Source organism: Sebastes umbrosus, chromosome 12 (genome assembly GCF_015220745.1).
Source record: "Sebastes umbrosus isolate fSebUmb1 chromosome 12, fSebUmb1.pri, whole genome shotgun sequence".
Classification (NCBI taxonomy): Eukaryota; Metazoa; Chordata; class Actinopteri; order Perciformes; family Sebastidae; genus Sebastes; species Sebastes umbrosus.
Genome location: NC_051280.1, coordinates 3,816,096 through 3,928,539, shown reverse-complemented (window position 1 = coordinate 3,928,539; position 112,444 = coordinate 3,816,096). Strand labels below are relative to the sequence as shown.

Here is a 112,444-nt window from a genome sequence, read left to right as displayed (position 1 = left end):
CATGTCTAAGTGTCCTTGAGCAAGACACTTAACCCCAAATTGCTCCCGAAGGCTGTGCCATCGGTGTGTGTCCATTTACCACTTACAACACAAATGGCCAGAAAGTACTTTGTATTTATTAATTTGGGGAAATATGCTTATTGCCCCCACATTTACAACGGCCGTTAATTCTTACCTTTCATAATAAAAGCCCTAGACATATTAGCTGCATCACTGCTTCCCAAGGGGAACTTAAATTCACTCAGAGCATATTGCTGAGAGACAACTCAACAAAATAGCTCTCTATACTGTATGTATTTATCACACACAGAAATATGTGTCAGTATTTTTTATGGACGGCCTACCAGCAGACGTTGATCTGGCATGTTTTAATCGTGCGACAGCAATGATGTAATTAACGGCGCCAAGAACCCTGATCTGAGTTGTGTCCGAAAGTGTTTTTTCATTTTGCCAATGAGCTCACTCTACATAGAACTTCTGGATAGTGAGTAGAGAGTAGTGAATGAATGAATGATTTTGGACACAGCCCTAGTTAACATGAGAAAGTGTTTTTCTCTGCAGTAGGTGTGCACAGATGGGATTTGGCAAATTAAAATGAAAAAAACAAAAAACTCCAACAAACACAGCACCTTCATCCAGGAGACCACTGTTCATGTCCCGTGTGAAACCAACAATGTGTTGTTTGTCTTTGTGTTCACAACGTTAAGTTTCACTTTCACTTTTAATGGAGCATCACAGTTTGACACGCAGGGCTACCGAGGGCATCAGAAAGTGACGCCAAGGAGTCGTGACAAAGTGTCAGTAAGTGACGAGTTGAGATGAGAGCAGCAAAATGTATTTTAGCCACCTAAAACAAAAGAAAAAAAAATCTATAATCAACTAAGGGTATGGTATATTTAGAATATTTTCGCCACTTTATATTGCCATCCTTTCTGAAGAGAAACTTATCTATGCTCTCTTCAAAGCCCCCATGGCTCAGTTGACAAAAAAACAGTATAGATTTCACTTTCAGTTCAGTTCCCCGTCGGAAAAAATATAGCGTACACTTAAACTGATATTATTGTTTTTAGGTGAGCCTGTCTTTTAGGTGGCTAAAATCTGTTTTTCTGCTGCCCCCGTCCACAGCAGTACAATGCTTTGCTCCCGTGCTGGTACTCCTGTCTGTTACTCCAAACTGGGGGCGTGTGGTACCTCATTCAACTCCACTTCAAAACACCCAAACTATCCATTTAAGATAAAAATTTGCCTCCTGTGCATCTTCAGCAGTCCACTTAAAAGTATTCCTAATGTGATTTCCTATATGAAGCTATTAGTCTAAATATTATACACACTCTTATGTTGGCCAGGAACACAACTCAAAATTGTTGTGTCTGTACCAAATATGTAACCACCAAAAGCTGGCACTGAATATTGATCGTCACATTCACACACATTGATTGTCACATTTAAATCATTACACGTGTCATGCTAAATGTCTCTTATACAGATTAAATGAGTGGCTGATTGACAGATTGACAGTTCATCACGTACAATACAGCGGTAGAGACTGAAGATGATATTTGGACATCATCATTGGACCAAAAGGATGTCAATCTTATATTCTGCTGCTTGTTGATTCGATACAGGCTAAGGGAAGTTATCCTCCCTTGGAGCGTCATTTGACGTGATTTGGCCAATCGTAGACAAGCATGAAAGAAACGAAATGCATTGAGTTGATAGAAGAGGTCCCGCCCTAAGGGAGGACGGAAGGTGCTCAACAACCACCTCACACACACAGGCTGCTCTCTCCCCTCTGCCCTACAGGCGTCGCTGTTGAGGCATTTTAATCAGGATTTGAATAATTGATTTTTTCGAAAAAAGAAAGAAAAAATATTTTATAAATGATAATGAGATTTGGTTAATGGTTTATTTCTTTGATCTTCCTCTTGCCTCTCACAAAAATAGAGGAGGAGCAACCTCCTCTGCCTCTATGGACCAGCCTCCACTGGTACATAGCATGTGATGTGTTGTAAAGTCTGAGCATCGACATGGAAATCTGTTGGAGGAAGGTGGAGGTGGTGTGAGAGCAGCTTTCTCACCTTCCATCAAGCCAATAGCAAAGACTTTGATCAGACAGGAAGGGAGGCAGCTCTTTGATGCACAATGACCCAGCATGTCTTTAGAGTAGTGAGGGAGAGATTGGCTGCAGCACCTCTGTGCACTGACAACAGGGAGGTAATGATGCTCATTTTATACAGTGCACTTCACATTTGAAGCACGAGGCTGCCGGTCTTATCTTGCAAAGAGTGCAGCCGTGGAATTAACTTCACAAGGTTACCGTCCATCCATACAACAATTCACTATGTTCTGTCAATATTTCTGTGATTCTAAAGTAAGAGAGAAGTGTGAGGAAAAGGAACTAGTTTAGTTTTCCTGATGAAAGCTTTTTTTTTCTTTTTTTTTTCGAAATACCTCTGCGGTGCCTCTGAACATCCCAGCTCAGTTAATTCACCCGACCAAATTTGATTTATCAAACCTATTGAAATGATGTGATAAAATACCCAAGTACATTTCAAAACTTTTTGGGCTTGTTCTGTCACTTTGAGTTTGACTTGCATAATTTCCGATTAGACTGTTGTCAGGCTATTAAATAGGCATTATCAGTCGCTATAAGCCCAATAGATGTGGGTCAGTGGGGGCCTACTATTAGGTTTTATCATCTATTCACATGGTGGATCACCAAAAGAAGACAAAAACACAGGGTTTTCACCCAGGAGACCAGAGTTCGCATCCCGTGTGAAACCAACAATGTCTAGTTAACCCAAAACACGATGCAAGGTGCAAGTGTTATTTCTGCCTAAACCGAAAGAAGTTGTAGTTTTATTGCCTAACCCTAACTGTTTTTTTCTTGCCTAGACCTAAAGAAGTTGGAGTTTTGTTACCTAAACCTGTTTTTTTTTGCCTAAACCTAAAGAAGTTGTGTTTTTATTGCCTAAACCTAACTGTTGTTTTCTTGCCTGAACCTAAAGAAGTTGTAGTTTTGTTGCCTTAACCTAAAGACGCCTTTGTGTTTGTGTTCAAAATGTGACGTTTCATTCAGTTTTACGTGTTAGAACGTGTTGCTTTTAAGTTTCACTTTCACTTTTACAATGTAGTAGGCGTGGTAGGCCCCTAATGACCCACGTCTATTGTGCTTATAGCAACTGATAACGCCTATTTAATGAACTGATAACAGTCGAATCGGGTGCAAAAACAACCTGGTCTCACAAATACCGACGCTTGGGCTATACCACTTGGCGTCTTGATACTGACGCCCTTTAGCTTTTGTATGAGATGGACTAGGCTTTCAACAAACTCCAATGTAAACCCATCCACGTCATTATTTGATGCTCAGAGCAACGGATGTAGTAGAGTGAGAAAGTCCACTGAGGGCTGGAGGGAGGGGTGGTGGATGGGTCAAACAAACACAGGGCTTTTGCTCAGGGGACCGGCATTCATGTCCTGTGTGAAACCAAATGCTGAGTGATATTTACTGATGATGTTATGTCACGTAACGTGAGTCACAAGACATTACGTTCCAAAGCTTACATAACAAGCCAAACCATGATGTTTTTTTCTAACGCTGACCAAGTAGTTTTTTTTTGCCTAAACCGAACCGTGGCCGTTTCACAACGTTAACCACGCCAACATTCTGCGTGAAGATATTATGCAGAAGACACGCGGGGGCTTCTGCCCAAGCAGCAAAATATGAGTATGGATGGACTGAATTTATATAGCACTTTTCTAGTCTTAGCGACCATGTCGTTCCTCACAGAAAGGGAAACAGAGACAGAATGACAGAGAAACACAGTTTTGTTTCAACAATTTCTTTACAGTGACTCATTATGGCGTGCTCCATAGCAATGTGCAGACCATTTGTTTTCTTTTTTTCTCTTAAAATATATACTAGCTATGCTTGGATAGGATACTCTTCTAGGACAGATCAGGCAATTTTAATATTTCATGCACTTGTTAGTAATTTCAATCCCATTTTGAGCTCATATGTCTGTGTGACTTTTCTTCCCCTCTCCCAGTAACAGTTACAGCTCCATGTACCTCTGTTTTTTTGTTGGTCCTTCCATAATCAACAAGTCAGCCAAAACAAATACATTGTTTGTCATTATGAGAGAGCCCTGACTGAGATGAGTGAAGGTCTAAGGAGTGAAAGTGTAAGAAGTGAGGCAGAGTTGGGGTTTTACAACGATTCTTAGGTATGAAGTAGCTGTTCCTCTTCAAAGTCTTGTAAGCCAGCACCAGGGTCAGGAACCGGATGCAAGGTGCAGTTAGTGGGCAACTTCGGGGTTTGAAAAGTGAAGCCAATGCTGAAGTGCCTTAAACTTGCATTCTTTCTAAGCAGGGGGCGACTCCTCTGGTTGCAAAAAGAAATCTGATTGTATAGAAGTCTATGAGAAAATGAGCCTACTTCTCTCTTGATTTATTACCTCAGTAAACATTGTAAATATGAGTTTATGGTCTCAATCACTAGTTTCAAGTCTTCTTCAATACAGCATGATATTCATTTAGTAAATTATGGTCCCATTTAGAGTCAAATAGACCATAAAGCAGGGGATGCTTTAGGGCGGGGCTACCTTGTGATTGACAGGTCGCTACCACGACGTTGTCTGGTCTGGGTGCTGTCCGTGTTTTCATCTTAGAACTTTAACCCTTTCACAGTGTGTTTTCAGTTCATGAATGTTAATTATAAGCTTTTTGGTCACCTAAAAATGTCTTATTTAGCATTCAGTTGTATCCAGCTCCGCCCACTCGTGTCACTTCCAGTTGTAAAAAAAACAAGATGGCGACGGCCAAAATGACGAAATCGAGGCTTCAAAACGGTAGTCCACAAGCCAATGGAAGACATCACGGTGACTAGATCCACTTCTTATACAGTCTATGGGTGCAGCAGAGAACCTCTGTGGTGTGGGCAAACTTTGGGAGGTTTAACACCAGACAGGCAGCAGCATTCTGGATTAGTTGCTGAGGTCAGGCCTAGGTGCCCCAGAAGGAGGAGGTAGCAGGGGGGAGATGGCAAGTGACTGGATAAGCACCTGGGCCGCTTCCCTATGTGAGAAAGGGACAAAGCTTGATGTTGTACTGGAGAACGTCACGATGTTAATCCTCGTATACAGAACCAGCTTCTGTAATTTGCCAATAGCTAAAATGCCGTGAGGAATGATGAGTTGAATAACAGAAGCGCAGGGAAAATATTCTAATACCCACCTGCCCCTGTAATATTAATCCAATCTGAATGAACCTTGTACAAGCTGCTTTGGCAAGACTACTTAACCATGGTCATGCCATTAAAAACACATTTGAACTAGTGACAAAATGACAGAGACAGAATGACAGGGAAAATATGTGATGGGAAATGATAGAGACAGAGTGATAGAGAGACAGACAGAGAGTCCAGTCATCAGCATTTCAGATTCGCTCCTCCACGAGAAACCCAACCATCCATAATGCATCACATGTCTCCTAGCAACAGCCGGGAACCTAGCAACAGGATCCTAGCAACAGCAACAAACTGCCGCCTCCTTGTGTGCCGGCCAATGGGGGAGCAGTGTGCCTGATGCACGGCAGCCAATCGGGAGCAGCGGGGGCCGGTAAGAGGGGGAAGTGGGTGTGTTTCCTCGCACAGCTGATTGAGCACATACACACACACACAGAAAACACATGCATATCCAAACAGGACACACACACATAGACACTCAATGAGAACAAGACAGAAAACACACACACACACACACACACACAAATATATAGAAAGCACACTTAAATTCCTGGATCCTCTACTGATATTTCTTTATTTATTATTTGGCCACCCAGTGCTCACACCTTCATGGTGTTAAAGAAATATCCGGCTCAAATGCAGTAGTATGAATTATGTGTATACTGTAATGCCTATTTCTCTCCTCAAATGTTTTCAGAATCATCTTGTAGTGTTCTGTTTAGCTGTAAAATTAGAAAGTTTGTGACCCGGCAGCCATGTTGAGATCAGCTGAGGAAATACCAAGCACCGCCCACCAGCCGGAGCACAGCCAATAGGAACGCTCTTTCTCTGAAATGACCTGTGATCGGCCAAAGTCTCCCGTCACGGGCTAGATTTTTTTAAAGCCTGATAATATGGGCTTTATAGACAGCAATACCTGCACTCACTGTCCAACTGCAATAGACAATTACTTCCATGCATTCTGGCTCTGCACCCCAGTTAGGCGGTTTTGATCAGAGGTCATGAGAGAGCTAGCCGAGATCCTCAACCTCAGCATTCCCCTCTCCCCCTCCATCTCTCTGCTAGGCGACCTCTCCACACTGTCAATTCCACAACATCTCCAAACATTCTTACTTGTTGCATTAACCATGGCCAAGAAAACCATATCACTCAACTGGAAAGACAGAACAAAATGATCAGTAAACCATCGGTTCAATCTGCTAACCAACCACTCTAACTTAGAACAACTCACATCAACCCTAAAGGACAATTTCACCTCATTCCATAACACCTGGTCTCCTTTCCTTCAGTCCATTCAGAGCTGATTCCCCTCCATACCATCCCACACAGATTTAATCAAATACAATAACTCAAATTAACCCACAATGTTCCTCCTCAACATCGCCAATCATGACAGCTGCTCCCCCTACCCTCCCCCAATTGTTTGCCTGATCTTTGCATTCTGTTCTGTTTTGTTTGTTGATGTTTTTTACTGTGCTGTCTTGTAATGTACTGTAATATGTTGTTAAAGCTAAAATACAAAAAGGAATTAAAAAAAGGAAAGGGAAAACAAAGCCTGAAAACAGAGCCATGAGGAGGTGCAGAAGTTTAGTCTTCTCTCAGAACTCTTGAATTACAATATGCTGAAAGGTTATTATGGAAATTTTGCCAAATGATGCTAAAAATATACTGCCTACTGAAGCTTAAAGTACGTAAGTTATGTGAAAAATAAATCAACTTTGACTTCTGGTTTCACACGGGACACAAACAGCAGTCTCCTGGGCGAAAGTCAAGGTTTTTTTCACCCACCCATCCACCTTCCTATGCAACGTTTGCCGCTCATTATACTTCCTGGTTCACAATTACGTGGATTATGATTTTGTGGTATATAAACAAATTACAGTGCATTACTTTCCGTTGGTATATAGCTATAAACGGTGTATGAGACCAGCCTGAAGTAGGTTCCACTCCACTGTCTGGCTCACAGCAGTACTGCCTGGTTTTAAATGGCTCCCTCCTATCTGTTCTCTCTCTCTGTGTTGTTCTGGGGGCTATAGCTAATATCAGTCCTCCACTCTGAGGAGGCTCTATACAGCCCGGGGCGAAAAAAAAGAAGCTCCATCTTTAACTTTAAATGAGCTGTAATGGCGTCTGGGGCCCTTTTCCCAGATCCAATATGGCCCTGCATCCTGCAGACACACAGAGGCTTTTCAATTCCCGAGGCCAAAGGTGCGAGTATTATCTGGAGATTCATTCCCTGGGCTTAAATGGAAGAATGAAAAGTGAGGCTTAACTTACCTGCCTTTTTGTGAGCTTGACGCAGCTCATTCTTCATTCAGTGCCGGGCAATCTTCAAACCAAGAGAGGAGGAGGAGGAGGAGGAGGAGGACGAGGAGGAAGGGTGTTTTTCAGTCAAGATGGCTTCCCCATTGTCGGGATAAGCAGAGGTTGTTTGTAAAGTAATTTACCAACTTGGTGTGTTTGGTCATGAAAATTGACGGAATCATTCCTAATTTCCTCTTAGTGTTTGGGACATATTGAACATCTGGATGAAAAGTGGAGAGATAGATTGTGCAGCAGGAGGGATTCGAGGTGAACATGTTGATGCTTTTTTTGTTGCAGAGAATCTTGGTTGCCATTGGAATCTAACTTTTGTGAATCCAATGTGACTACCATCCTCCATAAGGGAGAAAGCCACAAACCTTTAAGAGACACATTTGAGGCCCACATAGGGTATGTAGAGTATTTACACTACAAAAGTAATGAGAGAAGAAACACAGGACTTTTAACCAGGAGACTGGTGTTTGTCGTTGAGTTAGTGACGTTTATGTTTATTTTAATTAATTTACATATTTATTTTCAGCCCCAACCATGATGTTTTTCCTAAACCTAACTGTGGCCGTTACCATAGTTTTGTTGAAAATGACATGCGTAAAAAGCTAAAATGTGTCCTCATGACGCAGAATGTCTTTGTAATGTCGGGCTATTTATACGCCGTCCATAATATTACATTAGATAATGCGGAGCCTTGACTGCCGACTGCAAGACTCGGTTTTAATCATTTCAGACATTTATCAAGGATAAATGTCAAGTTTTCATTCATCTATTTTCTCTGTTGAGGATCTTTATCTAAATTAAACAAATAACCCATCAATGGTACTATAGCTCAGTCTCCTAGAAGTTATGTTCCCATCAGGGCTGTCAATCGATTAAAAAACAACATTTAATCACGATTAATCACATGATTGGCCATAGTTAATCGCGATTAATAGCAAATTAATCACACATCTTTTATCTGTTCAAAATGTACCTTAAAGGGAGATTTGTCAAGTATTTAAATCTCTTATCAACATGGGAGTGGACAAATATGCTGCTTTATACAAATCTGTCTGTCTGTCTGTCTGTCTGTCTGTCTGTCTGTCTGTCTGTCCGTCCATCTATCTATCTGTCTGTCTGTCTGTCCGTCTGTCTGTCCGTCCGTCTGTCCGTCCGTCCGTCCGTCCATCTATCTATCTGTCTATCTGTCTGTCCGTCTGTTCGTCCATCCGTCCGTCCATCTATCTATCTATCTATCTATCTATCTCTAAATATTGTCCAGAAACCCTCACAGGTACTGCATTTAGCATAAAACAATATGCTCACATCATAACATGGTAAACTGCAGCCCAACAGACAACAACAGCTGTCAGTGTGTCAGTGTGTTGACTTGACTATGACTTGCCCCAAACTGCATGTGATTATCATAAAGTGGGCATGTCTGTAAAGGGGAGACTCGTGGGTACCCCTAGAACACATTTACATTCACATATCTGGAGGTCAGAGGTCATGGGAACCCTTTGAAAATGGCCACGCTAGTTTTTCCTGACCAAAATGTAGTGTAAGTTTGGAGCGTTATTTATCCTCCTTCCCTTCCCGCTAGTATGACATGGTTGGTACCGATGGATTCCTTTAGGTTTTTTAGTTTCATGTGATGCCAGTATCTTCACTCTAGCCTTAAAACTGAGCCCGCTACAACCTAAAAAGCGCAAGTTGCGTTAATGCGTTAAAGAAATTAGTGCCGTTAAAATTAGTTTGCGTTAATGCCTTAAATACATTAGTGGCGTTAAAATTTTATTATCGCATTAACTTTGATAGCCCTAGTTCCCATACAACAAAACTGCATTGTCAATTATGTTTAGAGGGAAACATATTTTCTCCTGGATTAAGTTTTGTTTTTGGACGTATCACAAATACATTTCTATATGCATATAGCTATGTATGCTCCCCTCTGTGTGTGTGGGCAGACACCATTAAAATGTGTGACAAGCAGAAAAGCACGGCTCTCATTTAGATGAAGATCAGAAAGCAGCGAGCCTCTCGACAGGTGATCTCCCGCAGTGCATCTGACAGGGAAAAAAACTGACTCTGCTTCAGCGTGGAGCAACATGAGGGCGAATGAATCACCCACGGCACTTTAAAGAAGTGATTAAAGGGAACTTGCTGTTGACGTGACACCCAATCATCCAGGATCATGTTTTTTTTTTTTAGATATTTAATATTTAAACCTTTTCTCTCACCAAGGTGATTTGAATCTGCATTGCAAATGTCCCCGGGCGGCCAGTGGCTTCCGTGCTATTTCGGAGTGATTCTGTGTTGTCTGGATGTGATATTCAGAGGGGAGAGAGGTGAAAGAAATGATAGTAATGAAAGCCTGTCTGGGCCAGATGATGACCAGTAAAGGAAAACACATTCCTACGAGAGAACAGGCGGTGAATTCCTCTCTCACTGTTTCATACATAGAATAGGTTCTATTTGTTTCAGCCAAATGTAAGTGGACGAGTAAATCACATTGTAGAATGCCAGCAAAGATATATATAACAAAAAGCAATCTTGAAAAGTTTAAAACAGAAGAAGCATACTTGAATGAAATTTTATTTTGGTCTTCAGAAGTTCAAAAATACTCAAAATGCACCAATAATCTAGACCATCCTCCCAAAAAGATGTCTGAATAGGTTGTCTGTGCAAGCAGCTTATTACGACCGTTGATTCTTAGGCAGTCTCTAGCGGCCGTAGTAATTACAGGAGCAAAGGAGGAAGTCAGGTGACGTAGTATAAAGAGCAACAATGTCCTCATAGGGAGGAGGTCGGGGTGGATGGATGGATGGGTCAAACAAACACAGGGCTTTCACTCAGGAGACCACTGTTCATGTGAAATGTTGACTTAACATACTTAACTTACATCCCATACTTAACTTATCTACATAATTTAATGTATTTATTTTAACCCAAACTCTGATCTTTTCCTAAACCTAACCCAGTAGTTTTGTTTAAATTCACAACGTTAACCACGTGTGTTACGTCCACCAGGTGGAACAATAACTGAACAACCTAACAACCAATGATTAGACAAAGTCAAAGTGAAGTGCAAAAACAAAGTAAAGATTACTGAAGGTTAACAAAAAATGTGGTGGAGGTAGGGACAAAAAGGTCGTGCCAAATAAACGTACCTTAACTTTTAATTTCACAATTAATCAGAGTACTGCACAAGTCGAATGCTTCAGGAAAATGAGTCAGAGAGCGAGGCAGCCCAGAGTGTGCTTCTTTTGAAGGCAGCCCACAACAGTGATTGGCTAGATAGCGTGAGAGTGAGCCAATCAGCAGCTGAACAACTCTTCACAAGTGGACTCCAATCACCTCCATTATCACCTAGACCTGGCAGCACCTGCAAGACAAGAGTGAGGGGCAGAACAGCCAGTCTGGCCCCTGCAGGCACGTAACACGTGTTTAAAACCGAGACTGTTTCCCAACATGCGCTTGTCGTTAGTACACTCCAACGGTCATATATAGCGCATCAGGCTACGCATGGCTGTAATCCACCAGTAAACCGAGTAGAAGAAGAAGTAGAGGTTGCGAACTGGAAACAACAACCCATTCGCTAGGAATAATGTTGGCATTGGATATTTCTGCAAACTAGGGATACATTGATTGTTGACGTTTTTGCATTCAGTCAGAGCAAGTGAGGAAGTGTTTTTTCAAATTCACTGTTAATTTCACTGTACTAACGTAGTAGTATTAAGCCCAAGTAGTTCTTTCCTAAATCTAACTATAGTGGTTTTATTGCGTTATTACGGTTATTACATTGTTACATTATTATTTGTACACCAACCATGGTCTTTTTTCTAACCTTAAAGCTTCAGTGGGCAGAAGGTTTTTGGCATCATTGGGCAGAAATTCCATAATAACATTTCAGTACATCATAATTCGAGTGTTCTAAGAGAAAACTAGACGTCTGCACCTCCTCATGGCTATGTTTTCAGGCTTTAAAAAATCATGACGGATGACTTTGGTCAATCACAGGTCATTCCAAAGAGAGAGCGTTCCTATTGGCTGTGCTCCGGCTGGTGGGCGGTGCTTGGTATTTCCTCAACTGATCTCAACATAGCTGCCGGGTCACAAACCTTCTCATTTTACAGCTAAACAGTACACTACAAGATGATTCTGAAAACATTTGAGGAGAGAAATAGGCATTAATGTAACATAATATTGATTCATATTTGATCAGCGCTGCCTAGTTTGACCGCTTGGTCGGAGTTCGCGAGTGATTGACAGCTGGCTCAGAGATGGCAGACTCCAGATCAGCTCTGACTGGTTGTTTATCTCCGGTGTGTGAAATCTTGCAGATGCCATTAGGAGCACTGGAGGACACCTCAGGACACAGAGGCACATGATTTTTTTCCGATTACCTGTCTCATGCACTACTGTCAGTATACGGCGACTGGTAGATTATTTATGCCTTCATCAACCTGAAATGAATTTACCTTTCTTTCTGTTTTTGGACAAATTCTGATACTGAACAGTATATTCCTACAAGTAGGAAGCAAGTTGCTACCCAGAGTGAAGGACCTTGAGTGTCTCATCGTCGTCTAGTTTTTGGGTGAGAAGGAACATGAGATTAACAGGGTGAATGGTTCAGTGTCAGCCCTGTTTTCATGTCCAGGGCTTAATTTGCGCTGGATTCCTGCCAGATCATGATCTGGGACCTCCCAGATTAGGACCGGCACCTATTTGATTGGATCAGGCACCTACACATTTTGTGTAATATTTAATGTTACCTGTTATGCCATTCTTTCATTTCCCTTTGAAATGACTCGTAAGCTGCTTGTTTGCCTATTTTGGATGTATTTTAAGTCCCCTGTCCTCATCCCTCTGTGTGTGCGAGTACGGACAGTTTGCAGGGCCCTCTTTCCCTAAACGGCGGCGTTTTGAGGCTTATGTCTCTGTGCATTACGCATCGCCTCTCCAGCTGTAACCCCATAGGTAATGCAGCCTCCAGGGGCTTACACTCTGGCCGAAAGGCCCCCACGGGCTGCATCGGAGAACGCTCCATCACAAGCAGCGGCGGCGAGGGCTGTGGCTTCGCTCGCCTCCATGACATGACTCGGGAAGTACTCAGCCACACATTTATCCATTCTCAGCTAAGATGGACGGCACAGCACTGCAACACGTGTCTTTCGGTTTTTCATTTTGAAGGATTCTTTTATAGTTGAATATTCGGCAGGCGTTTGTTGAGTGCAGTAAAATGGACTATGGTGAATTATAATTCCCATCGTTGTGTGCATAGTGTTTAGTAGGCTCCATCGGCATGTCAGAAGATGCAACATTTTGATGTCGATGTTTAATGACATTTTGAAGATGCAATATTTTCTATCGGTGCGCTGTACATAACTTGTGTCATTGTTGTTTAGTTTCAGCACAGCAGCACCCTATGTGTGTGTGTGTGTGTGTGTTGTCTGTGCACCAGGCACTGTAGTCTTGATGTGTAGACTTTTTTTTCTCTTGCCGACCCGCTGGATCGGCAGCCTCTCTGTGTTCCGGCACCTCCTGATTTACAAATTAACCACTGTACATGTCCCATCTGGAGGAGGACATGGCAGGAGACAATGGTCGTCCATGGACTAGCTGACACTGGGACTTGGACATGACCAGTAATGGAAATTGAACGAATGGATCGAACACTCAATTTACCACGTTGCTGTCCACTTTCTAAATAGCCACACAGTCCACATGATTTGAACGTCTGCAACTAGCTTGCCTGTCACTCCTCCCGTTTTCCACCCAAATCCAGCGTGGGAGGCAAAGGGTGAGGAGTGCAAATCACTTATTTATTTTTTTTTTTAAGTTGACATGTTGTCAAAATAAGTGTTGCTTGGTGGCTGGATGTATGCCGAAATACAGAGTAGACCTGTTAGTGAGCAAACACCAAACTTCCTGTCTCTCTCTTTCCTCTCCCACTCGTCCTTCCTCTCATCTCTTCGCACCTTTCAAAACACAGATCTTCCACTTTCTCCACGTCAATTTTCCTGTTCCCTCCAAATATCCTCCCCTTTTTATTGTCTCACACCTCTCCATCTTTTTATTGCTGTCTTCCTTCTTTCCTTCACTGTCTATCTCTCTCTCTCCCATCGGCTCTTCCTTTAATTCATCCTTTCACTCCTGTTCTCTCTATTTGCTTTATTGGCATGAATGTTGGATGAGCAGCGCTGCAGAATCAGCTGAATAAAAATGATACAAACTATCTACAACATAACAAGGAATGGCTCTCCCTCCCTCTTTGTCCCTTTTGTCACACCTTGTCAAATTTTGCTGCCTTCCTCTCTCTCTCTCTCACACACACACACACACACACACACACACGCACACACGCACACACACGCACACACACGCACACACACGCACACACACACGCACACACACGCACACACACACACACACACACACACACACACACACACACACACACATACACACACACACACACTGCCTCCCAGCTCTCTCAGGATTTTTCTCTCCATCACTGCTCAGATTAATCAGCAGCTTCCTGCCAGTGTCTGACAGTTTTCCCCTAGTTGGCCGGCCTCCAGATCAGACAGTGTTAGACACCAGCACACTGTCCTGTCTGTCTGACTCTCTCTCTCTCTCTCTCTCTCTCTCTCTCGTTCTGTCTGTCTGTTTGTCTGCTTTATCCCAATTGGCTCTACAGTAAGATGTCACTGCAATTCTTTTGTATTTACTTGCATTATAAGTCCGAGCATGGCTGGATGGAGACAGGATGCCTGTCTGCTTTTTAGTCTGTGCAGTATACAATATAACCAATATATAGTGTAAATCTGCAAGGCCATGACAATCCCGTCTTGCTGCCGTCTGTCTGCAGTGAGTCAGCACGTCGGTGGAGAGCCACCTTAATTTAGTCCGGAGGGAATCTGTGTCTGCCGCCGAGTAACTGTCTCTCACATCCAGTCTTGTGCTACTTTGGGGGTGTTGCCTGCAGGCTGACGATCATGTACACACACACACACACACACACACACACACACAGGTGCTGCTGAATATTCACCTTGGGGCACATTGCACCCGCACACACTCATATGTTAATACAAGCACACATACACACAGACTTGCATGCAAAAGTGGTCATATCCATAGAGGCGTTCAGTACATGTACAGTACAGACAAATCTTTCAAGCAATAGTTATATAGATATTTTGGGTGTTTGCTTTCTTGGGAGCATGTTGCCAGACAACCAGTGGAGACTACAGGAAGTTACCGGTCCCAGCCAGGAAATAGACTGACACATAATCCCCTGTAAAACCGAAACGTGTTGTTTTCACACCTCAGTTTTTGTACAGATCAAACAAACGAGATCTTACCATGTTTGGATGTTTGGTTACAATAATAACTGTTGGAAATAGGCGTCTGCCTCTATCAGCTTTTTCCACACTGCTTGTATAAGCCTAGTTTTCTACGGAATTGAACGAAACAGTTTGAATAAGAAACAGAATGAACAGCTCAGAACGTCGTGGCGTTATGAATGTCGGTTATGTGTTCACTTACTGAAGTAAATTGTGGACAGTTTTCGGCCATTTGGAATAGGTTTAACAATTCAATTACGTTTAGGGAACTGTATTTTCTCTGAGATTATGTTTATTTTTGACATATCACAAATATGTGATCAATATGTAAGTCTGCGGCAGTCTGCGTATAGGGAGGAGGTCGGGGTGGATGGGTCAAACAAACACAGGACTTTCACCCAGGACACCACTGATTGTGTCCTGTGTGAAACCAAAAGTCAACAATGATTCATTTTAAAGGGGACATATCATGAAAAACTCACTTTTTCAGTGCGCATACATCTGGGTACCAGGAGTGCCTACCAACCCACTAACTGTGAAATAAGACAACCCAGTCAGTTTTTTGTGGGCTGTATAGATCAGAAAACATGTGATTCAACAAGCCATTCAGATCTGGCTCCCCTTCCTATGTCACATGCAGGCTCATTAGGATATATCGGCCACAGCTCGAGGACTACCTTTGTAAAGGTGCACCATATTTTTCTCGCAAGCCAATCAGAGCAGACTGGACTTTTTCAGGAGGGGCTTAAAGAGACAGGCTATAAAACAGAGAGTTTCCGACAGAGGGTGAATGCAGGTATATTCAGACAGTCAGTATGAGAAAAATAATGTGTTTTTTGAACATTAAAGCATGTAAACACGTTCTAGTAGAAACCCAAAATATAAGTATGAACCTGAAAATGAGCATGATATGTCCCCTTTAATTTATGTCCGTAACTTAAATAACGTAACCAACTTATTTTAAACCAAACCATGAAGTAGTTTTGTTGCATTTTTGTTTTGTTTTGTTTAAATTTGCAACGTTAACCACATGTTTAACACAGTTTAAAAGTGCGACCCTAATCCATGATGAAATACGTTTCCATCGAAACGTAATTGAGAAGTTTGGTGTCATGGAAACGTATTTTTGTAGGAGACAGGGTTGGGTATAAACACCTCTGGCTCGGGAAATGGTTGAACACACTTTGAACAAAGTATTTATTTTAAAGTTTTAATGCTTTGTTACATCCTGTAGGAGTCAATTACAATGAAATTAAAAGGTAATACTGTACTATGAAAAAATCATCACGTTGCGTTTAAAGACACGTTTCTACTTTGTCTTCCTTTTCGTCTCTGTTGTCTCTCTTCCTCACTTTCATATCCTCTCTTCACTGCTCACTGTCTCTTACTACTTACTCTGACTCCCTCGTCCTCTAAATTGATATTTCCTTGCTTCTCTCTCTCTCTCTCTCTCTCTCTCTCTCTCTCTCTCTCTCTCTCTCTCTCTCCACTTATTTAATTTGGTATCACATTAAGGCTCCGGAGAAGAAAGTTAATTACGCAGCATTTTGAATTATGAATTGCGATACAGTTTAGTAACATATTGCCTCATTCCTCACCGCAGACTGAAGCTGCGATGAGATTTTTCACAGTTACTTTGCAGGTATCAAAGGTGCCATGTTCAGTGGGATATTTTATGAGTTGAATTTTATATTAACTTGATATCATCTTTTGTTAAAGCCCACATGACAGATGAAGGGGCTTCATTCCAAAATGCAATTTTAAATGAATTAATTATGGAAGAAAAATTGGCTATCTGAAATGTCCCAGTCAATATTTCTCACTTAGCAGGAAGCCATAATATGACTGTCTTTAATGGCATTTGTTTTAAGAGTTATAAGACTAAAGAGTTTTTTTTAACTATAATAGTCTGCCAAGGATACAACACTTATAAAATAGTAGGTTTATTAGATTCCATAGGCTAAGTAAACTTTATTTCACACATTATAATCTTAAATTCAGCAGTGAAAATGAACAATACATTGTAATTCTTGAATCTGAAGGATAAGTTGTACTATGATCTCATGCTATCAATTAAGTAAAGTAAGTAATACTTTTACTCATAAAATGAATCATGTGTTCTACTTCATTTAATCTTGATCTTTAAAATTAAAATCCTCCCTCACATCTTGATGCGCTGTTAGATCTATTGTCTTTATTTGTTTTTCCCTCCAAACCTGAACAAATAAAACCAAAATTATCTACATTGATAGGATCCACTACAAAAGAAAGAGACAGAATATAATTTTTGTTATTTAGGTGACCTTTAAAGGAACAGGGTGTAGCATTCGGGGGATCTATTAACACAAATCTATGTTATTATTACTGTATAATCACTTGAAACCAAGAATTATTGTTTTTTGGTTAGCTTAGAATGAGCCCATCATGTCTACATAGGGAGCGGTTCCTCTTCACGGAGTCCACCATGTTGCTCCGCCATGTTTCTACAGTAGCCCAGAATGAACAAACCAAACACTGGCTCTAAAGAGAGCCTTCAACGTTTTTATGTTACATGAAGGCCACCGTATTTCTCCGACACGCTTGTGAAACTGCAGTAACGTGAGCCGCAGAGTACAAAACCGTGGTACCGCCAGCCGCCGTCTGACTTCCGTTGCTCCTAAAGTTATGTCATTACGGTGAGGATTGCCTCTGAGTGAGGCGGCTCCCATTATCGCAGTCTTGGAAAGGACGGAGTGAGCGGAGGGCATAGACTGTACATAAGAAGTGGACATAGTCACCGTGATATCCCCCATTGGTTTGTGGACTACAGTTTTGAAGCTTTGAGTTTCGGCATTTTGGCCGTCTTGTTTTTTGCAATAAGAAGTGACACGAGAGGGTGGAGCTAACTACAACCGAACGCTGACCAAAAATATTATAATTAACTTTTATGAACTGAAAACACACTGTGAAAGGTTTAAAATTAGAAGACGAAAACATGGACAACTCCCAGACCGGACAACGCCGTGGTAGCATCCTGTCAATCACAAGGTAGCCACGCCCTAAAGCATCCCCTGCTTTATAGTCTATCTGACTCTAAATGGGACCATAATTTACTAAATGAACATCATGCTGTATTTAAGAAGACTTGAAACTAGAGATTGAGACCATAAACTCATGTTTACAATGTTTACTGAGGTAATAAATCAAGTGAGAAGTAGGCTCATTTTCTCATAGACTTCTATACAATCAGACTTCTTTTAGCAACCAGAGGAGTCGCCCCCTGCTGGCTGTTAGAAAGAATGCAAGTTTCAAGGCACTTCAGCATTGGCTCCACTTTTCAAACCCCGAAGTTGCCCACTAGCTGCCCCTCGCATCCGATTCCTGACCCTGGTGCTGGCTTACAGGACATTGAAAAGGGACAGCTACTTCACACCCACTAAATCCTCAACGCTGTCCCTTTAAAGGGACTGTTTGTAACTCCTTACACGTATAAATCATTGCGGGTCGGTGTCCCATGTGCACTCGCGTGTGGCTACGCTATTCAGATGAGACTCCAACATAAACTACACGGAAGCACCAAAACAGTGTTGGCCGCGGTCGGAGGACGCGGGGGAGACCATAGCTTTGGTCTCCAGGGCCAGAGTCTCTGCTGTACTCTGCTCCTCTGCTCCTCTGCTCCTCTGCTCCTCTGCCTGCTTTCACTCACACACCGCGCTCGTTCTCGCACTTTCGCTCCACTCTCACGTGCATGCTCGCACACTCCACACTGCAGAAGAGTTAGTTTAGCTCTGAGAATATCTAGTGAATGTACAGTGGACGTTTGTGCAGAAATAACTGCTGCAGCTCCTCCAGACCAACAGAGGTTTCCCGTGTCTTGTGAAGTGACGGGGCTCTGCAGCGAGTAACGTTATCGTCTCCGACCGGGTGCCGGTGTCTCCTGCTTCAGCCCTGGAGGCTGAGGCAGGAAAAGCCAACACTAGGATCAGCAGTGATTCATGGAGAGACCTTCGTCTGGTCAGCTAACATTACTGCCAAGCAGCTGAAATATAGAGTGATATTGTGGTTTTAGCTGACGTGTGTCGCCTCACTGTTTTGAGCGATGCTTGTTCATGTCTATTTAGAGCGGGCAAGCGCGAGCCTGACGTTGACTTTCGTTGACTTAACGGCCACAGGTGTCGCTGTTAACAAGCATTTCTGAAAGTTACAAACAGTCCCTTTAACAAGCAATTTCTGATTCTTACAAACAGTCCCTTAAGTTCAGAGTTTTAGTTGAGAGTCCACTCAAGTTTAGCTCATCATGCTCACAATTTAATGTTTAATGGCAACAAACTGCCTACCACACCAACAGTCTACGGTCCTTACAGTCCACATTCAATTTGTACATATTATTATTAAGACGTTCACGACTTCTAGTAAATATAAGTACGGATTTGTGTGGAGATCAGACTCAACATTTACACACTATACTGCTCCTGACCCCCCCCCACCACCTCCCCACTCTCTCCCCCAGTCATTTACATTTATATTGAATTAGAATCCGTGGTGGAGAGCTAGTGGAGGCAGCCGAGACTGATTATAATGGGAGATTACGAGCCGACTGCACCACCATTATGTCGTGTAATTACAAAGAGAGAGAGAGAGAGAGAGAAAGAGAGAGAGAGAGAGAGAGAGAGAGAGAGAGAGAGGAGGATGGGCCCCTTGGACGCCCAGATGTCAGGATCTATTTCATTTAGGGAAATAATGTCTCTCTGCTTCCCCCTCCACCTATTCTACCTGTAAATATTATAGAGAGCTGAATTATCCCCTCTTTTACACCCATTTTTATAGGTCACACTTTATTGGAGACAAATATCAAACGAGGCATTCTAAGGAGGATGTGTGGGTCCCCATCAGGCGTCTCCATCGACTTTATGGCTTCATTTGACTGCATCGATCCGGTGTCGTAATGCATGTAGGATTACCGGCCGTGCACTCAGGAAGAAGACTAATGGGTTCAACATAATGTAAAGCCTGTTGGAAAAGATCATCCCCTTGTGTTTCCTCTTATAAAGTACTGTCGTTGATAGATTTTAGACTAGTAATTCCTGTATTATAGGAATAGTAGAGCCAGGGATGTGTTGGTAAATTAAATGGAAATCACATCAGGGCTGTCAAAGTTAACACGATAAACAACGCGGGAGCGCAAACTTGTTTTAACGCCATTAATTTCTTTAACACATTAACACAACTTGCGATTTTTAGGATGTAGCGGGCTCAGTTTTAAAGCTAGAGTGAAGATGCTGGCATCATATGAAACTATAAAAACATACGGAATCCATCGGTACCAACCATGTCATACTAGCTTGCCGGGAAGGAGCTCCAAATAAAAAACGCTCCAGACTTCTGTGAATGTAAATGGGTTCTATGGGTACCCACGAGTCTCCCCTTTACAGACATGCCCACTTTATGATAATCACATGCAGTTTGGGGCAAGTCATAGTCAAGTCAGCACACTGACACAGCTGTTGTTGCCTGTTGGGCTGCAGTTTGACATGTTATGATTTGAGCATATTTGTCCACTCCCAAGTTGATAAGATTATTAAATACTTGACAAATCTCCCTTTAAGGTACATTTTGAACAGATAAAAACTGTGTGATTAATTTGCCATTAATCGCGATTAACTATGGACAATCATGTGTTTAATTGAGATTAAATATTTCAATCGATTGACAGCCCTAGTATCCTATAAGCTTTTGCATTAAAACATTTTTATCTTCTTAACTCATTTTAATGGCAGAAAACCCAACCAATAAAACAAATGCAGGAACAATCTCTCTCCAACAACTCCCTCATCATATCAAAGTGTACTATACTCAGCTTTTTTATGTACTGTACCTGTGGCACTTCAACAGTTGATCCAAAGTGCTTTACAACACAGTGAGAACATGTAGTCCTGGATTGGGACAGACAAGAGGCTTTTATGAGAGGATTTCAGGTCTCTGACGTAGTACAGGGACAGAAAGTAAGCACTGACAAGACCTTGCTGTGCTCTGTGGACAAACAGCAGGATTTTAAACACAGTGCTGCAGGGAGCTTATGGAGGGAAATGAGGAGGGGAGTAATGTTTTCCATCTTTTTTGACATCGTTAAAGGGTCAGTGTGTAGGATCTGGCGGCATCTAGCGGGGAGGTTGCAGATTGCAACCAACTGAAATTTATCCTGTGTGTCAAGCATGTAGGAGAACTACGGTGGTACTGTAGAAACATGGTGGCCGGCTCCGTGAAGAGAACCAGCTCCCTATGTAGATACTGTATAAACGGCTCATTCAATTAAGGTAACAAAAACACAACGCTTCTTATTTTCAGTTGATAATACACAAAAGACAACATACTTATTAATATTATATTACATTTCTGCCAATAGATCCCCCTAATTGTTACACACTGTTCCTTTAAAATCCCAGTGAAATGGAAGTTTGAGTGTCTTTAGCTTCAGTAGTGTGGGAATCCCCTCGTGAAACAGAATATTTCAGCGGTGTACTGTTACAAGAGGGATTTAAATCAAATACGCATTTGATTGGACCGCTAAACAGTGGGTGGTGCTCAGAATGCATTGTGATACGGAGCTATAGGGGACTATACGGCTCCACACTCAACTTGTTGCTAAAAGTTGCAGATTGATTGATATTGTTGGTTTAAATTGGTTGGTACTAGCTTACATAAGCACAAGTCATATTAGTTTTACAGTTGAACTAGTTGGAGACATGATAAAGAAATCTGAGTGATGCAATGCCGAGTTGATTAAAACTTAATTTAACCAATCACTTCAACGCTGAATCAAATATGACTCAAAGATATATATATATATATATTTACATATATATACAATTTTTGCATTCCATTTCACAAAAGCATACAGGAATAAACCATCAAACTGCTTCCTGCTCCCGAGCTGATATCTGATTGGCATGCACTTTTGAATGGTCCCCCATTACATTGTGTCCTGACCCAATATCCTGTTGCAACAGGAAATATAGGCTACATCAAATGAAAGGTACAGCTAGGATAAATGTGTCTGAATGTGCCATTGATTTCGTCTTGTTAATGTCCATCCCTCATTATTCGTTCCATATTTGTTGCAGTTAATGTTCACAAGTGAAGAAGACAGCAACTGTGTCTGAGTGGAGATGCATTTTACCAAACCACCATTATTTTAAAGACAAAACAAATCTCAGGTATAAGTGGTTACCATGGTGTGTTTTCTATACCTAACAGGTTCGTGCCAGTCGTGCCACCCACATTTGCCAACTTGTGATCCTGTCATGAATCTGTGTAACAGATCCAGTGCTCATTATAGAAAATGAAGCGGAGGCTGTCGGCCTGTATCTCCCACATACTGTATGACCTGACTGTCACGACAGCAAGCCAAAAGCTCTTGAAATTCAGTTTTAATTAAAGTGATACACTGCTGTGATGTCTGCACCATTTGTTGACTGTAACTACAGCGGAATCAGTCCAGTTGGAAAAGTGACACATCATTGCTCTTCATCCTTTAATCGCATCATGGAGGATGATCACAAATATTATAATTCGTCCTCATTAAGGTGTATACTGTAGGCAAGGCTCTGGATGGAAATTCATGTCTTAACTCCATCTTTCCCTCAGACACACACAGCTTGGAGTCAGACTCTTAGATACAGTAGATCCACACAAGTCTGCCCACATGGTGGCACCACTGACCAGTAAGTCCTTCAGATATTTGAAATACAGTCTGATATACAGTGGGATATGAGGAAAATGAAAAGTGGGACAATATCTGTAACTAATAGATCTTTTAAATTCATTTTCTTTCATATTTTCACCGAGTGGGAATAGTAGCTGACTGATTCTGAGTGACAAATCACACTATAGGCTGGCATTTACAAATTGTCACCACTATAATTTATTTCTTATAGTACTGCACTTATAATCAAATGTTCTTCTTTGTCAGGTTTAAAACAGCAAAACACAGGGGACTGAGAAGAAACACCGAGTAGAAACAGAGTAGGGATTACCAGCACAACTCCACCTACATCCAAGCATATGGGAACATCTTTGAAAAAGTATTTTAAAATCACTTTAATGGTGATTGGGATCTCTGGTTGTGGAGGTCATAAACATTGTTAGAATACATTAGTGGATCTTTCACTCTTTATTATACAATACATGTTAACATATGGTTTATATTCACGGGCGGCTGGTAGAGGGTAGATCAGGTCGTCCACCAATCGGAGGGTCGGTGGTTCGATCCCCAGCTCCTCCGGTCACATGTCGATGTGTCCTTGAGCAACCCCAAATTGCTACCGAAGGCTGAGCCATCGGTGTGTGAATGAGAATTTAGATTAGATCCTGATGGGCAGGTTGGCATCTTGCACTGCAGCCTCTGCCATCAGTGTATGAATGGGTGAATGCTGACATAGTGTAAAGCGCGTTGAGTTGTAGGAAGACCATTCATCAGTGCACATAACCAGCCAGATCATCAATTCTGGTCCCAAACATATCCATCAAACACTTTGAAATGAACTAACGGACAATGTAAATGAGCCAATATGCCAGCAAACCTCTCAGAGGAGTTGATTGGCTCCTGATATGCTGAATACATACTAACTCAGAACCTTATGGGGAGGCTGAACAGCCTGAAATATGTAAACTGTAAGACTAGGATGGTAGCATTACTCTTAATAAAAGATAACAGGAATACTGTAGTATTTCCTTCACTGTGATGGCATTTTCTACTACTAAGTGATCCCCAAAACCTTCCTTAAATGAGTTCTTAAATTAATATGTCTGTGTAATTATGGGATATTTCATCAACCCCGCTATAGAGAGGTCAAAGGTCAGGATCAGATACAGACCAGCAGCCATTCAGTTGGTGGTTAAACAGCTTTTAATGATTTTGGTTTCCTCTGTTTGAGGTGTAATAAAAAAGAAACAAACCCCCATTTAAACTTTCAGGATTAATGAGGACAATAACAGCAGTCATTAAGCCAGATAGCTCTGATATTTCAAGTTGAACTGCTGGCGAGCATCATTATCATCACAGAGTAATAATACGCTCTGTCTGTGAAACGCTGATAATCCAGGACCTTTGAGTTTATGTGAGAAGTGACTCAGCCATGATCAGACTGGACAATGCTCCCACCTAGAGTTCACTCTGTGCTACTGACATCTTTTTGTGGTCAGACGACATTTATTGTGACAGATATTCAGTAAATGTCCTGTAATGGGCCCATTCAGCTGTTAGCAGCCTGGTTGGAGTTACATTTGCTTTTTGTTGGAGCACTAAATGAATGCATTTATTTATTTTATTGGCAGAAAACATGTGTATGGGGCATTTATTTGGTACTAAAGTGAAAGTAATGTATGCAAGAGTGTTTGTACATATGTGTACAAATGAAGCGAGCTTGGACATAGCAACCAATAACCATAGATGGATGGATAGATTCATTTGAATTTATTTATTTAACAGATTTAGGTTTACGCAATCTGAAAAATAAGCCATAACGCATTAAACAATTCATAATAAAACAATAAAGAAACTAAGTTGTATGTAAGCAACTGCTAGTCATTAAGTTATGTGTTACTCCATCAACATAATAATGAATAATACAGTATATAAATATATAAGTATGGAAACGCCATTAATTGAAACCAAGTCTAACCACTACTACAGCACTAACAATATTAAAAAAAACGAGACTTTTATTTTGAAGGCTGTGTTGGGACATACAGGAAGTAAATATTGTTCACATGCAGTTTCCGTTTTAAATCCTTTTTGACGAGGTTCGGGTTTGACTTTTATCTCCGGATGTTTAGTTGTTTTACTCCTCAGCTACTGTTCCAGGTTCAGCTCCAGTATGAGTGCAGTGCTTCCTCGGGTAGAGCAGCTGTCTGCCAGAGTGATCCGGGTTCTGGGCTGTAATCCGGGACCGATGACCCTGCAGGGAACCAACACCTACCTGGTCGGCACCGGGCGAAGGTGACAGCAGTCAACTTTAACCTCACTGTTTATTATTTTCGACAAAATGAAGCTTACTTTGATATGTTTTCTATTCAACAATATCTGTATTTGGAAACGATCGGCTAAAAACGTGACAGCTGGACTCATGAAAAAGGACGTCACGCCAAATTCCATTCAACATTTTGTAAATTCAATGTTTTCTTGCTTGTAGGCTCAATACATAGAGTATAGACCAAGACTGAAAATGTATCTTGAGTTGATAGGGTCCACGGGTTATTTCGGCATTGTAAGAAATATAAATAATTTGGAGTATTTTTAAATTTAATATATATACTGTATAAACGTATATATATATATATATATATATATATATATATGCAAAGTAAGAAATAAAAATAAAAGTAGGTAAAATAGTAAACTAGTTTACAAAATTAGCAGAATTGATGTATATGAATACAGATATTTACTTTTAAAGCCTTGAATATGCATACTGTATAAAATGTGTGATTCTACTGCAGGCGAGTGCTGATAGACACTGGAGAGCCTGCTGTGCCTGAATACATCAACAGTCTGAAACAGGCACTGAGGCAGTTCAACACCAGCATCCAAGAGATAATCGTCACACACTGGCATCATGACCACACGGGTGGAGTGGAGGACATCTGCAGGGATATCACTGGTGAGGACAGTATGTGTGGAACAGGTTTAAGGATCCCTAGATTATCATTCTTACTTTGGACATTTGAAATCAGTACAAACATGCAATTATGAAAGTTTTCAAGGGTCAGTTCCCTTTTTCTCAGGATCTAGTTGTCTTAATAGTACCTGTGTAGTTGCAAAAATTATATAGTTCAGAAAAAAACACATTTAATCATTGTTTGTTAGACAGTCCAATATTTCTCTGTCTTCCCTCCTGCAGGTTCTGAGGTCCGAGTCAGCAAACTGCCTCGCTCCAGCCAAGTCACTGAGACAGCCGGAGACAAAAGCTTTACTTATCTAAAAGATGGAGATGTTGTCCAGACGGAGGGGGCCACACTCAAGTCAGTTCAGTTCATGAGCAAGTTAAATATATATTGAGATAAACTAACGGGGCTTTCACTCGCTTTAGAGGAAATAAAAACAACAATCAAAAGGCCACACCAAAGACGTACAGTAGATAATATGCAATAGAGATACATATTTCAAAAATAATACATCATTTTAAAGAAGCCTTTCTTAAAATGAAGGTATTTTGAGAAGAGAATTGTACCACAGTAACAGCTAAATATGTGTTAACATGTATTTGTGAGTATCTTACCAAACCCTGTCATTGCTAATGTCTGCTCAAATAACTGACTGTAACCAGATCCAGAGAGTCATGTTTTACCTTTCTTTATCCCAGAGTGCTGTTCACCCCGGGCCACACTGATGACCACATGGCGTTGCTGCTGGAGGAGGAGCGGGTGCTCTTCTCTGGAGACTGCATCCTGGGCGAAGGCACCGCCGTGTTCGAGGATCTCTACGACTACATGAAATCTCTACAGATCCTGCTGGACTCTCAGGCCGACATCATCTACCCTGGTGAGTGAGCATACATCGGTATGAGTGGTACACTATTGTATTTCTTGAAAGACTCCATGAATAATGCTTTCTTTTAAAACCTTGATCAGCTTTGACTGATCATTTCAGTGCTACCAGTTTTGCTTCTTTGATTTCTACTTGTTCCTTACTGGGGGTGTGTGGGAAGACCCACCTCCTGTCAGTCAATCCAGTCCAACCAACCGACAAACCAAAACAAGAAGCTTCTGCAGTGACTTTATTTTTGATGCAAAATGAAGCTAGATTATACATAATTGCCACTTGCCATCAGTCAGTCTGATGTTTCATTGTGAAGTCATTCAGATGTTTGGATAAAACCCTCGCTGCTGTTCTCTGTGCAGGTCACGGACCGGTGGTTCAGGATGCTGGCTCTAAGATCAGACACTACATCAGCCACCGGGACCAAAGAGAGCAGCAGATCCTGGCAGCCATTCAGGATGGAGCAGGAAAGGCTTTTTCCTCAATGGAGCTCGTCAAGATCGTCTATAAGGTCAGGACAAAACCGTCTGTTCCTTTGATGCTTTGTCCAGCCTGTTGTCAAGGGCAGACCGGTGGGAGTAGTGAAGCTAAGACCAGCAGTGTGCTGTAGTACACCTTCACCACATTTGGACTGTTGTCTCTGCAGCTCTGGATAAGCTTGTTCATTGTCATCCACACTGGATGGAGACGCTTTCAAGCCCTCAAAATACAAAGTAAACATACTGAATATACAAACTAAGACAGCAAAACTAGGATATGCAAAATATGCAGCCTGCAAGCAATCACGCGTGCTACCTGTCTGTGTACCTGTCATGGAGGTGATCACAGTGAAATGCTTGTTTTTGTTTGGAGAAAAATGACAGATGCTTCACACACTGCTTCTCTCCCAGGACACTCCAGAATACCTGCACAAGGCGGCTAATGTGAACCTGGTCCATCACTTAAAGAAGCTGGAGAAAGAGGGCAAGATCAGCCTGGGTACGTCATCTCTTACTACCACTGCAAACAATACTGGGACGGTTTTAGAGCATCAGTTTTGGCGAGCCATAATTTAAATTTGTCAAACCAAAACAGACCCTTTCTGGCAATGCAGATAGTTTTGGTATTCGATTAGATTTAGATTTTATTTCGAACAAAATAAAGTTTAAAAAAACCCAAACAAGAATAACAAATAAAATGAACAGTAAACATATGGCAAACTCTCAGTATAGAAATTCTCCTAAACAACATAAGTAAATATTATATGTCTGAAAATGAGTAGGAAGAAGTATAGACATATGGTCCTACCCCTTCTCCATAACTTAAAACAATTAACTAAATATTTGTCATATATGCAACCCATAAACAACGACCCACTGCTATTATGTTCAACCCAAATATACACCCATTGTCAATCAGATATAACTTAAACAATTACCTCAGGTCCATCCCAACAAACCAATCCCCATACCTCTTAAAATTGTACATCTTCTTGAATTGATTTATATTAAACATACATATAGGAGGACAGAGCTCCTTGCTAACTTTAATCGCACATATCTTATATGGGGTTTCTAGCTGATTTTGTGGTCTAATATCACACCCAGAAATGTATTTTCATTTACTATTTCTATATTATTATTACACGGCTTTGTTGAATACTCAATTCTGATTGGTCAATCATGGCTATGTATAACAGACCGTTGCTATGGACGCAGTTCTGATCTCGAACTCTGACGGACCATTTTTGTGTCAAATGATTGATTTCTTTAGTAAGTAGCCGTGTAATAAGCGGGCTCCTACGCTTCGTGTCGCGGTGCCGCATCGCCCTTTCGGGGGTTAATTTCACAACAGTGATTTGCTCGCTCTACATTCTCCCTTACCTATTGTCTATCACCACTTGTATGAGAGTGTTTATCTTACAATTTTACAAATAATATAGTCTTTGTTTTGTTCAAATTGAATGATAATTGGTTTATGTCAAACCACCGTTTTAATTTACTCGTGTCCGTTGTAGCACGGTTAAGGATCCGTGAAGATTGATTGCTTGTGTTGTTGGTTAAAATAAGGCTTTACACTCACTGACTGTTTGCTAAAATACAAATGTAAATATATATATTTCCCCCTCAGTGAATGAATCTTCAAAGAACATGAAATGGAAGAGTAACCTGTGATGTCCACGGAGACCGTGAAGAAATGCACTCTAATCGACCATTTGGCAAGAATGATGAAAATGCATCTGGTCGACAGTTCATCATTTTTCAGTCTTCAGCATAATGTTTAGGGCTAAATTTGCTTAGATCTGCTGATTGACAGAAATGTTAATGATAAATCAGGGATGGTTATCACACATGTTTCCTTTAGCCTCTCAGGCATCACTTTTGTTGACTTCAGACAAATCTTTCTTCCTTTTTCTATACGTGTAATTTCTTACCGTATAAATCATTGCGGGTCGGTGTTCCATGCGCGCTCGCGTGTGGCTACGCTGTTCAGACAAGACACAAACTACCTGGAAGCACCACCGCAAACCGCAAAGTTGTATCTAGTGAAGCCCGTCTGTTAAACAGTGTTGGCCGCGGTCGGAGGACGCATGGGAGACCATAGCTTTGGTCTCCAGGACCGGAGTCTCTGCTCCTCTGCTCCTCTGCCTGCCTTCACTCACACACCGCGGTTGTTCTCACTTGCTCAGCTCGCTCCACTCTCACATGCGCACACACTCCACACTGCAGAAGAGTTAGTTTAGCTCTGAGAATATCTAGTGAATGTACAGTTGACGTTTGTGCAGAAAGCCAACACTAGGATCAGCATTGATTCATGGAGAGACCTTCGTCTGGTCTGCTAACATTACTGCCAAGCAGCTGAAATATAGAGTGATATTGTGCTTTTAGCTGACGTGTGTCGCCTCACTGTTTTGAACGATGCTCGTTCATGTCTATGTAGAGCGAGCACAAGCGCGAGCAACAGGACGCTGACTTTCGTTGCCTTAACGGCCACAGGTGTCAATGTTAACAAGCAATTTCTGATTCTTACATAGAGTCCCTTTAACTTAGCAGCAGATAACCACGGCTGTGGCCTTAAACCTAACCGTCGAGAGCATAATCTCAAACAGCTATGTGATTAGTGAAATAGACATTTTATTAGTGAAGTTTGGCACACAACCCTGTCCTCTTCCTCTTTCTTTTCTCCCTCCTCCTCTTCTCTTTCTTCTTTATGTTCTCTAACTCAAGGAAATCAGTTGATCTGTGTATAAAACAGATGTTAAGAGGTTGCAGTTGCCAAACTTAATTAATAGACCTCAGGGTACAAAGGCATAGCGGTTTGGAGGCACTGGGGGAAGGAAGGTCAGCACTATGACTGGTAGAGTCCTCTCAGAGACTTGACTGTGACAGATGACAGATGCTTTTACATGAAGAGATACTGTATACATATTTCTATCCAGACCACCATTTTTTTCATCTGCTGTCCTCTTATTAAAACTTTGATTTATCTCTTTGTCTTTTCAGTCTTGATAATCAAGCTCTTGTTCTTGAAAGTCTGCACAAGTTTTCAGTCCGTCACTAGGTGGCAGTGTCTGCTAATTAATTTAATTAGGGCAGAACTTGAACTTATGATTATTATATAAATAATTGTAATTCATGATTTATTTTAATCAATTAATTTACATGTATTGCAACATATGTCAAACATTACAAATATTTTGTATTTGTTAATAAAAAAAGATGTTGAAAAATATTGAATGATCTATTCTACAGTATTCTACTGTGAGGTGCCGTTGTGTTTTTCTGGTCATGAATGAGAATGATTGTGTATTTGTGATGATTATTAGATCATCCTGAGGGATAGCTCATATGTCAATTGTGAAACTCATGAATACTGAAGTTCATCACAGTTCAAACAGCTGAATATGATCTCAGCTAAATCATCATGATGACCCGGTATTCCAAAGAGTAATAATCAGATCTACTGCATGTACTTTTGACCCCTTAGTGAGTCTCATCTGTTTTCATGTTGACTAACAGCTCTGATGCAATCTGACAGTTTGGGAATTTTCTTTTATTGATACAGGAAGAGCTTTTTATCTGTTGTCTATGTAGGTTGTTCTACATAAACTGCTCATTTTGGAGCTGAGAGGCGACTTTACTGAACGCAACTTCACCACTACAGTAAACAACTACAGTGCATGAATCTTGCGGACATTTGCGCAGACACTGTAAATCATGTTATTAGATTTTTAGGATGTCTTTTACCATATGGCCAGGAATAAGCCTTGTAGGAAAAATCTGATATTTTACAGTATTTCTGCTGATCAATGGGCAATAAACTAGTCACACAAAATGAACTGTAAGACTTTCAATGAATATATTAGGGATACATTGGTAGAAAAATAGCATTAGAAATATGATTTCAGAAAAATAAGCAGGTCTGTAGACAATAATGGGGCTGGATACACATTTGAAATCCTTTATAGGGATATTACAATGTATAACAATATGTCAGGAATTAAACACACCAGAAACGTTCCTTAAATTCCTTTATAGTCACTGCTGAGATCTCTCTGTAAATTACACAGAATATTAAAGGTGCTATTGATAACATTCAGCCACTAGATATCACATTCTCTTTCCCCCGTTCCATTACATTTACTTCACAACAAGTCATTGCCAGACACTTACCATCAATCTCAGACATTTATCCATATTTACCACATTAACTGACGACACAGAGATAACACGTGATACCAAGGTTGTTTTACTATTGCCTCACAAGCCAGATATATTCCACAGAGATAAACAGAACATTCATTTTGGACCCCCCCCCCCCTCCTCTTTTGTAAAAGTCTATTTCTTTCTTTTTTTTATTTATTCCTTTTTTGTGAGGTCTTATGTCAGGGAATGTTCTGCTTTGTTAAAAGTGGAAAATTAAAGGTCCCATATCGTGCTCATTTTCAGGTTCATACTTGTATTTTATGTTTATTCTAGAACATGCTGTAATGCTCAGACAACCCTTTATTTTCATCATACTGTCTTCCTGAATATGCCTGTATTCCCCCTCTGTCTGAAACACTTCGTTTTAGCGCATTTCAACGGAATTGCAACGGAACTTTAACGGAATTACGTTGCTAGGCAACAGCTTGGGTCCAAGTTTATTTCCTGTCAGCCGATATCATTCACATACACTGCAACCGGAAATGAATTGGGACACATTTAGAATGTTTACCTTTAAAACTGTGAAATGGTCTTCGTGTTGTAGATTCGTGACATCACAAATGGACAGAAATCCTGACAGCTTGTTTCAAAGGCACAGTTTCTGAATACGGGCTGTGTATCTTTCTCCATGGATTGAGCATTTTAAAACTTTAACAGTATTTATATAGCACTTCAACCTGCTTTACAAGAAAAAAGACATGAACATTTTCAAAACTTTTTACAATATGGGACCTTTACATAAAAAAGTTACCCAAAAAAGTAGGACAATCAACCACTGAGAACAACATAGATTCTATAAGTCACTACAGGAATATTATGTTAAAAAATGTTTTATTATTATTATTGTAAGGCTGTAAGACATACCATACCATATTACACCTTAAAACGTCTAAAACCAATAATTTAAAACACATAATAATGTGTAAAAATTCAGTTTCAAAATCATCTTTACTTGATTTTTATTCAAAATGATTTCCTCCAAACTGTCCCAAATATTAAAAAGCCACTATTGTAGGTTAGGTTAAAGAGCTGTCAGTGTGTATGTGTGTGAATGTGTGGTGGAGAGAGCATGTCACAGCCTAAGAGACAACCACAACAACAACACATAATAGATGTAACTCACACTCTGCCTTTTATTTACTCCTCTACTTCATGTTTTGTTTTTTTGTTTCTTACATTCATCCTTTGATATAGCAATATATTGTTATTAATTGTTTTTTATTTGTTTGTTTGTTTTATTGACACAACAAACATTAATTACTTCTTTATTGTTTTCTTCCATTTACATGCATGTTCTTTTTAAATATCTATATATTGTAAATTGCTTAATTAATTGTATACATGTATATATATGTTTTTGTTTTTATTTTTTTTATTTTTATTTATTATTGAATTGACGCCTGACAGTCATGCCAATAAAGCAAATTGAATTGAATTGAATTGAGAGAGAGAATGGTAGAGAGACACCCGTCTCTGCAGTGTGGTAGTGAGATGAGCTGAGTGGAGGTGGTGGTGATGAGAGAGAGAGAGAGAGAGGGACTGAGAGAGAGAGAGAGAGAGAGAGAGAGAGAGAGTGAGTGGGCGTGAGAGAGAGAGAGAGAGAGGGAGGGGGTCTACTGGTAAAGAGAAACAGCCGACCGAGGAGCCTCTGAGCCAGAGCAACATGGCGGCTCCGGCCCTGGACGCCGCTGCCGCTCCGTCTCGCTGACCGACACTCCGCACCGAGCAGCGATATATCCCGCACACCCGCACACCTCCATGGCTTCTGAACTCTCAGGTAAGTTTCCTGTCTCTCTCTCTTGACCCCTCCATAGCCCTTCAATCACACCCCCAACACAGCGCTTCCTGAGGGGGCTCTGGTGTAAAGTGTCTGGACCAGTTTAACGGAGCTTATCTCACTTTAGGATGAACAGTTCCTCCAGTAGCGCCGCGACATCACCGTTATGACACTAGTATGCTGTTATGAACATATATTAAAGGGTCAACTGCGTTAGAACCGACCTGTATTTATGGTGCAGGTTGTTTTAACAGTGTTTCAGCCTCTTTAATGAACTGTTAGCGGGTGGACATATTGAGACCTGTCGGTTGGACTGAGTGACTGATGGCTGTCAACACCCAACCGGGTTTATAGGAGACATTATCGCTCGTTAAACGGATACAAATGCTACTTTCCGCCGGTTGTCTGCCTGTCAGGTCTCAAGTCTTTCGGTTTTTCTGAAAGTAAACGCTGATATGCTGTTGTTTGTTTAATGTCTTCAAACATTGTGTGTTTTGTTAGCAGCACAAATCTCCCACACGGGACTTTGCTGTTGAACTTTAACGGTTAGTTAGCCGTTAGAAGCCGTTAAAAGCCGTTAAAAGCCCTTCCTGATCAACACAAGCGACAACTGCGGCTGAACCGTGTGGTGATGTGTTGGTCAAGAACGAGCCGGTTTAAAGAGCCGGCTCTTGTAAGTGAACGATAAGAGCCGGCTCCCGTCCGAGAGCCGGTTTTTTTCTTTTCTTTACTTAATTCAAGGCAGAATGATAGGACGATCTTCTCCGCGCCACGGGCACTCCATGCACTGACTGTGACTGGATGTTGTGTTAATGACGTCAGTGCGACCAATCAGGTGATGAAAGACAAGGATCATACCATCAAGCAGGGAGGGGCGGGGGTGCGCAGTGCGCTGACAGTCTACAGGTACAGAGCAGGAGGAAGAGGAGGAGAGAAAGAGAGAGAGGAGTGCGGTGCGCGAATAGCAGAAAAAATGAGTGACAGTCGAAAACGAAGCAGCATGTAAAATTATGGTATTCTGGAAATTATAAGGTTTCGTATAATTATATTGAATAATTTAAGTGATATATGTGCACACATACTAATCATAGGTCAAAACAGCGCTAAATTTGGCTGAATTATAAAAGGCAGAAGTGGTAAAACGAAGAGCCGTTTGAGAGCCGAAAGAGCCGGCTCTTCTTGGTGAGCTGAGCCAAATGATCTGGCTCACTAAAAAGAGCCGAAATTCCCATCCCTAGAACCGTGGACGTCAAGCGTGCTCGTGTTTTGCTGTTGTCAAAGTAGAATCTCACGACCTCAAAATGTAAAAGCCTCGGTTGTTTTTTGAGATGTTGATTTGACTAAGGTTAACATGTTGTAGTTTCACTGTGAAATATGTGACTAGTTCCCGGTAGATATTGATATAGTAGATATTACTCGGACTTCCTCAACCGACTCAAGCGTCAAGTGGAATAAACACAGTCCCGTTCTGTTGTTTCAAAATAAAACACCACTTGATTTTGAGTGTTCATTCTTTACTGATATATTATTACATTGCGTATTGATAGATAGTTTAAGATGTGTAGTTTCCACTGTACTAGCATGTTTTTGTGTTGAAGCTGTGTTGAAGGGTAATTTTCAAATCAAATGGAGTATCCCAGAACTGTTCATTGAGGTAACCCCATATACAGAGTTACAGCTAGATACATTGTAGTTGTAGACAAGCAACCGGTATTCGTAATCCCAACATTCATTATAACAATATATGACTCTAGTGTTTTTGGTATTTTGTAGCGTTTTATTTATTGCTTGCATTTTGATGAGTGAATTGACCAGCTTCCGGTTCTGTTTCTGTTCATTCTTATCAACTTGACAGTTTATTGATCAGCCTTGGGCAGTGATGTGAAGAGACGCATCTCCCCCTATTATCATTATTTTTTTTTCAGTTCAGAAGTTTTAAATATCCAATAATAAAAAACAAACAATGATAAAATGAATCCTGAAAAAAATATAAATATTTGAAAGAATGTATTATTTCCCACTCAAAGCAATGGGAATAAAAACAGGTGGAACACAGTAGGAGTTCCCCAGCAAAAAGGGGAATCATTTATTTCCACTATAATTCCTTTCATAAGTAACACATAACATAATCTATGGCTATTTTGGTCATGGATTTCATACACTTTCTGGAATAAAATTTCTAAAAGCAACAATCCTATCAGATTGGTGAGCCTGGGACATAGTTTTAGTTGTGTCAGTGTAGGGGTCCTAAATGTTTAGGAACCACTGAGTTCTTGAGTTCCCCAAGTCATTCAAGTCTTTCTTTAAAAAGCCCAGAATCTTTGGTTCCTCATAGTAGACAAAGCATCTGCATAGAAAGCCTGTGGTGAAAGGTCCATGCAACCCGGCTGGGCCATTTTATTTTGGAAGAGCAGACTGTAAATCAATGTCTTTATATGTGCTTGTATAATAATCCTGTTTGGACTTGAAAGCAGCATGGCATGAGATGAGCTGCAGGGCTGTGATTTAATGCTGCACAGGTGCGCTGCGCAGGTTAAACCTTATTGTCTAACAGTCAGGTACAGTAGGCATTTACCAGCAGGTTCAGGAATGTTTGTCCTTATTTGCTGTTGTGCCGGTTTTTCTGTGTTTGCTGTTGTGCTGGTATGTTACTGTAGAGAACCTGTAAGTTTGCCTACGTGACAGGTGCCATCTGACTCCTCTGGCTATGTTATCTTTGAGGTTTGATTTTTTTGGCTCTTTTTTAAAGTGTATTTGCTCTTTCCTACACCCTAAAGTGAACTTTGTAAAGGATTGCGACATGCACACAAAGTTGCCAGGTTCTGAGTTTATCCCCCGTCTCTGAGAGATAATTTCTGTCTTTGTTGTTTTCCGATGCGGTTAATGCATCTGCACAGCTCAGTAACATGATATTGTGCATGCTTGTTTTTTCTGTTTGAGGATCTACCTGGATTTGCTTCTATTGTTGTTTTGCTTCTGTTTTACTATAATTTGGTCAACTCTGCTTTAATGCTCCAGGGTAGTGATTTGTCAGTATGCCTCAATACCGTTTCAATGCCAAAACTACCTTTTAGTGCTGCAGCAAGAGTGCAGGAATGTACTTAAGACCAAGATCTTAACATGAGATTGGCAGCTTGCCCAGTGAGGGATCCTTAGTGGCTTGAATTCACTAAACCACGTGAGGGCTCAACTAATGCCCTGACCAATGACAACAGCAGCAGCAGGAGGAGGAAGAAGAGGAGGAGGAGGAGGAGGAAGGGCAGAGGCTTGACTGTGCAGTTCTCCATGGCAGGTTTTCTACCAGGTCTTATCCTCAGCAGGCACATCCATGCTAAAGAAACACATATGCTCATTTTTTAAACCATCCTCATCAAATCCTTGTTCTAATTTTCTTGTTCCTGATAACAATTTCCGGATGCACCCTGTCCATTTGATTTCAATAGGAGTTAAAGAGAGACCTCAGTTTTTATTTTTGGTTCTTGATCCCCACTCTGCTGGTTCATCTGCCATCTCACATTTACTGGTATTCACCAAGGTGTATAGGCTATGTCTGGGTCTGTGCTCAACTAAACTGTGTTTGTTTATGTCTGGCTCTTCCCACTCCCACCAACTTATCAGACACACTCACACACACACACTCACTGCCACCTGGCTCTCTGTCACGTAGCAGAGACAGTCGTCTTCCAGGTCTGATCCTCCTGAGACCAAGTGCTCTAATTAACCAGCACCGCACGCGCACGCACGCACGCACGCACGCACGCACGCACGCACGCACGCACGCACGCACGCACGCACGCACGCACGCACGCACGCACGCACACACACACACACACACACACACCACACACACAGCCATGTCATGACTCCTCTGAAAGCCTCCTGTAGTGCACTGAACACCATAATTACTGTAATATGCCCTCACCAAAATGTATGCAGAGGATGTGCTAACAATATATATCATAGCAGGTTTCCTCTCTAAACTGCAGTGCATTGGGTCACAGTTTTTGTACATATTTTTTTAAAATCACTATTTTTAAAGCAGGTAGGCAACATTTTTTTGGGGCATCATTGGGGAAAAATTCCACAATAACCTTTCAGCTTATTGTAATTCAAGTGTTCTGAGAGAAAGCTAGACTTCTGCACCTCCTCATGGCTCTGTTTACAGGCTTTAAAAAATCTTGACAGAATACTTTGACCAATCACAGGTCATTTCAGAGAGAGAGGGCGTTCCTATTGGCTGTGCTCCGGCCGATGGGCGGTGCTTGGTATTTCCTCAACAGATCTCAACATGGCTGCCGGGTCACAAACGTTCTCATTTTACAGCTAAACAGTACACTACAAGATGATTCTGAAAACATTTGAGGAGAGAAATAGGCATTAATATAACTTAATATTGATTCATATTTGATCCGCGCTGCCTAGTTTGACTGTTTGGTCGAAGTTTGCGAGTGATTGACTTGTGGCTCTCTTAGACGGCAGCTGGACAGCAGGCTCCAGATCAGCTCTGACAGGTTGTTTTCCTCTGTCTGTGAAATCCTGCAGATGCCATTAGAAGCGCCGGAGGACACAGAGGCACATGATTTTTTCAAATTACCTTTCTCATGCCCCTTTGTCAGAATATAGTAACCATTTTATAAAAATGTTTAGTCTAAACCGGCATAATTTCTGTGACTCAAATGTAATCATCAACTCAAAGTCTTGATCACATGATGCTCAACCTGGGGTTGACTATCATCACAACAGCTATTTTATATGCAGCACTTTTGTTATTTGAATTAGGGCTGTCAGTCGATTAAAATATTTAATTGCAAATTTTTATCTGTTCAAAATGTACCTTAAAGGGAGATTTGTCAAGTATTTAATACTCTTATCAACATGGGAGTGGGCAAATATGCTGCCTATGCAAATGTATGTATATAGTTATTATTGGAAATCAATTAACAACACAAAACAATGACAAATATTGTCCAGAAACCCTCACAGGTACTGCATCTAGCATAAAACATATGTACATAATCATAACATGGCAAACTGCAGCCCAACAGGCAACAACAGCTTTCAGTGTGTCAGTGTGTTGACTTGACTATGACTTGCCACAAACTGCATGTGATTATCATAAAATGGGTGTGTCTGTAAAGGGGGGGACTCGTGGGTACCCATAGAACCCATTTTCATTCACATATCTGGCAGTCAGAGGTCAAGAAACCCCTTTGAAAATGTCTGTGCCAGTTTTTCCGCACCAAAATGTAGCGCAAGTTTAGAGCATTATTTAGGTTCCTTCACTAGAAGCTAGTATGACATGTTTGGTACCAATGGATTCCTTAGTTTTTTTAGTTTCATATGATGACAGTATCTTCACTCTAGAAATAATGATTGCGTTTCAGAAAAAGCTATTTGTTGATCTCCAGTCTAATTTAGAGCACACAAGTGGCGCCGAAGAAAGCGCAGAGGTTTTATTTCATCTGTCTTTTGGTTCCTCAAGGCCAGTCAGGAGGAGAATCGGCAGCACTGATATCACTGCTCACATTGCAGGCAAGGTGATGCAGCTGAGATGTAGCTACACCTTGAAAGGTGTATGCACTCACTTTAGATATATCAGAAACACTTTGATCAAATGTGCAGGGAATTTCTGTTGGTTACATCCCAAAGTTAGACTAAAAGTATTTTTTAATTCAAAAGTAGCAGGTGTTGCAGCAAGATGTATGGGCAGGATAGTAAAAGCTATTTCACCTTGTTAAGATTAAATTCTGGAAACAATGAGCAGACCAGAGCTGAGTGACCTCTGACATCTTGTAAGTTGATCCCATAAACACAGGACTGTACACATCAGTTTATAAATAATAATTAATAGATACAGTGTCAGGGTACATGTATGCACATGTACCATCTGGTGCAATATGTTTTAGTCATTGAAGAACGTACATTTTACAAATCTGAAGACTATACAGTTTTATTTTGTTAATAATAATTTCTCCATAGTTCCCAGTCTCATCAACAGTTTGTAGCCATTGCTCGGTCAAAATCACAAGCCCTATAAGAGAACACCTGTTTGTTAACTAGCTAGTCAATGAAAATGTTAAAGGGACTGTTTGTAAGAATCAGAAATTGGTTGTTACAGCGACCCCTGTGGCTGTAAAGTCAACGAAAGTCAGTTTCCTGTTGACCCATGTGCACGCGCTACCTGAATGTGAGCGAGCATCGCTCAAAACAGTGAGGCCACACACGTCAGCTAAAACCACAATATCACTCTATATTTCAGCTGCTTGGCAGTAATATTAGCTGACCAGACGAAGGTCTCTCCATGAATCAATGCTGATCCTGGTGTTGGCTTTTCCTGCCTCAGCCTCCCGACCGTGGTCAGAAGGAGCGGTGGTGACACCGGAGTTTTGGTCGGAGACGACAAAGTAACTCTCTGCGGAGCCCCGTCACTTCACAAGACACGGGAAACCTCTGTTGGTCTGGAGGAGCTGCAGCAGTTATTTCTGCACAAACGTCCACTGAACATTCACTAGATATTCTCAGAGTTAAACTAACTCTTCTGCAGTGTGGAGTGTGCGCGCATGCACGTGAGAGGTGGAGCGAGAGAGTGAGAACGAGCGCAGTGTGTGAGTGAAGGCAGGCAGGCAGAGGAGCAGAGTACAGCAGAGACTCCGGTCCTGGAGACCAAAGCTATGGTCTCCCCCGCGTCCTCCGACCGTGACCAACACTGTTTAACAGACGGGCTTCACTAGATACAACTTTGCGGTTTTGGTGCTTCCGTGTAGTTTGTGTTGGAGTCTTGTCTGAACAGCGTAGCCACGCGCGAGTGCGCATGGGACACCGACCTGCAATGATTTATACGTGTAAGAAGTTACAAACAGTCCCTTTTAAAAAATAAAAAGTGTATACTTTTTTTTTGTTAAATCTGCATTTTAGCTGCTTTAATCTGTCAAACAGATGTCTGCAAGGGTTTGTGACAGAACGACAAATATAAAATAGTATCAGGTGGGTCAAGCCATCCTGTTCTGTTCTTTCAGAGAGAGAAAGATAGTAATATGAAAGCTGAAATGTTCTGAGGTATAGCAAGTAGGTTTAAGGCTCGGTTAGACTCGCCATTCAACCTGTCCACCAGAGGATAGCGTGTCAGAGTTGCCTCACAGAGACGGGGATATTACACACCTGTATTATCGTGCAGTACCAGCAGGGGACAACGAAGCCACTGATTTAGGTTTAGGCAAGAAAATGCTTTGTGAAGTGAAGGAAAGCGTCATGGTCACTGACTTAGGAACAGGCAAGAAAACCCTTTAGTTAGGTTAAGGGAAAACGTCATGGTTGGGCTTCAAATAAGTATGTAAACTAAGTAAAACACGTACGGAAATAACGTGACATCAGTCTGGTAGACACATTTCAAACATCACGTGACAACTGTCACTACAAAACATGTGACAAACGTCACTAACGTAACTTGTAAAACAAATTATTGGTCTCGGACACCGGTCTTCCGCTTTAAAGACCTGTGTTTGTTGGACCCATCCACCTCCCCACCCACCGCCATTAGTTTTCTTTCTCAATTTATATACTACGTAACTAACCCTGAAGTTAGACCTCTGCCACTACACAACACTGCCGGTGGACAGGCGGGCCTGTTACACACTTTGCCATGAGACTTTGTCCAAGTCTGTTCCCCGTCGAATAGTGTTTCCCTCCTGTTAAAATGATAGCGCCCCCCTCGGTTTTTAGGGTTCGGGATAAGGGTTGGTTCAGGTTTAAATTGGGGGAAACACATATTGATGGGAAAACGGTATTCGACACAACACCGGAACAGGTTGTGATATCATGGGTTGGATGTAAACAAATAAACGTACTACTATTGTGAACAGTCGACGAGAGTGCGTAGACTAGTAGTGTAGTAAGACTGCACTGTTTCTATTGGCCAGTCGTATGAATTTACAGGTCAAAGGTCATCAAAGATGAACACTGTATGCTGCCATGTGAATGTAATGTCACTAGTTATTTCAGAAACCTCACTTGACTCGAGGTTCCTGCTTTGAATGGTGACTCTCAGGGCTGTTACAGAAAGTCTGAGTTCCTGACATTGACTAAATGTCTGAAAGGCAGCATAATATTAAACTTCTGTTGCATATTAGACTTAAACATTAAAGTACTTTAATAAGGAAACAAACAACAGTCAGCTGTACAGTCAGCTTGGCAGCAAGGCCTTCCTATGCAAACTGTAATGAAAGCTGTGCAGGGTTGAAAGCAGCAGACCTGGGAGCCAAGTGTAGCAGGTTGCATAACAAGTGCTAATTTGGTTAGCTGGAGCTGACAGCGGCTGTAATTCTCCAGCTCTGTGACAGCAGAGTTAGAGAGAGTCCACAGGCCTCCAGCCGGATAATACAAGCTAATAGCATAACAAGCTTCTGCAGAAGAAACGTAGGCCACGGCCAGAGCTAATTGTGATGTTCATAATCGCTTTTTGGCGGCAGGACGTTGTTGCTAAAATGACAGGGTGGAGACTGAGCAGTCAGAGAAGTGTTTTTGTGGTTGTTGCAGGTGAAATTCATGGTAATGCTTTAATAATCCAATACTCAGCCTGATCCCATTTCACACTGTAGTCAGAATCACCTGAAACACTGCGGACAAATTATAGTTGTTTCATCGTGAGTTATTCAATTTGGTGCATCAGGAAATACTCTTGCAGCTTGTAAGCTTCAGTCTGAAGACAACTTCTCCTTTTCCACAAGCAGCTTTGAGACTGACACAAGCATGTTTATTGTGTTTTGATTCAGCGTCGTTGAATGTGGCAGGAGGGTGCACGCTGTGAGGCATTTGAGGATAAAGGACGGTTGTAAAAATAATAGTTGTCCTTTAGTAGAAGCCAGATTAATCTCTGAATGACTCTTACTGTCATTATTAAGGAGTTGGAGTCAAGTCTAAAGACAAAGGACACACCTTCTAAATATCAGCAACACGTAGTGAGGACCTGTGTGTCAAGCAACTGTAGGAAAGTTTGTGTGCCACATGATCTTCCAGCTGAGCATAGGGAAATGAATTCCACTTCAAGGTACTTAATATCGTTTCCCATCTTGCCATTGTCCAGTCCCTTTACGTTGATGTATCCAAATTCTTTTTATGTTTGTTTCGTTGATGTTGGGATTTGTTCACACTGTCACCGGAATGAAATTGATTTCTGTTTTTTGATTTCTTAAATGTTGCTAAACGTGACACTGCTTCCTAGTGGACATATAGGCTACCATGTACCTCCAATCCATACAAGTATATATAAAAAAAAACACATATACAAACGTGTTTTGAACGACACCCGTGCATACCATGGATGTATAATAAGATCTGGATACGCTCAGCATTGCTTCCGATTTATTCCAGTGGTCACTCGTGGTATTGCAACGAAAAACAAACACAAGGCTTTCATCCAAGAGACCGCTGTTTGTGTCCCGTGTGTTACGTTTCACTTTCACGTTACAATCAGCTGTTCGTTCGTGTCCCGTGTTCACAATGTCAAGTCACATTTTCACTGTAAAAACGTAGTAATTTTCAGCTCAATTCTTTCTAAGCTAATTTTATGCTCAACCATGTTGTTTTTTCCTAAACCTAACTTAAGTGGTTTTGTTGCCCTAATCCTAAGCAAGTGTTTTTGTTTAATTCACAACATTAAGCACGTGTTTATGCGACCGAAAAATGATGCTGAGGGGTCTGACAAAGCGTCACTGTGTGACGAGCTGGGATGAGAACGCGTTGGCATATTCAGTGGGCTGCATACCCCAGAAGTAAACCTGGAAACTAGAATTTTTTTTTTAGCGTATATGCGCCAGGCAAGCAATTCTTGTTGGATTGAATAGGCGCCATTTTAGGATCCGGTATCCACTTATTATAATATATCCATGGTGTACGCTCGCTAATGTGCAGCCCAGCGACAACCAACCATTTATTGATATGGTGGCAGCTCAGAATGGCATGTGGGACTTCCATTCATATTCTCTAATGTGATGCATGTACAATAAATGCACTGGCACTGAAACTTAGCTAAACAAAATGAGATAAATCCCTGTCACTGAAATCTAGAATCACTGATCTATTGTTTTGCAGATGGAGCATCCTTTGAAAGAGTGCAGTGTGGTTTATGTTTGGTGTTATACTTCTTGATTCTGGCCGGGATTATGAGACTGTGATCAGCTTCTGTTATGTGGTCGTACAGTAAACCAGCTCTGAGCACAGTGTAGCAGTGGACCTCCGTGTTACCATAGAGCTGCTTAGTGACACAAATTAATCACAGTCAGGAAGTAGGCCGTCTCTCTGTGTGTCTCTCATTGACTTTCTGTGGCTCTCGTCCTCTTCCCTCTCTCTCTGTGTGTTATATAGACCGTGTGTGTGTGTGTGTGTGTGTGTGTGTGTGTGTGTGTGTGTGTGTGTGTGTGATTGCTTTCTACCACAATGCCTCATATGCAAATAACTAACAGTGAAACTCTCCATCACTAACAGCAAAATTAGGTCTCGAACATGAACCATTAGTATGGCTGTGTATGTGTGAATTTGTGTGTGGATTTTTCCTCCCTCATGTTAAAAACAAAGCGGGGTGAAAATCCACTATACCTAAGCACTTAATATTTATTTTTCTAAACATTTATTTGTATATAGTTTAAATATACTTGGATACAATCTATGTTCATTATTATTGAAAAGTAAAAAAAATACATTCCTTATTTGTGTTCCACATGTCCTGTGCGTTCTTTTGAGAAAGAAGCAGTATCCGAATAAAAAGGATGGTGCCCCCCCCCCCCATCTGTGCATTAACCAGTTGGAACATTGTTGGTTCTCAATCAACATAAAAACATAATCTACAGTTTTTTGTCTGTGTCACGCTGACTAATAGCCAGACTACAGCCTTCCCTCGCACAACAAGAGCCCCCCAGTTTGAACAACAACAACCCACATTAGCTTGTCTCATTTCCTACAAACTAAGATACGTGTTGTTTCCCACACGTTAGCTTGCTGAACAGGCTACCAAACCAAAGTCCACCAGGGAAAAGTGCACTGTGTTATTTTGCAGGTGTTAGAACAGCTGGAACAGCTTGAACATGTTTGACTGGTCAGTTTAGATGCTGGCATGGTCCTTAGCATCTTGTTCACTGCTAACAAGACACTGCTTTTAAGCTACAGTGCAAGTTTGTTAGCTTTTTCTCCCCCTTCATGGTTCATGCTTTCAATCAAACATGGGCTCTGATATGACCATTAAAAGGGTTAGAGAGAAAGCATTTTGCATTTTGACATGTACTGTATATGCAAAGGCCTTTTTTTTTATCCCTTTCATTGATAATAATAAAAACCCCAATGAATTTAAAATCACTTTGTCATTGTTTGCTGCAGGAGGGGATGGCTATAGTTGTCAGTTGGACTTAATTACTGTACCTCAAGGGAGTTTGTTGTGTGATCAAGTTATTTGCATTCCTACCCTCCAGATGCCTATTCTGAGCTGTCCTCAGTGAAAGGTTCTTTGGTGAGCTGTGTCTTCTTTCAGCAGGAAACAAAACTTTTTTTAACAAAAATAATCTTAACTCAAGTTCCTCTAACTAGCTTTTAATCACATCTCACTGTCCGAAGAATATTCAAGCCCTGAGAAAAATAGAATATTTCAAGAACCTCTTTCTCCTGGGATTATTGTTGAAAAACTACAACAAGTCACTGACTCACACAACTGTTAAGTGCACAAACTGAGCTGAATCACAGCCGCGGAGTCTTTCTGTCACTGTGTGTGCAGGAAAAACATTTGCACTTGCACGTGCAATTCACAAAGCAGTTGGGTAGAGATCAGCTGTCCATCCCTCCTATGTACGTACACAGACGCACACACTCACACTGACACATGATGTACACATATGCAGCTATCTCTCAGTGGTGGCAGGTGCATGTTGAAGTGTTGTGTGGTTTGAGTCCGCTGTGTCCAACTGACTGAGAGGGCGGCTGTCTGTCTCACCCACGCACACACACACGCACACACACAAGCACACACACACACACACACACACACACACACACACACACACACACACACCAGGGGGGAAGAGCCAGCAGATGTCTCAGATTTGGCCGCTGACCAAAAAAAACTCACTTCTTCTTTTTACTACTTTTCATTTGGTCCTCTCAATTACAGTAACCCTTACCAACCCAACACACACACACACACACACACACACACACACACACACACACACACGTGTGATAACTATTGCAGCTTTTCAACTGTTATGACTTGGCAGGTCAGTCTAGTTCATGGTAAAGATCTACCACTTTATGGCACAAATTAATCAGATTAATAAACTTTAAAGCTTCAATAGGTTGCATTTTGTCTTTGTAGAATCCCTGTAAAAAACAAAACAAAACAAAAAACAAGTTATGCAGACTTTTGGTTTCCTGTTGTGTTCACCTCCCTGAAAACATGCACATTGTATTTGGTGGAAGTGCGTCAACGCGCTGCCGGTGTGAGTTGCCCGTCAGGCTTAAGGAAGAAGTTTTGGTGTGGATCTTGCGACACGTGTGACACTGATTCTGGGTAAACATTGTATGTTACTCAATAAGAACATCATTGACAATAAATAAGTGCCCATTTCTAGTTCTTTGGGCTGAGTGGGAAGTACTGCCCTTGATATATTAAATATCACTTTACAGATTTCACGATCTGACTACAAGCTGCAATTTCAGCAAATAACAAACCAGAAATAGCAAGGATCAAAGTCATAGTAACCTTTCTCGGGAAACATGTTCATCCCATTACAGGGAAGAAGAGGTGGGAGAGAGGATGTGATTCACTGAGGAGACCATGTGACGGGTGATATTTCATGAAAAGATGAGTTTTCAGCCAGTTAAATCAGATAAGGTGGGGTGACATATGCGACTGACATCCAGTGAGCAGGTAAACTCTTTCAGTGTCTTTGCAACAGAACATGTGATCTAACTTGTCAGCGGAGACACAGTTTGTCTGCAACATGAAAATAAAAGTGCTTCTCAAAAGTACGATTCAAAAGAGACAGAGCGTCAAGCAGGTTTCCGCATCAGCTCAGCTGTTCAAGTAAAGTGAGACAAATGGTTTCGTAAAATAGGATGTTTGTGAACGTGAACCGAAGCCAGTGGGAACTCGATGAACCTGGACCAGCACCACACTGGCCCAGGTCAGCATCACAGTGTGAAAAAGGCCTCAAAACATCTCTGAATCGTCCTCCCAGGCAGGGTCAGTGTCTGGGAAACGCAGCAGGTTCTCTTGTTATTGTGGGCAAGCATGAGACTTCCAGCATAACCAGTGGGTGATGGTTAAGGTGAAATTCTGCCAAATTATTTTACACTGTAAAAACTCAATAGCATATTTATCAAACACACACTTTCATGCATTTGATCCTGGGTGTGGCCCCTAGTTGTACTCAATGACAGATCAACTCCTGTGGAAACTTTATTCCACTTTATGTGTAAATGCATTAATCCATTCTGTATTAAAGGGAACGTCCAACAATGTTTACACATAATGGTTAGTTTACTGGTCTTGGAAAGTACTACTCAGCCTGTGAAAACAGTTTGTGAGAAAATAACCCCAGGGATGTCACCAGGGTTGTCTCAGCTTCAGCATAGAGAGTAAACCTTTTTAACAGAAAACCTGCCTTGCAAACCAGGGCAACGCATTCCCACTCCCAACTCGTGTGCCCGTCGGCGCCTGATACTGATGCCCCGATGCACCCTTTAGTATCTGTATGAGATGCAGCAAGCTTTCAACTAACTCTAATGTAAACCCATCTGCATCATTAATAGACGGGCAGAGCAACTGATGTAGTATAAAGAGCGAGAAATTTCGCGTATGTCGGGTGGATGGACGGGACAAATAAACACAGGACTTTTACCCAGGAGACCTAATGCCAGTTACGTAACCAAACAGACTTATTTTAACTTAAACCACAATCTTTTCCTAAACCTATCCGTGACGTAAGTAAACCTACGTTGGAAGTTTATTTTGGAAAGAGATTGTATGCATGTAACGAGCAGAAACTGTACATTTCCTGTGAACACAGAAGTTTATTTTGGAAAGACACCATGCATGTAATGACCGCAAACTGTCCCTGCACTGAACTGTCGCTAGAGGGCGTCGACCTAGATCGTCATAGTTTGAAGTGTCGGGCCACTGACCAAGCGGCGGTATTTGACGAGTTGAGAGTCAGAATGTGTTGACTGGGGACGTCGAATTTGAAAATCTGGAGGACATCATTATGTCTGTCAAAAATCCTCTATTGAATTGCATTAATGGAAGTTTAGGTTCCAGTAGAGTTTGACACATATTAGGGCAAAAAAGTTTGGATGTCTCAGCCTCTGTTGTATTCATTTTGACCATTCTTTTGAAAAATTCTCTCAAAAGTCCTCCAATGTTTTATAAGTGCAAAACCAAATTATTGCATACTCTTTTAACATATTACTTTATGTGTCTTACAGAGAGGACTAAACGATGATGAATGTTTACCCAGGATGCTTTGCATATGAGGTGAGTGAGCTCATTTAATTATGATAATTAATGTGTTTTTGCTTTTATGTATCACTCCAAGACCGCCATACTCTGGTCTTAGTTAACCATTTTATTTCTTAGGCTTAAGATGAAGTGAACGAGTTAAAGGTCCCTTACTGTAAAAAGTAAGATTTTCATGTCTTTTATATTATAAAGCAGTTTTAAGTGATATATAAATACTATGAAAGTATCAATACACTCAATCCATGGAGAAATACACACAGCCCGTATTCAGAAACTGTGCGTTTGAAACAAGCCGTTAGGATTTCTGTCCATTTGTGATGTCACAAATCTACAATATTTTGACCATTTCACAGTTTTAAACGTAAACATTCTAAATGTGTCTCAGTTTATCACCTGTTGCAGTGTATGTGAATGACATCAGCTGACAGGAAGTAAACATGGACCCAAGCTGTTTCCTAGCAACGCAGTTCTGTTGCCATTCCGTTTAAATGCACTAAAACGGAGCGTTTCAGACAGAGCATGAATACAGGTATATTCAGACAGAATGAGGAAAAATAATGTGCTTTTTGAACATTAAAGCATGTAAACATGTTCTAGTAGAAACCCAAAATATATGAAGTATATAGATAAAGTATGAACCTGAAAATGAGCATGATAGGTCCCCTTTAAAGAGGACCTATTATGCTTTTTCCATTTACTTTACTGTGTTATATAGTTTTTGTGAATGTAAATGTCTGCAAAGTTACAAAGCCCAAAGTCCACCCTTGCTTGAAGTCCCGCCTTTTCTTCCGTAACGGGGTAATGTCACCAAGTAAGACATTTGCATAACTGTCAGTTTGTCACGCCCTCAAACAAAGCTAGTTAGAGTGGAATTGGAGTGGAGTCCAAAGAGTTTGGTTAGGTTGACCAATCACAACCTCCTGGAGGAGGGAGCAGGAGCTCAAACAGAGTGTTCCAGACAGAGGGTGAAAAGAGGTGCTGCACCACAGCTAAAAAGAAAGCGTTTTTTTGAACATTAAAGCATATTCAGGTAGAAACCCAAAATACAAGTATGCACCTGAAAATACGCACAATAGGTCCTCTTTAACGTTGGTGTTCTGCATGTCCCAACTTTTAGATTGTGACCCCCCGACACGACATGGGAACACTTTGAAAATATATCATTCATTTCTATAGAATCTGTTTAGATCTCAGATTCACATAGCAACTTGCATGATAGCATATTTGCAAAATACAACGTTTTACTGCACAGCAACACATAAACCTGAATCTGAATGTGAATTTGGAAATATGATCATCAGAGGAAGATGAGTTGGTGTTGTGAGAACTTGATGTGACCACAGTCGGATCAAAGGTTGAGAAACCCTGCTTGAGTTTATATAGTTGAGCTTTAAAACTGGTTCCCTGTAACTGCAACAGACTCAAAAAGCAAACAGGGACATCCTGGCATGTCAACAGGGAAAGACATGTGCATTTGTTTAAGTGAGACAGCTAGCCTGACACATTTTGTGTGTTTATGAGAATACATGTGCTAGCTCTGTGTGTGTGTGTGTGTGTGTGTGTGTGTGTGTGTGTGTGGCCTGTGAAGCACAGCTGCTCCTTCCACCAGCGCTTACACCTTTTGTCATTTTTGAAATTACCCTTCTCTGTCTCTCTCTCACTTTCACTTGCGTTTCTGCCATCTCGTGTGAGGCTTATTATCCAAACAGGGAAGAGGCTTATTATGCGTGTGATGGGTGTAAAGTATCAAACTTTCACACCCTCTCTCAGTCTTTCTCTGTCACTCACTGGCTCTACTGTTTCTGACAGACTTCTTTTTTTTGCTTTCCTTTTGAAAGTTTGTGGACTGAAAAAAAATGTTTTTGGTGAAAGTACCTTGTAAATTTCTTATTGTTCAAAGAAATGATTCAAAGTGAGAGATGAATGAGGACTCAAGCTGCTGCTGCTGATGATGATGTGATGATGGTCTGCTTTCACTACACAGCCTGTGTAGACAAGGTGTTAGTGTAGATACGTGATATGGACACCAAAAGTACATGGACACCCCCGTCTCTGGTCTGAGGTTGGTTTTCATGGTTCGGGCTATAGGCCCCTCTTTCCAGTGAAGGGAAATGTTAATGCTACATACTTTTAGACAACAGTTTGTGTACTTATTGGTACAGTTTGAAAAATACCTTGTTGTGTTTCAACATGACAATGCCCCTTGTGCACAAAGCCAGGTTCATAAAGAAAAGGTTAAAATTGCCATCCAGCACCTTTGGGATGAACTGGAACAGGAAGTGGAGCAAATCCCTAACTCATTTCCGGGTTTTAGGACTCATTCATGTAGCACTCTATTGGTAGAGTAATAGTACTGTGTGTATGAACCGTGTACGTGTGACCGGTACAACTCTGCAGCTGTGCACGGAAAGTATGTCCGAGGCTTAATGTGTAACTGACAAAACATGCAGAATTTTATTTTATTTTTTTTTTTTAAATGTCAACATAAGCAATTTAAGTGCTTGAAAATGTATTGAAATTTGTTCATTTTCAAAAGATTCAGCTTATTTTTATACCTTCAGTATTTTTGTATACATGCGACACAAGTTAATCAATTACATCGGTGTAAAATTGACATGAAATAATACTTCGTACTGTCACAATGCGAGTCCAACATTTAAGAACAGCAGGTCATGTAAATCATGCAGTATCTAGAGGGAGGTTTTTTCTGCACATTGGCTAATAGGAGGGAGGAGGGTGTGTGTGTGTGTGTGTGTGTGTGTGTGTTGTGGGAGGAGACAGGGAGGAGTGTGTGTGTGTCTACATGTTGGGGGGAGGGGACAGAGAGAGAGAGAGAGAGAGAGAGAGAGAGAGAGAGGATTTGTGGCATGTAGTTTGTCAGCTGTCATTAGGCACAGATGACACACACACACACACACACACAAAGGTAATCTCACAGAGAAAAGAGGGGAAATACAAAACAAGTGTGTGTTTTGAGTGGCGTGTGTGTGTTGCGAACTGCCGTGTTGACTGTGTGTGTGTTTGTGTGGCGTGAAAACCAGCGCGTCCGCCTGGCCGGCATCGGACGGTCGGCCGGCTCTGGACCGGTTATGGACTGGTTTAACCAAAGCAGCGGTAAGTGACCATCACACTTTAATTCTATTCTGAATAACAGATTTAAAGGACCACTCTGTAAGTGAGCTATCTTTACATTCATAATTGAAGTGTTTAAGTGAGTTTGTAGATGGATATTTATGTGTAATACTCCTGTGTTTACTGATGTGAACAAACCTTCAACTTCATTACAAAACATTAATAACTTAGATGAAGTTGTTTTGAAGCACCTGTCAGTCATACAATGGTCCACATGTGGGATAGTTGAGCTACTGTTTTGGTTATTTTTTTCCATTTTTTAATTATAAATTGTTGGAAAATTGTATGTTTTTATTCCAATGACAGTCTTATGTCTTATTATACAACCAAAATACTTGTCTTCTATTATGAATTTATTATAAACCACAGAACACCAGTTCAAGTTCTAGTAATAGTTATAATAGTATCATTATGTCTATTTATTACCAAGATGAGTTGGATGCAACAGTATGCAACGCTGTCTTAGTCAGACTTGGACTTTGAGCTGTCATGTATTATTGTGGTTTTGACACTGTGTGTGTGCGTGTGTGTGCGTGTGTTGGGGGGAGTGGTTATGAATGACTGGTCACACACACACACACACAGACAGTGCACAGTCAGCAGGGCTCTAGCTGCTCTGTCACCTGAGGTCTAACCAGCCAACTGTTTACTTAGTTTGCTTCAATAACAACTGTTGTTAGCACTCATTCAGAAAGCAGCAGGTTCACTGTATGTGCAGAGAATACGTCAAGGGAATGCTGTACCGGCAACACGTTCACAGTTTTACATGCAGTTTCACAGTTTCAAGTTCACAGTGGAAAAATATGAAGTAGGAAGCCGGTTAGTGAGGCGTTAGTTCTGTGTTAACAACTGTTTGTTTACAAGAGTATTTACTAGGGCTGTCAATCCATTCAAATATTTAGTCACGATTAATCACATGATTGTCCATAGTTAATCGCAAATAAATCACACATTTTTTATCTGTTCAAAATGTACCTTAAAGAGAGATTTGTCAAGTATTTAATGCTCTTATCTACATGGGAGTGGGCAAATATGCTGCTTTATGCAAATTTATGTATATATTAATTATTGGAAATCAATTAACAACACAAAACAATGACGAATATTGTCCAAAAACCCTCACAGGTACTGCATTTACCATAGAAAAATATGCTGAAATCAACAGGCAACAACAGCTGTCAGTGTGTCAGTGTGCTGACTTGACTATGACTTGCCCCAAACTGCATGTGATTATCATAAAGTGGGCATGTCTGTAAAGGGGAGACTCGTGGGTACCCATAGAACCCATTTACATTCACATATCTGGAGGTCAGAGGTCAAGAGACCCCTTTGAAAATGGCCATGCCAGTTTTTTCTCACCAAAATGTAGCATTAGTTTGGAGCGTTGTTTAGCCTCCTTCTTGACAAGCTAGTATGACATGGTTGATACCGATGGATTCCTTTCTAGTTTCACATGATATCAGTATCGTGAGATAATCACAAGTTGCGTTAAAATGAATTTGCATTAACACGTTATCATGTTAACTTTGACAGCCCTAGTATTTACACAGGATAATATATACATGTAGATAGATATCCATTATCTGAAAAACATGACACATAGTGCAAGAAAAAAAATAATGCTTTGGTGCCCTTTAATGATCATTGCACAATGTGCCCTTGTACTGTATTGACCAAATTATAACTTACAATGTGGAGGGAGGGAGGGGGGGAGAGAGGATCTAGATCAGAGGTTTTCAAAGAATGAGGCAGGAGAGTTGCTCTAGAGAGTCGCTCAGGTGTGACTGTATGCTAATTTTCACGCCGACACTACCTGCAACTGCGAGATAAGTCATCAGTGAGTTGAAGGTGGAGTTTGACCTCGAGGCCAGTGGAACAATGTGAAACCTCCAGCAGTGTTTTTGCTTTCATTTTGTGTTGCGTGTTGTTCCTCGTCGTATCAGTTAATTAATCTCCCATCAGCTGAGTCATCAGATAGAAGCTGTATTGATATCCAATTTGTCAGTGTATTACAGGATATCATTTATTACCAGAAGGGACATTTAATTTGCAATAGTGATGTAGGAAATGTTGCATACAGTAGTGTTCTCATGGCCTCTGGTGTTGAGAGGGATTTTGATGAAAGAACTGTCATCTAGTTTATTTCCAGTCATACTTTGTTCAAACTGACTCCCGTATTGTCAATTGACCTGATTTGTAAGCTCGCTGTATTGTTACACCCCCCACTATAGATCAGGTTAAAACCCCTTTTATTTTCATTTCTTGAGACTAGTTGTTGTCCTTTATGTGAAATCATACTAATCTGAGAGGCTTGATGTTGAAACTTGAGCTGAGAAGACTTCACGCTCGGGAGTTTGTGTCCAGATTTGGCCTCTGTTGAATGTTGTATGTAGCACAACACTTCAACCACTACACAGAGCATGACGAGAGAGTGTCACTGATGATAAACAAAGTCCCCAACCCCCCCCACCCGTCTGTACAAGCATCACTGTGACGGCCTGACTTCCGCATGTTGGAGAATTTGACATGTTCAAGGGTCCAGAGTTTAACCACTGGACTGAATCAGGACACAAATTTTTCCTGCACTCCGTGCGGTTCAGTAGTTTTTGTATCGTGCTATATCAGAATATACAGTCTGTTTGTTGTTAAGTTCCTTGAACTCCATCAGATGTACAGTACTGGATGATTTAAAGAGGACATATCATGCCCATTTTGAGGTTCACACGTGTATTTTGGGTTTCTACTAGAACATGTTAACATGCTTTAATGTTCAAAAAACACATTCAATTCCTCATCCTGTCTGAACGCTCCGTTTTAGCGCCTGTCTCTTTAAGCCCCCCACCCCCCGAAAAAGCCCAGTCTGCTCTGATTGGCTTGCGAGAAAAATATGGTGCACTTTTGCGAAGGTAGTTCTCAAGTGCTGCGTCTCAAATCGGATACTTCCGTTTGTACAGTTCCATATAGTACACTGCACACACTATGTATTTACTTTTGTAGTACGTTTCAACAGGGTTGTGTTTTTGCAAATCGCACACGGCTGTTGTGCACTCACCGGAAGCTTGGTAGATCAACTGGTGCTCCGTATCGGCAGTAAATCAATTCAGACGGATAAATTAACCCAATAATTGCTTCTATCCGACTACAGTATAGTGGCACTTAGGGAAAAAAACACTGTATAACTTAAATGTGTATAGTTCGGTGTTCTCCGTTTCAATCGCAACCACTGCGGCTTCCTCAGCCGCCATTGTCGGGTGGCCCCTCGCCCTTCCGTTACGTAGCAAAGATGTCGACTGTTGAGGGTGAGAAGCGTCCCGTGTTCCACACTTGACGTTTCTAACTGTTTTGAGTACAACATCCGGGCACTTAGAGTTCACTGCATTTTGCCGTACTTCTCAGTGTGAATGCACTTATGCACTCAAAATAGCAAGTATAAGTACGATAGTACAAACAGTAAAGAACACAATGTCATATGCATAACGTCGGCGTAAAAAAAGATTACTTTTTTATCCAATCGGAATAGTAGGATCTGCATTTGCATTTATCACAGAGGACGCATATCTTTGCAAATAAAATAAAGTATTGACTGAGTTAATCTTTGAATATAAATTATTAATTAGTAATCAATACAAGATTTTTGTGAACTGATTTGATATTTTCTTTCACCCCTAGTAAACACTGAGTCAGTGGTAACAGACAGTAGAAATATGGATCATGTAACCTTAATACCTGGCTATTTTTAAGTTAGGAATTGCTTTGAAAAAATCACATTTCTTAATATAAGGAAAACCTGTCTGCCATGGTGTCAGGTTACCTGCAATTTGTACCTGCCACAGCCAACATTCAGCCTGTATTTGGCAGGTGGCAGGTGCTAATTTCATTCCCTGCCTGAATGGCTTGTTGAATCACATGTTTTCTGATCTAGGCAGCCCACAAAAAACTGACAAGGTTGTCTTATTTCACAGTTTGTGGGTTGGTTGGCACTCCAGATACCCAAATGAGTGAGCACAAGCACTGAACAAGTGAGTCTTTCATGATATGTCCTGTTTAAGTGTTTGTCAAATTAGAGCACATGGGGAAATTGCATTTAGTGATGTGTTTTGTGTGATTGTGTGTACCCATAATTGAGTTAGCATCTGAGCAGGCATGTTCAATGTTATTGATTCCGGTCTATAATCGATCGGGCTCTCGCGTTACATGAAGCTGCACATGCAGAGTAATGAGCAACTGCTGGTCGAGCAGCAAACAAGCCATCTATAAACAGGTTATTTAAAGTCATGAAGTCTTTGTCTCTTTTGATTCTGTGTGTTTTGATGCAGTGCTTGCCTGACATTAGCTATTATTCAAATAGATGTTTTTATTGGATTTTCAGTTGATGCAGTTTGAGTTTCTCTATGCGGTGCGCTTATTTTCCAAGAGAGTTATATACATGAAGGTTTAGGTGATTTAGTAGTAAACAATTTGAATCATCATCAACATAATATGGGTCATGTTAACGGGTTCCTCATTTTGCGGTGGCTCCGGCTAATGCTAGCAATATTGATCACGAGAAATAAAAATAAAAAAGTAAAGAAAAGTAGATATTTTTTTAACAGTGCTCACGTGATACTAAATCGTTAAAACTTTGACTTGTGAGGTTATTCAAATACCAATTAGTCTGTATTTGTTGTGGCAGGGACGGGTGGGGTAGGGGTGGCTGGTTTGCCAATAAAGGGAATTGGTTGAAGTGGGTCAATGTGTACAGCTTGAATTTTACGGCGACTCACTTCACAGCACACAGAAAGGCGTTTGCTTTCCATTCCAGCACGCCAGTGTCAGGAGTCTTTGGAAGCTTTGACTGCAATTCAATAAAAAAGGGACCGGGCTGCCAGGTGGCGAGAGAGAGGACGACTGCTTTGTTGTCGTGATGACAGAATTTTAGATTTTAGTCGTGAATTGGTTGACAACCTGAGAAAAACTCCCCGTTCCGAACATGAGTGAAAATTTGAAGTTTGCGTTTAGGGAGTAACCGCCAAATCAAGCACTCACATCTTAGAGGTAGATATTAAGAGTTGGCAACACACTAACTGGCCAATACCTGGATTTTTGTAAAACATCCAAACCATCCTTTGCTGTCCAATATAAGGTGCCAACTCTAGCAAACACAAATTCAGTATTTTTGGTGAATGGATCTAACTAATGAGGTTCTGATAACAGACAACAAGTGAAGGAGGAAGATGCTGCTGAATAAAATGATTTAGTCTTCAGACTAAACGTGTGTTGGGTGTTGAATGGTGTAGTGACGTCTGCAGGACATTACCAGCGACCTCAATTGTTACCGCAGCTCTTTTGCCATATCCCGCGTATTAATGTTAGCCATAAGGCAGACTTCAAATTAAGCTCCAAATAAAGGCTTAATATAAGCATGCAATGCAAAAGCTAATCATAAAAAAATCTATATTTGGTCGTAACAGTTTTTTTCAGGTTTAGTACAGCGTTTCAGTTTAGGCCTCGTACACCATGCATTGTGTGGTCAAACTAATTAGAAGGCAGTATTTCTTTGCTCCTAAAAAGCTGACATTTTGGACATCGGAGGTTGTAACAGGACAGTGACAGTATTCATTTGGATTTTGGTGAATAAGTGTGACAAAGAAGGATTTAAACACCTGCTGTCACGAGCAAACCTCAAGTCTGTTTTTTGTTTTTGTGGCATCATTTGATACAGAAATGCACCACTTTATTATGACTCTCCGCACCGACATTATGTTTTCTGGTTGTGCGGTCCATTCTCGGTAATTGTAGTTAAAAATGTGTTTGTTATTTATACATTTTTCACACTGCAATGTTGCCATGTAATTTGCTTCTCATGAATTAGTGTTTTAAGGCCCTGACACACCAAGCCGTCGGTCGGCCTTCGGACAGTTTGGGGCCGTCGGTGAGCGTCTGTTGGTCTAGTTTTTTTTGGTGTGTCCCGCACCGTCGGCTCTAGTCTGCCCTGTCGGAGGTTTTACGTTCGATTCAGCACGATGAATCGAATCTGACTGGCTGTTCAGCTTACATGAATCAGTGCACGAGAAGAGAAACGGAAGTGAGGAAAGCAAGCCAACGAGTAAAGTCAAGAGGAAAATCACAGAAGGCTCTTCTCATTTTTCATCTTCATCTCATCTGATCATTCCAACACACCCAAACTGATGCCAGCAGGATTACTGAATGGCAGAACCAGTGGAACAGCCTTGGCAGCCAGACAACCCAATGGATGGAGAGAGACGAATGCCTCGCTACAGGCCACGATCAACCTTGGGCTGTCTGGAAAACACTGAACCGCCTGCGGGCCGGCGAAGGACGCTGCAAGGTGTCCATGAAGAAATGGAAAATAACTACTTCCGATGCATGTGTGTGTGGCGAATCCCAAACCATGGAACACATCATGTGATGTAGCCGAGCTCCACAATGTACCGAAGATGACCTGGCCGAACCAAATGCCGCTGCGCTCGCCTGCGCCAACCACTGGAAAGACGTGATATAGAAGATGGCAGGACACGAGGAAGGAAGAAGATTCCAATACACGGATATTTTCACAACCACATGAACATCTGGAATGAAGCTAATGGGTGAGTGAGAGTGGTGGGAAAATGGTCGGCAAACTGGCGCTTTGTTTCACGTACGTATCATAACATGTATATCCGCCGTCCTCGGTCTTCCTGTTGAATGATGAATACAGACTACCGCGACCTGCTGGTGTGGAGAGTTATTTCCTCTCACGCAGGCTTAGAAGATACGTGCTAACTGGCCGTCGGCTGTCGTCTTTGCGGTGTGTTCAAATGCAACTTGTCAGGTCAAGACGAAGGCGACGCAACAGTCAGCCTTCATCACCATTAGTTCTTTGATGTTCCCATGGTGTGTCTTGGCCTTTAGTTCCATCAAGCAGTTCATCAACTGTCTGTCTATCAGCACAATTAATGAAAGTTGGTGGAGAGATTATCTTTGATTAACTATAACTACAAACTTAATGGACATACAGTTTTGATTCCAAATCAAACAGATTTTAAAATATCAATTTAAAGTCAAACAGAACCGATTGAAATAGTGTTGTGGCCGTAACACCAGGTTGGAGAATTGATCCTTGTTGGCAGCAGAGATGTGTGGAGGAGTGCCCTCTACCTTGTAGCCTAACTGGTAACTTGTGTTTGCGCTCTTTACATTGTGTTAGTTTAGTTTAAAAAGAAAGGAAGTCTTATATAGCTTGTAAATATTTGTTGAGTGAGCAAATATAACTCAGATAACTGTAGGTTTTTAATGCGGTTGGTTTCAATGTATGTTTGCTTGTAAGCCTGTAAAGTGAGATGTGTTTGCCTGCTAGTAATTTATATAAGGTGTGTATGTTTTGAGATGAAATCTTTCACGGTTTTTGAGAGTGAATGGCTTGTGACTAATTTGCTTGGCTGTTTTTTTTTATCTCCTGCTAATCATGTGTTTCTTTTATTTTTTGATTGTTTGGTTTTGAGGCAGCAATTCCCCTGAAGTAACCTTAACCGGAACTCTAGTGAGCCTCAGGGGGTCAATAGAAGCAGCTGTACAAGTTTCCTTCCACTGTTGCATTTTGATATATTTGTTTTGTGACAGTACAGTACACTTTGTACTTTTTTTTGAAGTTGTAGTTACCCTGATGTAGAATACGTGTTGTTGTCTCTGATGCTACCCAGAGATATAAGGCCGGCTAGATCAACAAAACGCTTGTTGTCCCTAGAAACAGGCGCTAAGCCACCGGCTCAGAGCAGCATCACCGTCCCACCAAACAGCAGAGATGTAAAGAGATTGGACGTATTGACGCGGACACACAGATGCACGGAGATGCACTCACACACACTCCCACCATGCATATGATGCAGGCCCCTCAGTGTGGGAGAAGCCAGCGTTCTTAATCCAGCTGCAGCAGGGTATTAAATCTACTTTATGTTTGTGTGTGACGGGGGGGTTCGCTGGTGTAGACCGCAGCCTTGACAGAAAGCTTAGACACCAAGTGGAGGAGGGTCCCACCTCTCAGTCACCGCTGTCAAACCCGCCGCTGTCATGTTTACATCCTCCAAGTGCTAAACATCATCCTCGTTTTATTGATTTGGTCCACACATTCTTCTACATGAAAACAGAGAAAGCTCCGGGTATCAGCAGCCGAGCATCGCGGCCAACATGGCTCTCCCATTGCTTCCCAGACTTTTTGGCTTGGACCTCTTAAAAAGAATCCAGTTCGAGCACCTGCTCATTATTCCACATCGGATTATTTTAATACTTTTTAGAGTCCTGAGGAGGACAATATTTTCCAGTAATTCACACAAAAAAATTAAAAAAGATTAGAAGAATGTCTAAAACTAATAAACTTAATTGTGTATTGGGAGTGCTGCAACCCCCTGGCAGGGTGTATGATAAATGGCCGACATGTCAGCTTAGAAAAGCTGTTGTATCCCGGCTAAGCTTGTGCTGATTGCCGATCGGCTCATATATCGACAACTGTTTTTTCCTGCGCCGATACTGAGGCAATTTTAACTAATTTACTATCAAAATTAAGATGTTATAATCTAGAATCTGCGCCATACTGTGCATTTAGAGATGTTTCTGGTGGAGCGGCAAACCCATTTTCCATCTCTTTCCATGGATCTGACACCCCGCATCTCCGTTATCCATATGCCTGCTCACCAAAACTTAGATAAGGTAATAATGTTAAACACGACACGATGCTGTGATATAGTCGCACAGACAAATAGACTTTTTAAAGGGGAGCTGTTGTTTGAGTAGAGGAGACATCGCTTTTAAATAGAGTTTTTAATGTTTAAATATTTAAAATAAATTGTTCACACTCTTTTAAAGATGCTTATTCACGTAACTTCCTTTCAGAAAGCTTAAAAGTTTTATTATTTCAAAGCTCCGTCAATAATATCCCTAAATACAAGAGGTTACGTTTTTCTTTGACACCAAGACTCTAAGTCATCCATTCTGGCATTTTACTAGTGTGCTGTGACATAACTTCCCCCACCCCCTTCTACTCCTGCCACCCCTGGGCGATAGGACCACCCATTGCGATTTCAAGTTACCACGATTGGACGATATGAAAATGGAAACCCTTAAAGCTTCAGTAGGCAGTATATTTTTGGCATCATTTGGCAAAAATTCCATATTAACCTATCAGCATATTGTAATTTAAGTGTTTTGAGAGATAACTAGACTTCTGCTCCTCATGGCTCTGTTTTCAGACTTTAGAAAATCTAGCCCGTGACGGGGGACTTTGACCAATCACAGGTCATTTCAGAGAGATAGTGTTCCTATTGGCTGTGCTCTGGTCATGTGACCAGAACATGGCATTCCTTCACCATTTCACAATGGCAGTGGCGTCACAAACTTTCTCATTTTACAGCTAAACCGTGCACTACAAGATGATTCTGAAAACATTTGAGGAGAGAAATAGGCATTACAGTAACATAATATTGATTCATATTTGTTCAGCGCTGCCTAGGTTGATCGTTTGGTCGGAGTTCGCGAGTGATTGACAGCCGGCTCTCGTAGACAGCAGATGGACAGCAGACCTCAGATCAGCTCTTACTGCTTGTTTTCCTCCGGTCTGTGAAATCTTGCAGATGCCGATAGGAGCACCGGAGGACACAGAGGAACATGATTTTTTTCAGGTTACCAGTTTCATGTACTACTGTCAGGATATAGCAACCGTTTTATAAAATTAACTTTTTTTAATCATATTTACTCCAATCTCGCCTACTTCAGCTTTAAGTCAAGGGTGTAATGCAGCTGGACGTCAGTGACCTTAGTGTAGGCCTTCTCTCTGTAATTATGAATGTCTAACGTTGTTCACAACATCGGTGTGATTTTTGAGTTGTCTCTCACAACAATTGATGGACCATTTTGGTGAAAACAACTTTGACATTTAATATTTAATGTCCTTAAAGTATATAGGAACCACACTGCAAAGGTGTTATTACTTTACAAGTTTTCCACTATCCCTGCAGAAACACACTAGCTTTAATTTGTGTGCTGTCAGTCATTACATAAGACTGCGTGGTCAGTGTCATTTTTTTGTTACACGCTCAAAACCTCAATTATTCTGCAAGCTAAGGCCTGAGGATGACTCATTACTGTAATGACAACCCAGAGTGTGCTTTACTTCCATGACAACTATCATTTTGTCAGGGTACGTCTCTCATGCTTCCCAACCATTTATTCAGCTGTACAGCCATTCTCTATTGTATTGTAGTGTTTCTTGTAAATTTCTTTCTGTCCTGCACTTTGCGTGCTATTTTATATTATTATTATTATTATTATTATTATTATTAGCAGCCACTCATAATTACTGCAAATATGTTCCCATCTCTGTCTTCCTACCTGACCTCCATCTGGCTGTAATCCGACACCTACCTGCTCCCTGTCACCTGTAACATACCAGAAAGTAGATGTCGAGAGATGAGCTGAACAGACCAGAAAGACAGTTTGTAATTAAACAAATGAGAACACATCTGAACCCACTGTCCCATGTAGTGCCTGCAGCCATGAGGGTAAAGCACCATTTAGGTTAGTAATGAAGATAGGAGACTTCTGAATATTTTTTTAAGCTAATAACCATTTTGTTTTTCAAGTATTTTTTCTTTTTTCTTTTCAGTGTATCATTGTCAAATTCATTATGACATCTTAAGATGATTCTTAGGGCTGTCAAAATGATCACAATAATAATGCGTTAACTCAAATTCGTTTTAACGCCACTCATTTCTTTAACACATTAACGCAACTTGCGATTTCAGAGGTCGTAGCGGGCTCAGTTTTAAAGCTATAGAGTGAAGATAGTGGCATCATATGAAACTAGAACCTTAGGAATCCATTGGTACCAATACTAGCTTATTGTAAAGGAGGCTAAATAACGCTCCAAACTTACGCTAAACTTTGGCAAGTGCCCTTTACCTTGACCTCTGACCTCCAGATATGTGAATGTAAATGGGTTCTATGGGTACCCATGAGTCTCCCCTTTACAGACATGCCCACTTTATGATAATCACATGCAGTTTGGGGCAAGTCATAGTCAAGTCAGCACACTGACACACTGACAGCTGTTGTTGCCTGTTGGGCTGCAGTTTGCCATGTTATGATTTGAGCATATTTTTTATGCTAAATGCAGTACCTGTGAGGGTTTCTGGACAATATTTGTCATTGTTTTGTGTTGTTAATTGATTTCCAATAATAAATATATACATACATTTGCATAAAACAGCATATTTGTCCACTCCCATGTTGATAAGAGTATTAAATACTTGACAAATCTCCCTTTAAGGTACATTTTGAACAGATAAAAAAATGTGCAATTAACTATGGACAAACATGCGATTAATCGAGATTAAATATTTGAATGGATTGACAGCCCTAATGATTCTATATTATTACAGAGGCATCATTGGTGGTAGTGTTCTTCATAAACAACATTTTCCAGGACCATCCTTTTCCCTTCCTTCAAATAATTATTCACCGTGTCAAAATGAAGCAGCCTCTAACAAGTAAACAGAATAAAAAAACACACCTGTGAAAGCCTCGCCCTGTCACTAGTGGTTTTAACCCAAAACAAAGAAGCCGATGAGCGACGGTTTCTATTGGAAACAGAGTCCACTTAAGCAGGCTGTGATCGATCCTGAGCTCTAATTCCTTAATGGCCGGTCTGACCCTCTGGCCTCGTCTCTTCTCTCCGCCTCAAATTGTGTTTAAATGGCTTCGCTTTGTGAAGCTCTCGGCTCCTCTGATTGCATTAGTACCGGGCTGGACGGGGAACATTAGTGTTAATTCAGCGTGTGTTTGTGTGTGTCTCTCCGTATGTGTGTATGTATTTGTGAGTGTGGATCTGCTTCAGACGTAAATTGAAATGTTTAAATGATCCAGGTTGAGTTCAATGACTTTGTGTGTGTGTGTGTGTGTGTGTGTGTGTGTATTGTGTGCATGTGCACCTTTCTGAGACTGATTGAGACTCTCAGCCAGGCTTTCATCAACTTCTGAAGTGACCCAGTTGGGCTCATGATGATGATGATGATGTTATCTCCAGTCAACATGATGTCACCTCATACAACCAATAATAAACCTGCTGTCCATCAAAAGCGATGACAGCACTTTGACGTAGTGTTCAATGTTTCCGAACCTTGAATCTCTTTTTTTCCTACTTAATACAAACTCATTGATGCCTTTTTAATGTGCAGCTTGAGGGTTTATTGAATGGTGAGATTAGCCTAGCCTGAGATGGAAACACTAGAAACAGCATCTGTTTAAATCTCTCCATTGAAGAATGCCAGGTCTCACTAATTAACAATACATGTTGCATATTTATTAGGTTGCTAATTTCACTCTTAATAAAGAAATGAGAATATTTTCAAACATTGTGTTGCCTAAACCTAACTTCCTGTGAAAATGGAAGTTTATTTTGAAAGGACACTATGCATGTATTGCGCATATCTTGACACGCCGTCCCCGGTCTGTCCAAAAGTAATGCAAGAGGGCTACCTCGTGCGTCGGTCTCCGATGCCGAGGGGCACTGAGCAAGCGGCGGTATTTGACGAGTTGGGAGAGAAAGACATCACTTGGCAGAAACTACCTGTTGTTTCTTCATAAAATAAAACATTACGACCTGATTGGTCATGTTTCCTCTCCTCTTCTCTCCTCTCCTCTCCTCTCCTCCCCTCTCTTGGTGTAATTAGGCCATATTCTCCTCCTTCCTCAGGCCTTATTATTCAGAGCAACAGATGCCCTTCTTCCCATTTTCTTCCTTCTGCCACCCCCCCCCCACACCCCTCCATCCACACCTACTTGGCTTATTTTAAATTTACACTAGCTGACTTGATGTCTGTACGTACATACTAATAAACCCATTGTTTATCCGTTTGACCCTTTACTATCCTATTTATTATTATTTATTTCCCTTCCACTTGCCCTTTTTTGATCCATTATTTTTCTGTTTCTTTCCTCCGCTCTCTCTTTCATCTTTCTTTCTTTTCTCTCTCCCTCCCTGTTGTTTTTCTCTCTCTCCCTTATCCCTCTTTCCTGCCTTCATCTGCTCAGTGTCAGCTCCACAGACCGGCTGTTATGTAACAGTCAGGTGATGTGTTGGCCCGTTGAAAGCCCTTAAAGGCCTAGCGTCCTGACAGACACTGCCTCTCCCATGCTAGTAACTGATAGACTCTGCCTCATCACTGTGTGTGATTGTGTGCATAAATCAAGTTTTTTTTTTTCATATTCTGTTTCAATGTATATAATCTTGTTAGAAGATAATCTGTCTTTTTGCTCTTGGTTTCCTAAGCCTCTGTTTAGTAACCAGCTCAGTTCAAGTCATATCAGGATAGGAAAGTTATAAAAATGACTTTTTGAAAGGCCTAAACCCCAAATGCTTTCAAACTGTATGTTTAAAAACTAACCCTAACTTACTGCCACAGGTATTGCTCCCACTGACATCAGCGCTATTGTCTTAATCAAATAACTGCTAGTGTTGATTTCAGTCTTGTTGGACTACAGTACTTACATTATTGAATTTGCTGCTGTTTTTTTGTTGATGCTCTTCGTAGTATTTGAATCCAAGAAGCAAAATCGAGGGCTCTAACATATAAGTGCAACGCCACAAGTTAAAAACGCCATAAAAATCATCAAAGATAGAGAAAGGTAAAATACTGTTTGTGCAACTAATTTGCACGTAAGAATATACTTTTTCCCGATGCTCTAACGTGTTGTTTAGCAAGTCAAAATATAAAAAAATGGAACAGCAGGAGCCGCTTGTGCCCTTTTGCTTCTTTGCATCAAAATGTTTTGTTTTTTTCAAAGTTTTTCACCGGTGGCGGACTCGCTGGACCATGCAAACACAGACAAAGTTTGGCGAGATTTGCGCATATCCAAAACCTGCTGATATCCAAGTCCTTCGTAACGTTTAAAAGTAGGTGTGTTTGTGTACAACACACAGAGCTGGCTGTAAACAGGCAAGAAGCTGTGTGTCGCAAACTGCCGTAAAAACCCCAGTTGAGACACATATTCTGAATGTACTGTATACATGTCCAAAGAATGCTCCTCAAACCTGAATAATATCGGCATATCCCACATGTCCTAATCGGAAAATGCTCCATTCGTAATAAGGCCTTAATCAGCATATTCAAACAAGACATGCTGTTTAATTGACCCGTATATAATTCTGAATATTGTCATATTCAGAATAATAGTGGAATATGAGTTTGCATGTAAATATAGTCATTGAGACTTGTTGACATGTTGCTAGCGGGTTCCTAAAATCCCACAAAGACAAGCACAGTGCTGATTGGTGTCTGGCCAACAAAATTAGTTTTGTCATCCGTGTTTGGTAGAAGGTCTAGCAGCATGAGGCGACCATATGGTGCAACTTCTCCAAGCCTGTGTGTGTTCTTCCCACCTACTTACACTTTTCTTCTTTTCATTCTTACACAATACTTTTAGAACACAAAAATATTATCAAGGCAATTTGGCTCTCAACATTATGTCTTCTATTAAAGACTTTATTGGCAGAAATGTTCATGTAAGAACAATGTGAATACCTACTTCTAACTGAAGTCATTATTGACACCTACTGTATTTCCATTGGGTCTCCCACATGTTGCCTACAGGCACATTACAATGATGCATTGTTTTCATGAGTCATGAGCACCATTCAAACAGGCTGTGTACACCTTCGGCACATTCATTATTGTCTTTTTATCATACAGCGGTTAATGATGTGCAGAGTAGAGAGAAGAGCACTTTTCATTGTCAGTGGTGACGAGGATTTTAATTTCCACAGTGCTCAGTTGCACATGGAATTAATGCGACTAAATTAAAAGCGTCTTCATAATGGCATAGGCTGTACTATTTAGCATTATATTTTACATGTGCATTAAGTGTAAATTGCCAAAGAAGTGAGAGTATTGTGGAAGTTCCTTGTCCTTGTACTGGAGCCGTTTGTGTCTAAATATTATGTCAGGCACCTCCGGTAACAGATCTGCATTTGCATGGTTCAAACAAGTTTACAAACAGGTATTACTTTTGCCTTAAGTGCCGATTTCCACATGTATTTAATGTTTTAGAAGAATTACTAATAGCATAAATAATATACCATTATGAATATGCTTACATTTTCAGTTCTGACGCTCTTTCATCTTTTCTCTCTCTAGGTGCTGATATTTGCTGAAGATGAGTAGTGGGGGGGGAAACACCCCGGAGCCCCCCAGAGGGGGAGAGTCTCTGAAGAGGAAGGACTGTCAGTCAGACCTCCTGGGGCCCAGGTGAAGACCTTTATCCTCAGTCCACCTTCACTGTATAACGCCACAAAATCCTCATTGTAGCATCAGCACATGCCTCCTAGCAATAACCGCAACACTTACAATACATTACAATGACTTCAGGATGTCACATACCCTCACCAGGAAGTTATTAAAATAGGGCTGTACTGAATAGTTTGAAACTTCATTCATAACATTCAAATTCTAAATCAATATTTGAATGCTACACAGCTTTTTTTTTTTTTATTTTGCATTTCTATTCATTCTGTTTAAAGCCGGTATTTCTGCACAGTTGCAGATAAAGATCATGCTACACTAATGTTATCAGTGTTATACTGTTAGTAGAATTAGATTCCAGTGGTGGCTGCAAAGGATTGTTTCTGATTTGTGTGACCCAAATATTTCCAATAACAAGCATTGTAAAGTCTAAAAGTCAAAATGTATTGAACTAAGACAGATGTAATCATTTCCAAAATTCCAAAATACGAAATATGCTGTTTCAATCCATATGTGTTGGCATTTAGCCTTTCAAAGACAACATTTTCATCCAGTCAATGACTTATATACATTAAAGAAAGTTAATTTAATAAAAAAAGACTAACTCATTTAATCCGATGAATCACTTTATTTAAATTGAGGATTTTGTTTTCGATTTTTTTTATATTTTTTTATTTACAGACATTTGAAGCTTCATTCGACAACCTCAATAAAAGCTATGAATTTAAAAAATAATGACATTCGGTACAGCCCTAATTATTATTATTATTATTATTATTATTATTATTATTATTATTATTATTATTATATCCTTATTTATTCTTGTATTTGATTCTTGTCCCACTGTGTGAGTATGAAAATAAACCATAAATATGTCAAATAAGTCAAATAGGCTTTTATTTTCAACATTTTCATGTCTTATACTGTAAATGACAAGAATTGTTAAGGCTCTTTTCATAAACGGGTTAAATAAAATAAAAATACTTTTACCCAGTGAGTGAGAGTAAAAGCAGGGAGAGAGGGAGAGGTTGGTGAAATGAGTCGAGGCTCACACAGCAGGTCGGTGAAGAAAAAATGCTGCTGCAGCATTTTTACAGCCGACAGTTTATATAAGGGCTAACAAGTCATTGTGCTTTCAGTGTCCGAGAGGATGTGTGAAGGTTGTAGTGACGATGTACTGAGTTGCACCGCACTGAGGATATAATGAGGACATGTGGATGGTGTATCTCAGGTTGTAGCGAGGTTGTGAGGACATTAGAGTGAGGATGTCTGTGTTTCACAAAAGACAAAATAATCTTTGCACAAAGTCACGCAAGGCAGGAAGTCCAGCAAACACAATGCAGCATTTGTGATGTCCACAGTTGTAGACGTTATGCCATACAATTAGCGAATGCACATCCAACCCAAATGAAAACATGTGTAAAACAGCAAATGTTCACCTTGTGCATGGAATAAAAGAGCCTGAAAATTCTTAATTTAACCTGAATTTTCATATATTCAATGGTGAACTATCCAAATTTGTGTCCTCCTTTTCATTCTGTGTACAAGTTTTGACAATGTCTTTGTTACCTCCCTGTCCCTGCAGCCCTAAGAGGAGCACTGAGAGGAGGAACCGGGAGCAGGAGAACAAGTACATCGAGGAGCTGGCCGAGCTGATCTTCGCCAACATCAACGACATGGACGACCTCAACGTCAAGCCGGACAAATGTGCCATCCTCAAAGAGACGGTGAAGCAGATCAGGCAGATCAAGGAGCAGGGTGAGGATCCACTTTGGTCACACTCTTGCTAATGTTAGTTAGACTTTTTAGAGTTTTGTCTCGTCATATATGGGCATCATATTCATAACAGTGCTATAATATTACTATTGCCACATTCACCAGACAACACATTGTCCAGTCAATACCTTGTACAGGATCTTCTGAACAATAATGCTTCACAAGACTATTTCCTCTCCTTCCATCCTTCCTCTCCCTCTTCTCTCTTTCTCTCTTTTCTCCCCTCTCTCCAACACCCCCCTCTCCTCTTCCCCCTTTACTTTTCCTATCCCTCTCTAACCCTTCCTAAAAAAAAAACACAGGGAAAGTGTAAAAAATGGAAATGGAAAAAGACCATTTCCTTTTTTACATCTTCCCCGTGTTTTTTTCTTCTCTTCTTTCCTCTTTCTCCTTTCCTATCCATCCCTCCTCAATAATATCGGTCCTACTATTTCCCTTTTCTTATCCATCTTGTATACTTAGTCAACCACCTTTGTCCTTTCCTTTCCTCTCCTCTCCTCTTTTCCTAATATCTTCTCTTTCTCTTTTCTCCTTTCTTATCCATCCCTCCTCAACAATATTGGTCTTTTCCTTCTTTTCCTTTCTCCTTCCCCTCTTTCTTTATCCTCTCTCCTCTCCCTCCATCCTTCTTCTCCCTCTTCTCTCTCTCTCTCCTCTCTCCCCTCCCTCCATCACCCTCCATCTCCTCTTTCCCCATTCCTCTTCTTATCATTCTCACCCTTCCTCAAACCATCTTTTTCCATTTCATTTCCTTTTATTTATTCATTTCTATACTTTCTTTTCCTCTCTGTCTCTTTCTTCTTTCCCTTTTCCTGTCCACCATTAGTCCTTCCTCAACCATCTTTGTTCTATTCTTTCCTTTTCCTTTCCTTTCCTTGCCCATCCTCTCCTTTCCTCTCCTCTTTCCCCTTTTTTATTGATCTTGCATCCTTCCTCAACTACCTTTATCCCTTCATCTTCTGTCCTCTTTCTCCTTTTCTATCCATCCCCCTTAACAATATTGGTCCTTTCCTTTCTTTCTTTCCCTTTCCCCTATCTCTGTCTCTTCTCTCCTCTCCGTCCATCCTTCCTCTCCCTCTTCTCTCTTTCTCTCCTTTCTTCCCTCTCTCCATCATCCTTCCTCTCCTCTTCCCCCTTTTCTTATCTTATCCCTATCTCATCTTCAAATCACCTTTTTCCACTTTCTTTCCTTTCATTTTCTACACTTTCTTTTCTTTTCCTCTCTTTCTTATAACCATTTTCCTGTCCACCTTTTGTCCTTTCCTTTTCAGTACTCTCCTTACATCTCCTGTCTTTTTTGTCTCTTTCTTCTCCCCTCTTTCCCTTTCTTCTCCATCTTGCATCCTTCCTCAACCACCTTTGTCCTCATTTTCTTTCCTTTCCTCTTTTCCTTCTCTTTCTTATTCTCATATATATATTGTCCTATCCATCCCTCAATAACAATACTGAACAAACAATATTGATCCTTTCCTTTCCTTCTTTTCCTTTCCCTTTCCCCTTCCCCTCTCTCTATCTCTATCTCCTCTCTCCTCTCCTTCTATCTTTCCTCTCCCTATTCTCTCCTTTCTCCCCCCTCTCCATCATTCTCCCTCTCCTCTTTTTGTTCCTGCGGTCAGCCAGTTGGTGTCCACCCGGTGTGTTTGTGTCTGAAAACAACAGCTGAATAAGCACACACACATACACACACATATACACACACACACACACACACACACACACACACACACACACACACACAGACACACAGACACACACAGACACACTCATACACTCGTACACACATAGATAAAACACAAGTCACACAGCTGTCTGCTCAACTTCAGAGTATTTAACTAATGTGGTGGATGTGACTCAAAATGTATTGATATCAAACAAAAGACATGCATAAAATTAAACCAGCAGAAACATTTAAATCACTACAACTTAATAAATAGTAGAATAATAGAAAAATAGGACACACGCACACACACACACACACACACACACACACACACACACACACACACACACACACACACACACACACATAGCAAAATAGTATTTTCTCTTCTTGTGTGTGTGGGCAGTTTAATTAGTGATCATATTATAGATGCAAGATGAGTGTGCATGTGAGCCCCCATTTCTGTCAGCTCAGCAGTTGTCTCTATGCTCAGACTGTTAGAAAAAAACATCATGTATCCAATAATAAATGGTGTGTGTTATGTATACTGTGTGTGTGTGTGCGTGTGTGTGTATAGCTGGAAAGCTTACTTGAGAATGCGGCCCAGTGTAAGGAGTGTGTGTGTATCACATATAGCACATTAAAGTGTTACACAAGCTGACATAAATAATAATAATAAGAATCAATGAATAAGATTTCAAAATAAAGCACAAAACTCTTTTAGGTTATACTGTACAACAGTAACCAAAGATTTAATGGAAACTCTGTAGACTATTCTTTTTTCCACCTAACTCGTTTTGAAGTTTTTGAAGCAGTTGTGAACATGCAAAGGCTAAAATCTGCCACACTGAGGGTGCACGGTGTCACATGATTAACTTTTTGACCTCCTTCGTTCGTTTGGGCTCTTCCTGAGCTCACAGACTGATCATGTATAATACAGTGTATCAATCAGATTTATTGATTTAAGAAAAAAAAAAGAATGCGTATTGCGACATTAATACCCTCCAACCTACAGTACATGAGGGCCACTCCAGGCTCTGCAGTGACAGGGTTTAAGGGCTGATGACTCTGTACAGCTCTGGTCCCACAGCAGGAATGTCAGCTATGTGGCCTAATGGGGCCATGGAAGGCTTAACAGTCCAGTGGTACAGCCAGGGAGGAGAGTGGCGACTGGCCTCTAATATGACTATAAATGTGTGTAATGTACTACACATTAGTCCAGTGGTACCTGCTCTCCATGACATTCCAGGCACTCAAACCTCCGGGTTTGATCATCATCATCATCATCACATTGGTGGAGGAGGGCTTGAGTTGGTGTAACCTGGGGTTAACGAAGGGCTAGCCAATTAATGTAATCAGTGAAACGTCCTCATGCAAACACAAAGTGTGTGTGTGTGTGTGTGTGTGGGTGTGTGTGTGGGTTTGTGTTTGCCTGAGGAGGACATCGTCACAAAAACAACACTGTCAGTGTTTTCTGGGAAATAAAATACCACTAAGAGACAGAGTTAAAAAAAGAAAGAAGCTATATTCTGACTAAATGTTTTTTACAGTCAGTTCCTTCCTTTTAATGTTTGGCCTTAAATGTACCGTTTGTAGCATTTCAGGGGATCTATTAGCAGAAATGGAATATAATATTCATAACTATGTTTTCATTAGTGTATAATCAAATTGTTGTGTTTTCGTTAGCTTAGAATGAGTCCTTCATATCTACATAGGGAGCGGGTCCTCTTCACGGAGTCCACAATGTTGCGCCGCCATGTTTCTACAGTAGCCCAGAAGGGACAGACCAAACACACTGGACACTAACAGCCTTTTACATGGATAAATACGTAAAAGGCTCTAGAAAGCCACGTTTTTACGTTACCTGAAGGGCGCAGTTCTCCGACAAGCTTGTGAAACTGCAGTAACGTGAGCAGCAGAGTGCAAAACCGTGTTACCGCCAGCCGCCATCTGACTCCCGTTGCTCCTAAAGTAGTGTTATTATGGTTAACACGGTTTTACACTCGGCAGCTCACGTTACCGCAGTCTTGGAAAGGGAGGAGTGAGGGGAGGGGTTTTCAGTTGATTGCAATCTGCAACCACACCACTAGATGCCACCAAATCCTACACACTGTACCTTTAAATATATGTCTGTGAAGTCACTATCTATATCCAAATGAGGTAACACAATGGTGACCGAGCCTGTGGCATATTGTGTTTTACCTTTTATTTGCAGTATTGGCAACTGGGTGTCTGTGGCATCATTCCCAGGAAAAAATCACAAGCAGAAAAAACACACCTGCTATTACCGCTTATCGCCATAGGTGCCGCCAAAGAGAAGGAAACAGAGATCTCCGAGATTAGAACTTTAACTTTGGACATGCTATTTCATCATATCATTATCGAGTCATGCATTCACTAAATTCTGAACTAAAAGCGATGGATGGGTGATTTTTTTATTTTATTTTATTAAAAAGCATAATGAAAAAGATAAATAAAGAAGTTTTTTGTCTTTTGAGGTGTTTTTTTACTTAGTTCATGTTAGTTCTCGTCATACAAAGAAATCCATTTTAAAAATGACCAATTATAGTTTGCAAACTCTGAAACCTGAGACATTTCAAAGTGTTTTAATCCCCTCTTTTCATGTTCCTCATTGTCTCTTTTTATACTTTATTTATGACGTTTTCTTTTACAAACTGAAGACAATGAAGAAACGGACACAAAAACAGAAAAAAAGTAGAAATACAGTGGAATACATTGGCACATTTGTATTTAAGGCAGATTGAAGAGACTGAAGGGTTAAATGAATGTTGTTAGATGCAGGTGTAGTCAATGAATTATGAGCGACGGAACATGCCAAAATAAAAAATAAATAAATCTGTAAAGGAATGTATAAAGAAAAGAATACAGAAATACATCAGTTTGGGGAAATAAATAAGGAGTGAAATGCAAAGGGAAAATCGTGCAAAAATAAATAAATACATTTAAAATGTAATAAAAATAAATACATAAATAAATAACAGGGACAATTAAACAGAAAAGCAAATAAATAAGGGAATTCATACAAAAATACAAAAATAAAGAAGCAAATATAAAAAATATCAGTTTATGTCATATTTTATCAATTCATTAATGGCTACACTTATTTTTAATATTATTTATGTTTTATCCAATGACATATTCATTTATTTATCAAGTCATTTATTTATTTATTCATTCATTTTTTTTTATTTTGGCAGGTTCTGTCCTCCATAATAAACTATCTTATATTGGATTAGCTGATGCCTTGATTTAAAAGAACAGGACTCTGCAGGAGAGCATCTGAGATTTCTACCCCAAAATCTGCCTCCCAGGTTTCTTTACAATGCTTTGTGGGAACTGTGTAGTGCCCTGTAAATAGATCTATAAAATCTGGAAACTAGGTTTTTTTTATGAGAGTGTGCAATTGATAAGTGAGTGGGTACATTTTGAAACTCTGAAACACTGTATATTCAGTCAGACATAGCTTCTTATCTGCAGATACCTAAAGATAATGTCAGAAAGCCCTATTTCTCTTTCAGTTAAGCACGTTTCTTGTTGTCTTTTACAGAAAAAGCTCCAGTGGCTGACGCCGAGGAGGTGCAGAAGTCTGACGTCTCTTCCACAGGACAGGGTGTCATTGATAAAGACGCCCTCGGGCCCATGATGCTGGAGGTATGTTCCGCCCAAACTTTAGTCCGTCTCCATTATCATGCTCTGAGGGAAATAGTTTAAAGGTCAAAGCGATAGTGACAAGAAAACAGTGACACCAGGACTGATTATTCAAACGAGTTTCTACTGACAACAGTGGCCTGTAATTGACCTACTAAGTAGTACACACAGCAAGGGGGAAGAAGTGAATTAAATAATCTTATGTTTCAAAACATACGGCACTGTACCATAATTACACCTGCAGCTTTTTCATGTATGTTATCGTCTGAAACATTTAGAGCTGGTGGAGCGTCTTTCTGACTTTAAATGGCGTTGCACTTTACAGTGACACAGAGAGATAAGAGTTCCTCTGGCTAGCGGCAATGCATGTCTGTGTGTGTGTGTGTGTCTGTGCACTTGTGTGTGGTGACGTATAACATGGGACCCAATGAGGTATAAATACCTTCCTGAAAAGCCAGATTAGAAGAGGAGGGGCGGAGCCTGACCACACACACACAAACACAAACACACACGCGCACACACACACACACACACACACACACACACCCACCCACAAACACACATTATACATAGCTTTCACCAGCCGCAACATTGGCTGAGGTGTCTGCTCTGAGATAATATCATTCTGGCCAAGACCCTTTCTATTCTATTCTATTCTATTCTGTTCTCCACCAGCGTTAGGGTGACAAGCAGGCAGTCATACAGGAGGCCTGTGTAGACATGCGGCTGCCTAAAGGACAAATCACAGTATGCACATAGGTAGAAAACGCTGAGTTGACAGGAATGAAAGAATGGAAAAATACATACACACAGTGCTAGAGAGGTAGGCCGTAGACTTGCTGTAATACCTTGAATTCTAATAGCACACTGCAAGTTACTGCTCAGTATTTTCTTCGTGACATAATAAAGGAGCCTTTGTTTAGATTTTTTTTTATCAATTTAACACAAAAAAAATATTTAAAGTAAGCAGACAAAATGTATGTCCACACAAATCCAAAATTGTTGAATCTGTTGGAAGACGCTGTTTATTGTGGTTTACAGTAAACAAGGTTCTCTGGTGGCAAGCAGATATCAGAATACACTTCTGGCAATAAAATGTGAAGACAAAAATAAAATAAAAAACATGCTGATCAGGTGCCAAATTTGCTCACATAAAACCACATTGAAACTTTTGAATGATGTTTTATAATGTATTTACTGCAGGTAGGAGGAACACCTCAAGTTTCACATTCATTTTTAATAACTTGGTCTAATTAGCTTTGGGTGGAAAGTTCAGATGAACTTTAATTAACATCCAATCTCCCCTTTTTATCCCTCTTACCTCATGTGTCTTTTTCTCTTTTACACTGACCTTGTACATTTGCTTCTTCCTCTAATCTCTCTTTACCTCATCTTCTTCCTCCTTTCCATCACTCTTGCCTCTTCCTTTTCCCTCTCTCCAAACGTCCCCATATCTCTACCTTCCACCTCTTCTGTCTGTCCAACCATCTTGTTTTTCTCCTCTGCCTTCCTGCTCTTCTCCTCATTCCCACCCTTCATCTCCTCGTCCCCGTCTCCTCTTCCTCACCCCACAGGCCCTGGACGGCTTCTTTTTTGTGGTCAACATGGAGGGCAACATAGTGTTTGTCTCGGAGAACGTCAGCCAGTATTTGCGCTGCCAGCAGGAGGAGCTGATTAACACCAGCGTATACAGCGTGCTGCATGTTGGAGATCACGCTGAGTTCGTCAAGAACCTCCTGCCTAAGAGCCTGGGTAAGAAGAACCACAGGTTCAGTTCACTGGAACGGGGTCTGATGGAGGAGATAATGTGACATGTTCCCTGGCAACCATATTGGAAGTTCTTAAAGGGGACATATGAAAAACTCACTTTTTCAGTTCTTGGGCACATACATTTGGGTATCTGGAGTGCCTACCACAACCCACAAACTGTGAAATAAGACAACCCAGTCAGTTTTTTGTGGGCTGCCAAGATCAGAAAATATGACGCACGTTGAGTGACAGCCCCCTCATTTGCATAATGAGGCAGAAATACATCAAGAAATGTAAAAGGAAGCATGTAAGAAGTGTATTGAGAAAAGAATACTGAAATAAGTTTGGGGAAATAAATAAGGGGTGAAATGCAAAGATCAAATCATGCATAAATAAATACATTATAATAATATATAATATGCATAAATACATAAATAAATACATATATTTAAAAATATATATAAAATAAATAAGAAATAAATGCAAAAATAATTTAATGAATAAAAAACAGTGCATACATTAATAAATATATTCAAATTTAATTAAATTAATAAAAGTAAGTACATAAATAAATAAAAGGGAAAATTAAACATAAGATTATATAAATAAGGGAATTAATACAAAGATAATATAATATAAAAATAAAACAAAAATATCAATTTATGTCACATTCCATCAATTAATTAATAGCTCACATTTATTTTTTTATATTTGCTACATTTAATAACATTTATTTTTTTATTTATCGAGTAATTTATTTATTTATGTATTGATTGTTTTTTTTTATTTTGGCAGGTTCCGTTATCCATTGAATACTGGTATATTCAGACAGACAGTATGAGAAAAATTATGTTTTTTGAATATTAAATCATATAAACATGTGCAGTAGAAACCCCAAATTCAAGTATGAACCTGAAAATAGGCACGATATGTCTGCTTTAACTGTTTAACTGTCTTTAATTTGGGAATATGTTTCTCTTCATGACAGTACCTGGTCACTTTTTCCTGCTTTTGTTAGTTCACAACACTGAAAATAACGGAGACAATTCTCCTTAGCTAGATGATCAAGAGCAAACAGACCTTGATTAATACCTGTCTTTAGATCCCTCATATAATAAGCTGATGTCTAATAGCAGCTAGGAGCTAGTAGTTCCTTATCAGCAGCATTGCAATACCTTTTAAGGCTAAATTAGCTTTTCTTGTAGTCAGACAGTGTTGCCAGATTGGGCTGGTTTCCGCCCAATTGGGCTGGGAAAAATAGCATTGGGCTGGTCGCTGAAATTTGGGCTGCGTTTGTCAACGTTTGGCGGGGTTCTGAAAATATTGTGAAAACAATATGACCAAACAAGCTGTCATTTTATGGTAAAAAACACAGATACAAAATTCAGTAAACTTCGTTGTGTCTATTTTTGACTCATTTACGTAATATAATCTGGGCAGTTTTTTTTTTAATTGGGCGGGTTTTAAGTTGTGATTGGACTGGAAACTGATCTGATCTGGCAACACTGTAGTCAGGTTAACACTGCCCACACTTCTCAAGTGAAGTCAAAGCAGAGTATGCACCTTTACTGAGAACCCTGTGCACCTCTCTTGTCTCTACTCCATACAACTCTGAAGCTTTAGCTCGAGGTGAGTCGCCTCACTTAACCTGAACAAAGTGTCAGCTAGCTGTCAACCCATTAGTCAGTCATTTAACAGAGCAAATAATTTCAGTGTGATATTGATCTTGCGTTGACACAGAGATCTGTCAACGCAAGATCAACATCATGCTGACATTATTCCCCACAAGTTCACAGAGGGCTGGAGAACTGGGACACATTTAGGCTCAAGATCAGTTTGAAAGAACACAGTTGGTTGCAGGTATACTACAAACCTATAATATCATGGTACAGAGAACGCGACCAGTGTTGCTGTTTCTGCATAAGTACATCCAAACGTCTCATTAGCCAAATATTTTTGACAGGCCTTAAAGAAAAAGGTTGAGCTCAGAGCTGAATCCTGTTGGTAGGATGTGCAGCTTCTGGGTTCAACTAGCTCCACACTAAAATTGTTAAAATGTTATTAGCAAGTGAGATACTTTACCAGGGGGTTTGTGATATAGGATATGGCAATTTGGTTTTGCACCTAAAATGCCAAATATGATCCCCAACTTTTTTTATTCAATATGCTTATGTTGACCACCTCCTCTTTGTTTTGGTGTCTCTCTTCATCTTCCAGTCAATCATCGCAGCAGTGATTCGTCCAACAGGAACAGCCACACGTTCAACTGCCGCATGTTGGTCAACCCTCATGCCGATGGTGAAGCCCGGCCGGCGTCTGACCAGCAGGACGCGTCGCATCAGAAGTACGAGACCATGCAGTGCTTTGCCGTCTCCGAACCCAAGTCCATCAAGGAAGAGGGGGAAGGTACGGTCTCTAACTTCTACTGGTATTTTTTCACTTCGTCTCTTGTGCCTTTACTGTTCTGCTCCATCTTGGTTGTTTGTTTCTCTTTCTTTTTTTATTCATTTCTTTCTTTCTTTTATTGTATCTCTCTCTTGGTCTTTTATTTGGATTTAAATTTTAAAAAATTCAGCCTCTTCAAAGCATCTGCTTTGTTGCTTCTCTTTTGCACTCCTCTTTTTACTCTCTCGTTCTCTGTCTCTTGATTTGGTCCCTCTTGTTGTTATTTCCACGTCTATTTGTTTCTCTGGCTGTGTTCGAAATCACAAAAATGGAGTATGTAGTGTGTTCCAACTGCATAGTCTATGGATTATGTGTACACAAGAAATGCCCGGATTTATACTAGATTAGCAAGAATTTATGAATATGAGACACGAGCTTACTGGACATAATCAGCCGCTCCAAAATGCATTGCGGCTCTTCAGACCGTCTAATGGCGGACTGCCAGGCAGACGGTTTAAATAATTAACCGTTGGATAAAATACTTACGAATGATGGCGAGTGACGGTTAAGAGGAAAAACATTGGAAGCTCACATAATAATGTACTATAGTAACTGTAATTTGCCATAAAATAATACTGGGAAATATCAAATTGAGTGCAAGAGGTAATGTTGATTTATATTTGCGAGGAACAATTTTCATTAAACGGTAATTGGACTGGTAACGTTGTAATCCATCCAGTCATGTGATCGATACAGTCATATGATGTAGAGAAGACATATTAGGCTCGTTGGAGATGAACTGCGTGTCGCCTGGAAAGTAGACAAGATCAGGCGTCAGCAGCAGCAGGGGGCGGTGGCAAAAAGTTGCGGGCAAGTCGGACAGTTTCCAGCCGTTTCCAGCCGCCTTCAAAGAATTTACAGGAAGTCACAGAAAAGGTGACATCCTGTTAGATCCGATCTGTAGGCCACTTGTAGTTTGCAGACAATGTTTGGATTTATTTAAATTTAAATTTTGTAAATATATGTGGAAATGTGCATGTATTTGGCAGTGGATTATATCCTTTATTCTTTTTATGTCTGCCTCATAAAGCACTTTGTAATGAGCACTCGTGCTATATGAATAACCTTCACTAATATTATTATTAACCACGCAAGATATGTTTGCTAACAGATGAAACCTTCATTTCACAACATGAGACTAATATCAATACACAATCTAGTGTTAAATATTACAATTAAACAGAAAGGTAGGATTTTCTACAACACGTGGTGTTCGCTGTCAAAACTAAGAGCCAATGAGCTCTTTGATCAGGCAACAGTCAACCGTTTCCCATCATGCCCTGGATCTTGCAGTCTGTGGAGAGCAACTGCGGCGCCTGGCCATAAAAACTGCGGCCGCCTCGATCTCGTGAGTTTATTGTTGCCTATACGTGTGTATGACGTCAGAGCAAGTCGGCAATCAAGTCGGACTCGAATCTAACCGGCATGCAATGTATGGCGATCACTGGTGACTGACTCTGCACAAGGCCTGGCTCATCTCCAACGAGCCTATTGCTAGAGTTTACTTCAGTGTGAACAGTCTGCTTGTAATGGCATACTTAATCGTTCATTTAGTAGGCAGTATGCAGTTCATACTGAGTATATAATATGATATATACAGTACGTTAGTATGCGATTTTGAACACGATTGAAGTTCTCTTAGTTTTGCCCTTCCACTCCTACATGTTCATTATTTTCTTCTTTCTCCATCTTTCCATCTCTGGTTTGACTTTTTGTCATTGTTCCATCACTTTATCCATCCCCTCTCTCCTCAGTCTCTTGTGTCCTGTCCTCCTTTCATCACCACTCCTCTCTACTTTTCCTCCCATCCACCGGGAGAGACTAATTAGCGTGTGGCACTTTGTCATCTTCCCATCTTATCTTATCACACACATACACACTGGGGAAAAGAATCTGTCTGGCACTCTAATTTTAGATGTCTGACAACCACATATTGTGCTAATCTCTCCACCAACTGGAGGAGGACGTCAGGTGGACAGTTTGAGGGCTGCAGGTTGAGATCGGGGTTTAGGCTGAGTCTGAGATTGGAAGGTCTTGACATCAATGTTGAGGCTGAAGTCTGATTTCAATGCTTCAGTATGGTTAATGTATAGCTGCGGTTGAAAATGAAGATTAGAATAAAGTTTAGGTCGTAAATTAAGTTCAAGCCGTATTTATGGTCAACGTAAGGGGTTAACAGGAATCCTGTCGTAGATACCTACAGTAGGGTGTAGGTTGTGATTTATAGTTCAGTGTAACATTTAGTGGGAAGTGGTACCTACAAACACATATTTCACATTTCAACCCACACAGAGTGGGTAACCTTTAACTCCCACCGATGGATTGATAACTGAAAGGGCCTATCGGGCACAGGCCCAGGGGCACAAAGTATAACGGCCCCCCTGATCTTCACCTACAAAATGGCACTCAAAAAGACACGTACCAACCATGAAGAAACTCAAAATGACCACAAAGAAACATAAAATGACTACAAAGAGACCAAAACAACTACAAAGATATGCAAAACAGCTGCAGGGAGACTCACAACAACTAATAAATCACAAAACAACCTCAAAGAGACTCAAAATGACTACAAAGAGACTCAAAACAACTACAAAGAGACACAAAGCAACTACAAAGAGACTCAAAATGACGACAAAGAGACACAAAACAATCATAAAGGGACACAAAAAAACTACGAAGAACTCAAAATGACTACAAAGAGACTTAAAACAATCGTAAAGGGACGCCAAACAACTACAAAGAAATGCAAAATGACTACAAAAACAGGGCGAAACAAACCAAAAGCTAACTACAAAAAGACCGAAACAAATACAAAGTGACACAAAATGACCACAAGGAGACAAAAAAAAACACAGAGATGCGTAAAGACTACAAGGAGACATAAAACAACTACAAAAAGAGGCTAAACAATTCTACAGTGTGTGTCTTGCTCCTGTGTGTGAGAGGTGGTGGGCCCAGGAAAAAGGCAGTTACAATTCAAATCACGTTGTTGTAACAGCCCCATTCTCTTCCTCCCTGTCTGTATTCTTCTATACATGTTATATCCTACTGCATTTATGTGTGTGTGTAAATGTTAGTGAAGGATCATTTTAACCTGTGCTTTTCCAAACACGCAGATTTCCAGTCATGTCTCATCTGTGTGGCAAGAAGAGTCCCTGTCAAAGAGAGACCTGCGATGCCCACGTACGAGAGCTTCACCACGCGACAGGACCTTCAAGGTAGGAATGGACAAGGAGGTTCTGCTGTTAATACGCCATGTGGTCAATCAGTATAGTGTTGAGCCAATATATAATGTTGTCCACATCCCATTTGATAAGTATGTTGTTAGAACATCCATCATTTTGTATTATGAGATCAGGAACAAGATAGAAAAGGTGTCAGAGTTTCTTCTGTAGGGTTTTCTGAAATATGGGATTGAACTCTGGTCCGCTGGTGAAGTTCCACTACTCAGTAATAATTACCCTGCCGCTCCATAACAGGCAAACATCTCAAACATGACAGTAATCTGCTAACATCAGGTCTTTTTACCTGTCCAGGTAAGATCACGTCCCTGGACACCAGTCTGCTCCGTGCTTCCATGAAGCCGGGCTGGGAGGACCTGGTTCGGCGTTGCATTCAGAGGTTTCATCTGCAGAATGACGGGGAGATGTCCTTCGCTAAGAAACACCAGCAAGAGGGTGAGTAAGACAACCCAGAGCTCACACTGCAGCCCGTAACTAATTAACTAATACAGTCTAAACATTATCACTGTGATACTAAAACTTTCTCCACATTCGTTTCTTTTGGTACCTGAATTCTTTTCATTCTTTTTGAGTTTTGCAGTTCTTGATTTTCTTAGGTTCAATGTGGACTTGTTGAGAGTTCAGAGCTTGAGAGTTTCTCTGAGGAATCAATCGTATGAGAAGCATATAATCTACCTAATATCCGTACTGGAAATGTTCAGTGTATTAAAGGGATAGTTTGGATGTTTTCAAGTGGGGTTGTATGAGGTACTTATCCATAATTAGTGTATTACCTACAGTAGATGACAGTCAGTACGCCTTCAGTTTGGAGAAACAGACAGGAGTACCAGCACAGGAGCAAAGCAATACAGTGCTTTGGACGGGGGCAGCAGCAAAACAGCCAGCTAAAAGAACCCACATAAAGAAATCTGTATCAGTTTAGGTGTATGCTATACTTAGAATATTTTTCATCGCTTTATCTTGCCGTCAGACAGCCCTTTCTAACAGGGAACTGAAGCCCTTATATCCATATATGCTCTCTTCAAAGCCACCAGACTCCATTGATTGAGTATCAGTAGAAAACGACACTTTAATATGTAACTATAATTCTTTTTTTTTTATTGGGGCCTTTTTTGTTAAGTTAAATGTTCAATTTGTTTAATAAATAAAAAAATAACAATAAATTGTATTTCAGCAAAACTGAGTACACTTCAATAAACAGTATGATTATTTATTACAAGCTATATCATTATCGTGTTATTCATCGAAGTAATCGCATATTTTCCACAGATCATGCTGCCCTAGACTTTGGTGATTTATGTGGTTAGATCAGATTCCCCAAAGTCACACAATAACACAAACAAACTACTCGATAATATCCACAGCAGTACGTTGCTTTGCTCCCGTGCTGGTACTCCTGTCGGTTTCTCCAAACTGCGGGCGTACCGACTGCCATCTACTGTAGGTAATACACTGACTATGGAGAAGTACAACCCCAACTATCCCTTTTAAGTACACCTGTAGCATTCTAGAATCTAAATTCAAAATGATTTTCTCTCTCTTTGATCAATTTCTCAATAAATAGACAAATTGTTACACTTTTTTTATTCACTATACCTCTCAATTTATTTATCTTTTCGGAGAATCAATATTCTGTCTCACTCAATGGCTGTCAGCCATCTGTTATGATGTTGATGTTGAAGAGTAATTTTCTGTCTGTCTCTTTGCAGTGTTGAGGAACGGCCATGCACTCAGCCCTCTGTACAGATTCTCCCTGGCTGACGGCACCATCGTCTCGGCTCACACCAAGAGCAAGCTGGTCCGATCTCCATCCACCAACGAACCACAGCTCTACATGTCCCTGCACATCCTGCAGAGGTACCAGCCACTCTGTCTCTCCCTCTGCCTCCACTGCAAAATGTCTGTGTTTCTAAAAACATTGCCTTTACCCTTTGGGAGCTGGCATGTATCAGTGTAATTCATTTTGTAAGATCTGCTCTCTGTTTCCTGTCCAATAGAGAAGAAACGACTAAATGAAAATCATTTGTATATTGTTGGAGATTCCGTCTTTCAAAGTTTGTTAACTTTTCCTGCTTGGGCCGGAGTCGATTACGTTACTCGCTCCTGTTGCCCCCCATCTCTTTCTCTTGCTTCACCACTCACTTCCCACTTCCCTACACACACACACTCTACACACTGACGTATTTTGCATCAGCCACCAACACACTTGGCACACGGGAGAGGCTTCAGTTGGTTGATCTCCTCACCTCACCGCTAGATACCGCCAGATCCTACACACCGGACCTTTAATGGCGTATTCACACCTGCCTTGTTTATTTCGGTTGAATGGAACCCTGGAGCGTTTACCCTCTTGGTGCGGTTCATTTGGGCAGGTGTGAACACGGTAATCGCGCTCGGGTGCGCACCAAAACAAGCCGACCAAGACCTCCTCGAAGGGGTGGTTATTTCCCTGTTAACAAACAATTAAATGATAATTAATAATTTACTAATTATTAGTAATGCTACAATTTCTGTTATTTTATCATTAGTTTGTGTAATATAAAATATTTAGTTTATAAATTATATTTTATATTATAGCTGATGAGAGACGATAACAATTACATTCTGATTATATTAGTAAAGTATTTATTAACAGTTTATTGTTGCACACATTATATTTTATATACTATATTAAGTATTTGTTAATGATTAACAAATGATCGGTAAACCTTCAACAGAAATCGCTTGTAAACATCTATAAACGTTACATAGATAGAAGGACCAGAAACAATTATTAACCACTGACAAAGTATTAACTATCTATCTAGATCATGTTTATAGATGCTTTACAAAGTATTTATTAACCATTTAACAAGATATTATAATCATCAGTTACAACTTCATAATAGTCATCCAAATAATGTTTATAGACAGTTTACATACCAATTATTAACCATTAACAAAGTGTTACAAATATTCATCTCTGTAATGTTTATAGACTGTGTCTTAAAGGTTTACAAATAATTTTGTAATCATTAACAAATACTTAATATAGTCTATAAAATGTATAATGTGTGTAACAATAAACTGTCAAAATAACATAAATGGTGGCATTACTAATAATTACTAATAATTAGAAAAACATACTTAATTATGATTTCATTGTTTTTGAACAGTAAAATAACTATTAACTAAGTTTTAATTAATTATCAATTTACCATTTATTAATGTTTATTATAAAGTGTTGTAGCATATCTCCCTCCTCTTCTTTTCAGTTTGTGTGTTTATCACATGTTCTCTCTCTGTGTTTGCGGTTTCCTTATTTTTTTGTGGGGTGACACAGCAATGTGGAGTAAGAACAAAGGGCCTCTTATTCAGAACCGCCGCCATATGTATAGAACAAATCTGACACAAGCGCTACCAGCCAGTCCAGTATACAGTACCTCCATCCCTCCCTCCCACCAGCGCGAGCGACTGCGACTCCGCCAGCATCCAGCCTTTAGTGTGACCGCTCAGAGTCAGAAATTGGACGGCGGTCAGGAAACAATGCCAGGACTGTTACCCGGAGCCTTCGGGCATCAATGGCTAGAACTTGGCCTTTTTACTTCCACAAGTTTCACATTGAAAATTATCGCTTCGGCACTTGGCACAATGAGGGCTTTGTGTGCTTGGTGTGGGGCTGAAGCCGGTCCTTGTTTAAAGCTCTCTTTCTGTTACAGCTTCAGTCCTCGTTACAACTTTGTTTTCTCAGTTGTGCACACTGTTTTAGAGCTCTAGAGTATTAGTTACTCAACCTCTCCAAATGCTATTCTCTACATTTACTGCACTATTAACAATATCGCTGTTTGTTGTAATACTGGGTCATGCCTTTTTAAGAACTGCGTTTTGGTCAAAAATTCATTTCTGCTTAGGAAGGTTCCCTAACGGAGTGAAATGACTTGGAAGTATCTTAGTGGCTGTTCAAATTCTCTAAATGCTGAGGAAAGGTGCTTCAATGCTTTCTTTCTTATCTCCTCTAGCAGAGGATACACTGGACCATCCTTTACCAAAGAAAAGTAGACAATGCCGCGCCACAATTCCTTGCCGCCCCAACATTTAAAGCGACGCACCATTCGGGCATTCATGACAACAAATGATATGCCCATCTTGCATAGATTTCATTATTTTCATACAGTCATATAGGCCTACTAATTTGGATTCACGAGAAAACAAGAAGCAGTTTTTGTGTGTAGTTCACACTAAAAGATATATTACTGGTATTAACAGTAAACAGAAAAATGTAGCGGTACAGTATACGTGGTCTGTTGTGAATGTGTGGAGATTGGCCTGGGCTGACGTTAGGTTCCCGGCCTGAATTATGTTCTTGCCTCCTCGTCATCCACATTACACATGTATTGTATATAGCCTAATTTACTCAGGGGAACATTTACTAATTGTTTAATAACATCGTTCTCAAAATTCATACAACTACACATTTTCTCATGTACGATCTGCCTGTGTACAACCAGCACTCTCCTGGAGCACGTCTGATTCTTGTGTCTGCTTTCTTTTCCTTCCAGGGAGAACATGGGTGGCATGAGCGCAGACACACCAGGCAGCCAGGGCGTGGCCAAGCCAATGACCCCAAGCAGTGTGAGTGATCCCTCCCCTTCACCTGATGCCAGTGTCACCAGCAACACGCACCACTCCACCATGACCTCCAGCACCCCTGGACGTGGTTTTGGGGCCGTATCAGGTCGGGCGCCCACGCCTCAGGCACTCAAGCTGGGTAGCCCTTCAGCCCTGGGTAGCCCAAGTGTCACCTCAGGGGCCCAGGGTGCCATGTTGTCACCTCGTCATCGCCAGAGCCCCAGCATGGCGGCTAGCAGCAGCTGTAGTAGCCCTCACCTCTCTCAACATGCCCCTGGTTCTTTCTCTCCTGCAGCTGGAATTCACTCACCAGCATCCGTATGCAGCAGCACTGGAAACAGTCAAGGGTTCAACTCCCTCAGTGCACTGCAGGCCCTCAGCCAGGGCCCCAGGGTTTCCCAGGGATTCACCGAGGGGCAGCATCCGGAGTCACCTGACAAAAAGCCGACTGGCCTTCAGAGCCCTCTTCACAGCAGCACTGGTAGCCAAAAAGCCAAGAACAATCCCAGCTTAGAGGCCGACTTATTGGGAACTTTTGGGGAGCAGCAAGACTCGCCGTCGTCCCCAAACCAGGAGGGTGAGCAGGAGAAAGACGGCGACCCTGACAACTTCGAAGGTGACGGAAGCTTAGGGGAGCTCAGCGACGCCCAAAATCGCCTTCTGAACACAAAAGGGCACACTAAGCTGCTCCAGCTCCTCACCACCAAAGTAGAGCCCTCTGATCCTTGCTCATCACCCCCCCTGGGGGACGACCAGAACTCTAAGGACCAGCTGGGCGGGATCGGGGGTGCGGGTGGGGCCGGGCATAACAACCACTCCACCTCGCTAAAGGAGAAACACAAGATCCTCCACAGGTTGCTGCAGAACAGCACCTCACCGGTGGAGTTGGCCAAGCTAACGGCCGAGGCTACCGGAAAAGACCCCATTGGTCCAGAGTCGGCTTCAGGGGACAACATGGCCGCCCTAGGTGAACTCTGCACAAAACAGGAGCCGGGGAGCCCCAAGAAGAAGGACAATGCGTTGCTGCGCTATCTGCTGGATAGGGACGATAACGGCGTCCTGGATAAAGCCATCAAGGTGGAACCCGGTGACGGACCCCAGCTGTCCAACGTGAAGACAGAAACACAGGATGTGGGTTTCAACATGGCGGACCAGGTCAGTGTTGTTGACAGTAATATTCATGGATTGTGCTGTAATGATCAAACTGTTAGTGGACTGACTGGCATACAGGGGTTACAGTATGCCAATACACATCATGATACAGGGGTTACGATTCAATATATGCAATATATTGTGATAGGGGTGTCAGAGTTAACGCGATAATAACACCTTAATGCAAATTCATTTTAAGGCCACTAATTTCTTTAACGCACTACCCTTAATTAACCTAATTAACCATCAATCTATCGGAGCTTGTAGTGGGCTAGAGCTAGAGTGAAGATACTGGCATCCAATGAAACTAGAAAACCAGAGGAATCCATTGGTATCATCGTGTAACCACTAGCTCATCGAGAAGGAGGCTAAATAACGCTCCAAACTTACTTACTCCAAAAACTGTCAGTCATTTTCAAAGGGGTCCCTTGACCTCTGACCTCAAGACCATCTATAAAGACTAGGGCTGTCAAAGTTAACGCGATAATAACGCGTTAACGCAAAATCGTTTTAACGCCACTATTTTCTTTAATGCATTAACGCAATCTATCTTTCTGAGGTTGTAGCAGGCTCACTTTTAAAGCTAGAGAGAAGATACTTATATAAAATCAAAAGATAAAAAGATCATATAAAACTGGAAAAAACTATGAAATCCATTGTTACCAACCATGTCATACTAGCTTGTAGCGAAGGAGGTTAAATAACGCTCCAAACTTGCGCTAAATTCAGAGTCCAAATCGCCTTATTTATCCTCTCACACATGAAGAGTTTGGTCTGTTATGAGTAAATAAACATAATTAACCAATGTGTCCACTTAAGAAATTGCCATATGGACGTACATAACAGCTTAACACCTCCAAGTGAGAAGCACAGTGAGCTGACACTCGGTGTTTGATTCTGTCGGATGTGTGTTGACTTCCTCTTTAGGCAGCTGATGGCAGGCTGTCAGGAGTTAGTTAGTGCACTCCCTGTAACACAAGATGCTCTGGCAAGGGAGGCAGAGGAGTACTGTTTAAACCTCAGCGTGAGTGAGGGAGTGAGAAAAAAGGGTGTATGGGAACGAGAATTCAAAAATGTGTGCAGCTGTATTTGAAATATAAGAAGCTCTTGCGGGAATAGCAGAGGAGTTCTGTTTACGTGGCTCAGCATGTGAGTCTGTTTCTACGCATTAATGCATATGTATGTAGAGTGGATCTGTGTATGTTGTACTGTGTGCCTCCCAGAAGAGTGAAAGATGATGTCTGGCACCAAACTCAGAGTGTTGTCGTGCTTATTGAAAGTGCAGGTTGCACTGACGTAGTTGAAGTTAGTTCCAGGAAGGGGATGAAGGAGGACGGCTGAGCTTCAAAAGTCTGACATTCTCAGGCAACGCTCCTACCAACAGTTGTGCCTCCGGACAGCGGAGGCTGCTGCCGGAGGGGAGGTAACAATTCAGTGGCTCACACCATGGATGGCTTGGTTTTTAGTTTGTAGAATATGGTGACGCTTTGTTGAGCCGGTCGCGACTCGTGATGGTGCCAGGAACGTGCTTTTTCATCCAAGGCTGTTGAGATGATATTCCAGAACAACAGAAAGTCAAAGCAAAGAACAAAGTAGCTGACGAACCGAAGTTCAGCAGGTCTCTAGAGTCCAAGTAAGCTTGCATCTGTTTGTGTTCTCCTGCACCTGATAGTGTGGGCCCCTATGGTGGTTACTCAGGAGAGGGCAGCAGCAATCTCCATTCAAAATATTGGCCTTTGTCTGGTGTGAAATCCTAGCATACTTGCCAACCTTGAGACCTCAAGGGAGGACTCCAGAAAACTTAGAGTTTCACAGACTTTGTTTCCTGCATTCTGGTGACTTTTAAAGAATGAAAATAATTTCATTCAGACACAATGCGACAATGGCACCACTGTGCTCTGACACCCATTATTTCAAATGGCTTGTGCCATGCCACAACCGATTTTTGCTGCATTAAGCAAAGCTCAATTTTGCACACTATGTCGCGAGCGTGTCTTCCACTGGGAAACGACATTTGGTGTAGCTCTGCTGTCGTCCGCGGCAGGCTTATACACGCTGTACAGTGCCAGAAATGTTGAAAAGTTCAGATAAGGAAAAGGGAAAAAAAAGGTGTGAAACCATGTCATAAATGGGGAGGAATATGGGAGACTCGTGAACCCGGGAGGAAACCAGGAGTGGGCAATGAAAAACGGGAGTCTCCTCGGGTTGGCAAGTATGAATTCTAGTAAGACTTAAGTTTACCACCAGTAAGGTGTAGTTTCTTTACTAACATCTAGTGGCAGCTGTGGAAAACTACAATGTTTGCAAAATCCACTGCAGTCCACCTGTTAGCTTACTGATACTAGGGCTTTGACGATATCTCCCGATTTGATTCTATCACAATACTTGGGTGCCGATTCGATATCTATTGCGATTATTAAGTGTTGCGATTCGATATTACGATTTATTGCGATTTAGCAGGTAGCATGAACTTCTTGTGAATATAATCCAATTAATCTCATTTCCATATGTATTTTGTATATACCCTTTGTTAGCACCTTATTCTGAGAACCGGACGTAGTCACACGTGTTTACTTCTGCTAACTTCGCCAAGTCTGTCGATAGGATACTGCGTCAGACACGATACCTGAGCCTGTGTATCACAATGACGTCTAGTATTCAAGATTCAACATTCAAAATTCCTTTATTGTCACTACACAGAGTACAGCGAAATTTGAAGCAGTCCTGATGGTGCAATCACACATAACATACAGTATAAAAGATAAGATAAAACCTTTGTTCAATACAAGCTTAAATTAAACTACTAATAAAATAAGTAAATATATATATCTAACTAGAAATGTTGATCTATGATACAATATAGACAATACAATTACAATACGGTCAAGGCACTATACAGTACAATCAAGGCAGTGAGTTATTGCACAGTAATAAGAGCACATGTTGCACATGTATCAGTAGTGCAGTTGATAAATTACAAGAAATAATGTATCTGAATATAAGGTGCTGTAGGATGTAAACATGTAATAAGTTGAGCAAGGGTTATGTTATCTGACAAGTATCTGACAGTGTGTAGATCAGTTCCCTTCCATTCCGTACAGTTTGTTGTGAGTGTCTGGCAGTTTCAGCTCAGGTATGACGCTGGGGTAGAAGCTGTTCTTGAGTCTATTAGTCCGTGATATGATGGACCTGAACCGTCTACCAGAGGAAGCAGCGGTTCCAACAGCTGATGTCCAGGGTGGGAAGGGTTCTTCAGGATGTTGGCTGCTCTGCTGAGGCAGCGGGCGGTGTAAAGTTCTTCTGCAGAGGGCAGAGGGCAGCCAATGAGTTTCTGGGTAGAGTTGATGACCCTCTGAATTGATGACCTTCTGAATGTACTCACTGTTACTGTACTACAGGTACAGCTGAGGTGGTGCCACACTGCTTGGGCTAGCAGTAAAAGCTAAAGTTAGTGTGCTAATATTCAAAGTGTCATCTCTGTATTTGATTTTATGTATAAACTGACAAACAGAGAGCTATTTGAGGCACAATGTAAGAGCCACTGGACATTTGTAAAATAGTGCTGTGGCCGACTGACGTTTAATATACTGCATAAACAAAGACATTAGCTCTACTTGGCTAACACTGCAGGTTCTTTACCTGTCCAACAAAAACTGGATTTTGAAAAGTTGTGGGGGGGGTTGGGCATGTCCCTCACATTTTAAAGTATGCCCTTGATGTGTTCGCTGTGTGCATATCCACCCAGGCTACACAGAGCAGTGACTGTGTGTCTTACTGTACATCACACATGACCTCATTAGTGCTGGCAGTTTATTTTTAGCTCCTCCTCTATTCATCAGCCAAACGGCCCGAGGGAACCATCTCTTTCAGTGGTGTGTGTGTGTGTATGTGTGTGTGTGTATGTGTGTGTGTACTTTGTATGAAAGTTTCTTTGCATATTTCTGTTTTTTTTATTTTTTGTTTCGCTCCTTATCCACGGTGCCATTTAGTCATGCCCATATTTTCTCTGCATGTTTATTAAACAACAAAACGATGATAAAGAATATCTTATTCTACTTTTAATGAATATTTTATATAGTATTAACTTTAGGAAGGATAAAGAAGAGATATTTTCTTTGTAGCAAACTGTTTGAAGCACCCGAATCCTTCAAAGTGTACTTGAGATGTTTTTGATGTTGGCACCTGAACTGAAAGCTTCCCTGCTTTGCTTGTTGGCAAAGTCAGTTTCATCACCTGCATGAGAGAGAGAGCCTTCCTGCAATGCTCCTTTCGAAAATGTGTGTGCTTTATAAAAGGTGTTGAAATTGTGCCCCAATTAGGGTAGCTTGTGACAGAAATCAACATTTTCAAAAATACAAAAAACAGGATTTCTCACCACGACACAGTCAGGAGTCCAATATGCAGAAAATGTCGTGTCTTTCTCTGAAACGTGGATAGTTTTAGTTGTTGTATTTCAGCAGACATCTTCTGATCCTGTGTTTTTTTTCCTGTGGCTGCTCTCAGACCAGTGAGCTGGAGGACCTGCTGGAGGACCTGCAGAGCGGCGGCAGCGGCCAGCAGCAGCAGCAGCTGTTTGCGGGCCAGCCACCAGTCAGAAGACCAGCCTCCTCTTCGTCCTCCTCTTCCTCTGCGCCGCCTGGTTCCTCTGTGGACAAGCAGAGAATCATCAGCGACATCCTGCAGATGACAGACAGCAGCAGCAGCAGCAGCCCCCCCAACCAGCACAGAGCCTTCCCTCCCATCAGCCCTGCAAGTACGTCTGCAACACTGTGTTTGTGTCGGTCTGGAGAGCTCATCTGATCATTTCTGGCTGTTAAAGATGTCTAGAATCGAACAAAACGTTATAATTTCTATGAGCGAATATGGATACCATCATCATGTCTTTGTCTTTCTATGTACAGCTGTGTAAATAATGCATAAGATAAAGAAACACTCGTCTTCCTCCCAGCAGGCTTTAATGGTGCCAGGCTGGGACAACCGGCTCGAGGTGCTCTTCCAGTCAGAAGCACATCTCTGGACAGCAGTATGGGCCCCAACCCCAACGCTGGCCGGCCATTTCCTCCTCAGCACAGGAACAACAGCCCCTACTCCCTACTGCAGCAACAGCAGCAAGGCATGATGGGAACCCACGCAGGCATGGTCAACCAGGCTGCGATGGCTAATCCAGGTCAGGCAGGAAAATAAATGGTATCCCGTCTGTGCTGCCTAGAATCACTGTTATCATTCTGATGCATCAGAATGATTTGCATCAGATACACATCTTCTCAACTTTTTGTTACTTCTAAGAAAAATACAGCCCCGGTTCTACCTAAGGAACTTCCCCTCCCAAAACTAACCTTTAGAGGAACCCATTGCATTTTGACTGCAGGGATCAGGGTCTAAATTAAGTTCTGGGGACATTTATAGGGCCTTTTTACCCCCAAGAATGGCCCAGGTTAGCAGACTAATTTGCCTAATCTTCGCAGGTCTTTAGACCGCAATGAAAACGCAGACAACAGTGGTTTAGTTCCTTGAAAAGTAGTTCCAAGGACTAAAAGTTCCGGAAACTTTTGGTGAAAAACCAGCTTACGGTTTTAAGATTCTGTATCGTATAAAGTGACTCTAATAATCTCAAAATCTGATCCCCAAATCAGGCATGCTGAATAACGGGTCAATGCGGGGCTCCATGCAGCAGAGCTGGGGTCCCCAGGGGCCCATAGGTGGTACTGCGGGGCCGATGATGGGCCAAGGGGTCGGACCAAGTCGGATGGTCCCCAACATAAACTCTGTACTGCCCACGAGAGGCCCACCTGGATCCAGAGCCATGGTCAACATGCAGATGATGGGCAACGGTGAGAAGACGAAACAAGACGGAAAGAAAGTCACAAACTGACCTCAGCTCTCATCAAAACTGACATTATATTTGCTTTTTTTCTTCCCTTCAGAGATGGAGATGGCCAGCCCCGCCTACCCTCAGCATCAAGCGCCGCCCAATCAGACTGCACCATGGGCAAACCGAATGATAGCTGTGGATCACTATGGAAACCAAAGCAGGTATGGCATTCATTCCAGTTTAAAGCATTAAAAGAAGAGTCATCCATTAAAGTTTGGTCCATGGAGTGTGGTCTGACAATAATACCAAGATAACCTTTCAGGCAACCGTACGGCGTCCACCAGGAAGACGGGATGCGGTGCTGCGGTCCAGGGCCTGAGGGCCAGCCAGATGAAGGAGCCCTGCTGAACCAGCTGTGCTCGGTGTTGAAAGACTATGAGGGTCTGGAGGAGATCGACAAGATGCTGGGGATCCCGACGCTGGCTGGACAGGTAACTGACTCAGAATCACTCGCCTGGGGGACAATATATAATAATAATGGACTTTTTATAGAGGATTTTGCCCATTTTAATTAAGTTCTTTATATTCTCAGTGTATTTTATCAAATCTTCGATAGCTTGTTTTAATTTCAGTGCCTCATTTTTAAATATGTAAATATGTAAGACGGCAGTTAATAGTGGAAACTTACTCAGAAAATGATTGATTCCTCTCACTCATATCCTGTCTTCCCACCCTGCAGGGTCCTATGTCAGACCAGGACCAGTACCTCGGCTCCTCGGACCCGGCGGCCAACATGAAGCCTCTCCTATACAGTCAACACTACGGTGGCCCACCAGGTTATGGCGGCATGCCTCCCGACGGTGGGTTCCACAGCCCCTCTGTGAGCGGCCACATAGGGCCACAGAGGATGACGCCCGCTGGTTACCCCCCGATGATGAGGATGCCCGGGAGCGTGGGGCCCAGGCCGGTAGGAATGAGGCCAGGGGGGCCTAATCCAGGAGTGCCGTCTCAGCCCAACAACCTGAGGCTCCAGCTGCAGTACAGACTCCAGGCCCAGCTGGTAGGTGGCACCAAATATTTTATATTGCCGTGTTGTGATGTTTATCGGCTACAAACGAGGAATGTATAAAGAGAACTTGGTACAGCGTTGTAGGCGAGCTGAGTTTCTCAGTGGCGCATGAGGCCAAAATGGCTCGACTGCCGATGGATAAAGTACCCGGATCATCCGACAATCTATCTAAGCCTATTGAAGGAAGCTGGGTCACGGGCAGACATGGTTCTTGGGGTATGGGGTATAACACATGCGCAGTGTGACTGAAGTTGCGGCCGTGCGTTGTGATTGGCTCAATTTCGGCGAGGGCTGACCAGATTTTACTGCGCCTGTGTTGTACCCCCAAAGATATGATGCGTTGATGACGCATGACCCAGCCTCCTTCAACAGGCCTGGCTACAAACCAGGAAATTGTGGTCAACAGGTGGGACAACTAAAGCTAAATTATTTTGTGTCCTTTGTGATAATCACAATTATTTTTTTATCCTTTTTGTGATCACGCTTATTCATTAAGATTATTCATTGATTTTAGGGACAAAATGTTTTCAATGCACTTTCACATTTAAATAAACAGAGCACTGCTTTCACTTCCATGTTGTGCTATATTCCTGCTAATGTACAAATCTTTGCATCAAAATAAGACTGTGCAGTGCATTTTCTTTTTGCCCATAAAATATACAGTATATTATTCTTCTACCTGTAACTGCAGCCGCAACATTCAGGAAAGTTTTTCTCCGGCTGCCGCTGCAGAGTGCACAGACAGCTCCCCAAAAGTGAAGCCAAAACATATTGACCGCCCCCCCGGTGGCTGGCTGTTTAAGAAGCGCTTGATTTGATATGCAGGGGAGTTTTCGATGAGCAGAGCACGCATTTTTAACGGCGATATCGCAGTCTATCATGTTCATTTAAAAGTGGGAAGCCAAAATCGATCACAATTAATATTCGATTAATCGTGCAGCTCTAATACAATCACAAACACACATTCTCTCTCTTCCTTCTTGTGAATAATATTCACTCATGGATTCTTGACACACCTGGAATCCTTCTTTCATCCTTATTCAAGTGCCTCATTTCCATGAAAAAGACACTGTTGTCTTATGAGACACTCAAATTCAAAACGAAGCAGTCTCCTTTCGCTCTTTTTATTACAAGTGAAGCAACAACAGAGCACGCCGTGATGCCTACAGGGTTCACTGAGTTCAAACAGCAACAGTCAGAAAGGAACAAACGTGCTCCGGCTTTCTGCCTCCATCAGCAACTCCCCGCTGCTGAGACACTTAACAATGAACACACATGACATGTACACACAATTCATACACTCGCTCATGAAGATGATGCATACACAGACTGTACCCTTTGTGACTAACCCCATTTCTCCATAATGTCCCTCTTTGTGATTGTATATACAGGCCCTTTATGTTCTAATACTAGATTTGTCTGCATGTGTCAATTAATGTTTCTAAGTACATTTTTTCCCATACTTGTTTTTAATTTAGTTTTTATAGTCTCATGTGTCGGGACCCCCCGTGAATACTTCATCTTAACGGGGTTTATCACTACATTTTGAAATATAATAATTCACCACAATGGACTTACTTCCTGCTCCATATTTACATATTTACGTCTAGACTGCCACCCGGTGGAGAGTTGAGGGAAAACAGCTTCTGTATATCAACTAAAATAGCACTGATGATTTAGCAGTGAGTTCAGGTGTGAGACACGACTTTTGCACTTCCATCTTTACATTTCTGTCAGTGCGGGGAAACGGTGAAGTCAGAAAACTCCAGAATAAACCCCTGCCATCAGCAAACACATAAATGAGACAGTCAATGTATAATTGAAGGTTTTAACACTGAAATAATAACATGTTAAAGGTCCCATATTGTAAAAAGTGAGATTTTCAGTCTTTTACATTATAAAGCAGGTTTAAGTGCTATACAAAAACTTTGCGCTCAATATACTGACAAATACACACAGCCCGTATTCAGAAATTGTGCGTTTGAAACAAGCTGGTAGGATTTCTCTCCATTTATGATGTCACAAATATACAATATTTAGACCATTACACGGTTTCAAACGTAAACATTCTAAATGTAAGCTAAAAAGTAAGAGCTAAAAAACATTATGAATTGTTTATTTCCTGTTGCAGTGTATGTAAATCAGCTAACAGGAAGTAAATATGGACCCAAGCTGTTGCCTAGCAACACAATTCTGTTGCAATTCCGTTGAAATGCACAAAAAACAGAGGGTAAATACAGGTATATTCAGGCAGACAGTATGAGGAAAATAATGTGTTTTTTTAACATTACAGCGTGTAAACATGTTCTAGTAGAAACACAAAATGCAAATATGAACCTGAAAATGAGCATAATATGGGACCTTTAAGCAATTGAGAAAATGATACTATATTGGACAAATTTAAAATGTACCGTACGATGCAGCTGTGATACAAAATATCTTTGGTTGTGTTTGGTATTATTACAAACATATTGCATTGGTGGCCCCACAGGAGTCTAACGAGACCCAAACCATAACAGTATTAGTGCTTCAGGAATGGAAGACACAGGACACACAAACTTTACATTCATTTTGAGGCTGTTACATATGTGCTGATTTGCATACATTTCCAGAACAGAAATCTGAACATTGGATAAGCCAGGTTCAAAATTCATGTTTCATTTTGTTCATATATTACTCAATCAAAGGTTTTTACTGAGGGAATATTTTATCACTCCATAAATCAGAAAAATACTGCCAAGACCCATAAAAGAAATCAATCAATTTACACCATGTTTTTAGGAATAAAATGTTGTACAAGTCAAGCTATCAATGATATATGAACAAATCCTTCTATAAAAACCCTTAGAACATAGATAGGAATGAAACTGGAAAGTTTGGTGGATGTAAGTGCTACTGAAGTTGAGATTTCTGGCTCAGAGTCTGAGAAAAAACTCATTTTGAGAAAACGGCCTCTCAGGATTGTAAAATTCCATACAAGACACTACAGGTGAATAGGGTAAAAAAACTAATAGATATCTCCATGAAACTTCCCCAGTTGATTACCTACATTAAGACAATTACTTTTTGAAAGTTTTCTGAAATATTATGTTTAGATATCCAAAAGAGGCATTATCTAATGCTAACTTTTAGTGAATTTAGGAGAAATCTACAGACACAAATAGACAAAGTAGTAAAATAAACACCTAAATGTGTCTTTTTTTCTTTCCACGAGTCTGAAAGAAAACATGTTATGGAAGCAAAATAGCCCAACATCTCGAAATTGCCCAGTGCATGAAAAAACAATGTTTTAGTGTTATGAGTGTGGTAAATTATCACACCTTAAAAGAGGTCATCAAATGTAGACTAACTGCAGGTATTTTTAACATTCATAAACTGACATATGTCAGGGTGGAGTTTTGAAAGTGAATTTATTTTGTTTATGCCTAGTGGTTGTTGCTCTCTCCTGTAATTTTCTTTTGAGATTAATAAAGTTTTCTCTCTATCCCCCCCCACGTAGAACCGTCAGCCACTCCAGATGAGCGGAGTGTCCAATATGAATCTACCTCTCAGGTCTAATGTACCAAACCAGGTCAGTCTATATATGTATATCGTATGTAAGAATCTCACTATCTTTTACCTCAACCTCATTTGTCAATATCATTCAAATATCCTTTGTCACAGTTTATAGCCATCATTCACTCTTGCTGGTCTATGTCTTCAGCATGTTGTGTGTTGTATGATTGTTTGGCTGGAAAAGCCTCTTCAGAATTTAGATCATCCGATTCAGGTTGGTAGACAGACAGAGACGAATGAAATGATTGGACAGGCTTATTACAGTCCTGCGACAGCCACAGATAACGGCTTTTTTTTATTATTATTGCTGTCGGGATGTAAAGAAAATTTAAAAAATATAACAAAAAAATGTTTTTGAAGAACATTTGCAACTCAAGCTTTGAGTATTAAAATAGCAATCTCAAGTTCAGTCGCTGAGAAGACTTCATTTTGCAACGTGATTTAAAACAGCCCAGACTTTGCTCTTTTTCACCAAATTGATAAAATGTTGTAGCCCTCACGATTATTTATGATTGGGTTAAATTAAGGCTGTCAATCGTTTAAAATATTTAATCACATGACTGTCCATAGTTAATCACGATTAATTGCAAAGCAATCGCACATTATTTATCTGTTCAAAATGTACCTTAAAGGGAGATTTGTCAAGTATTTAATACTCTTATCAACATGGGAGTGGGCAAAAATGCTACTTTATGCAAATGCATGTTTATATTTATTATTGGAAATCAATTAACAACACAAAACAATGACAAATATTGCCCAGAAACCCTCTCAGGTACTGCATTTAGCATAAAAATATGCTCAAATCATAACATGGCAAGCTGCAGCCCAACAGGCAACAACAGCTGTCAGTGTGTCAGTGTGCTGACTTGACTATGACTTGCCCCAAACTGCATGTGATTATCATAAAGTGGGCATGTCTGTAAAGGGGAGACTCGTGGGTACCCATAGAACCCATTCACATTTCTTGAGGTCAGAGGTCAAGGGACCCCTTTGAAAATGTCCATGCCAGTTTTTCCTCCTCAAAATGTAGCGTACGTTTGGAACATTATTTAGCCTTCTTTTTGACAAGCTAGTATGACATGGTTGGTACCGATGGATTCCTTATGTTTTCTAATTTCATATGATGCCAGTATCTTCAGTTTCAGCTTTAAAACTTGGGCTCGCTACAACCTTAAAGTTGCAAGTTGCATTAATGCGTCAAAGAGATTAGTGGCGTTAAAATTAATTTGTGTTATTATGGAGTTAACTGTGACAGCCCTAGCTTACCTCAGAGTCTTGTCTACCGCCGGTTTCATTTTCATCACCTTACTGCGTTTCTTCCTGCAGGGAACCCTCAACGCCCAGATGCTGGCCCAGCGTCAGCGCGAGTACCTCAGCAACCACCTACGCCAACGCCAACAGCAGCAGCAACACGTGCAGCAGCAGCAGCAACACATGCACCAGCAGCGTGCCATGATGATGCAGACTCAGGGCATCAACATGACCCCTAACATGCCCAGCGGGGGCGCCGCTCCCACGCCGATGCCCATAGGTGGCACCAACCCACGGCTCCCACAGGGCAACCCGCAGCAGTTCCCCTACCCGGCCTCCAGCTACGGTACCGGCCTGCCCTCTCCTCCTCCACCTCCTCCTCCTCATCCCGGCTCCTCCAGCCCCTTCTCCTCCCCTCTCTCCCCCAGCCATCATCTGGCTAGCCAGGGCATGGTGGGAAATGTAGGCGGGCAGTACAGCGGTGTAATGAGTCCTCCATCACAGCACAGTGCCTACCAGTTCAGCAGTTCAGGTATATAATTAGATCACAGCAGCACCGTCGCAGTAGTCTGTGTTTGCTTCATGGGCGTCATAGTCGCTTTTTTGTTGTTGCGGTGTTCGGCAATCAAATATAATCATCTTTGTTCAGACTTGTTGTTTGTCCTTTTCCTCATTAATTGGATGTGGTTGAAGGTTGCATGATTAAAATGTTTTCTTGCGCTGGATTTGTTTTCGTATGCAAGTCAACAGTGTTGCTTAAGATTTTCTGCTTTTACGCTCTGATTAACACTCCATCCTTTACCTTGTCTGTGATTTTAACTCGTATACCAATCAGAGACTACATGTGGGGATTTTGTAGAGAAATAGTTCTGATGGTGGTGACACTGGTGAACCAAAAATCTTTCTTTCATTTGTTGACTTCATGTGTCTTCTGTCAGTGTTGATGCACTCTTAATCTCATTTGACAAAAACAATTGATTCTTCTTGAGCTCTTCTGAAAGAATAGCATCCTGAGGTTTTTCTACAGTAAGAGTTCAGCCCAGGTTATTTTGACAGAGACTGACATGCTGGCTGTTGTGGACATTGAGCTTGTTATCTTCAGGTTATCGGTTGGTCTTTCAATTGTAAGGTCTCCTTAAAGGTGCTCTATATAATATATTCAGAGCATTAATATAGCATCAAACAACTATTGTCTATGTAAAGATATAGAGGAGTAATGTCTACCTGAGCAGAGAATGAAGTCACTCTCCCTCTGTGTGTGTTGTAACCCGAGCGTCTCCGTACTTTGTTGATATTGCTGGGCCACCTACACATGCATGTTGGTGCACATTAGCGTGCCCCACTGGCTAGCTCACGGCCGCCGCTCTGCACTGCTCTCATACGGCGGTTACAGCTGATAACGCCGTCCTGACCAACGGCGCCGTTGCAGAAGCGTAGCACCCACCCTCCAGTTCCCCCCCAGGTTAACATTATTAGCTCTGTCAGCAGTCTTGCCGTTGTTTCCACTGTTAGCGCTGTTAGCACTGTTACCTGCAAGCTGCCGACTCAGAAACACTGACATTACTTCTCCATAATTAATTTTGTTTGTGTTACAAATAAGACCTCCAAATAATGTCTGATTCCTTCTTAAGGATCTAAGAGTATAGTAGAAGTAGAGTCACTTACTAACTATAGGTCAAATCTACTACTTTTAGATGTTAGTGTCTGTCTGGTTAGTTGTCCCACCCTCATTATCCCGTCCATGCAGCTCATGACCCGTTTATCTACTGCAGGAATGAGCCAGCAGCAGCAACACCAGGATCCCGTGTCAGGTTTTCCATGTGGGGCTGCGACCCCGCAGAGCCCCCTCCTGTCCCCCAGGATGGGGCAGGGTCAAAGTCCCATGCTGCAGCAGAACCAGGGCCAACCCCAAAGCCAGCCCCAGGGTCCGAACCAGAGAGGACCTCCGGGCTACCAGCCGAGCACCGGGTGGCCCCAACCTGCCAACATCTCCACCAGCAGCAGGTAACAAACAGTTCACCAGTTCTTGACTTCACATAACAACTAATATACCATGATTTCAGTGTGAATATTACACATCTTTGACTCAGTTTGCCTCCATCCAGTGTGTACCCTCAGCAGTCCCAGTCCCAGTACTCCACACAAGCCAACGGAGGAATGTACAACAGCAACAACAACATGAACCTGGGAGTCATGGCCAGCAATGGTGGCAACTTGAACCAAATGTCAGGACAGATGAGATCCATGAATACAGAGCAGGTGAGAGATGCATAATAACTGTTTCATGTCAATACATAAACTTATGATTAATGTTCATTCTTATCATTTGATTTATATTCATTGCGTTATCTTTATCATTACGCTGATGTTTTAGCTTCATGTTATTCCTAAACTACCTTCATGAGTTTTCACACATGGCCTTTTCAGCAATTATTTTTTGTATTCTGTCAATGAACCTGACAAAAAAAAGGAAAAGGAACTTTTTTATCATGTAAATATATCTCCTTAATAGTTATTCTCAGTATCCGGGAGTGATCATGTTTGTTGTCATTGTTCTGGTACAGGTGAGGGATGGCAGCCTGATCCTGGAGCAGCTGGCGGGGATGGACATGTTGACGCAAGAGGGTGAAGCCAATTCTGTAAGTGAAAGATTTGAACACATATACTTATAAATATTTTATGATCTTCTGTTACATTATGAACCACCCAGACCTCTCAGGTGGTCTGGGACAGGTCTGCTTTCTGTACCCAGAGTCAAAAGTAAACATGGAGAAGCAGCGTTCAGTTTTTATGCTCCGTATAGTCTGGAAGAAACTCTAACTCTCACTTCTTTTAAATCAAGGCTTTCCTGTTTGCCGCTACCTTTTATTAAATCAAATAATTAATTATTTCTTACACTACACTGTAACTATTATTCTTGTATTTTATACCTGTCTTATTCTATTTTTTAAATTTCTATTCTCTGCCTCATTTGCCTGAAATAAGGTCCCTACGAGTTCTTGTTCTCCAATCACGGCATGCGTGTGTGTTTTCTGTTATTGCAATAATTGTGAGACTATTTGTTAGTTTTTTTTTATTTCCCTCGATGATTAATGTGACTCTCTGTCTTTTATAGAATTTCTGCTGACCCCGGCTGTGGTTGAGATGAAGGTAACACATGCAAAAACACTGACGCCAACTCAGCTCAGCTCACGGAGCATCAAGGACACGTGATGGAAACACGGCTCCCTCTGTCACACCAGCCAACACTGAGGCACTATAGGGAGAGGACAACCATATATAGTGTATATGAGAGAGTACATGTTTGTGTGCACGGTTGAGTGTGAAACTGAAACAACAGGTTGACACTGGAGAAGTGAATAGTTGACGAATGAAGCCTCTGGATTTGTATCTTTTATGGTTCTTTTTTAGAGCCTGACTGAAAACGTCAAAATGAGAAGGTTTATGAAAAAAATATTTTACAGGTATTTATAGTTTTGAAGAAGTTTTAGAGATTATTTGTATGACAGAAAAAAAAAATCAAGGATATCTTTCTTTAAGAAGATCTCTCAAAAATGGTACATTTTGATTTTAAAATTAATATATTTCAACTGCTGTAGTTACAGGGGAGCTGTATCCCTATTTAATGACTCTTTGAATGAAAGTGAATGTGTATAGATAGTGTACATACTTAGATTTTAAATACCCCTTTTCCTCTATGTGGTATTGCAAAACAGCAGTTTGGAGTTTTAGTCCAACAAACAGAGAGCAGAAATATGTCATTGGTTGTGAAACCTCAGTGGGAGGAGCTAAAGAACCACAAGAGTGAAAGTCAATTCATTGTAAAATCTTGTCTGGTCAGCATGCTAACTGGCTTTCCTTGCTAGAAATCAGCTAGCTGTAGCTATTTTGAATTTGAAAGATCAGCTAAGGTAACTACCTAGCCTAGCTGATCTAGTATCTGCAGCTTGAAGCGTTGCGATTAAGTAGCAAAATGCTTCAATTCATCATATTTTTCCTAGCATTTAGCTCTTACTTTTTAGCCATTCTAGCTGCGATATGTCGGCCGGTCCGCCATTTTGGTGCATAGATCGTCATAATTCCCCTACATGAAATGTAATATCTTTGATTCCCCCCTGACTTTTCATCCAACACCATCATCGATTTCTTTATTTTTCCAATACTAATGACATTTCCATCAGCCTCAGCCAGTGGTGGAAGAAGTACTCAGATATTTAACTTTTAAAGGAACAATGTGTAACAGTTAGGAGGATCTATTGGCAGAAATGGAACATAATATTAATAAATATGTTTTCTTTAGTGTACAGTCACCTGATAATAAGAATCGTTGCGTTTTTGTTACCTTAGAATGAGCCGTTTATGTCTACTGTACACAGGGAGCGGGTCCTCTTCACGTAGCCGGCCACCATGTTTCTACAGAACGGACAAACCAAACACTCTGTTAACTTTTCCTGCTTGGGCCGGAGTCGATAACGTTACTTGCTCAGCAGCAGGGAAACAAGACACGGGAAACCTCTGTTGGTCTGGAGGAGCTGCAGCATTTATTTCTGCACAAACTGCAACTTCCACGGTACATTCACTAGATATTCTCAAAGGGTCACTAGTTCACCCACAACATTACACACATTCGCCAACACTCACCGCCACCGTAGTTTTCCTACACACTTGGCACACGCAATATGCAATATCACCGCTAGATGCCACCGGAGCTTACACACAGCACCTTTAAGTAAAAGTAGCAATACCACAGTGCAGAAATACTGTTACAAGTAAAAGTTCAAAATTTGACTAAAGTAAAAGTACAAAAGTATTAGCATCAAATATACTTAAAGTACCAAAAACTTAGTTACTTTCCACCACTGGCCTCAGCTGTACTATTTAGTGCTCATAAGCAAATGTTAGCATGCTAACACGCTAAACATCAGCATGTTAATGTTATTGTGAGCATGGTAGAATGTCTGTAGTTAACTCAGTCAGACATCGTTTGTTTGCTCCGCCCACTGAGATTTAACCAATGAGAAGATTTTTGCCTCCAAAGCAGCTTTACCTCTAAAAGAAATAAATCTGCGTACAACTCCATGCTTCTGTGATTCACTTTAAAATGACACGTCATGGTTGTGATGCACTGGCCTGCAGGAGTTCACAGGCTTTTAGCTGAAGCTCTCTGTCATACTGAAGGACAACTCAAAAGTGTGTTGTTTGTTGTGTGTTGGGTCTTTCTGTGGGTGAAGCTGTGATCTTTGAATGACAAGACAGTATCAACCCACTCTATATGCCGGTCATTAAAATTCAAATACAAACCAAGTTCTAGAGGGAACCTCAAAATAATCAAAAATAAATCAATCAATAAATAAATGACTCGATAAATAAATAAATAAATAAATAAATATGTCATTAAATGTTGCGAAAATAATATTAAAAATAAATGTAGCCATTAATTAATTGATAAATTGAAAATTTTTGTTTTAATTCCCTTCTTTATTTATTTATCTTTGTATTAATACCCTTATTTATTTACTCTTCTGTTTAATTTCCCTCTTATTTACTTACTGATTCAGCATTCCCAGTATTGTTCTTCTAAGGCTTATTTCTTTCGTACATTTTTTGGACTTTAACTACTTCTGCATACTTTAAGGCACAGAAACCATTCAATTATCAAAATATTCAGCTCTTTAAGGACATTAGTGCTATGACCTTTCTTGTTTCTACCTCTTATACTTTTTAAAATATTACAATTTTGTCACATTTTTTTTTTTTTACAATGTAGCTCCTCTTTGAAATGCTACTGCTTCTGCATACTTTCAGCTACAGACTTCATTTAAACTTTAAACAGTTTACAAGACTTTGAACTATAAAGGCACGATTTAGCTTTTTGATATCTTTTACAGTTTCTGGATTATCACAGTTTAAGTTTTATACTCTTTTCTGAGTTTGTCTGACACTTTAACACTCTGCATTTTTCCTTTTATAAAATTTTCTGGCAAAAAAACTTGTAGGTTCCACAACTTCCACTCCACATACACAATTTAATACATTAAAACGTAGATATTTTGTTTTCTTCAGATGATGTGCCCATTTAAACAATAGGTCTTACAGTTTGGGAATTATCTGCTTCAAAGCACCAAGAGATCCCTTCCTCTCTCTCATCCACTGCAATGTTAATTCACCTCTGAAAGTCTGAAGCAAAAACACATATGTGGAGACTATTTAAACTGCCAGTTCTCAGTCATTTTTAACTTTATCCACACAAACGACATCTCTACATCTTCATCAAAGATTGCAGGTATACAACTTATAGTTTTTAACTGAGGGAGTCTTTTTCAGGTAGTACCTTCTGTGTTTTCACCAGTCATACCCAACCATGAGTCAGCACTTTCAGACACAAACACACAGGTGATTCTGATTGGCTGATTAGAGCTCCATCAGTCTCTGATTGGTGCAAATTTCTATAGTGTAACTCTGTCTACTATATTCTGTTTAGTGACTTGCAGTTTTAAAGGTTCTAGCTACTACTGCTGCTGCTGCTGCTGTTGCTGTTCCTACTGCCTCTACTACTACTAGTACTACTGCTGCTGCTGTTCCTACTGCCTCTACTACTACTACTACTACTACTGCTGCTCCTGCTCCGTCTGGTACTACTACTACTGCTACTACTGCTACTTTCCACCCAAAAAACACTTTCTGTCTCACGACTTATAATTCTAAAGTTCATTCCAGCCAAATACTACTTTCTGTTTAAAGATTTGCAGTTTTAAAGGTTCATTCCACCAAAAAAATACTTTCTGTCCAACGAGTTAATAAATTTAAACTTCAACCTTTTGAAAGCTTTTCTAGCAATATATTTCAGCTTTTAATTTTTTTGGGTCACGCAGTTCAGCTTTCAACTTTGCAATTAATTTCAGCTGTCAGCTTTCCCACGCATTTTCAGAAGGAAACGCATTTTCGAGTTCATTTTCAAATTATTATTTTTTTTTTGCATTTATGCACAATTTTCATAATACATCAATAAATACATCAAAAAATAAATGCAAAAAACTTTTTTTTTTTTAAATGTAAAAATGAATACAAATAAATCCATAAATAAAAAAAATTAAACAGAAGAGTAAATAAATAAGGGAATTAATACAAAGATAAATAAATAAAGAAGCAAATTAAAACAGAAATATCAATTTATGTCACATTTGATCAATTATTTAATGGCTACATTTATTTGTAATATTATTTTTGCTACATTTAATTACTTCTTTTTTTATTTATCAAGTCATTTATTTATTGATTGACTGATTTTTGATTTTGGCCGGTTCAATCTTTCATACCAGAAGGATGTCAGGTGTTGCATCAAGAATAAAGTCTGACCTGGGCCCAATAAACAGATCAATAGTGCTGAATTTAACCTTCTCTATTTCACAAAGAAGATCAGGCTAGTTATATGGACTTTTACAGACTGGACCTCTGAGCATAGTTTCATCAAATCAATTTGAAAGGTGCTCTCTCTATTCTTTAGGTGCTGTCTCACATAAGCTTGGAATTAAGAACAAAACTGACCCTTAACTGGCAACGTGAATTTCTTGAATCCTTCATCTCTACTTCAGATGGTCCAGAAATCTGTTTAGCACATAAACTGTAACAATTAGATGACTTTTCTTCCCAAAAGAAGAACGTGAAAATGCAAACCAACTGCAAAAATCAAACTCTGAAAAGTATCTTTGACAATTTGTCTTTAGAACATTTTGCGTTGATCCCATTTTTCCTTTCAGTTTTCAGCACAGTAGATTCTATTCCATTGTGCTGGCATATTGTAAAATCCCAAAGATTTTACGAGAAACCTCTAAGAGAAAATGTAAGCCATTGAAATGTCCTGAATGTCAAACTCTCTGCAAAGGCAATCAAGAGCGTAACTCATGTACAGTAACTCCTAATGTTGTAGATGAAAGTGAAATATTTCCTCTTGATTTTGACTGATACAGGTACATATATATATTATTGAAGATTTTTTTCTGTATCCATAGATTAATATTTTACCAGTTGCAAAATACTGTAATTCATGTAAGTACCTTAAGATGCTAAATACAAAGCATACTGCCTTAGATCTGTGATTCTCTGTCTGGTGTATAACTGTGAGGTTTACAGGTGTGTTATATAAGGTGTCACATACTGCTGAGTGAGTGTTTTACCACTTCATACTGTAGGTGTAATAATTAGATAACCAGGGTTTTTATATATATTCTCCCCAAGAAGTGACAGAACAATCTGTTTTAACCTGCGTATCAACTCATGGAAATTACAATAATACTGGGTTGACAGTTAAATTGCAAATGATTTTGTTTGTAGTTCAACTGTATTATTGCACCTTGTAAGTGCACAATGCACCAGGGAGATTCTCCCTCACTAACACAGTGTTTCTTCATTTTAAATATGAAGTGATCTTTGACCTTTGCTAACCTCTGTTGGTGACCAGTAGGGGCCGCAGCAACACCAGTGTATCTCTAGATGGCGGCTTTGAGCTGCCGAAAAATAGTAGTGATCTAACCCCTAATGCAGGACTGTAGTACTAATACAATTAAGCACCTATTTCTGACATTAAATGCTTAAAATGTTCAATGTTGGCGAAAAATCAGAGCGGAGAAGTTCGGCCTCTCTGCGACAGCTGAGGAGATTTCATTTTCATTTTAAATGTTTCAGCTTCAGTACCAATACCAAACTACTTTTTTCAATGTTTTTTCTCAAAAAACTTTTTTTTATTTATTAAGAAGAGAAGCTAAAAGTTCTCCAAAGTTAAATAATGTAGCCATAAAAAAGTCTTTGCCCAAATAAAATGTTCTAAAATTGTCTAAACTTAAAACAAAAACACTTCTTAAATTGATTGAATGCACCTGAAAAAATCTCTTAAGGCACGGTCACACATGCGCGAATGCAGGCGAGTGACCAGCGTCTGCCGATGGTCACCAGAGTTGAACTCCACACAGATGCGAATTTGATTTATTACCGGAAGCAAATGTATTTTTCCCCCTTTGTTCACATAGAAGTGAACGAGAAGCAAATGTTAATTTAGCATGTGTGACCGTGCCTTTATACTCGATAGAAGGAATGTAAAAACTAAGATGGCTTATAGGTTCTTCCTTGTTCACAAACTGGAATGGCATCACTCTTTAAGTTATATTTCATTGAGATCTTTGTCAATACTGTTCACATTTTCTCATTTAGTTTTTCCCTATTTAAAGCCACTTTGTGTAGACTTTTTTTAATGTGATAGTATCATCTTTAAATTGAAAGTTCCAACTTCTTGTTTGTAGAAAAATGCAACAATCCTTGAAAAAACTGTGCTGTCGAAGCGTTCATTTATCTGCGTCTCTGTGTTGGGGTGTGTTTTGTGGTTCTACCACCGGATGGCGCCAGAGTCTAAATGTTCTAATCCTACACATAGTGGCTTTAAGATCACACTAGCGGTCTGCGTTAAACAGCAATGCAAGCAGAAAATGACAAATATTTTTCCTATTCTGTTGCATAATAACTGAGGATCGGGATATTTACAGCTGAGCTGCAACAGTGCTGCTGAGCCACCATGCTTTTTGTAGCCTTTTATAGCTGAAATGGTTCATTATACAACAGTGTGCAGGGAGTTATTGATTTATACAAGGCTTAGTAAACATACTTATTTTCCCCTTTTAGAATATTTGTTACTCCTGAGTTTCTTTGTGATCAGCTGTCAGGTGATATCCTGAAACTGAAAGTGTTTCACAGTAAAATCGTGAAGCAGAGCAATATGTCAAAGATGGGTGTTCAAGAGATTTGTTTTCATTATTATTATTATTCTCCTTGCCCTGATGTTCATATTAAAATCTCAGAAACCGTGGCACAGTCCGGTACATACAGTTTATTCAGAGTGGGATTGTCTTATTATGCAAAAGTCCAGACGTTCACGCCACTTTATGCAAGCTGTCGACTCTAATGTTGCTTTTGCCAATGCTGCTCGTTAATTTATGATTCATGCCACTGTAAATAAATTATTTTTATTGAGCAGGACTGCCTCTGTCTTTTGATTTCATCCACTAGGAAAGCAAATCTGCTCTCGTTGTTGTGTTCTGCATTACAGCTGTTTTTTATATACACTACTTACATGAACAATAATGGACTGCAGACCTGACACAGACTATCACATGAATAAAAAGACCATCATCCAGCCACAAAGTATGACTTTTTCATCACTGTAATCTGGTAAAATGCATTTCACAGAGAGCAGCTCTCCAACTGTGTGTGCAATCCTCTCTTTACACCAACAGGAGGCGACATTCTCCAGGAATTTGAGATGAACAAATGGTCACGCTCCAGCATTTATTGAATTAATTAATTAATGAAGTTCCCCTCACTTACCGACAAAATGCCAAAACAAAATATATCGGGTTATTAAATATTCTAGGGATGATTCAGGTTAGGATGTATTACCGGTATATCATTGAACTTTTCTTAGGCTTGTATAGATATAAATATGATCTGTGTGAAGCACATAACTGCACAATAATTTGTGCAATAATTCAACTGTGCAATACTGTCATTAATACTGCATTTAGTACATTTAAAAAACTATTCTTATTAATTTCTTATTTACACCATTCTGGCATTTATATTTAACACCCTTAAAGCTGAAGTAGGAGAGATTGGAGCAAATATGATTAAAAATAGTTATTTTCATAAAACAGTTGCTATATCGTGACATTAGTGCATGAAACAGGTAACCTGAAAAAAATCATGTCCCTCTGTGTCCACCGGTGTCCTCCGGTCCTCCTAACAGCATCTGCAAGATTTCACAGACGGGAGGAAGCAATAAGAGCTGATCTGAGGTCTGCTGTCCAGCTGCCGTCTATGAGAGCCGGCTGTCAATCACTCGCGAACTCCGACCAAACGGTCAAACTAGGCGGCGCTGATCAAATATGAATCAATATTATGTTACTTTAATGCCTATTTCTCTCCTCAAATGTTTTCAGAATCATCTTGTAGTGCACGATTTAGCTGTAAAATGAGAAAAATTTGTCACGCCAACGCCATTGTGAAATCTGGTGAAGAAACGCCAAGTTCCATGTGACTGGAGCACAGCCAATAGGAACGCTCTCTCAATGAAATGACCTGTGATTGGTCAAAGTCTCCCGTCACGGGCTAGAGTTTCTAAAGCCTGTAAACAGAGCCATGAGGAGGAGCAGCAGTCTAGTTATCTCTTAGAACACTTGAATTACAATATGCTGAAAGGTTATTATGGGATTTTTGCCCAATGATGCCAAAAATGTACTGCCTACTGCCCCTTTAATAGATCCCACTTCTCAGCATTTTGTCTTTACTTATTTACATTGTGGTTATTTGTTATATATTCATTCATCAATTTAAATATCAATGCATTGAAAACCAAACGGCAATTCATTCTGACTATCAGGCTGTGCAATCTCTGCATCCATTTGATTGTATAAAAGCATGAATGGCCATGAATCTGTAATCAGACATGTACCTACATTGAAATCATCCTGTGGGCTGTAGTGGGCCGCCTGGCGTCTTTTACCTGCTTGCCAGAGTTGTTACATGAATTCAGTATATATATATATATATATATACAGTGCCGTGAAAAAGTATTTGCCCCCTTCCTGATATCTTATTTTTTTGCATATTTGTCACACTTAAATGTTTCAAATCATTAAACAAATTTTAATGTAAGACAAAGATAACCCAAGTAAACACAAAATGCAGTTTTTAAATAATGATTTCATTTATTAAGGGAAAAAAGCTATCCAAACCTACCTGGCCCTATGTGAAAAAGTAATTGCCCCCCCTTCTTAAATCATGAATTAACTGTGATCAACCACATGTTATGGAAAGCTGAGTTAAATTTCACTGTTCAATCACTGTTCAATCAAGAAAACACTTCAATAGAACCTGTCTGACAAAGTGAAGTAGGCTAAAAGATCTCAAAAAGCAGCACATCATGCCGCGATAGAAAGAAATTCAAGAACAGATGAGAAACAAAGTCATTGACATCTATCAGTCTGGAAAGGGTTACAAAGCCATTTCTAAGGCTTTGGGACTCCAGCAAACCACAGTGAGAGCCATTATCCAAAAATGGAGAAAGCTTGGAACAGTGGTGAAAAAAACAGTGGTGAAAAAAAACAAAATTAAGATTTTGGAGTGGCCTAGTCAAAGTCCGGACTTAAATCTGATTGAGATGCTGTGGCATGACCTTAAACAGGCCGTTCATGCTCGAAAACCCTCCAGTGTGGCTGAATTAAAACAATTCTGCAAAGACTCATTGCCAGTTATCGCAAACGTTTGATTGCAGTTATTGCCGACAAGGGTGGCGCAACCAGTTATTAGGTTTAGGGGGCAATTACTTTTTCACATAGGGCCAGGTAGGTTTGGATATCTTTTTTCCCCTAATAAATGAAATCATCATTTAAAAACTGCATTTTGTGTTTACTTGGGTTATCTTTGTCTAATATTAAAATTAGTTTGATGATCTGAAACATTTAAGAGTGACAAACATGCAAAAAAATAAGAAATCCGGAAGGGGGCAAATATTTTTTCACGGCACTGTATACTGTATATAAATATATATATATGTAAGTCCTAACTCGTGATCCAGTAACCTTTTTGCCTGCAACTTTCTAAACTTTGAGGGACAATCGTCATCATCTTTATCTCAGCTTGTTTCTTAGATTACATAACACATCTGTGTTGCAATATGAACTTTGAAAGATGTAGGAATTTAGCAGGCAGGGAGGGTGTAGTAAAGATATGGCATTGAGTTGCATTATGGGAAGTGTAGGATCCAGTAGTTTTGGAGCTTGACCCTGTATTAAAAAATCAGGATGTGTGCCTCTGCTGTTTCTGCTACTTCTATCAGTCTTTTTAAAAATCAGTCTCTCACAAGACCCCTGACTTTATGGACACGATGCTGAATCACTGCCCCCTTAAAGGAACGGTGTGTAACATTCAGGGGGATCTATTGGCAGCAATTGGAATATAATATTAAAAAAGTATATTTTCTTTAATGTACGAGCACCTGAAAATAAGAATCGTTGTGTTTTCGTTACCTTAGAATGAGCCATTTATATATAAAGGAGTGGCTCTTCTTCACGGAGTCCGCCATGTTGCACCACCACGTTTCTACAGTAGCCCAGAGCAGACAAACCAAACACTGGCTCTAAAGAGAGCCTTCAACGTTTTCATGTCAGTTCTCCTACACGCCTGGCACACGGGAGAAGTTTCCATTGGTTGCAATTTGCAACCTCACCGCTAGATGCTGCCAGATCCTACACACTGCACCTTTAAATGTTCTGCTAAAATCTAACTTTGACTGGTTTCAAAGTTTGACAACAAAATGTTTATACCCTATGAGAGTGTCACATACAATATATACAGCATATTTGCTTGTTTTGGTGTTTTATTGAAGCTATATCACACTAGTGTTCTCATTTAATATGCCACGGTTGTACCATTAAATTAGCTGGTCTCTTTCATAATTCTATACATAGTTCCCTGTTATTCATCCTCACATATTGATAGGAATCTTGAATGTAATAAACTGGGAAAAAAAAAGTTCGGAAACTCGTGTTTGGTGGATAATTTCTCTGTTGTTACAATGCTAATTGGCATTGTATTTTACATGGTTGGAAAGCCTGTTTATTTACCTTCACAATGATGTCCAACTTGTAATGATCCTGCATTTGTGGGATGAGCAGCACAGCTGGTTATGTGGGTAGCGGTAATAAACATTGTTTGGCCATGTGACTGTTTAATGACACACTCAGATTCATGTGGTGTGCAAGAAGTTCCTTATTTCCGATGTTATGCCTGCATTTTGGAGAAGTGAGGAGCAGCCAGATGTCTTTAGTCATCTGGAGAATTAACCACATATAATACAGTACAAGGGCACATTTGAGCTACAAGAACCAGTAGGCTCGTACACGCAGACATACACTGTGACAAACTTGAAACTGGTCCAGAACCTGATGTCCTCTGCATGGCCCTTCCAATCTAATCACACAGCAGCTCCACTGTCTGCCAGCGGAGATATGACTAATTGTTCAACTCACTATCAAATACACCTGTTTTTGTCATGAATTTATTATTATGAAATATAACAAACTGTTGGCTGGCGACAAGCGTGAGATGCCATACGGTGTTTGGAAAGATATAGTCATTGAGATAAAGCTTCCAGCAGGCAAACATTTGCTCAAGGTCATGAACTTCATGAAAGGTCAGGAATGCTGTCTAACTTGTGACTCACAGAGTTAAAATAATCATAATAATGATTATATACAAGTATCATAACTTTAGATTATGATATAGGAAATGTACATTAGAAAAATGACTTTGGACCACAGAGATGCTTTAAGTACGAAAAGAGTATCTGAGATTTTGGTATTCAATTCTTTGTTGCTGCCATAACACAATTCATATAATCTATTTTCTTTGTGTTGCATTATGTCAACTTGTCATGCTGTTACAACACTCACATTTCACTGTTTGTATTAGAGAGAAACTTATTGTGAATTGTTACTAGAGGCTTATTGTTTCTTGACTGAAAGACCACAGTCTGGGTTGCAATTGGTTGGAAAGTACTACCACAGTACGTGATCTTGCCGCCCATTGGATAACTCAGCTGTCAGTCAGGAAATCCCCTGTCTTATTGGCTCCCTTGCTC

At 40.7% G+C, this 112,444-nt stretch overlaps 2 protein-coding genes across 7 annotated transcripts; both read left to right on the top strand.

Moving 5' to 3' along the window:
• The first annotated feature begins 24,641 nt into the window (after positions 1–24,641).
• Positions 24,642–28,965, top strand: lactb2 (lactamase, beta 2). Its single transcript, XM_037786272.1, has 7 exons — positions 24,642–24,871; positions 25,372–25,532; positions 25,773–25,893; positions 26,235–26,413; positions 26,773–26,921; positions 27,301–27,388; positions 28,520–28,965. Exons 1-7 carry the CDS (start codon positions 24,750–24,752, stop codon positions 28,561–28,563), a joined length of 864 nt encoding a protein of 287 aa, XP_037642200.1. The 5' UTR covers positions 24,642–24,749; the 3' UTR covers positions 28,564–28,965.
• A 3,579-nt stretch (positions 28,966–32,544) lies between these two features.
• LOC119498335 (nuclear receptor coactivator 2-like) lies at positions 32,545–101,890 on the top strand. 6 transcript variants are annotated; one of them, XM_037787125.1, is made up of 23 exons: positions 32,545–32,872; positions 47,336–47,384; positions 65,663–65,773; positions 67,353–67,525; positions 72,772–72,875; positions 74,447–74,624; positions 76,839–77,027; positions 80,186–80,287; positions 80,606–80,746; positions 82,021–82,168; positions 84,850–86,074; positions 90,575–90,824; positions 91,020–91,238; positions 91,705–91,902; positions 91,996–92,104; positions 92,206–92,374; positions 92,623–92,943; positions 96,452–96,523; positions 97,837–98,107; positions 99,534–99,765; positions 99,852–100,020; positions 100,326–100,400; positions 100,877–101,890. In XM_037787125.1, the coding sequence occupies exons 3-23, from the start codon at positions 65,682–65,684 to the stop codon at positions 100,886–100,888; spliced, it is 4,449 nt and encodes a 1,482-aa protein (XP_037643053.1). In that variant the 5' UTR covers positions 32,545–32,872; positions 47,336–47,384; positions 65,663–65,681; the 3' UTR covers positions 100,889–101,890. The 6 variants fall into 6 exon arrangements, with proteins under 6 accessions (XP_037643053.1, XP_037643050.1, XP_037643048.1 ...); XM_037787122.1 differs by having other exon boundaries at positions 32,546–32,872; positions 91,023–91,238; positions 97,837–98,293; XM_037787120.1 differs by having other exon boundaries at positions 32,546–32,872; positions 97,837–98,293.
• The last annotated feature ends 10,554 nt before the right edge of the window (positions 101,891–112,444 follow it).

Coding starts and splice junctions, on each gene's coding strand:
- LOC119498335 (XM_037787120.1), top strand. CDS start 65,682: ATGAGTAGTGGGGGGGGAAACACCCCGGAGCCCCCCAGAGGGGGAGAG. Junction 82,169..84,849: donor TCCCTGCACATCCTGCAGAG/GTACCAGCCACT, acceptor TTTTCCTTCCAG/GGAGAACATGGGTGGCATGA. Junction 98,294..99,533: donor CTACCAGTTCAGCAGTTCAG/GTATATAATTAG, acceptor TATCTACTGCAG/GAATGAGCCAGCAGCAGCAA.
- lactb2 (XM_037786272.1), top strand. CDS start 24,750: ATGAGTGCAGTGCTTCCTCGGGTAGAGCAGCTGTCTGCCAGAGTGATC. Junction 25,894..26,234: donor ACGGAGGGGGCCACACTCAA/GTCAGTTCAGTT, acceptor TCTTTATCCCAG/AGTGCTGTTCACCCCGGGCC. Junction 26,922..27,300: donor TCGTCAAGATCGTCTATAAG/GTCAGGACAAAA, acceptor CTTCTCTCCCAG/GACACTCCAGAATACCTGCA.